Consider the following 144,179-nt stretch of genomic DNA (forward strand, 5'->3'; position numbering starts at 1 on the left):
TATTCCGGTTGCACAGATAGGGGATGTATTAAGATTAAGAATAAACTAGATATCTGTTCCTAGAAAAGGAGTCAGTCTCTGATATATGTTGCATTCTGACATGCTGACTCTCAGGCCATCTGATGAAAATCAGATGGGATTTTATTACCTGTTAACTTCCTCTATCAATATGTCACAACAGACACGCATCACAATGGAAAATTCCGCACACATGCTGGCTATTCAGTTCATCACCTATACTTGTTATTGGTGAGTTCAGTATCCTCCCATTCTTTAAACATTATGATAAATTATTAATTTAAAAGCTAGAATAAAATATGACAGACCAGGAACCTGGAGAAAGTTTATTCTCCTTATTAAAGGGTGGGGAGGTTGAGAGAATGGGGACAGATTGGGGGTGGGGATGGTGGGGGGGGGGGGGGGGGGAGTGGTGGGCGGCAGGAGGAAGTAAGGCAGCAGAGGTAGATGGCCTGGTCGCATTAGGAATTCAGAAAGGCATCAGGGCTCAGACTAGACGGAAGGTTGGCAAACAGAGCCAATGGCCAATGTGGCTCATGCCAGACTAATGGCCAGTTGGTACAATGTCCAGTTGTGAGGGGTTTGTGCTGGACAGTTGGTTGGGTTGCCAAGACACCTACAGTGGTGGGTGGGGGGGCAGCATCCATTCCAAGGGCCACATTCCAGACAACCAGCTAGGCTGGTACCTATACCACTGGAAAAAGTTTTGGAAGCCAATGGTGAGGATGCCAGTTGTATTTATTCTTTGTTTTACATTGATAACCTATCAATGTTTGTTCATTGACAAAAATTCTTTAATGAAACAATTATAAATATTCACCATATAGTGTAATTTTATTGCTCTGATGGAAGAGTTACCTCAACAGTTATGAGCATTTAGATATTTGGAGGCACCTCAGTACTCTGTCTACAAAACGTGTTCACACTTCAGGCCTGTCCATGACGCCCCAGAACCCTTTTGCTGGGACAACAGACTACACTAAGCTACCAATCACATATCTACCAGCATGGAAACTAACAGTGACAAAACTCATCGAGCAGTCCGTCACCTCCACAGACATTCTCTCACTCAGCTGTTTCAGTCTGAATCAGAGTCAGAGTCTGATGTCTCTTGCACTTCCACCATGTGCTGCATCATCTCTTCCAAAGGAGCTAGTTTCCCATCTGGGGTCACTCCCATTGGCTGAATTATCTGCTCCCTGTGTATTAAACAAAACATCAGAATTGTGGTTATGAAGAAAACAAGGTACGAGAAGGGTGAACATGTATCTGGTCAATAATGCTTTCATGTTTTTAAAAATAACTTGTTCATTGGTTGTGAGCATCAGTGGAAAGGCCAGCTCCCTCAGTCCTAGTCCAGGTGAGACCCTTATCCTGGATGGGGCTCTCTGATGTTCCATTCTAACCCTGAAAGAGTACTATTTGACATCAGGAAATCTGGGGCACAGCGACAGCTGTAATTAAATCACTGCTGTACACCGTGCAGCCCAGAAACCCAAAAAAAGAGACATGACTCTTTCAACTAATTCATTCAATGGCAGTGTGGATAGTCCAAGGGAGACCAATAAGAAACTATCAGTTTGAATCTTGCTGTGATATTAACCCGTTGGATCAAATTCCACTTTAGCTGTTTTGAACAATGAAAGAGTCTATTTGCTTGAAACATGTTGGCAATTGAAGATCATGCGATTATTTAGAATTTGTATCACATTAATATCACACACACTAATTTTGATCCCATTGCTTATTTTAGGCACTGTTAAGAATCTTATTTTACTTTTTATTTTGACTTTTAAGAGATTAATAAGATTTTATTACAGGGAGAAGGAATTGTTGTGACTCTGACACGAGAAGTGTAAGACCCCATTCCTCCACAAACTGTACCAGAAGTATAAATGTTTTATTTAGTCACAAAAATGGTCAATTTTTTTCTTCGGTTACTAGTATCCAGAACAAAAACAGAGTTACACCGGGTTTCTTCAGTAAACTCAATGAAGAACAGCTTTATTAGGGACAATATATACTCTTACAATAAATATAAAAACTAGTCATCAACAGTGCTACATTATCAGTACTCCATTGCGTCTCTTACCTGGAGAGCTTGTCAAACATGTTAAACAGTTTCATGGCCTCATATTCCTTCTGCTCGTCTGTCATTTCATCCATGGGATTCACAGCCCTCTCCTCCACTCGACCAGTTACAGGATTGATGCTACAATGCACACATATCATGAGGAAAAAGGTTTCAGAGACTGTTCCAAATGAAGGCTTCCACAATGCCCCAAAACACCAGGATTTGGGGAATTCACATGCTAGAGATGCTGTCAGCCCCAACAGCTCACTTTATGAGCTAAGATCAGAATCACTGACACGATGATTGATCATGGACACAGAATAGGTTCTTCCTTAGAACTCCACTCTTATGGCTTTTTAGGCATCTTCTATACTAAACGTTCCATCATTGAAGCCATTCCCTCCAGTTAGCCAGGCCCTTGGTTCTGTAATTTGTTCCCGATACCAATCTACCACTCTCTTCCTTTAAGATGGTCCTTAAAACTTTCTTCTTTGACTAACCTGCCCCTTACATCTTCACATGACTGAGTATCCAATTTTGTCTAAACATCACCGTTGAAGAAAATTGTTTTTTTTTAACTTCATTACAGGCACTACATAAATGCACTTTGCATGAAGATTGACTCACTGGGGTTTGGCTTCTTTATACTCTTCAGTGTCTGTGTCTTCATCCTCGGAATACAGTCCCTCTACTGTCCGACCTCCCATCAGTCCTCGAGCAGCCAGCAGACCAGCTGCATTTCCGTAGCCAGTGTATTTAACAAACCTTGCCACTAAATAAGAATATACAGAGTAGAGGGATGAATTAGGAAGCATGCTCAGGCATGAGCTGAACTGGGGGAAGGAGTTGGGATCATTTCACTCCAGGTTCAGCCACTCTCCAATTCTAGCTCTGCTTTCGTCAGAAATGGAGAAACCTGAGCACTGTCATGAAAACTCTTCAGCCTAACAACTCAGCACAAGTCAAGGATTGACTTCAGGACCATAGCAACCTGTTCAATCAGTCACAGGGTACAGCACATTCAATTATAAGCCATTAAGAAGCTTTTTAATGAACTTTGAACAAGGGCAATGTCTCAAACATCTTTTAAGTTAAGCTTGAATAAAAGGGATAAAAGGAGAGGATGTTGTGAGCAGCCCTGAGTACATAAAACAAAAGGAAGCAACATAAAACATAGAATACAATTCTATAAGGGGTGCAGGAGCAGAGGGACCTGTGGATACATGTGCATAAATCATTACGAAGTGACAGGTCAGCTTGAAAAAGTGAATAATACATAGAGGCAGAGTACAAAGGCACAGACGTCATGGTGAACCTTTATAAAACACTGTTTAAATTGTGTCTAATTGCGAGCATTGCACTTCAGGAAGGCATGAAGGCAATACAGAAGGTACAGGAAAATTTACAAGCAAGGTTCCAAGGATGGGGGACTGCAGTCCTGTGAATGGATCAGTAAAGCTGGCTGTTCCCCTGAGAGAAGGCTGAGGGATTCAATACAGGTGTTCAAAATCATGAAGTAGTCTAAAAATCAGAGGACATTTATTCAAGATGAATGGCTACACAACCTGGAAGTGATGTGAGAAAAAAAACGCAATAAGGGATTAGTATCTGGACTGTATTGCCTGAGAGTGCGATGCAGGCAAATTCAAACTGTAGTTTTCAAAGGGGAAAAGTATTGTAAGGCTATAGGAAAGGTCAGGAGAGTGTGCCAAGCTTAGGGGTGTGACTGGGTAGGTGCGGAAGTGTTAGGCCCAGAAGCTCATGAAGAGAAACTTCCCCATGTTGGCAGTGTCTTCTTGGTAAATGCCACTCCCGCCCTTGCAGAGGCTCTTCCAAGAGTTGGAAGGCCATGCCCAGCTACTGCTGCATGCCTGGAACCTGCATGAGGAGGCAGCGAAAGGGAGTACAGGTTTGAGAGGAAAACAAGTAGCAGCAGCAGCCCCAGATGACAAACATGGTCCCCAGATTCTGTGAGGAGTCCATCCCCGAGCAGCTTGTCAGTTGGAAAGGGCTGGGTGGCAGGCCAAACGCAGTGAAGGAGGAGACAACTGAGTAGGCACTGCCAGTGAGGGGAAGCTCCTCTTTGCCAGCTCCGTGCTGCTCGAGTCCTGATCACACTTCTGGCTGAACTGTTTAGCAGAGAATAGCTCTGCTGCCTTGTTAATTCAATTACGCTGACTGCCTCTGCACACAAGCATGTTCTTCATGCCACCTGTGGATGGTATTTTAGAGCATTTGCAGCCAATTCTATAGTTATCTAAAATCAACAAATATCTATCAATCAATCTCAGTTCTGAAAGCTCTAATTAATCCTCAACATTTAGAGATATTTGGGGCTGGGAGTTCCAGATTTCCAATACAGTTTGTGTGAAAAAGTGCTTTGTGACATCTCTGAATGGCCTGGCACTAACTAAGGTTATTCTGCCCTCCCAGCCAGAGAGATTAGTTAATTCCCATATGCCTGATCTAACACTTCATCTCCTTCAACACCTCAAATGTTTAATTTTCTAGACTCGTATCAACAACCCTAAGCGAGAACACAAGGAAAATCAGAGGGTCTTACCACTTTCCTTACACAGAACAAAGAGAAACTCAGCAGCACAGTGCTTCAGATCTGTGTCGATGTGAGTCATCAGACGAACAAGTTTGTTTCGGAGTAAGTTTCCCACTTCAGGTCGTGTTTGTACATCACGAAGTGGAGGGAGGACCTGGAGGAATCAAAGCCAGTCACAGCTGTTAATGCTCAGAGCAAACAAACAGTCACCGCACAATTAACAACTGAGCCCGAGGCAACAGCATCAGTCAGCAGCAAGCACATATATTTAGAAAACACATGCCATGCAAGGATCACACATGACATGGGTACACATGCACAGACACACATTAGTTTAACTGCAGCAGATATCTTTCCAATGGAATAAATTGAGTCTTCCTGTGTGGCACCTACTTATGGAACATGACTGAGTGATACTGAGGGTCACTGTCAGGGTCAGCACAGGGTCAAGGCAGGGACAGTGCAGGATCAGAATGTGGAAGGGGCATGGCAGAGTTAGGATACAATGAGGTCAGAAGTCTCCCTACAATCGTGAAATTTCTGTCCGTGGATAATCTTACCCGCATGCGGAGGAATTTCCGGGTCTCTCGGTGGGCCCGGGCACTCTCGGTTAGTAAGTTGAGTGCAGGGATCAGTGTTTCCCTCAGTTTGTGACCCTGTAGGGAAGAAAAATCATCAGTGTTTCAGGAAGGATTAAACTCTAGCCACGTTGTTCATACTCACTGTGAGACCCACAACAGTCAGGGATAACCACTGCAAGTTCTGATAGCAATTATTCAGGGGAAATCTTTGCCGACGTTTCTTCCATACTTACTATAAAACATTTCACAGCTAAAACGGTTCAACTCCTATTGAAACAGCTGTCATGCCATGTCCCTGCTCTCCCTTCCTCAAACATGTTTCTCTTTCTAAAGTTCACAAGGCAATGTTCAAAGACTGGAGCTGGAGCTAGGGCTAGGGAAGGAAGTTCATCATCTGAGAAATTACTTTTTGCTACTAGTCTATCCCGTTTCAGTCCAATTGTTGCAGCTTCAGAAAACTTTCAGAATTTCCTACTCAGTCCAACAATTTACACAGCCTACAGCATAGAAACAGGCCATGCAGCCCAACTGGTCCAAGCTGATGCTTGTGTACTACGAGCCTTTCCCACCTGATTCTATCCAACCCTGTTAGCACATCTTTGTATTCCTTTCTGCCTCATGCTTATTTTGATTCCCCTTAGATGTATCCATTCCACAGCCTAGGAGATGGGGCTGCACACTGTTCTACTCACCTGGGCCTTTGCCTTTGGGGTGCAGCCTTCGACAGCACTGGCCTTCTTTCTCTCTCAAATAGCTACCCAAGAGCTCAAAGTGCTTACAGCAAGCATAACGAGGGTGTTCTGCTCCAACTCAAATTCCAGAGGTTAAGATTTGATTTTCCTGGAACAAGAGCTTGAGTCAGTTTAGCCATTTGTTTTGACAGCCAGGGCGGGTGCTGGAAGATGTTGGCGTTTGGCTATTCTCTCACTATCCCATGCAGGCACAGGACCATTAAAGGATTCCATAGAACAAAAACAGAAATTTCTGGGGACTCTCAGCAGGTCCTGCAGCATTTTTGGATAGAAGGCAGAGTTAACATTTCAGATTCAGAACTGCATTCCGAAGAAGGGTCACGACCTGAAATGTTGACTCTGCTTCCTCTCTGCAGATGCTGCCAGACCTGCTGAGTTTCTCTAGCAATTTCTGTTTTTATTGCAGGTTTCCAGCACCTGCAATGTTTGGATTAATTTTAAAGGACTGCATATGCTGTTTTTAAAGTGTCTTCTCCCTAAGTGATGATTGAAAGGACTCCATTCAAGCTTTGATAAGTGAAGTTCCAGGTAAACTTCAGAGCTTTAATGTTTCTTATTTCCTTCCTGTACAATGTCTTCTGATTTATTACAATGACTTTAGCATTGTTCTGGTTATCTTATTCATGCAAGACAAGTTATATATAACTAGAGGACCTTTGCCTTTGGACCATGACACTCCCTCATTTCTGTTCTTGAGACTGTGCCTCTGCATTCTATATTTTCTAGCCAGAGAAAACAAAGTCTCAGTTTTTAGCCTGTCAAGCTCCTTCAGAATCTTTAGATGTTTCAAGGAGATCTTATTCTTCCAAACACAAAAGATACAGACAGAAAATGATGCAGAAACTCAGATCTGGCAGTATCTGTGGAGAGAGAGTTAACATTTCAAGGATGATATGACTCTTCTTTGAAAATCTCCAGCATCCACAGTATTGTACATTTACCAGAGAATATAGATCCAATTTACTCAGGCTCTTGTCACAGGATGATCCTCTCACTCCAGAGACCAATCTGGTGAATCTTTGCTTTACTAGTTCCAATGCATGTATAAACTTAAATACGGAGACCAAAATTACACCTAGTACTCTAGGTGTGGTCTCACTAAAGTTGTGTGCAACTGTCAGAAACTTCCATATTCTTATATTCCAATCCCTTCATAAAAAGGACCACATCACATCTGCCTTTCTAATTTTTGTTGTATCTGTATGTGTTCCTTGTTCCTCTGAGCATCAACATTTACAAGTTTTGAACATTTTAAAAAGTAGTAGAATGTTCTACTTTTCAATTTTTATTACCGACACTAATAATGTTTTGATGAACATTGACAATCTGATGCTCACCCGATCCAATCTCTTCTCCAAGAATTCTAAAAGCAAATTGACAGCGTCCATGTTCATTCCTAGATATTCAACCGAGCCCAGCTGAACTCTGGGTGTGAGCAGGACATCCAAGCACATCAGTGGCAGATTCCCCAACAGGTTCACCGTGTGACTGAAAACAGGAAACAAATAGGAAGACAGCACACTTAGTAGAAACTCATCGCTGTTGTGCATACAGAGACCTAGATCACACTCTTAGGCCCAAGTGATTGCCAACACACAAAGGCACACTCATGCGAATGCAATGTTGCACATAGTCCCCAGATCAAACTCAGCTCTCACACATAATTTGGCATTTGCTCAATGAGAACATGTCCAATATCTCACAGGCACACAGTCATAGTCACACACACACAGACACAGTAAATACTCTCTTAATCATAGACACATGCAATCACACCCCTCTCGCATGATAGCAGCAGCTACTGACGAGAAAAACTCTGCTGCTCCAAACAACAGCCAGTCAAATGGCAGCAGATTCAACAACCAGGAGGCCGATGATAGCTCCCATCGAGTAGTTTGGGAACAGAGAGAGAAAACAAAAATCAAAGGGCAGAATTTTCTTTTACAAAATTAAGAATTCTGCAAAATCATGGAAAGTCCTCATCTGTGCATAGAACCTTACAGCACACAGAAGCCACATGGTTAGTCAGGCCTGTGACAGCACTTAGAAATAAAAAAACACTAATTAATCCTCTTCCCCTACAGTCCAGAAAATTCTTTTCCCTTCACACACATGTGCCTTTGCTTCTTAAGAAATCCACAGAAATCTATTTCAGCATGTTAAGGAAGCTCATTCCAAACGCCAAAATACCGCAGAAATAATTTTGTCAGCTTTTGTGCTCCTGAGATGCTGCTGGGCCTGCTGTGTTCATCCAGCCTCACATTTCATTATCTTAATTTTGTCTTATAGTTCTTTTGGCAATTATCTGAAATGTGTGTCCTCTCAATACTGACTCTCCCACCACCAGAAACATTTTTCCTTATTTACTTTATGAAAATTTGAATATTTCTACTAAATGTTTAACCACCACCGCTTCAAGGAGATAAACTGTAGCTTCTCCGGTCTGTCCACATAACTGATGTCATTTGTGTGACCAGGCTGTAAATTTAATTTGCTATTTCGTTCAGGTTTCTTTTAAGAGAGAGATTGAACAAGCAGTGTTGAGGTAGCTACTGAATACCACTTGAGTAAACAGCTTGGGAGGTCTTGGGTTTTTATTTTAAATGCAACCTGGATGGGTGTGACCAGTTCTCACAAATTAGAATTTCTGGGTTTTGGTTTATAGAACATAGAACATAGAACAGTACAGCACAGAACAGGCCCTTCAGTCCACGATGTTGTGCCGACCATTGATCCTCATGCATGCACCCTCAAATTTCTGTGACCATATGCATGTCCAGCAGTCTCTTAAATGACCCCAATGACCTTGCTTCCACAACTGCTGCTGGCAACGCATTCCATGCTCTCACAACTCTCTGTGTAAAGAACCCGCCTCTGACATCCCCTCTATACTTTCCTCCAACCAGCTGTTTGTCAGTAACATCAAAGCAATTAGGGTCTCAACAGAGTTAAAAGCTTCTGTAAGTGTCTCTTGGCTGCTACCTCTCTGAATTTTCTCTTGATGTTTTTTCCTCCTTGATAGGAGAACTGCATGAAAGGATCTGTGCCTGAATTTTCCTTTTTTGCCAAGGGGTAATGGTTACTGTATCTAATATTCTGTTAAGTTTCCAATAGTTAACTTATTCCAAATTCCTCTTTCTTTTGTTGTATTTTAACTACAGTGTTTAAATTAATTGTTTTGTTTAATTTCGAGAAGTTTGACCAAGTGCATTGCATTAGGAACAGACACTTCATATCTGCCTTTAAAAAAAAGAAAAAGCCAGGGTTCAGGCAACCTTCTTGAAATATTTTAAGGGGGGTCTAATAATGATTCATAACTCTTGGGACAAACCCATCACAGCACTGATCAGCTCAGCTACTGCCTTGAGCTTTCCCACTCCATAACAAATTCACTAAGTGTAGTTAAACCTGACCTATCATTTCCAAACAAAATTTTTCAACTGGATTTATCATATTTTGTTATTGTTCAATACAGACACTAATCTAACTGACTCATAGTTCTTAGGATTAGTTTACATAAGGACAAATGAGGTTTCAGACTGGGGAGAAGGTAACAAGCAGGAGGGAAGTGTGGGAATATACTGACCCTACCTGTGTAGTTCCTCCGTTCTGTCCTCTCCATCAGCTTTGACAAGGAGGCAGTGTCGCAGAATGGCCACAAGGTGGCGATAGAGAGCAGCATCTTCCTATCGGTACAAAGAATTATACCATAGCTAAGTATTAGCAGTTCAGACACTTCTCTAAGTTTTAGATGCCTTCTACGTATATTGATGTTTGACAAAAATTAAGTTGAGGGAGAAGGTTTTCTAGAATGTGTATCAAAGGTTAAAATCTTAGAATCACTAAGTAAACAAAATGGATTCAGCAGTAAGGAAATTTTAGGTCATTCTGATCGGATTTATTAAAGTGTGCAGAATAGCTACCATAATCCATTACTGTCATATGACATTGTGAAGTTGTTCAAAGTGATGAAGAACTATGAATGAAGTGAAAAGATACTGTGCTGTCAGAGGGTCAGTACTGAGGGAGCCCTGCACTACTGGCGGATCTGTACTGAAAGAGAACCACAATGTCAGGGGTGCGGAAGTGGGGGAGAACTGATAAAAAATGCAGCTCTGTTGTGGGGGGGGGGGGGGGGTGTGGAGTAGTGATGGAGTACAGCACCTATGTGGGAGTATTCCGAGGGAGTGCTCACCGTTGGAGGGGCAGTATTGAGGGAGTGCTGCACTGTCAGAGGACCAAGAATGAATTAGAGCTGCACCGTTGCAGCAGCAGTACTGACAGCACATTAAACTGGCAATTTTATTTTCCAGAAGATGTTAAACTGATATCCTGTCTTCCCATTCAGTTGGACGTAAAAGATCCTATGCAAAGAATGGAAGCAGCGGTCTTCCCAGTGACGTGGCCAACATCATATTTGGTAGACATGATTAACATAGAATGTTACAGCAGAGAAACAGACCATTCACCCTAAATGGTTTACACTGGCTTTTAGGTCTACATGTATCTCCTTTCACCTTACATTACCTCATCTGATTAACACATCATTTTATTACTTTCTCTCTCATGTTACCTAGCCTCGCCTGAAACATATCCACATATATTCCACTCAGCTCTCATCACTCAGGCATTTCTACTGGAATTCCTTATTGGATTAACTTATGACTATCGTATATTGATTACTCCTAATTCTGGTCTCGCCCACAAGTTGAATCATCTTTTGTGTCAACTCCTAGCAAATTCATTCAAAGTTTGACAGCCCTCTGTTAGGTCACCCAACAGCCTTCCTTTGTCTAGAATAAAAAGTACACTACTGTTCAATTTTTCCTCAAAGTGATAGGTATAACCACTTAGTTGTAGGCTTGTCCTGATAGTATTTTTCTTTGCATCTTTCCCATAAAAAGATAGAAAGACCAGAAATATATATGAAGTACTTCAGATGTGGTCTTGTCAAAGTTCAATAGAAGTTTTAGTTAATTAATCAGCTTTTTAACTCTATCCCTCTCAAAATGAACCCAATGCAGATTTGCTTTTTTAAAAATTACCTTAGAACCATACAGCAGTTTTCACAATTGATGTATCTGGACATTGGATCCATCAGTCCTCCATTCTTTTCAGACTTTTATTTTCTGAGGAAACTATAGCCTCCTTATCCTTTATATCCAAACATACCAGCTCATTGTTACCCATAATGAAATCACTGAATAAATACATGGCATTCTCCAAGCCTATCATTCTATTCCTGTATTTTGTCACTGTTGGTACCCCTCTCCTTATAAAGCCACGCTGGCTGTCATTTATTGACTCAAGTATTATTTTTTTCCCCTTATTTCAACCTCTCGAATCTTACAGAAGGGACCGATCAGAGTGAGAATCAGAGAGTCACCTCATCCACGTCTCTTTTGTTCAAGTCAAAAGTGACGTTGAAGAGGATCTTCAGGATTTCCATTGCACAGTCAGTTTGCTGACGGGCCAGTGGGGGTCCATCTGTGGCCACCTCATATGTGTCTGACCACCTGACACTCAGCGTGCTCTCCAGAGCATCAGTCAGCAGACTCACACCACGCAGCTCATGACCCAGCTGCCTGCGGATGTCCAGCCTCAGAGCCGTGAGGAGGAAGAGCAGGCGGCAATCAAAAAATTTGATATCATGTGTCAGGTTCTTCCCATTGTAAAGTTTAAGTCGCTCAGTAAGACCAAGCACCATGCAGCTTTCTGCGCTGATCGCTTGTGCGGTAGGACTGTTGAACACCACATTGCAGAGGCATTTCAGCGCCTCAACTATCACATCAACATCAGGCATCCCATCCATGCGTTCTTCACTATAATCAATTCCAGCGTGTCTGGCCAGGGTTTGCATGGCTCCCCTGGTGGTGAATGGCCTCAGGTTGTTCTTGTCCCGGGATAGAATGCGCACAGTTCCCAAACAGGCCACCTGGCACGCTGGCTGCAAATCTCGCTCCAAAAACTTGATCACCAACTTGCCGAGTTTCTGGGAACAAAATAAAATGGAAAAATTAATCATGGGAGGAAATGACTGACAACTGAATATATTTACATATTTCTGTCCATGTGCACTATTATTCTCACTGTGACCATCACAAGGAAATTTGTAAGGAAAGGAACGTCTGCAATAGGGGACAATCAACTGTGCCTTTATTACTTGCGTACATATTACCTGTTTTAAAAATTCGAGAGGGTCTATCACACTTCAAAAATTCACAGAATTAGCTCAGTGAGCAAACTCACATCCAGAATTCACAAAATTAGCTCAGTTATCGTGCCCGGTGCTAAATCTTAATTCTTTTTTCATGTATCCATTTATATAGTTCTCTTTCAAATCCTTAACCAATTTCTATTTTAAATATTTCAGTCCCTGCCTTGATATCCCATTGTGAGCACTCATTCCGTGTTCTTACTATGGAATTACTTAGCTCACTTGGCTGGAATAGTTTGCAGCTCAGATTGACACCAACACTGCAATTCCCACACTGGCTGCAGTCAGCAAAACGACTCTCCTTCTCTAAGTTTCCCTGTGTCTAAGGCATGGTGCCCCTTTGGTTAAACCACCACCAGTCATCTCTCTAATGAGGGAGCAGCCTTGTGGTTTGTTAGTTCTATGGTGACTTTAAACCTCTTCACACTTACAATCATAATATCACACGTGACTGGAGAATGACATTCAGTCATAGAATTCCTACAGTGTGGTAGCAGGCTATTCGGTCCATCGAGTCCACTCCGACCCTTCAAACGGCATCCCACTCAGACCCAACCCCCTGCCTTATCCCTGTAACCCTAGATTCCCCACGACTAATCCACGTAGCCTGCACATCCCTGTAGCCCAATGTGACAGTGCCAGCTCTTTGAAAGAGCTATCCAATTAGAGCTATCCCCTCACCCTGCTCTTCCCACATAATCCAGCAGATTTCTCCTCTAAATATTTACCCAATTACTTTTGTTTTTTTATTCATGGGATGTGATCGTCAATGGTAAGTGGGGTGTCCCATTCTTGAGGTGCTTCAGTTCATGTGATGTAGGGGCACCTAGGGTGCTTTAACAAACAGAATGCCACAATCTTTGACCCAGTGACAGTGAAGAGACAGTGACTGTAATTCCATATCAGGTTGGTGAATGAAGGGGTGACGCTCCCAGGCATCTGTTGCCCTTGTCCTTCTAAATGGTAAAGGTTGTGGGTTTGGCAGGTGCTGTCAGAGGGAAATTGCTATAGAATATGAAAATCAATGCTTTGTATGGAGTTGCTTTGTTTAATCTGACCGTTCTGGTTCCAGAACCTGACAAATACTAGAAGTCAATTTATCAAGAATCCAGTGTCAAGCTGTATTTCTGTTGTAGCCTATTGAGATGAGTAGCTCAAGGTGGTTGTACAAATGCATATACATTGTTGCATTAATGTCCTAATTATTTACAGCTATACTTAGCAATCCATCTCCCAAACAGGCTACAGCCCAGGTGCCACTGTACCAATCACCACATAAACAGGTTATAAATAGATGGGAACCCCTGAGAGATGGCAGCGATAAATATGCAGCAAACAACTCTATCTCTCCATGGATTTGTCAGCAAATGTTTACAAAATCTCTTGCTGTTTTGAAAGCACACAAATAGTGAAGCAAATTTCTGGATTCTTGCTCACAAAGCTTCATATTTCTCCCCGCCCACTGTATTCAGCAGCTCAAGATTGAGACTGTATAGAACCTACCTCAGAAAAGATCGAGAATCCTTATTCATTCCCATTATAATGTGAGTGATTAAAATGATGATGGAACTTGGGGAAACTAAAACATGAAATTTTAAAATGTGAGTCATGCTGTTTGGGGGTGAAGAAAGGAAACATTAATGGGATCCAGAGTAGCTTGGAAAATGAATTCAAAATAGGCCTTATGGTAAGAGACAGTGTGCTGGCGGATAGATGTTTGTGTGCCTGGAGGTCAGTATGCAGTAGTGTACCATAGGGATCAGTGCAGAGTCCCTTATTGTTCCAGATATATGTTATCAGTGTAGATGAGGATGTTTGAGAGGGGAAAGGATTAAGAATTAAGTTTGCGGACGGCACAAAGATTGGCTAGGTAGTTAATAGTGAAGAAGAAGATCTTAGGTTACAGGAACATATAAACTGATTAGTCAGATAGTCAGATCAGTGACAAATGGAATTTAACTCTGAAGAGCGTAAGATGTACTTTGGAAGACGTTACAACACAAGGGAGTACTCAATGAATGGCAGGACATGAGGAAGCTCAGAAAAATCTTAAGGTGCTTGTCCATAAATCCCTGAAGATGGTATGACAGATAAACAGGATGGTTAAAAAAGCAAAAGAGAGACTTGCCTTCATCAGTCACAGCAAGGATTATAAAAACAGGGAGTTATGTGGGAGCTGTATAAATGCTTGGTTAGGTAACAGTTGGAGTGCTGTGTGCAATTTTGGTTGCCACACAATAGGGAGGATGTGATTGTACTGCCTGGGTGCAGAGGAGATTCAGCAGGATGTTGCCTGATTTGAAGCACTGTAACTATGAAGAGAGGCTGACAGTCTCCAGTTGTTTTCTTTACAGCAGAGAAGGCTGAGGGGCAACCTGAGTGAGATGTATAAGTTTATGAGGGGCATGGACAAGGTGGATATGAAGCAGCTATTCCCCATAGTTGAAGGGTCACTAATGAGAAGGCGTAATTTTAAGATGAAGGGGAGGACGTTTAGAGGGGATTTGAGGAAATAAAAATTCACACAGAGGGTGGTGGGAGTCTGGAATGAACTGCCTGATAGGGTAGTAGAGGTGGGAAACATCACAACCTTTAATTTGGATGAGCACTTGAAATGTCATAACATTCAAGGCTAAGTGCTGGTAAATGGGATTAGTAGAGATAGGCTTGGTGGGCCAAAGGGCTTCTTCCGTGCTCTGACAAAGGAGAATGAGAATCTGGAACTTTCTGCCCAGGTCAAGAGAATATTTTTCCCCCCAAAATTGAGCAAGGATATCAAAGAATACACAGGAAAGGATACAGATCATGAATTAGCGAAACGAATGCACAGGTTTGAGGGGATGAATGGCTTGGTCCTCGGGTAACAGGCACAACAGATTGAGTAAATTTCTGTTCTTATTTAGCAGCGTCAAGGACCTGAATAGCCTTCCTCTGCTTCAATATAACAAGCTCGAACACTGAATAGTCTCCTCTTGTTCCTAATAAGTTCTCATAAGTTATTTTGTCCTTGATTCCCAGCTTAATCTTCAGCTTTGCTCACAGATTCAGAGCTGAAATATAATTGAGGGATAGTGGAACTGAGGAGGAGCAGTTAGTTGGTGGATGGATGAATGGCTGGTAGAGGGTCAATGGTGGGAGGGCAGTGTGCAAACACAGAAGGAGGACATGTGGGGACTTAGGTGTATATAAGTTTGATCAGAGCAAGTCTGGAGGAGTTTCAGCATTTGTTGTGGCACTGTCCAAGCTGTACACCAATGCAAGGAATACGACAAGACCCTGTTGAAGTCAATGGAGCCTGGATCCATTACACGCCTGTATAACCATTTTCAGCTCCTTCAGACCTCCAAACACTCATATTCCAAAACATTCGTAACCATTTATATTTACAGCCTTGTACTTTCACAGGGCCAGAACCGAGGGGCCCCTGCACCATCGAGGGGACAGTACTGAGGAAATCTTGTATGTTGGTTGGGCAGTCCTGACAGCCCTGTGCTGTTGGACAAGCAGTACCAAAGGAGCCCTACATTGTTGAGGAGACAATCCTGAAGAATACTGCACTATCAGGGGAAAAATCCAGACACAGACCTGGACTGTCAAGGGGACAGTACCGAGGGAACCCTGCACTGTTGGAAGGGCAGTGCTGAGGGAGCCCTGCACTTTTGAGTAGATAGTACATTTAGAGTCCTCAACCATTGGAAGGATAGTTCTGCAGTCACATCACACTGTTAAAAGGACGGTACTTAGAAGGCACTGCATGACCAATAGGACAGTTCTGATGGATCCCTGCACCATCTGAACAACTATTCCAAGGGAGCCCTGCATTGTCTGACAGACAGTTCCGAGGCAGCAGTGCAGGATCTGAAGAGCAGTTCAGGAAGAGCGCTGCATGGTGAAAGGAGCAGTTTCGAGGGAGCCCTGCGCTATCCGAAGGACAGTGCTGGGGGAGCAGAGCAGCATCCAAAGGCTGTTTCTGAGCGAGCTCTGCAACGACCACCTAACCCTACAGAGGGAGCCGTGCATTGTTGAGGAGACAGTACTGTCGGACCCCTGTACAGTTAGAAGGACAGTTCTGTGGTCATGTCACACTGTTAAAAGGACAGTACTTAGTAGGTACTACATTGTCTGAAGGACAGTTCTGAGGGAACCCTGCATTGTCAAGGGAACGTTACAGACAGACTGCAATGCTTTTAAGGGTGATAGTGCTAAGGGAGTAATGCATTGTCAGAGAAAGTGACTTCCAGATGAGAATGAAACCATGTCTGCCCTGTGTACATCTTTCTTTAGGCTTTTGTGCATTTGTTGAAAAGTTAATCAGTTATTACCTGTGTGTTGTAAACTTTACCAACAGCACAAACTGTATATATTACATTTTCGATACCTGACTAACTATAAATAATAAGGTCTATATTAATGTGAAAGAGCAGTTTTTTTTTCTATTTGTGACATACCAGGAGAAGGCAATTACCTATTTGCTCCCCGTGTATTTTCCAATCCTAATTCACATCATTTGAGCTTTTTGAATGTTTTCTCACTGGTCTGTTGCTATTGAAAGGTGATCATAAAGAGATAAACCTGCCTGGATAGCCACCACTTAACACCAGTTTCTCAGCTTCATTACTGTGTGGATTGAGAGTTAAAGCAACACACAAAAGATGTTAGGTGGGCAAGGCCAGGGCCAAGAGAAGGCTCCCAGTGTCAAAGGAAAGTTTTAGAAATTCCAGAAAACTGGCTGACACGTTTCTAGATTCACTGGAAGCAGAATGGGGCCAGGGCACTCTCCCCTCACACTGGGATCAATGACAGACCTTATCCTGCCTCTGCTGCTCTTTAATGTGGGTTCACTTTCAAATGAGATCGCTTCCATTGTCTGTGATTTGTTGGCAGATAGGCCAGTGTGGAATTTATTGCAAATCTATGTTTGATTGAAACTTTGAAGCAGAGTGTGGCAGGATCCTGGAAGGACTGTGTCTACTGTCTGTGTATCTGACCTGAGAACAATTTAACAGTTCTGAAGCACTTGTTTGAGGACCAGCCAGCTGCCTTATTCTCTCAAGCGTACTCAGTGAGACAGTGTTATTGGGTGGTTATACAGCAGGGGTCACTGGGATTTAAATGCCAGGCAGAGAAAGATCAGGGAGTTGAGCAGATAAATTAGAGAACAATAATCAGTTGTTACCGAGTTTGGGTTTTAAATCTCTGTTACAGAAGGAAGCCACGAACCATGGGCGTGGTGCGGGCATCCACAATTTTGCAGACTGAATTAGAGTAGGAAACTGAGGAAACTTTACCGAATGGGGCAGAGGAGAGGAACAGAATGTAGAATGAAGCTGGAACAAAAGTCCTGCCTGTAAAAATGAGAATATTGGCAATGGAGACAACGCACCAATATTGAATGAATAAAAGCCAAAGTTAGTTTAGGTCACCTTCTGCTATTCTGGCAGTCGCAAAGCCATTCCAGGGCAAAAGGACGCCATTCAGACAATCAGGTCTATTCCAACTCTGTAAACACAGCCCAATTATCCCTATTCCCCATTCTATCCCTGTACATTTATCTCCTTAAAATGCCCATCCAATTTCCTTTTGAAATCATTTACCATTTCTACTTCCATCACCTCTGCAGGCAGGGACTTTCTAAACTTTATCACTTGCTTCATATCAAGTTATTACACAACAACCCCTCCATCTCACCAACTTAATTTTGTGTCCTTGTACAGTCAGTTCATGAGAACAGCTGTTCTTTGTCTGCCTTATCTCAGCATATCATAATATTGCACGAGTCTATCAAACCTCCTCACAATCTCCTTTGGTCCAACGTAGCTAAAATCCCTCATTACTGGGGCCATTCTGATAAATCTGTCTGGACCCACTTAAGGAACCTCACATCCTTCCTAAAATGTTTTAACTAGAACTGAACTTAATACTGTAATTGCAGTCTGACCTTTACAGAAGTTCAGCAAAACCTCTGCTTTTGTACTTAATATCGTGATTTATGAATCAGAAGATTCCATATGCTTTGCAAACTCATCAATTTACAACAAAGGATTGTTGTAAATTGATGAATTTTAACATATCCTGCTAGTTTCAAAGATCTGTGCTAATGAACCCATGTGACCCTCTGCACAAACTTTGGTACTATAAACTGTATCAAATCACAATCACTGCTTTAAATTTCATTTGCCACTTGTCTGCCAATTCTATTAACATTGTTATTCAAGCAACAGGGCGTAGCAGTCACATTTTTCACTCACCAATCCTTGACACAGCCCTCTTAACTGAGGAATATTATGGGCATCCGTTTTCTCCACCCTATTTCCCTTTATAACCTGGGATACAAGCTAGCCAGACCAGGCAACTTATTCACTGTGAGCATAGCTATCCTCACAAGGACATCCTGCCAATCAATTTTCACTTGCCCATTACCTCTTCCAGCTCCACATCTATCTATATTCTGATAGCATCCTCTTCCTTAGTAAACTATGGCATGAAGAATTCATTAAGAATTCTACCCTTGTCTTGTGCCTAGTAAACTCCATCACATCTCTCACATCCTACTTTTTACATGCCAATAGAAAATGTTTGACAATTGGCATTTTGAACATGATTCATTGATATTGATACTCTTGACAAATACTATCAATGAATCAAAACAGACTCAGAAACCAGTTGATGGCAAGATCCAGTGATGGAGAATTCTGGGAATCATAGGCACAAAGTCACCTGTTGAGCAGAGGGTGGATTGGTGAGATTGGAATGTTTGGGTCAGAAGTGAAGGGATTTGAAGCAGTGTTCAGTTTACGAGATTGAAAAGAGGATCAGTTGGTCGAAAGAGGCCGGACTGGTGGGGAAGGTTGGATTGCTGGGGAGGGCTGGGTCAGTAGCATTTGGGGATTGTAAGGAGAATGGGTGGGCCAGTGGTATGGAGGTGGGTATAGAGCAGGGGTCATTGGGATTGAGAAATTATGGAAGGTGTGTGTTAATGGGGTTGAGGGATTGGGAAGACCATGGCTTGGTGAGGGCAAAGGACTGGGAAGAGGATGAGTTTGTGAATGAGGTCTTATGGGTGATGTGGGTTGGTTGATTCAGAGTGATGATGTGCCAACAATATTGAGGGACAGGGAAGAGCATGGATTGGTGGTGTTGAAGGATTGAGAACAGAGTGTTTTGGTGGTGTTGAAGGAAAGGAAAAGTTAGGTTAGCAGGGTTGTGGAATGGGAGAGGAAATGCAGTGGTCGAGTTGAGACACTGAGGTAAATGCGAGTCAGTCAGGTTGAGGGTATAGGGTGAGTGAGGATTATTGTAAATTGATGAATTAGAGGAGAGGGTGTGTCAATGCAATTCAGAGATTAAGGGAGGTATGTGTTGTTGGAATTGTAGATATGGTGTGGAACTGAAAAGAGAGTGTGAATTGGGGTGGAGGTTGGTTGGTCAGTTAATAGAAGTCATGTTGGATTGGGTTGGCTGGTTTGAGAGATTGGTAAAAGGGCAAGTCAGTGGGATTGAGGTATGGGAAGAGGTAGAATGTGTTCTAAAGAGTTGTCACTGGGCCCAAACTCTTTTCTCCACAGATGCTGCTAGGCCTGTTGAATATTAGCGGCAATTTCTGTTTTTGTTTCTGACTTCCAGTCTCCGCAGTTCTTTGGCTTTTTTTGTAGGGTATGAGTATTTGAGGAGAAGGTGACTAAGGTTAAGGGTATGGATGACAGTGGAAAGGGTTGGAAATCATATGGAGATCTGGAATTGTTTGCAGTCACTATTGCGACAATTGTTTGACTGCTTTATAATTGTTCTCCTTTTTTAAGTTTTAAATATAAATGCATCAAGAAGCCTCTTCCTTCGCTAAATCTCTTTACAATTATTTCACAGGATGAGGGCACCACTAATCAGGCTGGTATTTATCATTCATCCCTAATTAGCCAGAGAGCAGTTAAGAGTCAATCACATTCTTATAGGTCTACAGTCACATATAAACCAGACCAGTAAGGGCAGAATTTCCTTCGCTAAAGGATATTAGTTGACAAAATGGATTTTACCAACAATCAGCAAAGGTTTTATGGCTGCCATTGGACTCTTCCAGATTTTTACTGAATTCAAATTCCACCATCTTTTGGCGTTTGTTTAATTAACGTTATTTGATGATCTTTGAGCTAAATAAAGCGGCTGACCATTCTAGTCTCATTTACTCATGTCTGGTCTGTAGCCTTTAAGGTTACAGGGCTTCAGGTGCAGGTCCAGATTTCTTTTAAATAAGTTAGGGTTTGTACCTCAAACACCAAACTGGGCAGTGAATTCCAGGCACCCAAAGGTTTTCCTCACATCTGATATTTCTACTGATCATCTTAACTTCATGGCCCTGGTAAACACCCTCTCTGCTAGAGGTAAACAGATCTTCCCTGTCCAATGCATCCAAATCCCTAATTATTTTGCAAACCTCGGTAAGTCACCACTCTGACCTGAGGAAAACAACACTAGCATACACAATATTCCCCCATGGCTGTATTTTTGGAAAATGGGGACATTCTTGTAAATCTCCTCTGTACTGTCTCCAGAGCAATGATGTCCTTTATGTAATGTGGTCACCAGAATGGTACACAAAACTCTAGCTCTTGTCCAATGAGAGTCTTATTTAGCTCCAGCATTATATTCCTGCTCTTGTATTCAGTACCTTACCCAATAAAAGAAAGCTCTATGCCTTTACCACCTGATCGACCTGTCCTTCCACCTTCAGGAACAAGTGGACAGGCAGTCCAAAGCTTCTTACTTCCTTCACCCTTCTCAGTACCCTTCTGTTTATTGTATTTCCTAGCTATGTTTGTCCTATCCAAATGTTTGACCTTACACTGCTCCAAATTGAGTTCCATTTGCTACTTTTGCACCAACTCAATCAAACTGTTGATATCTTCAAGACAATCAACTATCTGGCCATTTTTCTGTTTATAAATTTCTCAGTTATACCTCCCTCTTGGCTCAGTGAACACGTTTTGGAAAGTGAGTCATTATGATGCATCAATGAGACTTCCATCACTGCATCACTAATTGAAACCAAATGAAAGCAAAACACTGATGTCCAGGATGTTCTACTTAAAAACAAGCCATGGTGGTGAGTCAGCAAGCCTGCTCTGAATATAGGAGGCTTTCTGTTTTTATTTCAGATCTCCGGCATCCGCAGTATTTCACAGGAGGAACGGAGTGTTATCTGCGGCCAGGATGGGGCCTCTGACCTGGATCGGAAGTTGTTTAGAAATAGGTGGGCAGTAGGAATTCTGCCAATCCACTTTGCTGTTCTTGTAAAAAGGGAACATTTACAGCTGTGTACAGGTAGATCTTGGCTGGGGCGTTCGAGATGGCCATGACAAGCAGGGCTGAGTAGAAGTATGGAGGACCTGACTAGCTTGAGCAGCTTCCCTTGGCTAGTCAGGGACAGCAAGCCAGGTCCACACTGCCAGCATTGAAAGGCAAGCTGGAGGTGGGCAACAACAGCTTCTGGCTGCCATAGGAAGGCTGTGGGAAGAGGCCTGGGCTCCGAGTGTGAAGGCAGGGATTGGTAAATGTTGGAAGCACAAAGCACCATGAATTGTTTTCTTGAAAATAACAGCACAAAGTAAGTCAGACAGATCTAAAGGAGAAAGACAGTGGGGGCAGAAATGTTACAGAGAAGGTAAAAGTAGTGAGAAAGAGAAAAATAGTGAGATAGAAAGAGGGAGAGGGATAAGTATACAGGATAGGGAAAGAAGAGAAAGAGAGGGAAAGCAGGCTCCGAGAAGCAAAAAACCCAAGCTGGAAGTTAACTCCGTTTCAAATCCATTTTCACTTGCAATTCTGGCGTGGCTAGCTCAGGGTGTGCCCCACCAAAGGAGACCCAAGGTAGGTGTTGATTAAAAAACTAAACTCATTTGTTCAGTTATCACCCCCTTTCCCAGTGATCATAAATTGGGACTGATTATTTTTCTCTCTTTAGCCCTGCTTCTTAACCAGAAGGACAAAAATTGGTTTAATGATTGAGTTTTCCTGATTGACACTTTTTAAATGCTCATTACTATTAATTACTCTTTAAAATTATAAAATTACTGCTTTTAGACCTTTCCATGAATTTCATATTTACTGTTGTGTCCTGTCCTCTTCCATCCAAGGACTAGAAACATTGAAATGTGTCCCACACCGTGCGAAAATATTTACTGCCACTGGTTCAGAGAGATATACGCAGAGATTTGTTTTCTTTGCTGATGGGGAAAATAAAACATTAAGTGCAAATTGCTAGATTAAGGGTCTAGGCCCGAAACGTCAGCTTTTGTGCTCCTGAGATGCTGCTTGGCCTGCTGTGTTCATCCAGCCTCACCTTTTATTATCTTGGAATCTCCAGCATCTGCAGTTCCCATTATCTCTTTAAACCTTGTCCTGTTGCCTTTAGTTCCAAAGAGAGCAAATTCACCTAACCAGAGTTCCGCAGTGAAAGGTAACTCAAATAATAATGAATCACCCATGGTGAAGCCTGAGGGTAAAAGCTGTTTGTGTTTATCTTTAATTTGCTTTTGGATCCTGTAGATTATGAACTTCAATAAAAGCTGTTCATCATTTTCTAAACAACTCTGCATGAGCCTTGCAATTACTCAAGTTTTTTTTCTCTAAACTGTTTCTCCAATCCTGTCACCTTATTGCACAAATCTCTTTACCCAATGCACCCACTTATCCCTTTGCCTTTCCCTATTTCTCAGGGTCTCTAAACTTCAGCTTCCTCCATCCTATTGCTCCCAACAATCGCTTCTCTCTATACCTTACCTGTCTTAGTTCTCTATCCTCCACATCAAATAGGAAACGTTGAGAATTCTGAAAGAGAAGGATGAGAAATAGAAATTGTAAGACAGCAGAAACGATTGCTTTTAGTTATTTCTACAAAATTATTGACAAATGTTAGAAAAAGAATTGTACGTACAAGTGAGAAGATTGTAGTTCCATTAGCTACATTATCTGATTGCTGCTGACCTCGTTCACAAACACTCAAGTATCATATTCATCTTCAGTCAGCATATTATTGTCAGCATGTTATAATATTAAACACCATAATTCAACAGTGAAATGTGGACTGTGCCACATATAATGTGGACCTATAAGGATAAACTGCGTCAATCACAACACTTGCCATCACCCAACACACTGATCACAATAAAGGTGACCATGAAGCTGGTTTATTATGAAAACGCATATGGTTCATTCATGTCCTTTAAGGAAGGAAACCTGCCAAGTTTATCCAGTCTGGGCTTGTATCAGAGTTCAGACCTACATCTGGTAGGTGACTCATAACTGATCTTTGAAGTGACTTCGCAAGTCAGTTCAAAATATCAGTTCTCCATCAACTTATCAAGACTAGGATTGGGTGGTCAATGTAGTGTTTCAAGTGATAAGTCAACCTAAAATGAAAATTATAAAAATTAATGGCTGTAAAGATTCTGAGCCAGGTCACAGAACTGGACACTGTTCACTAAATTCTCTTAGCATATTTGATGACAAACATGTTGTCATGCCTACTCCTTTATTACCATCTTGCCCATTTTAAGAGTGTGTAAATCTAGGGTTTGATGCAGATCTTGGATTATAAATACATTCATGTCCTGACTCTCTTTACAGCAGGACTCAATCACCGAACACTGATTTCATTAGATTCACCAGAACTGGTGTGACATAAATTTATTTGAACCTTATCATAACTGAAAAGGATAGAAAATTTCTTCACAACCGCACAGATTGGAGCACTTCATGTACTGGAGGGAATTATATCCAAAGTCTCTGGAGAACAAGTACGGTTCCAGCTCTGAACGTCAAAACTCTAGAAAGCATTCGAAACCCAAGGGCCTGAACAGAATTCCCACAATCATGCATCAACTACTTGCAATATGACATCTTTACATGGTAAAATGTCCAAGAGAGCATTATCAAATAAGATTGATACCATGCTGCCGGAGCTATTAGGGCAGGTGACATTTGTGTCAGTTCCATTTTTATATAAGCTAAAAACATTTTAATGGTCATTATTTTTCCTAGAATTACTAAATATGTTGGATGCAATTTTACAAACTGCTAGGATGTTATCTAAACTACTGTGTTCTTGGACGGAGCCTCTAGTGTGACCCCTCTACATTGATAACTCTCAACAATCCAATCTCCATCCCAAACCCACCCCAACCCTCAACATCCTGATTCCAATCTTCATCAAAATCTCTCTACACTCTCTCTTCTATCACTATACTTCTCTCACTCCTCCCTTCTGCCAGCAATATTCAAGCTAAAGAAAGAAAAATGCATTTGCATATTGGCTTTGCAGCTGTTATCCTGCTTTTGGTTGGAAGTTTAACAGAAAGTGAATTGTCACCATTGATTGAAGTTCATACATTGAATAACTACGCAAGCTGCTCCAAGTTTGAAATACAAATCAGAAAGCCAGAATGCAGGTTTCGCATAGGCACTCTGTCTGTACCTGGATTGCAGAGATCAGCAATTCCACCCACAAGCCACTCACACAGTCCAACTCAAAGATTTGTCACAACCCCAGCTTTAACCTTCATGGCACATAGATCAGACCCTAAGCTTCTTCACCACGTGATGGGGCCTTCAGGGTCCCAGACAATCAGTCTACCAAACAACCTCTCTCAAAACCCTGACCACATACTCCCAGAACTCCCGCTCTCAGTCCTTGGCAGCCCCATCACAAAGCCACTAAAACACTCTCAGAGCCTAGGATACCAACTTCCTTCCTGAGATAAAAACCAAAAGAACTGCAATGCTGTAAATCAGGATCAAAACCAAAGTTGCTGGTAAAGCTCAGCAGGTCTGGCAGCATCTGTGAAGGAGAAAACAGAGTTAACATTTCGGGTTGGAACTGAGGAAGGGTCACCGGGCCCGAAATGTTAACTCTGTTTTCTCCTTCACAGATGCTGCCAGACCTGCTGAGCTTTTCCAGCATCTTTTTCTGTTCCTTCCTAAGTTAATGGTTTTCCAGAGTCCCAGCCACCCAACCAACTCACACCTAGAATCACAGAATCCTGGCAGTGTGGAAGCAGATCATTTAGCCAATCCAGTCCACACCAACCCTCTGAAGAGCATCCCACCCAAACTCATCCTCCTAACCAATACTCCTGCATTTCCCATGGCTAACTCATCTAGCCTGCACATCTTTGGACTGTGGGAGGAAACCCACACAGACACAGGGAGAATGTACAAACTGGAGGCAGACAGTCACCCGAGAGTGGAATCGAATTCCAGTCCCTGGTGCTGTGAGGCAGTAGTGCTAACCGCTGAGCCACCATACCATCCTCACCAGATTTGCACAGACACTTGTATTTACAAGCCCCCATGAACCTCAAAAGATTGCCAGATACAGGACTCAAACACATCAAACTGGAACCAAAGCACTGGATCATAGCTTCAGGCCCACTGGGACTTCTGAAGCTCCTCAATTCCGGAACAGCTGGAGGTGAGTGGTGATGAGGCAAATTTCCTGCAGCAATGGCAGGGGTACTTAAGGTGCTCACTCTACACTGGGAAGACGAGGGAGGAAGAGGTGCTCAAGGGGTAGTGAAACGATTGGGAGGGGGAGGAGAACACTGAGGGGGCGGGGCCTGTGCATGGGGGCGGGGCACAGTCGGGAACACGGCTTTGGTATTGGCTGGTTTAGGTTTAACGGTAAATCCCGGGCCTGGGCAGGCTGCAATTGCTTTCCGGAGGGAGGAAGGCTGCAATTGTTGCTGTTTACTGGGTAAAGCGGGTTTGGCCTTTGCCCTTGGCCCAGGTGCCGCTCAGGTCCAGAGAGTTACCCGATGTAATCCAGCTCCATTACCACATTCGATCAGAGTGTCCCAGGGCCCCGGTGTTCTGTTGACACTCACCTCCGTGTTATGAAGTTGGAGCGCTGCAAGCACTATATCTTGATCCTCGCTCTCGATCTGTTCGATCAGCCGACTCAGCTCCATCCCCAGTCCGGAGCGGCGCAGCGCACATCAGAGCCACCTCCAGCTCTACAGAACCGCCCACGGTGTCCGAAGACCCAAAAGCCCGCCCAGAGCAGAATGCTTCTTCCCATGGACACGGGCCCCGCCCACTGAGGGAGAGAGGATCGGCCTGGAAGGTTATGCCCCGCCCACAAAGGGCGTCCGCCTGTGGGCCCTAACCACACCCATATTTGTAGTCTGGCCCCGCCCACTTAGTTTGACACCGCCCTACGGATACCGGCCAGGCCCTTCGGTTCATGCCCGCCCACAGAGGTAGAGCCCTCCTATCGGGACCCAATCGAAGCCACAGAGACAGAAAGCGTACACGGAGGGAGACCCCGCCCAAAGACCATGTCCCCGCCCATTAAGCCAGGGCCCGCCCATAAAGGATGCTGGACACAAACCCATCCACAGAAACGGGACTCGTCCGAAGTGAAAGGTCCCGCCCATGAGCCTAATATCCCCGCCCATAGAGGCCGCCCCCTGTCACGAGGCTGGCACCGCCCACAAATGAAGACCCACTCACCAATACAGTCCCCGCCCGCTGAGGCAGGGGACGCCCACACACCTCAGACCTACGACTATTATAACTAATCAGCTTTTAGAACTTTCCTGCTCCTCTGATGCTGCTTGGCCTGCTGTGTTCATCCAGTTTCACACCGTGTTATTTTTAGATATATAATGTTTGATTAAAATTGCTCCCCTCCCTTCCCATATAGTTTGTTCAAGGGTAAGTTTACAATATATTATCAATAATTTAGAGGAAGGAAGCAAATGTACTGTAGCCAAATTTGCTGACTACACAAAAATGTGGAAGGCAAACTGCAAAGCGGATGCAAACAGTGTACATATTGTCATTTTTAAAATTCATTTATGGTGTATGGGCATTACTGGTTGGCCAGCATTTATTGCCCATCTCTAGTTGCCCTTGGGAAGCCGGTGGAAGCCGAAGGTCTTCTTGAACTAACTGCAGCCCGTATTCTGTACACATCAATCCACAATGCTCTTAGGGAAGGAAATACAGGATTTTGATCCAGCAACAGTGAAGAAGCGACACCATATTTCCAAGTCAGGATCCTTCCTCAGAAGGATCACCGGACCCGAAATTTTAACTCTGTTTTTCCGTCATAGATGCTGCCAAACCTGCTGAGCTTTTCCAGCAACTTTGATCTTTGATGCATGTCTGCAGTGCACCTTATAGATGGCACATATTGCTATTACTGAGCATCAGTGATGAAGGGAGTGGATGCTTGTGGATATGGTGTCAATCAAGCAGGCTGCTTTGTCCTTGATGGTGTCAAGCTTCTTGATTGTAATTGGAGCTGCATCCATCCAAGCAACTGGGAGAATTCCATCATGCCCCTGCCTTATGCTTTGTAGATGGTGGTCAATGCAGTGAGATATGCTGTGTTAATCTCAGATTAAGAGGTCTCCTCAACACTTGCTGGAACGGGAGAACTCATGGTTTTTGACAGCCTTTTCAACTGTTTCAAGAAGAAGGGCATGTTTTGCTCCCACATCTTTTGTGACATTGCAGCTCTCATATGGTCCACGTGTTTGTCAGGACCATCATTCCTACATGAACTTTATACGTCACCACTCCTGGCCTTGCATCGAGGCTGGCACATCTTACCCATTCAGGGCCATTTTCAAGGTTCCTACATCAACATTTGTCCCGTGAAGTAAACTGTCTCTCTCACTTGGTGGAGCGTGGCATCCAACACTGGCGTTTCTGTTGCTGTTTCACATGCATCCCACCCCAAGTCCGGGAGGATCAGATTTAACCTGGTGCAGAGTCTTCACCCCATTAGCAACTGTTTGGAACCATCTTTATAAATGCATGAGGAGTGGTGCTTTAATCAAAGAGGAACCAAGACAGTTTGGTCTCTGGTGAAGCTGTATACTCTTTCTTCAAACCAGCCTTGACAATTTGGACTGCTCTTTCTGCCAGGCAATTAGATGATGGATGGTATGGAGCTCTCCTTATATGTTGAATCCCATTCAACTTTAAGAAATATTCAAATTCTCTGCTAGTAAACATTGGCCCATTATCTGTGGCCAAAACTGCTGGAGTCCATGTATTGCAAAAGATGCACAGTTTTTTCTCTCACTGCTCCTGTGTTTGACAAATGAACACTATGGATGTCTAACCACTTTGAGTGGGTATCTGCAATGACTAAGTACATTGAGCCATAAAAAGACCTGGATAGTTGACATGTAACCAACTCCAGGGTTTAACTGGCCATTCCCATGAGTCGCATTCAGCATGTGACTCATATTTATTATGTTATTCCAGTCTTTTGATTTGTCTCCAGTACCACCTTATTTTTAGTTTCTTGTATTTGTATCTCTGCCTCATTTAATCAGATTATAGGTCATTTGCTTTGCTTGATATTCAGATGTTGACACTTTACTCAGACCAGAAGGACACTTTTGATCTGCTGCAGATTTATTATTCGACAACTCCACTCGCACCATTTGTATGATCTTTTGATCTCTCGGCTCTTGATCTGTCTGCCTATAAATTTTGTGTGCTTCTCTCTCACTTCACCTTATGAAGGAGCTTCGAAAGTTTGTGATTTCAAATAAATCAGTTGGACGAGAACCGGGTGTCGTTACTTCGGATTTTGTCCAGCCCATCCCACCAGCACTTCAGCATTACGTTGCGTAGGTAATCCCACCTCTCTCGTTGATGGACAGGTGGCCCCACCTCTCCGGGTTGATGGACAGGAGGCCTCACTTCTCACGGATTGAAATGCATGTAGCCCCGCCTTTGCCGGTTTGATGGACAGGAGGTCCCACCCTCTGCGTGAATCCCGGATGCTGTGGCCGCAGAAATGGCGGAGCGGAACCGAGGTGAGAGAGAGAGGGAGGCAGAGGGCTGGAGAGTAATTCAGCTTGTGGGCCGGTGTGAGGGTGACTGAGATCGGGCACTTACTGAATGTTGTGAATATTAAGAACGCGGGTTTGAGCTGATGTTCTAGGCCTTCAGCTCGGTACGTGGAGAAAGAAGGAATCGCGGATGCTGAATAACCAACTGAACAGATCCAGGAAGCCGTGAAACTTGGACATTATCCCTACATTTATCAATGCAGACATTGAGCACAACAGTTAATCATATTAAACGTTTATAAATTACTGGTTAGTTGACAGTTGTGTCATTAATTACCTAGGATATACTGTCAGTGCTCATGCTCCATTTGAGCCTCCTCAATCCAACCAGTGGAGCCCTCTAAAACACTTCTTCGTCCACCTGTCCATCTTCGCATTAAATGAATCCACGTAATTTGCTTCAGCTATATATTCTGTATTCTGTGTTGAGAACCTTATTCTGAGTTTCCCTTTGTGATTCTTGGTGATCGTCTTAAGAGGAAACAATTTCTCTGTGTCTGTTCTGACAAAAGCTGTCATAATTTTAAAGGTGTGTAATTAGGTCTTTTCAGGAAACAGAGGAGTTTCAGCCTATCAATACTTTGCTCATGCTAGCATCTATGTAAATCTTGTTTACACATTTGCCTGTGTCTTTAGAACATTTCTGTTTTACTGAGGTGACCAGACTGCGTGCAGAACTATCTAACCAAGATGGAGAGCAAGATTGATGAGCCTAAGATGGCCTGCTCTCAAGATCTAAGTTTGATACAGGTTTAGGGTAGTTTAAACAGTCCTACTTTTTAAATTCAATTTTTCTGCAAGTAAAATGAGGTGTTTGGTTTATATTTTTGTCATCTTGCTTGGCTGTGGCATGTTATTTAGTTCTGAAGTAGGGTCACTGGACTTGATGTTAAGTCTGTTTTCTGTCCACAGATGCTGCCAGACCCTCTGATTTTCTCCAGCAATATCTGTTTATGTCTGTTCCACAATATGTAGTGTTTAATGTAGTTGTGTGTTGATTGTTTTGTTCATCTACCATGTAAATTAAGCTCTTCTAATTAAAAATTGATCACCCCATTCTTCCTAGCAAAACATGGCATCTAACTTTTATTTGTTGAACTTCATTTACCCAATATTTGTCTATACTGTAATTTGTTGCAGTACACTTCACAATTGACTACCCTCCCTCCACATGAATTGGGTTATCACATGTGAAGTTAGAAATTGATACTTTGATTCCACAGTCATTAATGTACGTTATGATGAGTAGTGACCCCAGGAATGTTCCTTGTGAAACACAACTTCCCATCTTCTGTCACTCCTTTACTCCCATTCTTTGCTTTTATGTCTTGCAGACAGCTTAGAATTCATTCTACCACTTGTCTCTGGATTCTGTTCTCTGACTTTATTAATCTATTGTAAAAGACCTTTTGAAAATCAAGATAATTACATCTGTATTACTATTGCCTCCTCTCCATTGCCTTGCAGACTTCATAAGGTTAAGTTAACAAGACTTTCTCTTTTAAAATTCATGCTGACTGTTCATTAGCATATTTCTTGTAAATATCCTACTATTCTGTCCTTCTGTAAGAATTACATTATTTTCCAACCACTGGTGTTCATCTGATTGGTCAGTAATGTCCTGAAAATGTCTTGGCTTCTTTTTAAATGTAGGAGTCGCATGAGCTATTTGCCAGTACTCTGGCACTGTACCTTTTCCTAACAAATGATTATATGTGACAAGTAATTCTAGACACATTAACACCAGGGACTTTATTCTCTTTTGAATAAAGTTAATTTGTCATCACCCTTCTCACAATTAAGTATTATGTCTACCTGTTTGCATCTGACTGATCAAATACTGAATCAAAATAGTTATTTAAAATTTCTGCCATCCCTCTATCGTTAACTGTTACCATTGTCTTTATATTATCTCCTACCTATCCCTTATGGTCCTTTTCTCATAAAACTATTTTTTAAATGATATAGCTGTAATTTGCTTGGTTTGCTGCTCCTCTAATTGCACAGTTTCTCATTGTTTTCCTAATAATTTTTTTTGACATATTTTCTACTTTGTTTTTGTACTGCCTCTTCTAATGTACCTCAATGCTGCTTTTCTGTGTTCACAATATATATTAATGATTTAGGTGAGGGAACTAAATATATTTCCAAATTTGCAAGTGACACAACAAGTTGGATGGGAGAGTGAACTAAGAGGATGATGCAGAGATGCTTCAGTGTGATTTGGACAAGTTGAGTAAATGGGCAAATGTTTTGTAGATGAAATATACTATGGAGAAATGTGAAGTTATCCATTTTGGTAGCAAAAACAGGAAGGCAGATTAATATCTTAATGATGGTAGATTAGGAATGGGGGAGGTGCAACTAGACCTGGGTGTTTTTTGTATTCTAATTGCTGAAAGGAAGCACACAGGTGCAGCAGACAGTGAAGAAGGCAAATGGTATGTTGGTCATCATTGTGAGGCGATTCAATTCAGAAGTTGGTATGTCTTGCTGCAATCACCCAGAGAGTGGCTAGTCTGTGAAATTCTCTGCCACAGAAAACAGTTGAACCAAAAGATTGAATGATTTCAAGGAGGAGCTAAATGTAGTTCTTAGGGCAAAAGAGATCAAAGGGCATGGGGAGAAAGTAGGATCAGGAAATGAGTTCTATGAGCAGCCATGATCATAATGAATGGTAGAACAGACTCAAAGGGCCAAATAGCATACTGTTCCTATTTTTATGTTTTTTTTAATTACTTGAAGCCTCCTTCCTAACCCTTTATTGCCCATCTTGAATTGTCCAAAAGAGGTAGTCGTGAGCAGCTTTCTTGAACTGTTATTGTCCTTGGGGTGAAGTACACCAAAAGTGCTGTTACAGAAGAAGTTTCAAGATTTTGACTCTAGCAACAATGAATGAGCAATGATATGGTTCCAAGTCAGGATGGTGATTATAGGTTAGAGGGAACTCGGTAGTGTTGGCAGTGTTCCCATGTAGCTGCTGCCTTTACCCTTCTAGGTGATGGAGCTTCAAGATTTAGAAGGTGCAGTTGAAACAATCACTGTCGTGTGTCTTGTGTACACAATGGTGCGACTGCATTAGTGATGAAAGGAACAAATATTGAAAGTAGTGGATGAAGTGCTAATCAATTGGGATTTTTTTTGTGGATGGTGCCAAGCTCCTTGAGTGTTGTTGGAGCTATAACCATGCAGGCAACTGGATAGTATTCTGCCACATTCCTATCTTGTGCCTTGAAGGTATTGGACAGACATTGGCAAGTCAGGAGGTGAGTTATTCACTGCAAGATTCCCAGCCTCTGACTGCTTTTGTTGCCACAGTATTTGAGTGGCTAGTCCAGTTCAGTTTCTGGTCAATCCCAGGGTGATGGTGGCCGATTCAACAACGTTAATGTCATTGAACGTCAAGGGGTGATAATTAGATTGTCCCTTGTTGGAGATGGTTGTTGCCTGGCACTTGAAGCTGAAAGTTACTTGCAACTTATCACTCCAAACAGAGATGCTGTCCAGGCTTCACTGAATATGAAGACAATCTGCATCATTATTTGAGGAATTGAGTGGTGCTGAACATCAGAAATATTCACACTGCTGACCTTGTGATTGAAGCAGCTAAAGGCCTTTGGGAAACAAAAACAGAAATTGCAGGACAAGCTTGGCAGGTCTGCCAGCATTTTTTTGAGAGAAATCAGTTAGCGTTTTTTGCAGAGTAGCCCTTCCTTAGAGGTTCTGAGGAAGGGTCATTCAACCCGAAGGCTTAACTCTGATTTCTTTCAACAGATGCTGTCAGACCTGCCAAACTTTTCCAGCAATTGCTGTTTTATGTTTCTGATTTACAGCAACTACAGTTCTTTTGCTTTTTATTGAAGATGTTTGGGCCTAGACCCCTACTATAAAGAGCTCCTGCAGAGATATCCTTGGATTGAGATACTTGAGTACCAATAGCTACAACCATTTTACTTTGTGCAGGGTATGTCTCCAATCACTGGAGAGATTTTCCCAATTCCTAATGATTCCAGTTTTGCTAGGACTACTTCGTGTCATAAGGGGTCAAATACTGCCTTGATGTCAAGGGCAGTCAATTCCGGGCCGTCGTGTCCCGGAGTTTATCTTTTCAGCCATATTTGACTGTGGTGTGGCCTGACTGAGTGTTAGTATGGTGCGTTATTGCTAATCAACTGCTGCTTGATAGCATTCCAGAAACCCTCCCATCAATTTCCTGATGATCAAGAGTAGAGTGACAAAGGCAGTGATTGGTCTGGTTGGATGATTTTCTGCTTTTTGCAGACAGAAGCACCTGGGCAATTCTTCACTTTGCTGGTTGGTGCATTTGTTTGGTTTTGCTGCATTGGAACAGCTTGGCTAAGGGCTAGTTCTAGAGCACATGTCCTCAGCATGGTTACTGGAATCTTTTTCAATGCTCATTGATCTCTCTGGACCTGGTCACCTGTCTGTTTGTCTTCTGTGATCCAACATTGCCGAACAACCCCCACCCACTCCCAACAGCCTGAACCCTTGTCCCTAGATTGAACCCCTAATCTACCTTAAGCTGTACATCATTTACCTGGCACCTTGCCTTGCTACCCATGTGGCATCCTAACCCCTTAACCAATTCCCACCCTAACTCCACTCTTAACTTGCATACTTATCATTTCACAGCAGCTGTCAAAATGGCTGCCTGTATTGCTGAACGTTTAAGTAACAGAACCGACTGCTGCAAAAGGACGGATGCTTCCCATTGCAGATTCTTTTCACTCCTGGATTTGTTGATTCTTGGACAGGTTCATAACAAGAAACACCTGTCAAGGAATCTTCAGCATACGAGACACCCAAACACAAGTTGGAGGGTTTTAGTCTGATTCTAGGTGGAAATAGTGATTATGACCTGATCAGAATATCAGGGTCATGACGTCATTTGTTACTTTATAACTTTGAATCAATCTGAAACTAAAAAGATAATGGTGTTGAAGAATGGAATACCTCTGTAAGTGATGAAGAATGCTCTGACCTCTCAAGGATTGGCACCTTAATTTTGATTTGAATTGTGAATACACCAAGTTTACCTGCACATTGATCTATTTGCGACACCGATGAGGGGTCATTGTTTAAAAATAAAGGGTTGCCCAGTTAAGACATTAAGGCAAAACATTTTCTCTGAGGATTGCAAGCCTTTGAAAATCTTCCTAAAAAGGTAGTAGAAGCAGAATCTTTTTAATGTTTTTAAGGAGGAAGTGAATAGGTCTTGGTAAGCAATGGGCTGAAAGGTTATTGGGGGTCAGGTGGGAATGTGAAATTGAGGATACAATAAGAGCAGCCTGGAGCTTGTAAAATGGCGGAGCAGGCTCAAGTGGCCAAATGGCCTTCTCCTGGTCCTGTGTTGTATGTCTGTATGTTTAATGTTCAGTGTGTTTGCAGTAGAATTGTAGTTGCTGCTTCAGAGACGTGTAGAAATATCAGAAGTCAGCTTGGAATGTCCACAGTTATTGAACAGAGTATGTATTTCGTGTTGCTCAGTGACATGGAATAAATGTAATTACACACTAGGTAATTCTATCTGTTGCCGTACTTACATAATTTAATGAGGAGACAATGATAATTAAAATCAGTTTCCTGCTTGAGTGATGGGAGCACTGCAGATGGTGACCCAAAGGCAATGCTAATCTCTGATTTCGTAATGATATGAAGGAAGATTACTTTTGATTATTAGCCTTCTCTTTCCTTGATGCACAACATCAACCATTCTCCATATGCCAACCATTCTCCATATTTTCATGCTGTTCCCCTGAGGTGCCTAATAACTCTGTTAGCCTTAGGCTGTCAGTTTTGCTTATTTGCTTATTTTCCAGGATGGTAGTCAACAGGCTTGACTCGCAGCATAAAAACGAAAAGTACTGCAGATGCTGTAAATCAGGAACAGGAACAAAAACAAAGCGGTTGGAAAAGCTCAGCAGGTCTGGCAGCATCTGTGAACAAAAAAACAGTTAACGTTTCTGGTGATTCTTCCTCAGAACTGACGTAACAATGTAATGTCCCAGCCACCATCAGTTCGGAGGAAGGGTCACTGGACCAGAAATGTTAACTGTTTTTTCCCTTCACAGATGCTGCCAGACCTGCTGAGCTTTTCCAGCTCTTTGTTTTTGAACTTGCAGCATGATTAGCTGCTCTTCTATTGTCTATAAATCCAGGTAAAAGAGTTAAATAACAGGCATGAAACTGCCAGTTGAGCCTATTTAGAAAGAACAGGCAGGACAAATGAGAAAAAAGGGTAAGTAGTCATTCAGGATACATTAATGCAGGTAAAGACTAGGAACAGAGGAAAACTGAGGTAATATTTGAAATGTTTAACTTTCCTGATAGCACTTAAAGGGGAATAATAAGTAAAGAATTTGATAGATTGGGAAACAACTTGCATTTTTAATCTTTCATGACCTTTGTATGACAGGACCATATGTGAACCTTTAGTGGACAGTCTGGGGATTAAAGTGGGCCCGAAAGTTGCCAGAGTAATGTGCGTAGTGTAAAAGTCATTGCACTTTGTCTCTCCACATTGACTTACCTGGACAACATGAAAGCAGGCGTCCTGTTTCTGGAGGAGTGCAGGGTCCTACACCTCAGCAGCTACAGGAAATGGTTGAGCTAGTGGGCCCATGGGCCATCAGTTTGGTTGGTGGGGTAACAATTGCCATTCCTCTGGGCCTGGGTATTCTGCTGAGAGGAAGGAACTTCACTACCTCTGAAGTTAAAGAGGTGGTAGGTACTGCCTCTTCATAGCAGACCTCATCTACAGAAGTGCTTCTCTGAGACCAAATAACATTTATCCCCCATTGGTTAAGAGTCAGGGTCTGGCCATTCTTCAGTTCCTGCTGCTGCTACCATGGTCCAAGCCAGTCATTCTGGCTGGTGACTTAGCCACGTCATCGCTCTGGCTGGTGACTTAGCCATGTCATCGCTGTGGCTGGTCAATATGGAGGGGCTGACTATAGGCTGGACACCATGTCCACATTCTTGATGAGAACGGTTAAAGATACCACACTTCATGTCTTCTGCACCCCTGTGGACATAACAGCATAGATACACCTGGTTGTGGCTAGACAGATAGATTTCCTGTTTGTGTCCAAAGCATTTTCGGTCAAATCCACCGATGTCAATTAGGTGTTCTTTGACCACTGCCTCCTGTTGGCTAGCTGTCACCTGCAGAATGACCAGTGGGCCAGCAAGGGAACATGGAAGCTGAATGTCAGTCTTTTGACTTCAGAATAGTGATGAATTACAAAGGTTGGAGAACTGTGACACCCCTCTTTGAGTCTCCAGCAGACTGGTGGCAATAATCAAAGGGAACATCAAGGTTCTTCATCCCTAAAGGTGCTCAGAAGGCGTGTGAGAGATGGTGAATTTGTCAAAGCTCCAGAAATGCATGCAGAATCTGCTCCTGCTGCACTCAATGGAGGTTGATATCAAAGAGGATCTGGAGATACAAAGAGCCAACAAGCCATGCTGTTGGTGTGGGAGGCCTCTAAGATAAGCTTCAAGTTGAGGGGTTGGTTCTGTGGAACAAGACGAGATATGTTCAGGTTCCTTCTTCCTGAAAGTGCACAGGGAGAGCTCTGAGTGGCCTAAAGAAAAGGTGGCTTGGTAACATCATGCAAGTCTGACATCTTGAGGATCAGCAAATACTTTTTATTTGAGACATTGTGACATAAAGCCTCCAGACAGCAGGGTCTCTGGTCTATTCCTGCTACCTATCACTCTTGGACAACAACACAGGCTGGATCAGGTGTTATCTCTTAATGAGCTGACTAGAGCCCTCGTGTCTTTTGAGAAGAGTAAAACTCCAGGGTGTGACGCCTTACCGGCCAAGTTGTATTTGGCTGTGCGGGACTTGATGGGCCAGGACCTGCTGGACGTATACAACACTATGCTCCTGACAGTTAGCATATGTGAATCTATGACGAAGGGTATCATTACCTTCGTACACAAGCAGAAGGGGGAAGAAGGAGGAAATCAGAAATTGGTAACCAATTTCAACGCTGAATGTAGGTTGCAAAATCCTGTCCGAAGTCATCGCCAACTGTGTCAAGTCTATTCTGGCATTAGTGATTCCATCCCTCTACCGGGCAGGAAGATCTTTGAGAGTGTTATTCTTGTCAGGGATACACTCACCTACGTGCAGGTCAGGGGGGTGGATACCCGTCTCATCAGCCTGAGCTAGGTGAAGGCCTTTGACAGGATATTGCACACCTACATGTATAATATGCTGTCCAAAATGGGCTTTGGTGAAGGAATCCATAGTTGGATCTGACTGGTGTACACCAATATCATTCGTACAGTCTCAATCAACAGGTTGGAATTAGAAAGCTTCCCAATCAGATCTAGAATTAGGCACGGTGTGTTTGTATAGAGCTTTTTGTTGAGTTCATCAGGAAGGATGGGAGCTTGACGGGGTGACTCTTCTAGGCAGCAGGAGCCTGCAGGTCAAAGCTTCCATGTACATGGACAAAGTTGCCATTTTCTGCTTGGATCTGTTGTCAGTGTGTAGAATAATGAGCATCTGTGACCTATTTGCATTGGCATTGGGAGGCAAGAGTGAGCCCAAATTGGGTTGATCGATCCTTTATACCCTTCATTGTCAGGGAAGATTACCTGAAGGTGCTGGGAACATGATTCAGAGGGGCTAGAGGATGCACAAACTTTTGGGAGGAGCATATCATCAAGGTGAGGCAAAACTGGGCTTATGGGAGTACTGCTCCCTTTCCATTGTGACTAAAAACCTGATCATCAGGTGTGAGGTGCACTCGGTGTTGTTGTATGTGGCGCAGGTCTGGCCCATTTTCCAGCTCTGCACCACTGCACTCCTCCAAGCCATCTTTCACCTTATCTGGAGGTCAAAGATGGACTGTGCCCATAGGCACACCAGGTACGAAGTATTGGACAGGGAGAGGAAAGACTTACTAATTTTGCCCTTATCCTGATGGTCATCTTTATGTGAGACTGCATCAAGCCATGCATATGCCCTTGGTACACAAACACCAAATGTCACTTTGTGCTGAGGTTCTGCTTGTCCTGGTGTTGTGAAGGATGGGTCTGGCCTTTGTGCAACGGAGCACTCTGTGTAGCTGGGCTGTTCTCTATCACCTGTTCTTCATGGAAAGAATTGTAGTAAAAACACCTTTTAACTGTAAATCCACCAGGATGGTTCTCGAGACACTGTGGGTAAAGGAGAGGGTGGATCCTGTGAGTTGTTCCTTAAGCAGAATGCCTCATCACCAGAACTTTTTAACAAGCACCAAAATGTAGCTTGGCCAGTGGTGAGGAGGGCACTGCCTGTCAGATCCTTCCTGCGCACCTGGTCTCTGTGTGCCTCTGCATGCTGCCCTGAAAGCAACTGCAAGCGGCATGAGTGGAAAAGACTCTCCTTCAGGAATGTGCCTTTGAAAACAAGGTCCAGAGAGAGATGCAGTAGTTTTTGTTGATGTTTGTCCTGAACAGCTCTGTGAAGCAGGACTCTGTGTCCTCCAGGCTGTTCCTGGAATGCATGTAGACTGTGTCTGAAGGACCTTCAATTCGCAGGTGAAAGACACACTTTGGTCAAACCAAAACTTCTGATTTTCCAATGTAAGGAGTTGACATCGACCATGTGTTGCAGACTGGCACGTTTCAAAGCCCAGGACGACATGCTGAGGGACATATTAAAGCTTGGGGCAGCTGTAGCCAAGGTGAAGTGAGGAAAGACCACAGTCTCAGGGCTTCCTGCCAGAGCACATCAAAAATCTGTTTGGTTGTCAGACCCTCTCAGTGCCTCAAAATGAATATAAATAGTTACCTAGATAAGTAGAAAATGCTTACCTTTTGCAACTGTGGAGAAGCTCTGAGAAATTTCAAAACGTAAATGTTTCATTTGTTATTTTTTCTGCAAAGATTGTACAGATGTAATTTAGAACCCTTGTATGACCTTATGACTTTAATGAATAAAGTATATCCTTGAAATTTAAAGAAGTTCCAAATTTACAGCACATTAATTGCTTTAGAAGTGTGGTCATTGTTGTAATGCAGGAAATTTAGCTGGAAATTTATCTGCAGCAAAATCTACACACAGTAATAATGCTTTATTTTTGTGATATTGTGTCATCAACGCTTGTCAGGATTCCCCAGGCTTTCTTTGCAATAGACAGGGCTTCTTTTATGTCACCTGAAGAGATTGGTTTAATTACTTATTTGAAAGACAGCATCTCTGACTGTTCGATCAGTCTGAATGTACAATGCTTTCTCAGTACTGAATGTCTGCTTGGATTATGTGCTCAAGTCCCTGAAGTTGAATCCATGACTTTATGAATTATATGTGAGTGATTCACTGAGCCCCATTTGAAACTGTTATACGGATTCAGTATTTTGGGCAGTCCAAGCAACTGTACTCACTTGTTAAAGTGTAACCTATCTCCAACCCCTTTTAGACAGTAGCATCACCTTCAGTAACCTCCCATCAGCTACCCCTTGCAAAAATTGACTAGAAAACTGTCTTAATCGGAGAGAGCAAGAACTACAGGAGATAGACTTTGAGACAACACAGTATGGAGCTGGAAGAACACAGCAGGCCAGGCAGCATCAAAGGAGCAGGAAAGTTGGTGCTTTGGATTGTGTCCCTTCTTCAGAAATTCTTCTGAAGGGTCCTGACCCAAAATGTCAACATTCCTGCTCCTCTAATACTGCCTGGCTTGCTGTGTTCCTCCAGCTCCATACAATGTTGTCAATTGTCTTAATCTGCCTTGTCCAAATTAGATTCAGCAGTCCATTTACTAGTTTATTACTTGTTCATTGTGATCATAATGCCTCCAGTATTCTTTTGTTAGACATTTGGTAGCAAATTCAAAGTGTTTAATATCTCCCCGAAAGAATGGATAGACTGAACAGCTTGTTCATTCCACTTTGAATGTGGAATTTGCTTGAATCACTTTGGCCCATTTTACAACTCAACTCTAGTTTAGGGAAAAGTTTAAGGGAGATATGTGTGGAAAGTTCTTTACGCAAAGGGTGATGGGTGCCTGGAACGATTTACCGGTAGAGGTGGGCACGGTGGCATAATTTAAGATGTATCTAGACAGATACATGAATGGACAGGGAGCAGAGGGATACAGATCCTTTGAAGATAGGCGACAGGTTTAGATAGAGGATCTGGCGTGGAGGGCCGTAGGGCCTGTTCCTGTGCTGTAATTTTCTTTGTTCTATGTAGTGATTGTGACTGGTTGACACAACCCCGTTTTGAACGGATGCAAGAATGGTAAGAGAGGTAAATAGATTTCATCCAATATATTTATCAATATCATTACATTTCCATCAGGAGGACCTTACTGCAGATGCTGGAAACCTGGAATTAAAACATAGGAGCGGGTATAGGTCATGTGGCCCCTTTAGCCTGCTCCATCGTTCGGTCAGATTACATGCTGATCTGACTGTGACTTCAACTTTGCATTTCTGCCTACGCTGGATAATCTTTAACTCCCTCGTTAGTGAATAATCTTTCTACCTCAGCCTTAAGAGTATTCGATGACTCTGCCTCCACTGCTGTTTGGGGAAGAGCATTTCAAACTCTCAACCCTCTGAGCTAAATTAAAAAATTCTCCTATTATCAGTTAAATGGGAGACATTTTGTTTTTAAACTGTGCCCCCCCCCCCCCATTCTACTTACCACAGTGGCTAGTCTTTTAGAGTTTTCTGATGTCAATCTCTGTTCTCTTTTCCCATAATCTGCTGTAAATTTTCTCAGTCAGTTTTATCTTTTGTCCAGTTTTAACTTGCTGCCTCATCTGTACCACTATAGTTAGACATATACGCATATTTTCATTTATCCGAACCATTGACATACAGTGGAAAGCTAAGAAACGTAGAAAAAAGAGCTAGTAGTATGCTATTCAATCATTGAGACTGCTTTGCTGTTCAGTGTGATGATGGCTGATCCTCTATCTCACACCATATTCCTACCCTCTTCCTATGCCCTTTGACATCTTTCATATTTAGTAATCTACTCTTCTTTCTTAAATACATACCATGATTTCACCTTCACAGCCTTGGGTGTTAGAGAATTCCACAGATTCACCACTCGTGAAGAAATTTCTTTTTCATCCTGGTCGTGAATTGCCTACACAGTTTTCTGAGATCATGACTCCTTATTCTAGTTGCATAGCTGCCACCTTCCCCCAAAGCCAGGAAAGCATTGTGCCTGCATCCAGTCTGACCAGCTCTGTTCGAGTTCCACAAGTTTCAATGAGATCCCCTATCATTCTTCTAAACTCCTGTGAATATGGGCCTAGTTGACCTAATCTTTTATCATATAGTGATCCCACCATTATAAGAATCAATCTTGTAAACATTTGCTGCATTTCTTGTCAGGCAAACCTATTCTTTCTGAAGTAAGAAGATCAAAATTACGTACATTACTTCAGGTGTGTTCTCACAAAGATGCTGTACAGCTGCAATAAGGCATCCTTACTCAAATCCTCTTGCAGTGTAGGCCAAATACATTTGACTTTCTAAATGTTTGTTGCACACCTGAATGCTTAATTTCATTAACTAGTATGCAAGTACATCTAGGTTCCTTTGTAGAATAACGCTTCCAATCTATAACTGTTTAAACAAAACTTTGTCATTCTGCTTTTCCTACTGTTGTATTAAATTTGCCATGTGCTGCCTACTCACTCAAGCTGTCTAAATCACTTTAAAAGCTTACATCCTCCTCACAAGTCACAATCCCACCTAATTCTGTGTTGTCAGCAAACTTGAAAATAGTACTTTTCATACCCTCATCCACATCAATGTCTACTGTAAATAGTTGGCCCACCCAAGCACTGATCGCTCTGATGCCCCACTAATCACCTTCCACTCCAAAAAAGACCCATTTATTCCTATTCTTAATTTCATGTCTGCTAACCAATTCTCAATCTATGCCAATGTATGTCCTCCAAGTCCATGTACTTTAATTTTGAGCAATAGCCTCTTATGTGGGACTTTATTAAAACCTTTTGAAAATACACCACATCCACTGGTTCTCCTAACTTCTTGTCGTGTATCACATGACTTATTAAAGTCTTTATAGACAGCCCTCTGTCTAGCATATTCGTGTCCTTTTCAAAAAGTTCTTCAGATGTAACCAGACTGATATAAATCAATGGTAACAGTCAAATCTCAGTAACTCTAGATTCCAGTAGGTGGATGTTATATTTTCCTATTTCTCCCTTCCTCCTTCTTGTTTGACAACTTCTATGTTGTCAGACAATGGCTTGTACTTTGGTTGTCATTTTCTTAGTTAAACATCATGTGTGCTTGAGAAACCCCATTCTGGATTGGTGGCTCCCTATCAATTAAAAGATGGAATAACTGTTTTCCCACCTATTTCTTTTAATAGAGAAAATATGAAACTTCCAGGAACTTTGTCCAAAGTACCATTATTATTTTAATTTTCCATTTTACATGCTTCAAAGCTATTAAGTGTCACCCCCTGACTTATTTTTAGGTTTTCTCTATCTCCAGTAAAGCGGATACTATGGATTTATTTAAGAAAACCTTACTGTCTGTTGGCCATCTCTGCATCCAGAATACAATGCCTTATACTTAGCCTAGACCCCAATTTTTTCTTATTTAAGAAGTTATCTTTAAAAATGTATTTTTAGGGGATTTTGTCTGGTCCATGACACCTCTGTGAAATACTTGGGATGTTTTTAGTAATGTTAAAGATGCAATATAAATCTAACGTGCTATAATTATAAGAAAACCTTGACTATTAGCTTAGAGATCACTTGCAAGATTGTCTTTGTCTCTCATCACTTTTGTTTCACTCCCTCCACTATCTTTTTAGTGCTCTTACTTTATTGCATTTCCACTTAAGTAGATCTTTTATACTTAATAGCATCTGTTAGCTTGTTTGTTGGCCCTGGTTCCTTCACCAAGTGACTCAGCTTCTTCATTAGAGAGGCATGTACTGGTCTTGAATTGGACCAAATGCTTAAATGCCTTCCATTAATTGTATATTCACTCACGAACAGGTCCAGCCAATTTGTTGTGGTCAGTTTATTTCTCACCTTCAGATTCTGCTGTTTAACTCTTGTTAATTTTCTATGAGGGAAATTCCTCATAGGTCATGTAATCTTAAAATAAGAGCAATGCCATTTAGGAATGAAATTCTTTGCACAAAGTATAGTGCAAATCTGAAATCCCCCTCCCACCTGCTTTGAAAACCCTGAGTAAATTGCAATTTTGTTTAGGGCTGATACTTTTGTTGGTAAGATATTAAGGGTTTTGAAGAAAAATTGGGTGAACGGAGTTGAAGGACAGATAAGCAATGATGTAATTGAATGTGGAATAGGTTTGAGGGACTAAATGGCTTCCTCGTATTTCTTGACATGTGAAACATGACTGATGCTCAGTGATTCTTCCTTCACGCTCAAGTATGTTGCAAATTATTTGAGGTAAAATGAAAATGCACTGAGGGTGTTGTCACAATCTCTACTGGTGTTTGCACAGGTGATGTGGAGATCACTCTGCATTAGTATTAGAATACTCCAGTCACCAGTATAGCGCCGCATTCTGCCAGTTTCCGTAGGAAAATTTGAACTGTTTTTATAACCAGAGTAACATCATGCTGCAGCATGGAGAGTGTGGAATGTAGATAAAGTCAACTGTGGATGCAGTTTGGGAGATTTAGCTTCAATCACAGTCTCCAGTGAGTGACAGACAGTAAATATAACAAATTGACAATCATTCATAAGTAAAATGACAAAGCGACTGATAGCCAAGTTTATTCAGGTTCATATTGAATAGTTGGGTCTCTGAGGATTAGGGCCTGCATGGAAGGGGAGCCTAGGAATTGGGGCTTGTGTGGAAGGGGAGCCTAGGAATTGGGGCTCGTGTGGAAGGGGAGCCTAGGAATTGGGGCTCGTGTGGAAGGGGAGCCTAGGAATTGGGGCTCGTGTGGAAGGGGAGCCTAGGAATTGGGGCTCGTGTGGAAGGGGAGCCTAGGAATTGGGGCTCGTGTGGAAGGGGAGCCTAGGAATTGGGGCTCGTGTGGAAGGGGAGCCTAGGAATTGGGGCTCGTGTGGAAGGGGAGCCTATGGATTGGGGCCCGTGTGGAAGTGGAGCCTATGGATTGGGGCCCGTGTGGAAGGGGAGCCTATGGATTGGGGCCCGTGTGGAAGGGGAGCCTATGGATTGGGGCCCGTGTGGAAGGGGTGCCCGGGGATTGGGGCCTGCATGGAAGGGGAGCCTGGGGATTGGGAGCCTCCTCTTGAAGCCTGTTTGAAAGGGGAGGTCAAATATTGAAGCCCTATGTTGGCTTCTATCTGATGTCCCTTGCAATATTTGTTATATCAGGTGAATCTCTGGACAGATCTGAAATGTTTCTCTGGCCGTTGGAAAAACAATCCTGACAAGGTGACTGCATTTGCTCTGAGCTGTTCCTCTCGGTTGTTGAAGTAGGACATACAGTCCATGATGTAACAGTGTATTTTTTCAGGGAAGTCTTTGATGAGTTGCTGTGATATCACCCTCAGAAACTCCACATATTTTAATGTTGGCTCCTCTAAATAGTTCACAATCACTGAGACTGCCTTGGCTGAGAAAATAAGGGGTATGACCGAATGTAGTGTCAAGTTGCAAGACCTAGAAACCTCTTTGCTGTTTCCGTCTAGCTGCAGTAACAAGCGAACTAGGTTCAAATGGATTTGTCGGCACAAGTAGGATTTGGGATCTCTGGTTCCGCACTTGGCCAAACTCCCCAGCACACAAAATGCTTCAGCCCTTACTTTATCGCAGGTAAATTCGAAGAATGTCTGTATCCCCGTGAGGATTTTGATTAGAAAGGGTTTGATAGTACTGGTTTTTAATAGATTCAAGTGTTTTTCAAGGCAGGAGAGGACCTCAAACATCAGCACCTCATTATTACGTTCCCTTGATCCCATCATAGCAATGATTGAATACAGTACTTGGCGAGAGTATTTTTCTATGCAGTGAGGAGCTCCAGTTGTGACATTATCCAGTCCCCTGATGCACAATAACTGGAGAACTGGAGAAGAATTAGGCAGCCACTGAAGCAATCTGTTCATCAGGGTATCAGTGAGCAGCAGCTGCGAAACCAGTGGTGATCTTAAAAGCTCTCCAAAGAATGCAGCCACAGTGATTTTTTGACACTCTTGTAGGTTGGGCATGACTTCTATTAGTTCATCTACAATCCTGGTTAGACTGGCATCTGCATAACTGGCCATTGTTTTGGCAAGCAGGACTACCCCTATGCATGGTTTGTGGATATCCATCATGAGGTTCCAGCCTCCATTTTCTGTCAAGGAGTTAAGCACTTGTTGTTTTCCTGTCAGATCCAGCAAGTCCTTTAGAGTCTCTGCACATTTCATACACATGTCCCCACTTCTTGGTGTTGAAGCTTCAACTACAAATCCAAACTGCCTTGCTTCAAAATCAGGAGCAGCAACTATAGGTAGATGAAGATTGATAGAGGAGTTGAGGTGGATTAGTAAAGTGTTGAATAACTTTGGAAACCATTGGGTTACAGCATGTGCAGATTCAGGTGTGTTTATTATCTGGTGTAAAGCGCAAGTAACAGCCAGTGATTCAGCATTCGGATATGGTGCAGAATTCTCATAAATGGGATAGGTTTTCTTCTCCCCAGTTATTAACTGTTTGTTCAATGTGTCTAAAAGTACTTTAATTGTAATCGGTGCACAGTCCGTGTCTTCAGCTAGTGATCTCCATATTTCAGCGGCATTCATATCTAAAGGGACAGGATAAGTGAGGAGACATGATACAACTGTCGTTGTATTATGTTTGGCCAGAATGGCAATGCTCCGCAGAACTGAAAGTTTCGCCTCTTTGGAAGGAATTAACTGAAGTTGACCCCTTAATACTTCAAGTAATTCGGGTACCTGATTCTGAAGTTCATTGCCATGCTTTTTAATGATGATTTTAATGAGGATAGCAGCTGCACTGGAACAGCTAGGGTGTTGATCAGACAATCCCTTGAAGGCCGTGAGCAGTAGGGTGCCCAGCTGTTCATGAGACATACACTTTGAAATAACCTCTGCGATCTGGCAGCAAGTTTGTAGGAGGACTGAAGCATCAGGGTTAGCTAATTCTTGTCTGACTGATTTCAGAACATATAACTGCTCCTTGAGCTGATCTAGATTTATGCTTTCATAGGATAACTGAATGCTCAAGATGATGTACAAACTATCAATAGCAATCTGCCCAATAGGAAGCAATGGGTCTGCACAGCGTGGCATTATCTGTCCAATCAAAGAAGCCATGTTAATTAATGGCAATGCGCTGATGACATCAAGCTTTTCCATATATTTCAGCAGCACTAAGGTCATGTCCATAGCTCGCTCTCGTTCATAGTCCTTTGTTGAAATGATCCATTCTTCAAATTGTTGAAACGTGGCCTGAAGACCTTCAGAAGACAGGTCTTGAAGTAGTATTTCCTTCAGAAGCTCTTGCAAGGCAGAAATGGTTTGGGCATAAAGTGTTATACTATCTTTGCTGCTACCCATGTCTTTGTCCTTATCTAGTTCTGAAGGTAGAATGCTGAAAGTACTTGTAAGGCAGGTATGGATTAGTTGGGAAGTTAGGATATCAGTTTGGTTTGACTCAGTGTGCAGTTGTATAAGATGCAGACAGGCGATCATGGCTAACTGTCGAACAGGACTATGTAGTAGCTCTTGTGGTTCATCCTGTATAAGATCCTGCATGTATGTTAGCAGCTCTCTCTTTCTGATGAAGTTGAAAGGTACGCTATGATAATTTGAGTGTAGGGATCTGGCTATCATTGTTACTGCCTTTATTATGCTGAGCTTTAGTGTTAGATCCTCGGGCTTGGCATTTATTCTTTGCTCACTTGTAATAAGTTGACTGATAGGTGACAGAATGTGAGACTCAATTCTGGTCAGCAATAATTCTTCTGGTGCATAGAGTGCCGTGTTCCCATAGCACAGGACCAGTGTGCTCTTCGCTTGATCCAGGTCCACATCAGACTTGCCCTTGTTAATATTGAAAAAACTGTTAGTACACATAATTCTGTTAGAATTGGCAAACTCCTCCAGGCTGCTGAGGGTGTCATTGAAATGGGTCATGGCACAGAAACCAATGGCAGTGGCTGCCCCCTCTCTCTCTGCAGTCTCACTGTGCTGCACACTCAGTAACATTTGGAGAAGTTCCTCTTTTATGTTGTGTTTGTGAACCTGACTGAGCGCTATTCCAAGAGCTTTATAGAGAAAGCCCTTCTCCTGTGGGGAGCGATCATTAGCATCAATCTGTTTATGCATTTCATCACAGAGCTGACTTGTCCATTCCTCATCATCAATGATATTCACAGTTTTTGACAGGAATAATAATAGTTTCTCTTCCCATTCCTGTTCAGCTAGAGACTCTTTTAAATTATTTTGTAATTGGTCAATTAATGCTGGGAGTTCCTCATCCCAACAGCTTGCTGTTGCTGGGTGAATGTTAAAAGTTAGGACTTGCAGTAGTCTCAGTGCAGCAGCTGCTCTGCTTCCTCCTTGACATGAGCAACAAGACACAAGGAGGAGCCGGGCCAGGAGCGCCTGGGCTCTTGGGACATTGGTACTACCACTGTAAATAAGGGAAAACCTTTCACTGTTACCTTGTAGTTTCTTCTTCCCCAGATGTGCTAAACAATTACAAATTGTTGTTAGAGCTTTAGTATACTGGGTCATAGTGACACATTCCAGTAAGAATGGCCAGAGAGCATCCTCCATTTTCACAGTATTTGTGATCATAAACATCACTGTTTCACACACTGTGGCCAAGTCTTCATTTGTTACCTGCTCTTCTTGATGGTTGGTTTGTTCTGAGGTGGCTGAATCACTGGATGCAGCACACTGTCGGATGAGGAATTCCACCATTGTCTTTCCTTCTTCTGGCTCAAGGTAACCATGTTGAGCCATGGCACATATTACCTGGGCAATTAACTTCTTCTCGTGATTGGTGCAATTCATCTGGAGCATTGGTTTAATGGCAGCAACAATCTGAACTGTCTTCCTCTCTAAGTGTGAGGAGACTGAGCTGATGAGGTGCCTCAGTAGTGTGAGAGTTCCCACTCTCATTTGTTGCTCCGTATTCTCTATCTTGAGTAAGAGGAAGTCAAACAGTGAATCTGCATAAGTTGGGGCTAGGACTGTGAAACAGCGAAGGATCTCTGTTTGGTTCTTTATGGTATGATGGTTATTTGCCCCTACTGAGAGGCATATTTGGTAGTGGAGATTATTAAATAGATTATCCAGCTGTGATTTCAACCCAGGATGTCTCATCTCCATTGCAACAACTAGCAACCGGCACAGACACTCTGTAATGGAAGAATGTCCAGGATATTTCTTGTAGAGAGAAAGGATGGCTGGAATCACCTTGGGAAGTTCTTTCTCAAATTTGTCCTTTGGCAGCAGAGAACTGACATATCCCAAAGATTCCACAACTTGGATGTTCAGTTTAGAAGGTTCCTTCTGAAGCCACACCTTGAAGAACATACTGTAGACTGTGCTGAACTCAGAGGAGAAAGAGTCTTTAATCACTGTCAGGCCTGAGTCTTTTTCAGTATTTTCCAGGTAGAGTAGAATGTTCTTACTAAAACTTCCTAGTGCTACAGCAAAAGCAACTTTCAACTCATCCTGTTTAACTCCTAAAAGAACTGGAATCATTGCCTCTATAATGGATTTCAGAAAAGGCACCATGAGCAAAATGTTTTCTGTTGACATCTTGGTCAAAGTTTTCACCATGTACGTATTTAGAACATTCCCTTCCTTTAAATTCTCCATCGTTAATTGGAGAACTTGATCCATAAACTTGAAACTCATGGTAACCAGGAGATTGCTTACAGCTTCCTGGCTGTCAGTTTGATTTCCTGTTAATTTAGTGATCCATAGTGCAGCCAAAGAGAGAATTTTTTGTGCTAGAGCTTCACTAATTTGATCAAGTGTTTTTTTGATAATCATCGTCATAGTGTCAAAGATTATAGCTCCCTGAAGACCCGTCAATGTAGCGTGACGATGCAAGTAGTCATAACAGACTGTTAACACTGTCTCTGGTTGGTGACACCCCAGAATGTATAGACTATTCAGTATTTTCCTCTGAGAATCTTCATCTTCATCTTCCTCAGCAATCATCTTTATGAGGCTAGCTGAGAATAATTCCACATTCCGATGCATTTTGAAATCTTTGCACAGACTGAAAGTCAAAATGATGGAATTGGTCAGTTCAGAATTTTAAAACTTACTAATGTGTTTTAGTACAAAAAGAGATTTGAAATACTGAACCTTCTGAAATACCCAAAGTTGCTTAGTCCAGCATGTTGTTCTGTGATCTATCTACTGTTCCTTGATTTGAAGAAGCATTTAATCAAGTGTTTTGTAGCTAATTGTTCACTAACTTAATCTGATTTGAGTTGTGTTTAAAAACTCTCAGTTTTTTTGGCTACCAGTCTTTTTCTCAATTGATTAATGATACGACTTTGCAGTATTTCCAATTTTCCTCACATTGGTCTTCAAGGTTTGGTTCAATTTGAAGAGTACTTGTATTTTCGCTCTCTGTAAATGATTGTCATGTGTACAGATACACATTTTATGCCACTTTGTTGTGTTTTGTCACTTATCTATTATCTGTGTTGTCATGGTTTCATTGTGAAACCATATGATGTAATCTTGGTTATGATGTTGATCTGGGTTGTAGCCCATAGGAGGCTAAGGCTCAGACATGAGATGCATATTATTTTGGCAAGACTACATTCAGAAATCATGTTGGATTGCAATCCCTACATATATCATGTTGTACCAAACCCTTGAAGTGTTCATAACAAAAAATGGAAGAGACAAATCTATTAAAATTCCCCAAAGTTCAGATGTCATGGAATTAGAAATCAAAGATTTAACCTACTTGCCCTTTCATTAGTGAGAACATAGGAGTGTAATTTTACCCTTAGCAATGGGGACCTTTACTTGAGTAGTATAGCGTCGAAGACAATGGAGTTTGGAGCCTGTAAAGCACTTTGGTTGTGCTGGAGCATTGTAAGTGGCTACACAGATGTAAGTCTTTCTTTATATTAGTGGGGTCTGAAACAAGAGATTCCACTTTTCAGAATAAACTGGACATTCCGATGTAGCAGCAACTTCTTCTGATATGTTGATGCTATTAAATCCCTGGAAGCACACAAAACAGTAGGAATGGTCTACTCCAATTCTTATTTCTTCTCTTCTAGCCTTATAATCACAATTTTGTCTAAGTCTCCTCATTTATAAGAACAGAAGTAGAGCAGGAAATTCCACCTCGTGAACCTGCTGCACTATTTAATACAAGCATCCACTTGCCTGCCTGCTCTCCATTCAACCCATTTCTAATTAAAAATCTGTGTATGTCTTTAAATGCACTCGGGTGTCTTGGCATCCAGTGCACTCTGATGTGGTGAATTCCACAGATTCACAATTCGTTGAGAGAAGTAATCTCTCCTCATCTCAGTTTTAAATCAGCTACCCTAATCCTAAAACTATGACCTGTCATTCAAGATTGCTGCACCAGTGGAAACATCCTTTCTATGCCAACATTGTCAGTCCCTTTAGCGTCTTCTATGCCTCAATTAGATCTCTTCTCACTCTTCTAAACTGTAGAGAATATATGTCTAAACTGCTTAATCTCTTGTAAACCTCATCTGAACTGCCTTTAATGTGACTACACCCCTCCTCATGTAAGCAGACCAAAACTGTATGCATTACTCCAGGTGCTGTCTCACTAATACCTTGTACAGTTGCAGCAACTCTTGCCCACTTCTATATGCTCTTCCTTTAGCAATAAGCGGAAAATTCCACTTGCCTTCCTTATTACCTGCTGTACCTATGTACTAGGTTTCTGTGATTCGAGCATGAGGTCACCCAGATCTCTCTGCACTGAAGCTTCTCTCCATTTAATTAAAAAGTTGCCTTTCTATTCCCTGTATTCTTGACACACAAATCTTGCAGACTTGTTTTTTCACGTGCATATAATGCAATTTTCTTGACTAAAATATTTCCTCATTTGAACTCATTGCTATCTGTTGAGGTGAGCTGTATTTGTGCAATAAATTCATCTGTTCCATGTGTCTCTGAAAGTAGCATCATGTTACCCTATCCCTCTGAGATTCAGGGATAGCTGAATAATCACATTTTTATCTTTGTTTCCTTTGCTGAATTCACTTTTCTTTGAAGCTCCCATACCATACCATACCAAATTCAGTCTTGGGATATGGATGTCATTGTCTAGGCCAGCTTTTATTGCCCATACCATTAAGGCTCTGCTTTGTTCGTTTTAACTTCTAAGCTCCACCTTTGTTCTCCTCTCTATTCTACCCTTGAATTGCATGTTGTGCTTGCTGTCTGGATGTAAATGTGACCATTCTCATATCAGCAAGGTGAAGGTGATTGTATCTTTGGCTCAATGTTCTCAACTTGAATGGAACGATAGTGTTGCTTTCTGATTTTGGTGTTGCAAGGTTAACAGTTTTCATCAAATTAGGGCTATTCCATTTAATTTGGTTAGTGAAACATTGACCATGTGAAATTGTTAAATATCAGTCTCGATTGCATAACACTAGTAGTACAGCATTTTCATTAAATGCTACAGCTGTCTTTTGTTGCATGGATTAATGTAGTGCAGTTACACGCTAATCTGCCAGTATCTTGCTTAAGCATCTACTGATACACAAAGGGGCCCAGCGGTTTTAGAGAACATGACTAATCTACAGAACTATGAACCATAAACTCATGAGACTGGGTGGTTCATTTTTTTGGTATCGCAGACATGATAGACAGAGTAACTTCTTTCTGTATGATCTTGTATGATTCTATGACTTAGAAGCAGGAGTAGACCGCTTTCACTTAACAAGACCATAGCTGATCTGATTGTTGTCTCAGTTGCACTTTCCTATCTTACCCTTCATAACTCTAAACTCCTTTATCTATCCAAGGTCTATCTAATGCACGATTGTTTAAATTCAGTGATCGTGGAGAAAAGAATTCCTTAAGCTAATGACTGTCTGAGGGTAAAAGTTGTTCTTCGTGTTCATTTTAACAGCAAGGCACTTATATTTAAACTGTGTTCCCTGGTTCAAGTGTTTGCTGGTATCCATCCCATCAACTCCTCGTACGTTCAGTAATTATTTTTTAAAATTCAGTCTTGGGCTATGGATGCCATTGTCTAGGCCAGTTTTTATTGCCCATACCTAATTGCCTAGAAGTTAACTGTAATTAAGAGCCAACCACATTGTTGAGGTTCTGAAGAAGTAAGAATGACAGTTTCCTTCCCGAATGGACGTCTGTGAACGAGAGAGATTTTTTTGAACAATCGACAATGGTTTCACAATCATCATTAGATTCTTAATGCCAGATTTTTTTAAAAAATGAATTCCACAATCTGCCATGGCAGGATTTGAACTCAGCCCCCCAGACTATTAACTGGGCCTCTGGATTAATAGTCTAGCGATAATACAATTTTGCCATTGCCTATAATCTAGCAAGAATAGTCGATCTGAGTAATTTGGGACATGATGTGGTGAATGTAGAGAACCTAGGAGAAAACAATGCCTTTGAACTTAGTGGTTTTCCTCTGCTCATGTTTAGTCTGCTGTAGCCTCATTAATAAAGGTTGATCACTGTGATTAGTCAGTAACTCTTTTGTGGTTGGATCATGATACTGTATCAGTGTAGATAGTGAACGGAGTGGACCCTGGGGCTTTATTGTTTGATCTGGCAATTCGCAAGAATTTAGAAACTAAAGTTAACTATTTAGTTAAAAGGGCACAATATAACTGAAGTTTACAGTTTGAATAGTAAATTGTAACTTGGTCATTTAGGTTGATTTCCCTGTTCTCCTTAGTGGACTGTGGAGAAAACTAAGGCCGAATGTGGTACACAAGGCTACAGTGGTGCCATTATCACTGCTACAGTGGTGTGAATGGCTACCTCTTCTTCTGGTCCTGGATGAATATAAATTCTCTTCTATCACTTGAAATTTCACTAGCTTCGTTAAAATACTTTCTTAAGAAGATACTCCTTTCCATGTAGGTTATTTTTTTTGTGAGGTATGTAATTTGTGATTTGCAGCAGCTTCCTCCTAATAGAGTCAGTGCTATACAGCACAGAAACAGACCCTTAGGTGCAACTCGACTGCACTGACCAGCTATCCTAAATGGATCTAGTCCCATTTGCTAACGTTTGGCCAATATCCCTTTAAACCCTTCCTATTGTGCCTGCCTCTACCACCACCTCTAGCAGCCTGTTCTGTATACACACCACCCTCTATTTTAAAAATTAGCCCCTCAGGCTCCTTTTATTATCTTTCCCTTGTTACCTTAAACCTATACTCTCTACTTTTGGATTCCCCTACCCTGGGAAAAAGACCTTGGCTTTTCATCCTATCCATGGTCCTCATGATTTTATGACCTTCTATAAGCTCATTCCTGTCAGAGTAATATAATCTGTTGTTCCATCCTGGAGGAAGATAAACAGATGGTGGAGTTATAACAACTTTTTGCACAATGTGTTGGTCATTGCACTGCATCCCACTCAGTGCACACCAAGAGGGCAGATTTTGGTTCATGCAGACTTGACTTGCATATGGCAATTATCTCCTTGCTGTAAACACTTACATGGAAAGATTAATTGCAACTTATATGCAAGAGCTGGTATTTAATCGTATCATACAAAACAGAAGGGCCTAAGGTCATACTTGCCTGAAAACACCCAATCTCATGTGATCTTGGACACTAAGCAGACTCAGGCCTGGCTTATACTTGGATAGGAACCACCTGGGAACACCAGGAGCAATAAGATTTGGACTCTTGTGACGCATTGGTAATGTTCCTACTTCAAGCCAGAAGGTCAAAGTTCAAGCACCCACCCCCCTGCTCCAGAGCTTTGTCACAGCATGTCTTAATAAGTTGTTTAAAAATGTGTGCAAAAGGTTATGTACATTGCAGCAGACACTTGTCAAAATTAAGATGAGCAAGACTACAATCATGCTCTTTATATCTCTAATTGAGAAAATGATAAATCCCTTTGGCCACCATTACTAGAATCCCTAACGCTTTCCATAGTTACTGATCTTTAAAAATGTAATTCACCTGAGATTAACGTTTTGGCATGGGCTTGTTCTCATTATTTCAGTTAGCTTCTGCATCATTTACCAGATCCTCTTGTTTAACACTACTTTTGCTAATAGTTCACTTGGGTATTTTTTAAGTAATGCTTGGGAACTGTATGTATTCAGGTATCCTTTAATAGTGACATAATAGATGGATAATGAGGTAGTTTATCATACCTCCAACGAATTTAAGAGGACACGCTGATAGCGTAAGATGATGTAAAATGAGAATAGGTTCATATGGAGCATGAATACTGGTACAGACCACTGGCATTAGACATGTTTGTTGACTGTATAAGTGATGCAAGATTTCAGACAGAGGTTGACATGCTGGGAGCTATTTGTGTAGACTTCCAGCATGTCACAATGATAAGCTGGTAAAACATAGCTACTACATAGAGGAAAAGCAGACTGAGTTACTGACACCAAAGCAGGGAATGAACAGATTCAATCTAACTAGCATTGCTGGAGAGATGTGCAAGAACTACTGAGCAATGATTTTGGATAACTTTAGCAATTCTAAAATAGTGTTAAACAAATTTGTTGTCAACTTGGACAGCACTGTTTCGACTGATTCCAAGGTCAATAGGTCAAAAATTCTTACTCAAGAATGGTTGAGGTCTTTTTAGTTCATCATCTGCAATCCTGGCAGCTGCATGAGCCAACAAAAATGGAATTGTTGACGAATCAGTGAACAATTTCTGTCAATTACTACAGCAGATTCAGACATTAAGCAAGTGGCTGGATGATCTGTTTCTCTTCCAGTGTGACTTATTGAGTGAATACATCACAAAATGACATATAGCCAACCTGTTAAGAGAAGAAGAGACTAATTTGACCATTGGCCGGACTGTCCTATATGATTCTATTAAATGCCAGCATAGACGTAGCTTCAATATCATCTGGACATCCCAAATTGCTTTACAGCCAGTGAATTACTTTGCAAGATGGTGACTGTTTGCAGGCAAGCCTGGTAATCAGTTAACACACAACAAGACACTAGAAACAGACAAATGACTGACTACATTGTGGTTGAAGTATCACTGTTAACTTGGGCTCAACATTGTGGGATCAGGGTAAGCTGACACTCCAAAATCCATCTTCCATCTACAGGCTGTATTTATATATTTGCCATTTACATCTTTACTTCTTTCTTTCTCCAAGGCCTCGGTTCAGGTGCAGTGGACCAAATGCTCGATGCAGAAAACCAACGAATGACTGATAGTTTGTCCAGCAAGGTGTCCCGGCTCAAATCGGTTTGTCATATTTTAATTTCTAATGTTTTTAAAGCTAGAAATCATCAGTGATATTAAACTGCTGGTCTTCCCCTGCAGCCAAGGCCCCACTAACCAACATCAATTAAATGGCCTTGATATGAAATTGTGATAAAGAGCAAATTTTTGTTTGATGGAGTTCCTTGCAGGATAACCCAGACCTGTTTTTAAAAGGCTGCAACATAATATTTCAGAAAACTCAAAAATTGAAAACCAATGGGTGTCTGGACATGATTAGGTAACTCTTCCAACACCTGGAGTAAGAATTATTCACTAGTTGTTTTTTTGTTTGTGTATAGAATGTAACTGATGAAGTCTCCTGTTGCTTTGGATGGATGAATGTTGAGCCAAAATGACAGTTTGCAGTCTATTTGATGTCATTCCATGTGTGGTATTATGTAAGGTCTCGATGCAAAACACTGCATGTGAAGTCAATGCTGGGGGAAATGGACGAAAACCTTGGCTTTGTGTTTTGTTCATTTCTCATGAAGACACTTTGTCATCCTCAAACTGCTTAATGAAAACCTTCTGTATTTGAGTCTGTCCAAAGTTATTTTCCCATAACTTGTATCCAACTTGCAAGCTTGGTGATTTACTTTCATGTTATTTCCATATCAATTTTGGGATACCCTGTGCTGTGGGTTCCTGTACTTAGCTTTCTGTAGAGTACGGTCTTTGGTCTGTAGGAATCTTCCATACGAACTAGGTGTCCCAGTGAAGCTGAATTCTGATACGCATGCTTTTGATGCCAGGTGCACAGCAATTTGTAAAAACTTCTGTGTTGGAATTTTGTCTGGCTTCCTGATATTGTGAATATATTTTGGGCAGTGAAGATGGAGAGCTTCTAGTTGCTAATATATTAGTAATGAATGCAACAGCTTAAGCTCCTTGACCATACAATTTAGACTTTTGCCCATAGATCCTCTGGAATGTTCATTTCAACAATACTAACATCATTGGGAATCACTTAAAGATACGATTCTAAACCTTGGTTCTGAGGTGCAGCCCACCTGTTCCATTCACATGCAAGAAAGATTAGTTCTCAGGGAGAATTTAATATGTTTAAAAAAGTAACAATAACATATTCTATTTATTTGGTAGCTTGTAACAATTTCCTATGTTCAAGGCAGTTTACAGAGATTGGAGAAAACTGCTTGCAAACGTAAAGGCAAAGAGACTAGAACAGGGACATCAAAAGACAAACCATTGTTGAGGGTTGTCCTTAACATTGGAGAAGGAGATGGAAGAGTTTAAGGAGCAGGGCCTTGTTTAAAATTCTAGGCTATTGCCAATGGTGGCATGTAGCGAGTAGGGAACCCACAAGTGACCAGAATTGGCAGAGCAGAGGATTTGGAAGTGCATGGGGATAGGTGTTGGCAGGCAATGAGACCTAGCAAAGATAGATTTAAAAAAGGAAAGATGGCTGGAAGAGCATTGCAGTGGTGAGGTGTGGAAATGACAAAGACATGGAAGGGTTTGAATAGCTAATGGGCTGGGTTAGAGACATGGTTGTGGTGAAGGGATGAAAAGATGAATTTTTTTCAAAGGTTTTTATTTCAAGGATGTTATTGAAGGGAGGTCACTCTAGTCTGAGGGCCTTAGATATTTTCTTATCAATCTGTTCACAGATGCTATTACACACATCGGGAGCAGGTGGGACTTGAACTCAGGTCTTCTCGTTCAGAGGTAGACAAACTATCACTACACCACAAGAGCCCTATACAAATTAAATTTAATGTAAGTGATCAGCCATGATGTTATTAAATAGCAGAGCAGACTGAAGGGACATTATGGCCCACTCTGCTCACATTTCTTGTGTTCGGTGACTGTTTTGTGGGGAAGCAGTGGCCTTGTATTGTCACTGGACTGCTAATCCAGAGATCCAGATAATGGTCTGGGGACCTGGGTTCAAATCCTGCCACGGCAAATGGTGGAATTGAAGTCAATAAATATCTGGAAATAAGTGTCTAATGATGGTTCTAGTGTCGATTGTCAGGAAAAGCACATCTGGTTCACTAATGTCCTTGGGAAGAAAACTGCCCATCCTTACCTGGTCTGGCCTACATGTGACTCCAGATTCGCAGCAATGCGCTTGACTCTCAACTGCCCTCTGGGGAACTAGGGTAGTAAATGTTGCATAGCCAGCGACACCCTCATCCCATGAATGAATAAAGAAAAAAATCAGTTATTTTGTGCTGAAAAGGATATGGATGTTAACACACGGCTCATTAGTGATTATTTGATGTTGCATCCACTTCAGCCTGAAACAATAGCTGGAATCAGATAGCAGGGTATAGATTTATGTGGGCTGAAGAGAATTTTCCTTTTTTCAGGATTCAGTCAGAAACTGGTATTTATGCAAGACTGGATGGTAGGCAAATAATCTGACAATCTTGAGGCAGAGGACAGATCAAGTTAACATCCCTGTTGAAGTTGAGCTATGTCTAAGAATGATGTACACAATGGACAACATTAAGTTAAAGAGTGATAGATATATGGGGGTGGGTCACCTGAAATAACTAGCAAAATAAAGCAATTATTTGACATATGTGACTATGATGGAATGCGTAAGGGGGCAGTCCCTTGTATGTGGATATCAGGATCAGTGTTCAAGGAGATTTGTGTGATAAAACTTATTGAAAACTGCAGGGACGCTAAGGAATGATGATGCACCACAATCAGAGACGGTTGTTTGTGACTTTGAGGGTAAAAATTACAGCAGGTTTGAGCAAAACCTTCCAGATGGCAGATAAAAGAAAGACTGGATTTTTTTAAATGCCTTGCTCAACTTCAGGTAGTCGCAAACAATTTGACAGCCAAAGAAATACTTTTTGAGGCTTTTGACATTGTCACCTTCAGCCACTGCTCTTCTAATAGTGTGAGACTTCCTCAATACTGCCCCTCTAATCCTCCTGTAAACCCTTGGTACTGTCACCTACAATGCAATGTTCTGTTCAACTTCCAACCAATAGTACAGCAGTCCTGCCAACTTACATGTCTGACAGTGCAATAATTCCTCAGTATTGCCTCTCTAGCAGTGTGACATTCCCTCAGTATTGATCTTCCAAAGGTGTGCCCCTCCCTTAGTACTCCCCATCCAACAGTGCAGCGCGTCCAAGTATTGACTGTCCAGCAGTGCAACAGACCCTCTGTCAATGCAGTGCACCGTCTTGGAAGGCACACCACCACAAAAATAGATTTTGTGTTAATGGCTTCCTCAGCTTGAAATCAAACTTCTGACTATGAAGAAAGTATACAACCTCTGAACACAGCTGACTTCTGCTATGCATTGTGGTTTTCAGTGATTTTGTGTCTAATGGTGGATTTTAATGATTCCCCTTTAGCAGTGGCCCATGTTTGTACCTTGTTAATTTTAATCAATTCTCTGTTCAAGCAGATTGCTCTGGACATTGACCAGGAAGCTAGTGACCAGAATAGGTATCTGGATGGTATGGTGAGTCCAAACAAGCTTCATTGATTATTTCTAAAATGCAGAAAACAATGTTTTATTGAGATTACCAAACTAAGCACTAAGCTGAGAAACTAGAGGCAATTCTGTAGAACTGCACCAACAGCTGTACAGCAGGGAGAGTCAAAGTGTAGGTAAGCAGCAATGATCTGGAACTGTATTGTCAGGGATGCAAATAGGCATTTCTGCGGCTAAGAGCGAGACTCCAGGATGGCGTGTTGCCTTCCTGGAACCAGGGCCTAGGATGGCTTTGAGTGTGCATGGGGTATTCTGAAAGGGGAGGGTGAGCAGCCAGATGTTGTGGCCCGTATTGGTACTAATGACTTGGCAGGAAGAAAAATGAGATCCTACAAAGAGAATTTAAGGAGATAGGTGGGGAGTTGAAAAGCAGAACACTAAGGTGTAATCTTTGAAGTACTCCCTGTGCTTCACATGCTAGTGAGGCCAGAAATAGGAAGATAATACAGTTGAATGAATGACTAAAGATCTGTTGTATGATGGAAGGCTTCAGATATCTGGATCTCTTCCAGGGCAGGTGGGACCTGTATAAAAAGAATGGGTAGCACCTAAACTGAAGGTGCGCCAATATCCTTGCAGGGAAGTTTGCGAGGGCCAGTCAGGATGTTTAAACTGATGTAGCAGGGGTTTAGGGGTGTGTGGGGTGGGAACCGGAGCAGTTGGTCAGCATATGTGATTGAAGAGAAGAGAGAAGCTAACTCAAGTAAGTCTAGTAGAAAGAACAGGCAGGGCCAGGTTAATGAAAATGGTGGGACTAGTTGGCTGAAGTGTATTTATTTTGATGCACAAGTATAACAGATAAAACAGATGAGCTGAGAGTCTTGGTAATTACATAGGACAGAATTAAGTGATTAATGTTCCCAAAACGCTCTCCCATTGAAAATTCGATTACCTGGCCAGACTCATTCCCCAATTCAAGGTTAATACAACCCCTTCCCAGTTGGACTTATTGTTTCATGAATCCCTTCTGGATGCATCTAACAAATTCTGCCCCATCTAAACCCATCTAAGCTACGATGTGGTAGCCAGTATAGAAACTTGGTTGAGAGAAGGGCAGAATTGGCAGCTCAGCATTCCATGGTTTAGATGTTTCAGGCAAGATAGAGAAGAATGTAAAAGCGGTTGGGGTGGAGTTGCATCACTGATTTAAGGAGAGTGTTACAGCAGTACCAGGAGAGGACATGTTGGAGGGTTCGTCCAATGATGCCCGATGAGTAAAATTTAGCAATAAGAAAGGTGCAATCACTATGATGGAATTATACTATAGGCTTCCCAATAGCCAGTGGGGAATAGAGGAACAGATTTGTAAGCAGATCATGGCAAGATGCAAAAACAACTGGTTTGTTGTCTTGGGTGATTTTAACTACCCCGCCCCCCCCCCCCCCCCCGCCCACCGCAGTACTTATTGGGACTCCCTCAGTGCTAGGGGTTTAGATGGGGCAGAATTTGTTAGATGCATCCAGGAGGGATTCATGAAACAATAAGTCCAACTGGGAAGGGGTTGTATTAACCTTGAATTGGGGAATGAGTCTGGCCAGGTAATCGAATTTTCAATGGGAGAGCGTTTTTGGAACATTAATCATTTAATTCGGTAAGATAGCCTTGGAAAAGGATAAAACTGGTCCTCAGGTGAAAGTGGAAAATTGGGGAAGGCTAATTACAACAGTATTAGGCAGGAATGGGGAAAAAATTAAATTGGGCAGTTATTTGAAGGTAAATCTACATCTGACATGGAGTTTTTTTTTTAAAAGCCAGTTGACAAGAGTTCAGGACGAATATGTTCCTGTGAGGATGAAAGATAAGGATGGAAAGGTTCAGAAACCTTGGATGAAGAGAGATGTTGTAAGTTTGGTTTAGGGGAAAAAAAGGAAGCATTGTAAGTTTTAGGATACAGAAATCAAACAGGACCCTTGTGATATATAAGATAGAAAAGAACTTAGAATAGAAATTAGGAGGGCTAGTAGGGCCATGAAGTGTCCTTGGCCAGTATGTTTCAGGAGAATCCAAGGCATTTTTTTGCATACAGGTAGTTCTGCTACAATACGTGTTTCATGAATGCAAATTGGCTGTAACCTGACTGATGAATGGTGGATCCTGTTTGGATCACGCAAACGTCCTGCGGTACAAGTATAGGAAATTTCTATAGTGATTTCCCTGTAACACCATTTTTGACGATGGTTTTCTGTAGTGAGATTTTCTATAGCACAATGGCACACAAGAACACAACTCTCGTGTTATAGGAAAACTAGCTCAATATTAAGAGCAAGAGAATTGGTTAGCAAGTTGGATACAAAATTGGCTTGGCCATAGATGACAAAGGGTAGTTGTAGAGAAGTGTTTTTTGACTGGAGGTCTGTGACCAGTGGTGTTGCACCTCTATTGTTCCTTTGTGTGGGACATCAAAGGATGCAGCAGGGGTTTAATCTGGCCAAGTATGAGGTGATACAAGAGGAAAGTCGGATCTTTAGGAACATTGATAGACAGAGGAATCTTGGGGACCAAGTCCATTGTTGCCTGAAAGTGGCAACACAAGTGGATAAGGTGGTAAAGAAGGCATATGGCATGCTTACCTTCATTGGTCATGGCATTGAGCATAAAAGTTGGCAAGTCGTGTTACAACTGTATAAGAATTTAGTCAGGCCACTTTTGGGAGTACCATGTGCAATTCTGGTTGTCACTTTATAGGAAGGGTGTGGAAGCTTTGGAGAGGGTGCAGAAGACTTTTACAAAGATATTATCTGCATTAGTGTATAATTAACTATTAGGAGAGGTTGGACAAACTTAGATTGTTTTCATGACAGCATTGGAGGCTGAGGAGCGACCTGATAGAAGTATATAAAATTGATGAGAGGCAAGAATAGGGTGGATAGTCAGAGTCTTTCCTATGGTGAAAATGTCAGACACTCAGACATATTTTTAAGGTGGGCAGGGCAAGTTTAAAGGAGATGTGCGAGGAATATTTTTTACACCGAGGTTTCTGGAATGCACTGTAACAGTGAGGTGATAGAAGCAACAATGTTAGCAATGTTTAAGAGGCATTTGGACAGACAAATGAACAGGCAAAGAATAGAGGGATGCAGACCATATGTAAGGAAGTGGAATTAGTTTAGATTGGCATCAGGGTTGTCACAGGTATGGTGGCCCAAAGGGCCTGGATTGTATGAACAGGAACAGTATAAGAAACTGAATCCAGCATAGCTTACAAATGTGATGTGAAAAATATTTGGAAAAGAATACCTTCAAAAGCTATTGGAATTGTTACATGAAGATGACGTAAGGGATAAATTGTATTCCTGTGTTGCAATAACTTGAGAAGGTGCTTAGTAGCATGGAGCACCACTGCCCTTGATATTGTTCGTGAAGGACAGAGTGGGGAAGACCAAGATGAGGGGCCAGAGAGAGTTAAGACAGCAAAGCGGATTGAGATGTGTTCGCCGAAGCTTCAGATATCAGAGCATTGTTCAAATCTAGATTTAGTTTGTGTTAGTTAGGTGTGAGAAGTTTCTTTTTTAATCTTAAAGGTTTTTTATTTGATTGTGTGGTAGGATTCTGATTTTTTGAGCACTACTGGACTTCTGACGGGAAGTGTGAAGAGATTTTCCTCGATGGTGAAATCTGGTCGGGACAACAAGAAACTGTTGTGCTATATGTCTATTGGGATGGTCCTCCTTTTCTTCATCCTGTATTTCCTTGTCACGAGGCTTCAGACTTGATCTTTTTACAGTCAAACAGTATGATGAGGAACAGTTCCAGTGACCAGAGAATACTTGCCAAACTTCCTTTTGGATATAGCCAAAAAGACTGGCTGCCCTTGCCTTTGCACCATAGTTTCTTCACAAAGCAAGATTTCAAGATGTTCCCTCGATCAGCCTGGTAATCAGTGATGAAGATGAGGTTTCAGGGAGTGATGAGAGAACATGATATTATATGACACTACAATGCTTGTCATGTGAAATTCATACATGCACTGATGCAGAAACTGGACCAATTATCAGTGAGAGTGCAAACATTAAGCTGGGTAGAACCTCACCTCTCATTTGAAATGAGGATAAATCAGTACTTCCATTCAAATCAAATAAAGCTAATTTTTAAAAATTATTAACAAAAGGATGCTGTAGATTTATTGATTTATGACATAATTTGGATTTTGCAAAGGATGTTTTGTACGATTAATTCCCAAGATGATGATCATTTATTGATTTAATCTTTAAGTTTGAAGGCTTATTTTCAAAATACTTTTTTTTTGCTTAACTTGTAGTTGTGAAGTATGTGAAGATCGTGAATTGTTAGTGTTGTTTTCATTTTCTTCAGAATAAACCTTGATCATCTAAACTGTTTTAAACTTGTGATTGTGTATGTTGTTTATTTTATATCAAGTTTACCTGCCTTATTCTGCTCAGTTACATACGCCGGCAGCTGTGACCTTCTTGAGCCCATTCTCCCTCAGCCATATATGAGCTGGCAATTGCCTTTGTTGCACTACTATTGAATTAATGTCTTTCCTTGCAAATGGAGGCATAAATATATGCACATTATGCCAGGTATTCTCTGACTAAGGCACAATACAATTGCTGTAAGATTTCTATATGCTGAAGTGGAAGGCAGAAAAACCCCTGAGTTTCCAGTTGTCTGCCACTTTAACACATGTCCTTGTTCACTGGCCAACATCTCTGTCTCAGGCTTGCTGCAGTGTTCCAGCGAAGGTCAGCGCAAGCAGGAAAAACAGCATCTCAATTTCCATTTGGGGATCCTGTAGCCTTCTGGATTCAATATTGAGTTTAAAAGTTTTAGTGCTTGAGGGACCTTGTCTCATGTCCTTACCTCAACCTCCACACTACAAGGCTAGTTATCACATGGTCACATACAACTCATTGTTAGCCATTGATAGTCTCCATTAATAGCTATTCTTTCTCCTAGACTAATTGTTATCCACTCCTTTGGCTGTCCAATTGTTCTTCTGTCTCCTATGCTCTAACTCGACCTATCATTTATTCTTTATTCCCTACCCCACCCTACCAACTGCGAAAAAAGACAACCTTTCCTAGCCACCATCAGTTTTGGGGAAGGGACACTGAATCCGAAACGTTAACTCTGATTTCTCTCAGCAGATGCCGCCAGACCTGCTGAGTATTTCAAGGAAATTCTGTTTTTGTTGTTTTAAATATTTGCTAAACTAACAACAACTGGGCAACGAGATTATGTGCTAGGTTGTATCATATTAAAAACAAGACTGGAACAATGTAAATTGCACTTGCAGAAAACTGTATGGACGTTTGTTGAATGGCTTCCGTCTGTGGGGTAACTATTCTGATTCCACAAAGAATTACATTTCTCATGACCATGTGACAATTTCTCAGGGGATTGTTATTTGAAAGAGTTAGTTTTGAAGTTTATCAAATGTGAGAGCCTGGAACTTAATTAAACGTTTTCCAATAGTAACAGAAAAATATCTTGGCATTGACAGGCTATCTGAGGTTTATCACTTGTATAACAGAAGCAGTTCTCTCTCCTGACTCCTATCCTTTTGTTAGTTGAAAACTGGTGTAATCAACAACAACACAACAGTTCTGCACCTTGAGCATTTTCCAGCATTGATTCTTTGCAAGGTATAGTAAAGGAAACTGTAAGTACGAGGTTGTTGATTTCTTGGCCAAGCTGATGGATTGGTTTGCAGATATTTCATCACCATACTAGGTAACATCATCAGTGCGCCTCCAATGAAGCGTTGTTAGTCTGTGCCATTTGTTATTTAGTGGTCTGGTCTGATCTGGTGGTTGCCCACATTGTCTGATTCTGCTTCATAGCAGTTGGTACATGGGATCTACTTCTGAAACCAGCCCACTAGCTCAGCCAACAAAGCAACAACCTCATCCACAACCCATGCTACAAGTCTTCTCAAAAACTTTGGGTGAACCTTGTGCAGGATACTGGTTCAGGCTACACAAACTCACCAGATACTTAGGAAATTGACTCTTGTGACAGTTTCCTTCCTATGTTACGCTGAAGGAAATGGACGTGATTCAGACGCACGTTGATTGCTGAGAGAGTGCCAGTGGGGGAATGTGAGGTGCATGTTGTGAAAAGGTGGTTATGGAATGATAGAGGAGTGGGCGGAGAGTGAGGGGAGTTATGGGTGTAATCAGGAGTTTGCTGCTATTTTCCTTTAATTACTTCCAATGACAGTCCATAAAGGAAGTGTGTGAGCGGGGTATATAGGTTGGATGTTGATTAATTTGACTGCTTGCTGACGAATTGTGCTTCAAAACTAGAATCCTGTAATAAACAATCAAGCTTAACACTAAAGAGAACAACTGAATAGCTTCAGAATGTTTAGGGTTTATACCATGGTTTTTCTACAGCATCTTTAATATCAAAAACATGTTACTATGACAAAGTATCTGCTTACATTTCTATATCAACTTGTCACATTCTCCTGATGGCAATCACCTTGAAGATTCCAGAGCCGCCTTTGCTTATAACCCACTCTCCTCCTTCCGACGAATTGTACCTGGCTCCAACACACTGAAACATGTTCAGCCTCTTCCTGTCACTTGGAATAATAGAAACACTGCAACCTGTTAGATTTAAAACAACCATCTGTAACTCATTCAATCCTCCCTAACTTACGGCTCCTCCAGTCTGAGAAGCATGACTGAGTGCTGCATTCCTTTGATTTTAAATTCCTTGTGTCCCCACCCCACCTCAATATTAGTGACAGAACTTTCAACTTTCTTTGCCTTTGATTTTCTTTTTCTACTGTGCCTCCACATCTCTACCATTCCGGTAATTTTCACAAAAGCTATGCATGTGTCCAACCTATCAGTGAATCTGTCTCCTCCTGCTTCCTGCTAAACACGTTCAGTTTCATTCATAATTTATTCATGACAGCAAGATGTGGTCAACTTCTGGGCAAAGGTTACCATTGACTTGTTGCTTAACTGGACCAGCCTTATTCATAACCTCTGATATGATGCCGGTAGTTAGAGCTGAATGCCTTGTTTAGTAAGTGGGTTGGTCTTGATCTTTGTAGTCAAACAATCTTGTGATGTCTATCAGTGCATTGTGAATTAAGTCTGGTTTCTCCACGTTGCCTTAATGACTACAGCCCAGTAGTTCTGATATCCATAATCATGAAGTGCTTCAAGAGGCTGATCATGGCCCACATCAACTCATGTATCCCAGCCGATTGCGATTCCCTATAATTTGCCTATCAATGTAACAGGTCCACAGTGGACATCATTTCCCTAGCTCTGCACTCATCCCTGGGGAACATCTGGGCGACAAATACACCTACAACCAACTCCTGCTCATTGACTTCAGCTCCACATTCAACACCATTATCCTCTCCAGATTGATCTCAAAAGCCGGAGACATTGGTCTTGGCTCTGCCCTCTGCAACTGGATCCTCAGCTTTCTGACCTACAGACAGCAATCCATGAAGAAAGACAACTGCAACTCCTCCACAATAACACTAAACATTGGAGCGCCCCCCCAGAGATGAATGCTCAGACCCCTACTGCACTCCTTGTATACTCACGACTATGTTGCCGAATTCCAAATGAATGCCATCAACAAGTTTGTTGGTGATATCACCATGGTAGGATGGACCTCTAACAATGAGTCAAAATACAGAAAGGAGTTAGAGGGCTTGGTGACGTGGTTCAGTGAAAGCAACCTCTCTCTGTCAGCAAAACCGAAGAACTGATCATTGACTTCAGAAAGAAAGGAGGTGAACATGCTCCCATCTACCTCAATGGAGCTGAGGCTGAGGTTGAGGAGTTGAGCATCAAGTTCCTAAGAGTGACGATAACTGACAACCTGTTCTGGACTTCCCATGTAGCTGCTATGGTCAAGAAGACACAACAATGCTGCTTCTTCCTCAGGCAATGTCACATGTCAATAAGGTCCCTCACCAACTTCTACAGATGCACTACTGAAAGCAGACAAAGCGGGTTGCCATGGGTACCCGCATGGGCCCAAGCTATGCCTGCCTCTTTGTAGGTTACGTGGAACAGTCCCTCTTCTGCACCTACACAGGCTCCAAACCCCACCTCTTCCTCCGTTACATTGATGATTGTATCGGCACCGCCTCTTGCTCCCCAGAGGAGCTCAAACAGTTCATCCACTTCACCAACACCTTCCACCCCAACCTCAAGTTCACCTGGGCCATCTCCAACACATCCCTCACCTTCCTGGACCTCTCAGTCTCCATTTCAGGTAACCAGCTAGAAACTGATGTCCATTTCAAGCCCACTGACTCCCACAGCTACGGAGAATACACCTCCTCGCACCCACCCTCCTGCAAAAATTCCATCCCCATTCCCAATTCCTCCGCCTCCGCCGCATCTGCTCCCAAGATGAGTCATTCCACTGCCGCACATCCCAGATGTCCACGTTCTTCCAGGACCGCAACTTCCCCCCACAGTGGTCGAGAACGCCCTTGACTGCATCTCCCGTATTTTCCGCAACACATCCCTCACACCCCGCCCCCGCCACAACCACCCAAAGAGGATCCCCCTCGTTCTCACATACCACCCCACCAACCTCCTGATACAATGCATCATCCTCCGACACTTCTGCCATCTACAATCTGACCCCACCACCCAAGCCATGTTTCCATCCCCACCCTTCTCTGCCTTCCGGAGAGACCACTCTCTCCGCGACTCCCTTGTCCGCTCCACACTCCCCTCCAACCCCACCACACCTGGCACCTTCCCCTGCAACTGCAGGAAGTGCTACACTTGCCCCCACACCACCTCCCTCACCCCTATCCCAGGCCCCAAGATAACCTTCCATATCAAGCAGATGTTCACCTGCACATCTGCCAATGTGGTACATTGTATCCATTGTACCCGGTGTGACTTCCTCTACATTGGGGAAACCAAGCGGAGGCTTGGGGACCGCTTTGCAGAACACCTCCACTCGGTTCGCAACAAACAACTGCACCTCCCAGTCGCAAACCATTTTAACTCGCCCTCCCATTCCTCAGGCGACATGTCCATCATGGGCCTGCTGCAATGCCACAATGATGCCACCCAAAGGTTGCAGGAACAGCAAGTCATATTCCGCTTGGGAACCCTGCAGCCCAATGGTGTCAATGGGAACTTCACAAGCTTCAAAATCTTCCCTTCCCCCACCGCATCCCAAAACCAGCTCAGTTCTTCCCCTCCCCCCACTGCATCACAAAACCATCCCAGCCTGTCTCTGCTTCCCTAACCTGTTCTCCCTCTCACCCATCCCTTCCTCCCACCTCAAGCCGCACCTCCATTTCCTACCTACCACCTCATCCCACCTCTTTGACCTGTCCGTCTTCCTTGGACTGACCTATCCCCTCCCTACCTCCCCACCTATACTCTCCGGTCTACCTATCTTCTTTTCTCTCCATCTTTGGTCCGCCTCCCCCTCTCTCCCTATTTATTCCAGTCCCCTCTCCCCATTCCCCTCTCTGATGAAGGGTGTAGGCCCGAAACGTCAGTTTTTGTGCTCCTGAGATGCTGCTTGGTCAGCTGTGTTCATCCAGCTCCACACTTTGTTATCTTTTAGTGAAGGAGGTGTTTGGTATGCTTGCTTTTATTGGTGAGTGCATTGAGTATAGTTGTTTTGAGGTCATGTTGTAGCTCTACAGGACATTAATTAGACCACTTTTGGATTACGGTGTGAAATTTTGTTCTCCCTGCTATAGGAAGTATATTGTGAAATTTGAAATGGTTCACAAAAGATTTACAAGAATGTTGCCAGGGTTGGAGGCTTCGAGGTAAAGAGAGAGGCTGAATAAGCTGGGGCTATTTTCCCTAGAGCGTCAGAGCCTGAGGGATGACCTTATAGAAGTTTATAAAATCTGTGGGACATTCATAGGGTGAATAGACAAGGTCTTTCCCCAGGGTCAGGGAGTCCAAAACGAGAGAGCATAAGTTTAAGGTGAGAGGGGAAAGATTTAAAAGGGACCTAAGAGGTAACATTTTCATGCAGGGGTGGTGTGTGTAAGGAATGAGCCGCCACAGGAAGTGGTGGAAGCTGGTACAATTACATAATTTCAAAGGCACCTGGATGTGCATATGAATAGGAAGGGTTTAGTGGGATATGGGCCAAATGCTGGCAAATGGGACAAGATTAATTTAGGATATCTGATCAGCACAGATGAGATAGACCAAAGGGTCTGTTTCCATGCTGTACATCTCTATGACTCTAATTCAAACTCTGATCACTCAGTGACAGACTGACTGACTCCTCCACAAGGCCCCAGCTTCCGTTCAACATCTACCATCAGCTTGGCCATAAGGTCTTCTCCAGCCTTGCTGGAACCAATTCCCAGGTACTGACCTTGTTAATATCCAACTTATGCTATGTGTTTAAACATAATGCACTTGTCAGATGACAAAATGGCTGCAAATCTTTTTGACGAGGAACCGACCTGTAATTAACTTCCAGGCCTGGCCTCCTGAATAAACAAAAGCTCTTTTGGTCTGATTTCCTTTTAACATAAGCTGTTACCAACAGTCCAAAAATCACTTTTACCTCACAGTTTCCTGTTTACAGCTCTGAACCAAAATTGATAGAATAAAATATAAATAACAAAAAATCAGCAAGGGTTCTGACATTTTGAAATTCTTATCCAAGGACAAGGATCTGAGACAAGGAAGTGTAAATTGTCTCAGAGATGAAAATCGAAAAGTCAACATGTGATTTGATTTATTTATTGCTGTGTGTCCCTAAATACAGTGAAAAGCTTTGTTTATAAGTAGTACAGGCAGGTCACAGTAAGAAAAAAAAACTTAGGCAGATGCATACAGGTTATGTCGCACAGGGTGTTTGGGGGCAAGATCAACATTATTTGAAGTTAGAGAGTTCATTCATCAGTCTAATAACAGCAGGGAAGAAGCTATTCATGAACCTGTTGCTGCATGTGTTTAAGCTTCTATCTTCTGTCAGATGGAAGTGGTTGTGGGAGAGCATTATCAGGGTGCGTTGGTTCTTTGATGATTTTGGCAGCTGTTCCATGGCAACAAGCAATATAGAGTGCATGGATAAAAGACTGGCTTCCATGAGGGTCTGGGCTGTGCACACAACCTTCTTATGGTGCTGGGCAGAGCAGTCGCCATACCAGGCTGTCGTGCACGTGGACAGTATGCTTTCAGTAGTGCATCTGTAGAGGTTGGTGAGGGACCTTATTGACATGTGACATTGCCTGAGGAAGAAGAAGCATTGTTGTGTCTTCTTGACCATAGCAGCTACATGGGAAGTCCAGAACAGGTTGTCAGTTATCGTCACTCTTAGGAACTTGATGCTCAACTCCTCAACCTCAGCCTCAGCTCCGTTGAGGTAGATGGGAGCATGTTCACCTCCTTTCTTTCTGAAGTCAATGATCAGTTCTTCGGTTTTGCTGACATTGAGAGAGGTTGCTTTCACTGAACCACGTCACCAAGCCCTCTAACTCCTTTCTGTATTTTGACTCATTGTTAGAGGTCCGTCCTACCATGGTGATATCACCAGCAAACTTGTTGATGGCATTCATTTGGAATTCGGCAACATAGTCGTGAGTATACAAGGAATGCAGTAGGGGTCTGAGCATGCATCTCTGGGGGGCTCCAGTGTTTAGTGTTATTGTGGAGGAGTTGCAGTTGTCTTTCTTCATGGATTGCTGTCTGTAGGTCAGGAAGCTGAGGATCCAGTTGCAGAGGGCAGAGCCAAGACCAATGTCTCCGGCTTTTGAGATCAATCTGGAGAGGATAATGGTGTTGAATGTGGAGCTGAAGTCAATGAGCAGGAGTTGGTTGTTAGGTGTATTTGTCGCCCAGATGTTCCCCAGGGATGAGTGCAGAGCTAGGGAAATGATGTCCACTGTGGACTTGTTACATTGATAGGCAAATTATAGGGAATCGCAATAGGCTGGGATACATGAGTTGATGTGGGCCATGATCAGCCTCTTGAAGCACTTCATGATTATGGATATCAGAGCTACTGGGCTGTAGTCATTAAGGCAACATGGAGAAACCAGACTTAATTCACAATGCACTGCTAGATATCACAAGATTGTTTGACTACAAAGATCAAGACCAACCCACTTACTAAACAAGGCATTCAGCTCTAACTACCGGCATCATATCAGAGGTTATGAATAAGGCTGGTCCAGTTAAGCAACAAGTCAATGGTAACCTTTGCCCAGAAGTTGACCACATCTTGCTGTCATGAATAAATTATGAATGAAACTGAACGCGTTTAGCAGGAAGCAGGAGGAGACAGATTCACTGATAGGTTGGACACATGCATAGCTTTTGTGAAAATTACCGGAATGGTAGAGATGTGGAGGCACAGTAGAAAAAGAAAATCAAAGGCAAAGAAAGTTGAAAGTTCTGTCACTAATATTGAGGTGGGGTGGGGACACAAGGAATTTAAAATCAAAGGAATGCAGCACTCAGTCATGCTTCTCAGACTGGAGGAGCCGTAAGTTAGGGAGGATTGAATGAGTTACAGATGGTTGTTTTAAATCTAACAGGTTGCAGTGTTTCTATTATTCCAAGTGACAGGAAGAGGCTGAACATGTTTCAGTGTGTTGGAGCCAGGTACAATTCGTCGGAAGGAGGAGAGTGGGTTATAAGCAAAGGCGGCTCTGGAATCTTCAAGGTGATTGCCATCAGGAGAATGTGACAAGTTGATATAGAAATGTAAGCAGATACTTTGTCATAGTAACATGTTTTTGATATTAAAGATGCTGTAGAAAAACCATGGTATAAACCCTAAACATTCTGAAGCTATTCAGTTGTTCTCTTTAGTGTTAAGCTTGATTGTTTATTACAGGATTCTAGTTTTGAAGCACAATTCGTCAGCAAGCAGTCAAATTAATCAACATCCAACCTATATACCCCGCTCACACACTTCCTTTACGGACTGTCGTTGGAAGTAATTAAAGACAAAGATCTGTTTGTTCAGCAATGCTGCCCAGAACCCTAGCTGAGTTTTGGAATTTTTTTTTGGGAAGATAAAGGATCTGGCTGTTGATGGTACAGCATGGAGATTTGAAAGTGCTGTGCCTAACCTCCCATGATCTGCTCTTGGAAGCTCAGAGAATAGCATACTAAAAGTATTACTGCCTTTTTCTGACTGAATTGAAAAGGCAATCCTCATTGATACCTTTAGAAAATCAACCAAGAAACCATCATCTATGCCTGTGGAACAAGACATTGTGAAAACCATTTAAGTAATCTGTCTAGTTTTATTATTTTGTTTTATTTATCTCTTAATTGTGTTTGTCTATCTTATGAGTGAATGGGGCTAAGAGCAAAAGTTATTGGGTTTAAAGCATGGATCAGCTAGATTACTTTGTCATTTAATTTTTGCCCTGTCAAAGTTATTATATTGTTAATACATTGCTAAGTCTTTTATTTACGAAACAATCCCATGTCTGGAATTAATTATTTGCAGAGTCTGGTTATTTAATAGTCGATTAGAAACCACTGGAGTCAATTTTGTGCATCTTTCAAGCTTTTAATTTTACTATGTTGTGAATACAGAGGTAGAGAGGCTGATTTAGTTCAACTGTCAGTCTCAGTGTCATAACGAAACCACAAAAAAAAGTAATTGAGACAAAAAGATCATATTAAATGGTTTATTCAACAGTTCACGGTATTGCAATTAAACTATTCCTTTAATTCAGAGGTTTGACTTTCATTTGCAATCCAACACATTGCAGAATACAACTCAGTTTCAAATATCCTGATCAGTTTTGCCTCAGTGAGTAAACCTTGGTAAGAATTATTGGACCAGTGTAACTTGTTGATGTAGATAGTAGGAACTGCCGATGCTGGAGAATCTGAGATAACACAATACAGATCTGGATGAACACAGCAGGCCAAACAGCATCACAGGAGCATCTTTCCTGCTCCTCTGTGTTCATCCCGCTCTATAACTTATTGATGTGCCAGTTAGAATCTTATGTCACTTGAGGAATTGCAGTTTACCAATGCACAAATTTTATCATATTTAGGGGCAGTGCTGGATAATAATATTTCTGGGCTAATTCACAGATGTTGAAGATTGTAGCACAGATCTACTTTGATGGAAAGATCTCTATATGTGGTCTGTGACTGACTGCTCTGTCCTTTGCCTGGCCTCCAGTCTGTGAATTTGATTGAATGAGTGTTTATGGGAAGTCCTCCCCAGCACATGCTATAAAATGAATCAGACGGAGTTATTCTGACTTCTGCATTGCTTGTATCAAGGAACTTTTAAAATCTAGCAAATTAAAAGTAAAATATGGGACAGATACTGGAAGTCTGAAATTTTAAAATAAGTAAATGACGGAAATACTTAGGTCAGGCAGTAACAGCGTTTTTCTCTCCCGAGTTAATATTTCAGATTGGTCTTTTGTCAGAAGTCCACACACATAACATGTTTATCTAATTTAGTTCAACGATTTGCTCTATCATTTATTTTCATCCTCTGCGAAAGTGTCTGGTTGTACTTTGCAACTCAGAGCAGCATGAGTAATGCGCGAATGAGCATGAATATATGTGAATCGTAGACCAGACGTGCTTCCCATCATTGTTTGGGGAAAACATAGATATAACTCATGGAAGGATCACAGACAAACCCACTTCCCAACATAGTACGAAAGAGTCACAGAACAGGCCCACGTCCCACCATAGTGTGGTGGAATCACAAACACAGACTCCATCACCTGGTAACTTTTTGTTTCTTTTAAACGAATACATGACCTAAATGGTATACACAGAATGTTTCAAATGTAATACAAAAGATGCGGTAACTTCTTCAACCAGAGGAGAAACTTTTCAAACGGATGGAACTTAGATCAGAATACAGCAAATTGTATACAATTGTTTTAAAACATTTTATAAGTAGTGAGGAACTTGCATTGTTACACAGTATTGACGATAACTGGTGTCAGGTACTCTGAATGCCTGATGCCAAAGGAGAATGCTGGGGCTACATTGCGATTTACTACAACCTGTGTGAGAGTCAGAGAGGCATTGCTATCAATTTCAGGCATGGAAAAGTAGCATTTCACATTCATTGTGCTATTCTGGATCTTTGAAAAAACTAAAACTAATTAACACAAAACAATTTATTTTATGCAAATGTTCACAGTTTATAAATTGAATTAGAATAACTGTCCCACAAGCATCTGAAATCACGTTAGTAAATTAGATAGAATTTACAACACAGCAACAGGCTGACTGTCAAATTGGTCCCTGCTAGCGTACCTGTTTTGTACATGTCTGCCCTTAATTATTTAGAAATGCAGAGTTTATTTGGTAAGTAGCCTGTTTAGGGCAGTAGTTCGTGCACATTTCCAAATATTACTCTCCCTTCAGGCTCTTAACATTGTCCAGATTTCAGTCCTCATGGTGAAAAATATATTTTTCCTCGGGTCTGCGTGGATTTCCTCCGGGTGCTCTGGTTTCTTCCCACAGTCCAAAAATGTGCAGGTTAGGTGCATTGACTATGCTAAATCACCTGTAGTGTCCAGGGTATGTAAATTAGGTGGATTAGACATGGAAAATGCTGGGTTACAGGAAGAGGGTGGGGGAACGGGTCTGGGTGGGATGCTCTTTGGAGGGGCAGTGTGCACTTGTTGGGCTGAATGGCCCGTTTCCACACTGTAGGAATTCTATGATTCTATGAAATGAGAAATATAAATAGCAGATTGGTATATTGAAAAGATCACGGTGAACCAATCACTTCTGATCAGATTTGAGTGTTCGAGTGCAAAGAAGACGCTTAAGACCATCATTTCTGACCAAATTTAACCTCATTTCTGAAGAGAATTTTAAGAACTAATTTCTGTTGCAGACTCCTCAACTGTCCACTTCAGAGCAATAAAACTATACCTAAAGCCTTGGGAGAAGGAACAGGATCACAGATGTATACAATTAATACTGTAGTTAAACAGTTTTAATCAAATCTTGGGGAAAGTGAGTCCAAAAGCAGAGATGTTTTCTGTATCTTGTATTCTATTGTCTGATTCTGAAGTTTATAAATTTGATTTAATTTGTAAATTATTTGTTATAATTTTGTTCTGTTTTGGTCTTTTTTCCTTACACTAATTGAATAGTTTGAAAATAAACTGAGAATTCACATAATTTCAGTATGCCATTTACCGCCATTGAGGGTTACGCAGGATTCCCTCAGCTGTATGATTGTACACTTGGTTATTTATAAAGTATGTTCTAAGTGAAACTAAGCACACCATTACAGTCGGGGGCAGTTACAACAAGAGAGCATTACATTGAATACTTGAAGCGTCCTTCACAAATAACAGCATATTTCAGTGCTTCCGTTGAGGATTTACACTTTCAATCATTTGCTTTAAAGACATAAGTGGCATGAATGTTGGAGAATCTGCTTCTAGCTGAACCTGAAGACTCTTTTCCTTAACATTGTATAAGGAGATTAAGGAATGCCCAACAGTATCTACTCTAATGCTGTTTGTCTATCTACATTTGCACCTTATTTTAAGAAATTACTCTTTATTTTATTTTCCTCAAATTGGTGCAGAATGAATGAGGCAGATTCTCTAAGGTCTATGTGAACTGAACATTGTACGGTTAAAAAGAGAATAATTTGCATCAGAAAATTGATTGTTTCTATTAATTATAGAACTTATTTAAAATATCCAAGGCCGTTAGCACTTCTCACTAGTTCTACATTTTAATTATTACAGCTAATTGTTGTTTTCTTCTCACAACTGAATTGAAGCCCAAGTGAGACAGTGTAATAAATGGACGTGGCCTTGAACTCATTGCCATCGATAATTAATAATAACTTGCATTGATATAGCTTCTTTAACATAGTGAAATTTCTCAAGATGTTTCATTGGTCTGATCTTAATGAGAGCTTGGCACTGAGAAACTCAAGGAGATATTAGGATAGGTGTCATCCAAGAGATAGATTTTGAAGAGTGATTTGAAAGAAAGGGAGAGAATTCCAGAGCTAATGGTCCTAGATGAAGGTACAGCCACCAACAGTAGACAGATTGAAATTGGGGATGTGGCAGAGGCCAGAATTGGAGGAGTACAGATTCAGAGAAGTGAAAACAGGCCCTTTGGCCCAACAAGTCCACACTGACACTCAGAGCATTCCACCCAGACCCATCCCCCTATAACCCACCTAAGTTACACATCCCTGAACACCACAGGCAATTTAGCATGGCCAACCTACTTAACCTGCACATCTTTGGATTGCAGGAGAAAACAAGAACATCGCCGGAGGAAACCCACACAGACACAGGGAGAATGTACAAATTTCACACAGACAGTCGCCTGAGGGTGGAATCGAACCTGGATCCAGGGCACTGTGAGGCAGCAGTGCTAACTACTGAGCTTAGTTAGTTGGGAGTATTGAGATTACAGGGATAGGAAAGGAAACAGACATGGAGGGCTTTGACATCAAGAACGATAATTTTAAAGTTGAGGCATTGCTTGATTAATGTTGGTCAAAAAATGCAGGGGTAATAGGCGAAAAGGATGTGGTGTAAGATAGGTAGCAGTTTTGGATAAACATGGCAATCTCACTGGACGCATAAGACAATTCTGAGAGATTCATATTTATTACCTTCTCTGGACTGTGACTCCCAGGCCCTGGTTTCCTTGTTGCATCACTGGGCAGCTGGTTCCTGCCAATTATGCTGTACTGAGGTGGTTTGTGTTTGTACATACTGGGATCAGTGACTTTATATGCACCAGGTCCTGGAGTCTGAGGAAGAAAAAAATCAAAATAAAAAGTCCTGTGATCTCATTCTCTATGTTAAACATGTACTCCTGACACACAATGGGGAACGGTGTGTACCAAATACAAAATGCACCTCATCAACATTCCTTCAGCAGCCTAACCTTAATAGTGTTATCTATTACCTAGAAGAGCAAAGACAGGGGACACCTAGGAACACCACAACCTGCAAGTTTCCTTCCAAACTACATGCTTTCTGACTTCGGAATATATTGCCATTCGTTCACTGTTGCTAGGTCAAAATTCTGGAACTCTTTCCCTAATAACATTGTGTACCTACGCTGCATGGACTATAGCTGTTCAAAAGATGAATTCCTATTAACATCTCCGGGGTAATTAGAGATGGATAATAAAGAATGACCTTATCAGTGACACTCAATTCAATGAATAAGTAACAAAAAAATTCTCAATCAAGAAATAAAGTTCAATCTTTGTTGAATTGTTAACCATAAAATTCAACAATCAATTCCAAAAATTGCACCTTCTGTCTTTTAACTTGCTAGCTGTGAGGAGTACTCATAATTCTCATACAGAAGGCTGTCTTCAATAAGAACTGATAGACAGCCTACCCACATAGCACATGGCACAATTTTCCCCAATTATCAATCTAGAACTTTGAAAAGTGAATTACTGTCAGTGGTCGCTAAGTGATACCACTCTTATGAGCATAAAAAGGGGCTGGAGTAGACCATTTGGACCCATGACTTTGCTCCACCATTCAATACAATCATAGCTAATCTTTGGCTTCAGTTTCACCTTCCTGCCTGCTCAAAAGTAGTTTGATTCTCAGAGATCAGAAATCTGTTTATTTCCGCTTTAACCATATCGGACAATGTAGCATCCACAACCCACTGAGGTGCAGAATTCTGAAGATTAGTAACACTTCGAAGAAATTTCTTCTCATCTCATTCTTAAATAATCAATCCGTTATCCCAAAATTTTCCCTCTGAGCTAGATTCCCCGGAGCAGGGGAAACAACTGCTCAGTGTGTGCCCTGGTAAGTCTTGATAAACTCCTGAATATTTCAGTGAGATCATCTCTTTTCTTCCCTAAATACTATTTCCCTTTCACCGATGCTGCTTGAATGTGTAATGATTTTCTAAATGCCCTATTATCAACTCCTTAATAATGACTTCTAGCATTTTCCAAATGGCAGATATAAGATTTAACTAGCCTATGGTTTCCCAATTTCTATCTCTGTCCTTTTGTAACAATGGCATTATTTTGCTGTTTTCTAAATTCTGGGACCTTTACAGAATCCAGGCAGTATTCAAAGATAACAATCAATGCATCCACTGTCTCTTCAGGCCCTAACTTTAAGATTCTAGGATGCAGGTCATTGTATCCAGGGTACCTGTCAGCTTTCAGTCCCACTAGTACTCCTAGTACATTTTCTCCCCTGATGATAATTGTTTAAGATCCTCCCTTCTGTCGCTTAATATATCACTTTCTTAGGATACTTTCCTTTTGTTTTACTCTGAAGATGAATACAAAAGACCTGTTCAAAATTTCTGCTATTTCCTTGCTGTCAGTATTAATTCCCCAAGTTAGCCATTAAGGGACCCATGCTTACTTAAGCTACTCCTTTTGTTTTCTAATACTTCAATCAGGTTTTACTATCTTTTCAAATCTCTTCATAGATTTTCCTCAACTGCCAATTTCTCTGTATTTTTTACTTTATTACTGGTTTCTGAGATTTTCCAATTTTCTGGACCTACGACTAACATTTGTAGCATTTTACATCGTATCTTTCAGTACGATATCATAATTAATGTCTTAGTTAGCCAAGGATGATGTGCCCTTCCCATAGGTCCTCTCTTTCCAAAGGGAATTTATCTTTGTTGAGAGTTATGAAATATCTCCTAGCTTTTAAGCTTTTACTTTCCATTCCATATTATCTAACACTATTGTCCTTATTTCAGTTAAAGGCACTAGCTTCAGACTCAAATTTTTCAGCTTCAAACTTAATACAAAATGTGAGGATTACTCTTACCCAGAAAATCATTTATAATTTGGTCATAAAACCTGTCTCAGTATTAGCATGAATACAATTGTCCTATGACTCCACATCTTCTGACCTCAAGCACATCATTTCCGATGTGGAACTTCATTGCACTGTCAGTTTCCATACTTCAGATGAGGTTTTAAGGTCTGCCCTCTTGGGTAGACAAAACAGAACAAGGATGCTCCTGCCAGTGTCTCAGTATTTATCCCTTAACCAAACTTCACTAAACCAGATTATTTTATCTCATTGCTATTTGTGAGATCTAACTATGTGAAAAATGGTTACAATTGTATCAGAGATAATGGGAACTGCAGATGCCGGAGAATCCGAGATAACAAAGTGTGGAGCTGGATGAACACAGCAGGCCAAGCAGCATCTTAGGAGCACAAAAGTGTTGTGTTTCCTTTATTACAAGAGTGAATTTTTGTTCTCTCAGCTGGAACTTGAACCTTTGGATTCAGGCATAAGGCTTGTCAACATAAAGCTTCCACTCCATTTCGTATTCTTATGGTTGGGTTAGTAAGGGGGTGTTCAGTCTAACCTTATAGAAATGTTCTAATCTCTGCAAGTGACCAGCAGTCACTACTTTGGCATTTGATGTCATTTCCGTGAAAGATGCTTTTTGACCTGAGGAATTGTTTTACATTGTCACATTTCCTGGTTAGGTTAGTGCACCAAAATCAAGTCCCAATATCTTATTAGTCATGACAAATATGAAATATAATAAACTTAATATCAAGATTGGCCAATGTCTGACTGCCGCCACTAAGATAAAGTAAACTCCCACCAAGTTCCATCAGTGAACAAGAAAGCCAGCAACTTATCTATTACACAAACAGCCCTTAATATATTTAGGAATATTGTGGGTAGAAAATATAGGCAAAAAAATGCACAAAGTCGTTAGATCAAAAGTCCAATCAGAATGAGGAAATGAGGTTACTTTTATTTTGTCATTGTTGTTTTGATTTTTGGTAATGATATCATGTTATTGACTGCAACAGTGGTGATCCTCAATTTGGTAGCTCGTCAGTTGGAACTAGGTATTGGCTTGGATTAGAAGTTTCATTTCTTTCTTCAGTCTTTGAGTGTTATTACTTTTCCAATTAAAAAAGGGGAAAGGATCTGGCTAGCTTACAGGCTTCTTGCAGGTCTGTCCCAACTGATCTCTCTCCTTTCAGTTCAGTGATGAACTTTGCCTAAAATAATCCAAACTTTGTTGCTGGGTAGTTACTCTCATTTTAATTTCCCAAAAGACACCTCGTGTGAATACGAAATATAAAATTCAGTTCCAAAAAATGAAAACACATAATTCCATATTACCTACAAGCTGTATCAAAAACAACTGGTTTATTCTTTGTAACAAATCTATCCAAACTTCAATTTTCTCCAAATTATAATTCAAAATAAAATATCTGTATGCTCTGGTTTTTTGTTCAGATTGTATAAATCTTTTGCTTTTTACCTGAAGATTTCCATGGAGAAGAACAATATGGGGTGTAGCAGTTCCAGAAAAAAGATCTTCAGCACTTTCTAAATGTTAATTATGGATGGGCAATACAGGATAGCTTTCCACAGAACCCCCATAGTATGAAAACAGGCCATTTGACCCAATGGGTCCACACTGACCTTTTGAACAGCATCCCACCAGACCCAACCAATAGGCCCTTTCCCTATAACCCTGCATTTCCCATGGCCAACCCATTTATACCCCTGAACACTATGGGTAATTTAGCTCAGCTAATCCACCGACCCTGCTCATCTTTGGACTTTGGGCAGAAATGGGAGCAACCGGTAGAAACCCATGCAGACACGGGGGAAATGTGCAAATTCCAAACAGGCAGTCGCCCAAGGGTGGAATCAAAACCAGGTCCTTGGCGCTGTGAGACAGCAGCAGTGCTAACCACTGAGCCATCATGCCACTATTGTTTTTGTTATTGACACTCACATCCCAGGAATATAGGAGACCACTGTGACTATCCACGAACTCTCAGATGAGTCTGAATGGATCTGTGTGTTGCTATATGCTTTGGGCTTTGTGGAGCTGAGATTACTGCTCAAATGCAAGTTGCTCACACCAAATGCTAAGTGATATTACTGAAGTGAAAGACATGTTTGGAACCAGCTGTGGATAGATGTTACCTTCTGGAAGTCCTCATGGAAACTGCCAACTTTACTCCGTCCACTAAGGGAGAAATTGGCGGAAGACGATTTGCTTACAATGTTCGGGCCTAGTACAGAAGGTAGTAAGTAGGCTGCAGGACCTGGAACAAGAATCAAGACCCTTTTCATTAATGGATTTGTTCCACAGAATGAATTGAAACAAGAAATTCTGTAACAATATGATGAAATTCAATGAAATTGATCAGCAAATTAGTTAATTTTCCTGGTGAATTTATCCAAACAACCAATCACTCGATTGCTGCAAAATGCTGAGCCATTGAATGACCAGGCTTAGTTCGCTAACGGTGAACAAGACAAGAAAAGTGACAAACACCTGGTGACTGGTCAGTCCTGAAACCTTTTGTCCTCCCAGCGATGGAAAATGAAGGAGCTGCACTGAAGGTTGACTTCCCAGCCTTCTCTGGGGAGTAGGTACCTGCATGGAAATCAGACATGTCAACACCTGACAAATCATTGTGTTCATTTAGCAAATGCAACCCCCTAAGCCAAGCAATAGCCTTCTTATTTGCTAATGCAGCAACATATTCATATTCATATCCATATTCATGGGGAGGCAAATGGCCTAGTGGTATTATTGCTGGACTGTTAATCCAGAGACCCAGCTAATGTTCTGGGAACCTGGGTTCAATTCCCATCATGGCAGGTGGTGGAATTTGAATTCAATAAATATCTGGAATTAAGAGTCTAATGATGACCATGAATCCATTGTTGGTTGTTGGAAAAACCCATCCGGTTCACTAATGGCCTTTAGGGAAGGAACCTGCCATCCTTACCTGGTCTGGCCTACATGAGAGTCCAGACAGCAATGTGGTTGGTTCTTAACTGCCCTGTGAGCAATTAGGGATGCGCAATAAATGCTGCCAAGCCAGCGACGCCCTCATCCCATGAATGAGTAAAGGAAAAAAAACTCTCTAACCAAGTGTCAGGGTTACCTGGACCTGGGGTCTGGAATGGATTGTTGTCCTTTGGTCGACCGTAGAGGGAATAGGCTGGAGCCCCATCCTTTCCTGTCCTAGTGAGCAGCGATGGGATGAGGTAGGCTGGACCTGGTGAGCTGTCCACGGTGAATCTGGCGTGAGGTACTCCAAAGCTGTATGCTGGAGACTTGTATTTTGTAGTGTCATGCTGGGAATAACCTGGACAGGTAAGTGTTATTACTATCAGACTGATTGGTAGGAGTAGAGAGACAGGATGAAGATTGAGAGTTTGAGTGAAGAGGCAGTGGGTCAGAGTGAAGAACAATGAGATGTGGGGAAAGGGTGCACAATACAATGAACAAATTGGCTGAAGGGGACTGGAGACCCTTTGTTCTATCCGCGGTGCGTCATTGATTGGATTTTTTACAGTGCTACGGACCGATGCCAATGCCTACACATCCCTCACACCCCGCCCCCGCCACAACCGCCAAAAGAGGATCCCCCTCGTTCTCACACACCACCCCACCAACCTCCGGATACAACGCATCATCCTCCGACACTTCCGCCATCTACAATCTGACCCCACCACCCAAGACATTTTTCCATCCCCATCCCTGTCTGCTTTCCGGAGAGACCACTCTCTCCGTGACTCCCTTGTTCTCTCCACACTGCCCTCCAATCCCACCACACCCGGCACCTTCCCCTGCAACCGCAGGAAATGCTACACTTGCCCCCACACCTCCTCCCTCACTCCCATCCCAGGCCCCAAGATGACATTCCACATGAAGCAGAGGTTCACCTGCACATCTGCCAATATGGTATACTGCATCCACTGTACCCGGTGTGGCTTCCTCTACATTGGGGAAACCAAGCGGAGGCTTGGGGACCGCTTTGCAGAACACCTCCGCTCAGTTCGCAACAAACAACTGCACCTCCCAGTCGCAAACCATTTCCACTCCCCCTCCCATTCTCCTGATGACATGTCCATCATGGGCCTCCTGCAGTGCCACAATGATGCCACCCGAAGGTTGCAGGAACAGCAACTCATATTCCGCCTGGGAACCCTGCAGCCTAATGGTATCAATGTGGACTTCACCAGTTTCAAAATCTCCCCTTCCCCCACGGCATCCCTAAACCAGCCCAGTTCGTCCCCTCCCCCCACTGCACCACACAACCAGCTCAGCTCTTCCCCTCCACCCACTGCATCCCAAAACCAGTCCAACCTGTCTCTGCCTCCCTAACCTGTTCTTCCTCTCACCCATCCCTTCCTCCCACCCCAAGCCGCACCCCCATCTACCTACTAACCTCATCCCACCTCCTTGACCTGTCTATCTTCCCTGGACTGACCTATCCCCTCCCTACCTCACCACCTATACTCTCTCCACCTATCTTCTTTTCTCTCCATCTTCGGTCCACCTCCCCCTCTCTCTCTATTTATTCCAGAACCCTCATCCCATCCCCCTCTCTGATGAAGGGTCTAGACCCGAAACGTCAGCTTTTGTGCTCCTGAGATGCTGCTTGGCCTGCTGTGTTCATCCAGCCTCACATTTTATTACCAATGCCTAGTGATTGTGTTCCCTTGCCAAACCTCAACTTTGATGAAATTCACCAAGCTATTGCACAAACTGAGAACAGTAAGGCTCCTAATGCAGGTGATATCTCAGCAGGGGTATTGAGGCTTGGCAGAGATTCAGTTGTGCACTGTCTATTTTTACTCTTCTTGCCACGTTGGCATGAAGTGAGGCTCTCAGAAGGCCTAAAGAATGCCAAGATTCTCTCAATATTCAAAAAGAAAAAAGGAATAAATGTGATACCTACAGAGGCATAGCTCTACTCTCCACCACAAGCGAAATCCTTGCCAGAGTATCATTGGGCTGCCTACTTCCACTGGCAGAAGCCTTTCTGGCAGAATACCAGTGTGGTTTCAGAGCATCACAAAGCATTTCAGGTCTGACCTTTACCATTCAGCAGATCAAAGAGAAATGTTGTGAGTAAAACCTTGCTCTCTAAATGACCTTCATCGATCTAGTGAAAGCTGTTGACTCAGCCAAACAGGAAACTCTCTGGAAGATCCTGGGCAATGTTGCATGTCTGCAGAAAGACATTGAGGTTAGATAGCTTCTCATGACAAAATGACTGTCGCTATTCTCTGTAATGGACTAGAGCCAGATTCCTTTCCTGTCAGAACTGATGTCAAACAATAATGTGTACTTGGTGCTGCCCCTTTTTAAATGACCACCCTCAACAGCAAAGGGTTCAGAAAATATTTCGAAGGATGTTACCAGGTTTGAAGGCTTTGAGCTATAGGGAGAGGCTGAATAGGCTGGGGCTATTTTCCCTGAAGCATCAGAGGCTGAGGGGTGACCATGTAGAAGTTTACGAAACCATAAGGGGAATGGATAGGATAAATCTTCAAGGTCTTTTCCCAAGGGTGGGGGAGTCAAAAGCTGGAGGGCATTGGTTTAAGGTGAGAGGGGAAAGATTTAAAAGGGACCTTAGGGCAACTGTTTCACAAAGGAGGGTCATGTGTGTATGGAATGAGCTGCCAGAGAAGTGGTGGAGGCTGGTACAATTACAGCATTTAAAAGGCATCTGGATGTGTATATGAATAGGAATGGTTTCGAGGGATATGGGCCAAATGCTGGTAAACGGGACAAGATTTATCTAGAATATCTGGTTGGCATCAATGAGTTGGACCAAAGCGTCTGTTTCCATGCTGTACATCTCTATGACTCACAGCCAAGTAACTGCCATACAAGTTAGGAGCAGTGGTAAGTATTTTTGAGCCCGATCTGTTATTCTTTAAGATTATGATGATCTGATTGTGGCCTAAATTCTACATTCCTGCTTACCCTGATGACCCTGATGACTCCATTCCTGTTGCAATGAACAACATTTCAGTTGCCTTCCTAATCACAACTTATCTTCCCGCTAACTGCATGTGATTCATACCAGAACACCAAAATCCTTCTGTACCTCAGAGTTCTGTAAACTCTCTCTCCATTTAAATCATTTTCAGCTTTTCTGTTTCTCTTGCCAAAGTGGGTAAGTTCATATTTTTCTATATTATACTCCATCTGCCAAATTTTGAACTCTCTCCCTAGCCTATCTCTACGCCTTTGCAAAAACTGAAAGAACTGCCTGACTAATGTTAATTGTGGCAGATGGGAAAATCCTCAATGATGTCCTTCCATTAGCCCATGCGGTTGCATAGTCTGGATTTGAGCACAGCATTGAGACATTGTCTCCATTTCAGCAACTCTGCTTATGGAATAATGCAGCATTAACAGAGGCTATTCTGCCCATTGCACCTGTTCTGTGTCTTTGAAAGAGCTCTCCAATCAGTGTCATAAACCCCAACCTCCCCTTCCCACCACCACTCACTCTTTCCCCATAGTAATGTACATCTTTTTTCCTTTTCAATTATTTAAGCGTGTAGGCTGTGAGCCCCGGAAGACTGTGTGAGGAATCCCAAGTGCAGGAGCGGTGTGAGGGGGACCAATCCTGAAGAAGGGTCTAGGCCCGAAACGTCAGCTTTCCTGCTCCAATGATGCTGCTTGGCCTGCTGTGTTCATCCAGCTCCACACCTTGTTATCTCTGGTAAAGCATGACATCTTATTGCTGCTGAGTGCCGGTGAGGGGCGGGTTGGAGGCTAGTGTGATGTGGGGCAGTTGTTGGTTTTGGGTCTGGTGCCACGTGCTGAACTGTTCGGTACTCTTACCAGACTGTCATGTAAATCCTTACCTTTTAATCCTCTTGTATAACAACATTTTTTTCACTTGGTAAGATTTGTACCAAGGCACTTATACCTAAAATGGTGCTATTAAAAGGCAACCCTTGTAAAAACTTTTCACTGTACTTCTGTACTGGGGTACGAGTGACAATAAAGGATATTCTGTTCTATTTTATTCAAACCAATTTCCCTTTCTTAATTACAACTGAGTCCACTGGCCTTTCAGGCAGTACATTTCAGATCATAACAATCGACTGTGTAAAAATATTTCTCCTCATTTCCCCGATGGTCTCTGTACCAATTATGTTAAACCTGTGTCCTCTGATTACCGACCCTCCTGCCACTGGAAACAGTTTCTCTCAATCAATTCTGTAGACAATTAGGAAGTGTTTCAAATCTATTCAAGAAGTGGTTTTAGCTGATGGAGGTCAATTGGCTTAAATAACGTTCGGAGGTAAACACTGTAACTGCATCACGTTCAGATCCATAAATCTATCCCATGAGGATGTGTGAGCACCATATTAAATGTGTGCTTTTGTCCGCATTCTGAGCTCTCTGAGGGCTGATTAGTAACTGTTTACAGAAAGACACGGCCGTCGCTCGGTAACAGACAAAAACCCTCACAAGTGTCTGCAGTAATTCTCTCCTTGACTCCTCACATCTCTTCCCTGCACCCTGCTCCCTCACTTGCGGTCTTTGCCTTTTTCACTGTCAGAAGTACCTTGTTGATAGTTTTCGTTCAGTCTGTTAATTTCTAAACGTTTGAAGTAAGACTTGTTGATGTTAGTCCAGTCCTGATTTATAGCGGTGCTTACTGATTTGTATCAATTCCCAATTTCTTGGAGTTTCTAACCTGATCTTGCAACCACAGTATGTCCATAGCTGGTTCAGTGTCTGGTCAATTTATACACCCAAGATATTGATCCTTTTGGAAATGTTATGAGGTGACCAGGAGCTTGATCAAAGCATCTTAAATGAATGAAGACGGAATTATTTGGAGAGAAGGACAAATCATATATTTTGGTTTCTGCTTTTCTTGCGTTTTCCCATCTAATAGTAACTACACTTTGGGACTTGCTGGAGAATGGAATAAAGGGCATGTGCTTTCACCCGTTTATAAAGGATGAGCGATACTGATCCACCTTGACCTTTAGCTGTGGTCTGTCCCCAGATCAACCCATACAGCCAGAGACATGCGCCAGTAAAATGCTTATTTCCATTAAAAAAACTTATAATTACCAGTTCAGCTCTTCTTTCCTTCCTGAGAACTTCAACTCAGGTCTGAGCTTTCGGATTTGATTGCTTTCAGTCTACCTGTTCCAGAAACGTCATGACACCTCTTGGGACAAGTATGAATTGAACCTCCCGAACCGTCTAGGCCAGGGGTAGGGATATTACCATTGTACCGTATTATTATGCCTATATTATTGTAGCTTCTGGAATGGGTGTTTTAAATGCCAGCGCACAGAGAAATCTGGCTGTTTTCACTCTTCCTCCTGTAGCGCCTGGTCTCTGCTGAGATGTCAATTTTCTGAAAGCGGGGCGGGGGAGCACTGCAGCCTGCACATATATACTGAGCGCTTGGGCGGGGGGAGGGCGTTGTGTATGTTAGCACCTACCTATTGAACTGGGGAGTCCATACTTAGGACCGGGACTGCTGTACAAAGCTGCAATCGGTCCTCTAGGCCGGTGCGGTCTCCAGTTTCCCACCCACTGGGAACTCATGTCGGCGTTTAAGCTGACAGCACCTTCCGGAGAGAAAGTCTTTCATCACTACTTCAACAAAGACACCATTTCTTTCACCTAGTTTGTAGCGCAGTGCAAAGAAAGGCGCACGACAGAGAATTAACACGTCTTTCAATGTTCTATCGTTTCAATAACCGGTATTTCAGGGGCAGTGGGTCGAAGAGAGGTGCAGTGGGTTTGGAGGGAGGGGCAGTGGGTTTGAGGAGAGTGTGCAGTGGGTTTGAGGAGAGGCAGTGGGTTTGGGGAGGGGGGAATGGGTTTGAGTGAATGGGTCAGTGGGTTTGAGGAGAGAAGGCAGTGGGTTGAAGGGAGAGGCAGTGGGTTGAGGGGAGAGGCAGTGGGTTTGGGGAGAGGCAGTGGGGTGAGGGGAGAGGCAGTGGGTTTGGGGAGGAGGCAGTGGGTTTGGGTTGAGGCAGTGGGTTTGGGGAGAGGCAGTGGCTGTGGGGAGAGACAGTAGGTTTGGGGAGGAGGCAGTGGGTTTGGGGAGAGGCAGTGGGTTGAGGGGAGAGGCAGTGGGTTTGGGGAGGAGGCAGTGGGTTTGGGGTGAGGCAGTGGGTTTGGGGAGAGGCAGTGGCTGTGGGGAGAGGCAGTGGGTTTGGGGAGGAGGCAGTGGGTTTGGAGACAGTCAGTGGGTTTGGGGAGAGGCAGTGGGTTGAGGGGAGAGGCAGTGGGTTTGGAGACAGTCAGTGGGTTTGGGGAGAGGCAGTGAGTTTGGGGAGGAGGCAGTGGGTTTGGAGAGAGGCAGTGGGTTTGGGGAGGAGGCAGTGGGTTTGGGGAGAGGCAGTGGGTTGAGGGGAGGAGGCAGTGGGTTTGGGGAGAGGCAGTGGGTTTGGGGAGAGGCAGTGGGTTGATGGGAGAGGCAGTGGCTGTGGGGAGAGGCAGTGGGTTTGGGGAGGAGGCAGTGGGTTTGGAGAGAGGCAGTGGGTTGAGGGGAGAGGCAGTGGGTTTGGGGAGGAGGCAGTGGGTTGAGGGGAGAGGCAGTGGGTTTGGAGACAGTCAGTGGGTTTGGGGAGAGGCAGTGGGTTTGGGGAGGAGGCAGTGGGTTTGGAGAGAGGCAGTGGGTTTGGGGAGGAGGCAGTGGGTTTGGGGAGAGGCAGTGGGTTGAGGGGAGGAGACAGTGGGTTTGGGGAGAGGCAGTGGGTTGAGGGGAGAGGCAGTGGGTTTGGGGAGAGGCAGTGGTTTGAGGGGAGAGGCAGTTGGTTTGAGGGGAGAGGCAGTGGGTTTGGAGACAGTCAGTGGGTTTGGGGAGAGGCAGTGGGTTTGAGCTATTTACTGACCCTCTGTGGTCGCAGCGTCCCAGACGCGGAGCCGTGTGCCGAGGAGGTTCACTCGTTGTCTTTGAGTTTAGATTGAATCCAACAAACAAACTCTGCCCTGATCCTCCCATCTCCATGGATACTGTACACAATCCCCATAGCAATCCGCTCCAGTGCGGGATATAGACAGTCCCAGCAGTTCGGTCCAGTCTCCGCCATTTACTGGGAGTTTATGTGGTTCCCTAAAATAATTCCACATTGAGCTGGATCGGCAGCGGCCCCCTGGAATTAGTGGGATCCCTGCCAGGGAATGGATTCACTGCGGAATTAGTTACTCTGGCTCCGTACCATGTCCTAGAGATACTCCAGGCCAGTGCTATTTCTGAGAATTAATGCAGATCAGATTTGCCCCCCTTCTCCCAGAGAGACTCCAGATCAGAATTTGCCCCTCATTCTCCCAGAGAGACTCCAGATCAGATTTGTCCCCCCCTTCCCCCAGAGAGACTCCGGATCAGATTTGTTCGCCCCTTCCCCCAGAGAGACTCCGGATCAGATTTGCTCACTGGAGAGACTCCATTCTCGCTGCTGGTTTGTAAAAACTGGAGGGCATCACATCTAAATTATTCATCTCTGCTTGCGTCCTCATGTTATTAAAAGGCTTCGGACATTCCAAAAAAGAGAGTTTTAATTTTCTTTTCACTTGCTACTCTTTACCCACTATTGCACTATTAATGTTAAACTCGATCTTAGCCTCTTGCGTGGGAACGTGGCACTTGGAAGTAGGAGGAGGAGGACATTTGACGTCTTGCTATTCAATAAGATCATGACTAATTTGATGATATTCCTGCCGAGCCCTGAGAATCTGTCACTACCCTTGCTTATCAAAAATCTATCTGCCTTAACCTTAAAGACATTTAAATACTCAGCTTCTTTTTCTTAAAAGGTGGAGGAAACAAAGACGCATAGTCGTTCTTGTTCACTCTGCTTCCCTCTCACTCAAACAGCCACAACTGGTTGACTTTTCTCTTCAGATTTTGAAATCTCCCTTTCACCTGGCCCATCCCTAACTCTCTTAGTTTAAAGCCATACCCACAGCCCTAGCTATGTAATTAACCAAGACACTGATCCGAAAGAGTGTTGGCTTTTACTTGAGCCTGGCATCAAAGAGCCTTAATTAAATCGAAGTGTAAGTGAAGTATACATATTCTGGAGAAAATTCCAGTCATATCTGGCACAAAGGAAGGCAACACTGGGTGTTGGAACTCAATTAGCTCGGCCCGAGAACATCACTGATATAGGCCCAACCATCTAGATGTCTGTCCAGTGGCATACCACAGAGTTCAGTGAAGGGCCATAGAGCCCATAGAGCTGTGCAGCATGGAAAAACCCTTCAGTCTCACACATCCATGCTGACCAGATATCCTAAATTAATGTAGCCCCATTGCCAGCATTTGATCCATATCCCTCTAAACCCTTCCTATTCATATACCCATCCAGAAGCTTTTTAAGTATTGTAATTATACCAGCCTCCACCACTTCCCCTGGCAGCTCATTCCATACATGCACCACCCTCTGTGTGAAAACATTGCACCTTAGATTCCTTTTAAATCTTTCCCCTCTCACCTTAAACCTATGCCCTCTAATTTTGGGCTCCTCTACCCAGGGGAAGAGATGTGCCCCTCATGATTTTATGAACCTGTAAAGGTCATTCCTTAGCCTCTGACACTCCAGGGAAAATAGCGTCAGCCTATTCAGTCTCTCCCTATAACTCAACCCCTCCTAGCCTGACAACGTCCTTGTAATAGATGTTAGTGTGTTTGCTGAGCTGGGAGGTTTGATAGCAGACGTTTTGTCACCTTACTAGGTGACATCCTCAGTCCTGTGGAGCCTCCTGTGAAGCGCTGTTGTCTTGAGCCGGTTCAAATTTATACGCTACGGTTTTTGCTGCTTCTGGTAGGTGCTGGTTCTGGCTGTGTGTTGTAATTGTTAGTATATCAGGTCTAATTCAATGTGTTTGTTGATGGAGTGCACGGATAAATGCCAAGCCTCCAAAAATTCCCTGGCTGTCCCCTGTTTGGATCGTGGTGTTATCCCAGCTGAAAGGATGGTTTTTCTCATCTATGAGTATTGAAACCAAGGACATGTGGTTGTGCCATTTAGTTGCGAGCTGGTGTTTGTGGATGCAGGTTGCTGGTTGCCTGCCATGTAGTGTTTTGTGCAGTTTCTGCATGGTATCTTCTAAACCATATTTGTCCTGTCCATGGTATCTTGTGGATCTTTAACCCTGGTCAGTGGTTGTCTTACTGTGGCTGCCAGTTTGTGTGCACTCATGATTCCTAGTGATCTGAGCAGTCTGGTTGTCAGTTCTGAGGTGTTGTTTATATATGGTATAGTGGCTATTGTTTGGGGTTTTGGTGTGTCCTGGTTGTGTTGTCTGTTGGCTCGGGATCTGTGGATGAAGTTGCGAGGGTATCCTTTCCTGGTGAAGACCTTGTAGAGATGTTCTTCTTCTTCCTTCTGCAGATCGGATATGCTGCAATGGGCAGCGGCCCTTTTGAACAAGGACCCAACACAGCTCTTCTTCTGTGAGTTGGACTGGTTGTGTTGTGATATTTTAAGACCTGGTCAGCATGTGTGAATTTCCTGTATACTTTAGTAGTGAAGTCACCATTCTGTTTTCTTTCCACCATCACGTTCAGGAATGTGAGTTTGTTGTTGTTTTCCTCTTTTCTGTGAGTATGGTGTTGAAGAGTGGATGGGAGTTCTCAATTTCTGTACTTTTCATAATTACAAAAGTGTCATCCATGTACCTGCTCCAGAGCTTGGGTTGGATCTGTGGGAGGCTGTTTGTTCTTTGCATGACTGCTTCAACTATCAATCCGGAGATGGGTGAGCCCATGGGAGTCTCATTGATCTGCTCATATAGCTTGCTGTTGAATGTAAACTGTGTTGTTAGGCAGAAGTCCAGAAGTCTCAGTATACGGAGACTGCACAAAACACTACATGGGACAAACAGGCAGGCAACAAGTAACCTGCATCTACAAACACCAGCTAGCAGCTAAATGACACAGCCAGATGTCCTTGGTTTCAATACTCATAGACGAGAAAAACCACAATTTCAGCTGGGACAACACCGTGATCCAAACGGAGGACAGCCAGGGAATTTTTGGAGGCTTGGCATTTATCCGTGCACTCCATCAACAAACACATTGAATTAGACCCAATACAGCAACCATTACAACACACAGCTGGAACCAGCACCTACCAGAAGCAGCAAAAACCGTAGCGTATAAATTTGAACCGGCATAAGACAACAGCGCTTCACAGGAGGCTCCACAGGACTGAGGGTGTCACCTAGTAAGGTAACAAAACGTCTGCTATCAAACCTCCCAGCTCAGCAAACACACCAACATCTACAACCAGCACCCGAGCTACAAATCTTCACCCAAACGCTGAACGTCCTTTTAAATCTTTTCTGAACCCTTTCAAGTTTCACAACATCCTTCCTGTAGCAGGGAGGCCAGAATTGCATGCAGTATTCTAAAAGTAGCCTAACTACTGTCCATAAAGCCTCAACGTGACCTTCCAACTCCTATACTCAATGCACTGACCAATTAAAGCAATCATACCAGATGCCTTCTTCACTATCCTATCTACCTGCGACTCCATTTTCAAGGAACTATGAACCTACACTCCAAAGAATCTTTGTTCAGCAATATTTTCCAGGACCTTACCATTAAGTGTATAAGTCTTGCCCTGATTTGCCTTACCAAAATGCAACACCTCACATTTATCTAAATTAAACTCCATCTGCCACCCCTCGGCCCATTAGCCGACCTGATCAAGGTCGCGTTGTACTCTGAGGCAACCTTCTTGGCTGACCCCTACACTGCCAATTTTGGTGTCATTTGCAAACTTACTAACCGTACCTCCTATGTTCACATCCAAATCATTTATATGGATGATGAAAAGCAGTGGACTCAGCAGTGATCCTTGTGGCACATGATTGGTCACAGACCTCCAGTCTAAAAAGCAACCCTCCACCACTGCTCTCTGTCTTCTACCTTCGAACCTGTTCTATATCCAAATGGCTAGTTCTTCTTGAATTCCATGTGATCTAATCTTGTTAACTAGTCTACCATGTGGAACATTGTTGAACGCCTTACTGAAAGTCCATATAGATCATGTCTACCACTCTGCCCTCATCAATCCTGTTCATTACTTCTTCAAAAAACTCAATTAGGTTAGTTAGACAGGACTCCCCACACACAGAGCCATATTCTTAATCAGTCTTTCCTTTCCAAATACATGTAAATCTTATCCCTCAGGATCCCCTCCAACAATTTGCCCACCATTGATGTCAGGCTGTCTGCTCTATAGTTCGCTGACTTTTCCTCACCTTTGTTGTTTGTTGTATACATTAATGATCTAGACATGAACGTAGGAGATACGATCAGTAAAGTTTGCAAGTAACTCAAAAATTAGTGATGTGTTAAATGGTGAGGAATTAAGCCTTAGAGTATGGGATGACATAGACAGACTGGTTAGATGGGCTGAGCAGTTCCAAATGGAATTTAATCTTGAAAAGTGTGGAGTGATGCATTAAGGAGGTCTAACAAAGCAAGGGAGTACAAGTTGAATGGTAGGATCCAAGGAAGTACAAAGAACTAAAGGGACCTTGGTATGCATGGTCAAATGGGATGCTTGCCTTTGTTAGTCAAGGCAGTGAATACAAAAGTGGAAAGTTACGATGGAGCTGCATGTAGCATTAGCTGGATCTCAGCCAGAGAATGAGCGTGGTTCTGGTTGCCACACTGCTGGAGGGGTGTGATTACATTGGAAAAAGTGCAGAGGAGATTCACCAGGATGTTATCTGGGCTGGGGTGATTCTGCTATGAAGACTGGTTAGATAGGCTAGGGTTGGTTTCCTTCGAAGAGTGAAGGCTGTGTGGGGAGCTGCCTGATTTGTACAAAATTTTACAAAGGGAGAAATATTTCCCCTTAGTAGAGGGATCAATAACTGGGGTGGGGTCAGTTATAAGGTGAGGAGCAGGAAGCTTACAGGAGCATTAAGGAACACTCTTTTCAGCCAGAGACTAGTTAGTATCTGGAAGCTACTGTTCAAATGAGTGAGAGACTTGGGAACCATCATGATATTTGAGAAGTATTTAGATGAATAATTGTAATGCATACAATTACAAAGCTATGGGCCAAGTGCTGGAAAATGGGATTAGAATAGATAAATGCTTGATGACTGTGTGGACATGATTGGCCAAAGGGCAGCTTTCCATGCTGTAAAACCTCTGTGACTCTATGGCACTATCTTCACCTTCCTTCTATTACATGGTCAGAATTAGGTAAGGGGTCCAATTCAGTTTTTCTTCTTTGGTCGTTACACAATGGATCTCTCTGTCAACTGTTCCAGTTCATTGGTTGTCTCATTGTATTTATCGATTGCTAGTTTCCACAGTGAAAATCTGAAACGATCTCCTCCAAAGACAGACACAAGATATGACAAATTGAGTATACCTTGGCCGTCCAGCACTTGCCCCAGAGTGGAGAAGCTACACCATGTTCTTCACAGCCTTCAACATGTCATTGATGATGATGAGCATCTCGTCAAGATCATACCTATGCCTCCCCTTTTCGCCTTCAAACAACCTCTAAACCTTAAACAAGCCATTATATGCAGCAAACTACCCAGCCTTCAGGACATCATCGACCGCAACACCACACAGTCCTGCCATGGCAACCTCAGCATTACATGACTGATCGTCAACATGGACACTACCATCACACATGGGACACCACCCACCACGGACATGGAACCAGGCAGATGCTATAACAGCGGATGAATAGACACCGCACAACAATCGCCAGACAGCAATGGTCCCTTCCAGTCGGGGAACACTTCAGCAAACAAGGACATTCAGCCTCCAATCTTCAGGTAAGCCTCCTCCAACATGGCTTTCAAGATACACAACAACACAGAATTGCTGAGCAGAAACTGATAGCCAAATTCCATACCCATGAACTTGGCCTTAACCGTAATCTTGGGTTCATGTTGCGCTACATGTGACCCCACCTACACTGTTCTGTATCCGTAAAACCTTCCTTACCGTCCTGTTTTGACACCATCACCTTGATAAATTGTTATGATCTCTCTACCTTAATTAGTTTGTAAAGTTTTGAATTACTTATTACTTTGGTTAGACCTTCAGCATGTGACTCTTATACCTATCATGTTATTCCGGACATTTAGTTTGTCTCCAGCACCACCTTATTTTTAACTTTTTGTAATTATGTCTCTGCCTCATTTAATCACATTATAAGCCATCCCTTTGTTTGTTATTCCAGCTGTTAAAGCTTTACTCACACTGTCTGACACTTTTGATCACCTGCAGAGATTTATTATTCGACACTCCACTCACACCATTTGTATGATCTTTTGATCATTCTGCTCTTGATCTACCTGATGATGGGGCTATGCTCTGAAAACTTTGATTTCAAATAAACCTGTTGGACTATAACATGATTTCTGACCTTGTCCATCCCAGTCTAACGCCAGCACCTCCACATCATAATCAAAATTAGGAATGTTCACTGATTGTTTGACAGTATTCAATTCCATATGCAACTCCTTAGATATCTGAGCAGCCTGTGCTCAAAAGCAGCAAGCCCTGGACAACAATAATCAGGCCAGTTCTGCAGAACAGCCTTATCGGACTAAACACATTCATTCTGTTACTCTCTCCACATAAGCTGCCAGAATTGCCGAGTTTCTTCAGCGTTTTGTGTTTTTGTTTCAGACAATGAGGCTTAGTTTGACTTGTGGCACATAACATTTGTACCACGGAAGGGACAGGCAATTACCTTGTCTAAGAAGGGAGAATCTAACCACCTCCCTTGACATTCAATGGCAATCACCATCAATATCCTCAGGTTAACATTGATCAGAAATTAACTGTACCAGCTATATAAACATTGTGGCTACAATCAGAGGCTGGAAATTCTGCTGCAATTCCTGACTTCCCAAAGCCTGCCCACCATATACAAGTGATGTGATCCTGTTAGTGATTATTAATGTTTGAAGAGAAATTTGGGCACCAATGATTAAATGAAAGAACTATTCCACTGGATTTTATTCTTAAACCAAAACAAAAACTTTATTGCAAAATAAAACTACAACTGCTAATTTAACAATATACTTCATAATTACTTATTGCTACAAATCGAATAGCATTGTTTACTTCTGCCCATGAGACATGTTTGAAGAATCTAAATGGTTCATTCCTTCTCCTGGGACAAAGTCAAAGATAATAACACAGCTTATGGGAATTCTGACCTCTTACACATTCTCAATTTTCATATTTCCTTCATAAGGCAGTGCCTTCATAATTCCCTTGGCCTTTCCTCCTTTAAGATGCTCCTTAATGTCTACATTTTCTTTTCATCATGTTATATCCCGTGAAGAATCGCAGTATATTTGACTAAGATAAAGATGATGAAGAAGTAGAAATAGTTCTTGCTTCATCTCCTTGATAAGTGGGGATCAGAACTGCAAGTGATGTCTACCATAAGGCAGTCATTTTGCAAGCAAATCTTGTCTTCCATAGTGCTAAGAAAATAATATCATATTGTTTTGGCGCAATATCATGATGCTAATTTGATGCCAATTGAATTTTCTAGTTAAACTTATTTAATGCATCTGAGTAAAAGGAAGAAGTTGGATATAATGTAAAGATCTTCTCAGCAACTCTAGATAACTACTTATCCCTATGAGTTTCTGCTAACAAAGTTTTATTAGAGAGTGTACCCAAGTAATTTTCCACCAGATTCTATGAATTAAAGGATTTGCTGAGGATATACCAAATGTTTCAGTTTTCACTTTTTAAGTTAACCTATTAACTTTGATTATTTGTGTACTGCAATGTATTTAGGAGGGGTTTTTTGTATTCTTTCTATAAAAATAAATTTGACCAAATAATTTACACTTTATATATTTGCCTAGTGACCTGATACTTTCAGTTTGTGGAGGTGATAGAGGACTGTGGAGGACATCCCCGTTAATAGCTTATCATGTCAGCAAGTTAATTGTTGAAGAGGCCAATGCCTGTAGAAGACAGGTAAGTGGAGTAGGGTCAAGTTAAGAAAAGGTTTGTCTGGCTATAAATCTCCAAACAAAAGGAAATGGCATAGTCATGATATTTCTTGACAACAGCTCTTCATCTCAATTCACACAGATTGCCTTGTTCCCCCACAAAGTCTTTACAGAACTAAAATGTTTTCTGTTTGTCAGATCAATTTCCATGCTTTTTAGCACCAATTATTACAGCTGTTTCCTACCCATTCACTATGGAGAATGAAGCTCCAAACCCGATAATTATGAGCAAGCTTTTGATTTAATTACACAGCCGGTGTAACATGGTGTTAATGAGACTCAATGAATAACACTCCTATCCTGGTTCAGGAATTAAACAATCTAAGTTGGCATTCCAAGTGCAGTGTGGTACAAGTCAGAGTTAGAAAGTTATTGAGTCATTGCAATACAGGAAGTGACCATTCATCCCATTGACTCCGTGGCTACGCTCAGGAGCAATACAGTCAGTCCCATCTCCTTGCTTTTTTTTCACGTTGACTTGTTAAAGACACATTTTTCTGTTTGGGGACTATAAACTGAATAGAAGTTGACTGCAATGTAACTGAAATACCAGGAGAATATTGCAATGTGAAAATCAAGTGCTGCATATTTTTGAGCTGTGCAATACAATGTTACAGTTGGCGAATCTACTACCGTTGGATCGGAAATTGGCTTGCTGAAAGAAGACAGAGGGTGGTGGTTGATGGGAAATATTCATCCTGGAGTCCAGTTACTAGTGGTGTATCACAGACGACAAATGTTTTAGCTTTTATTAATAGAGGGATTGAGTTCCGGAACCAAGAGGTTATGCTGCAGCTGTACAAAACTCTGGTGCGGCCGCACTTGGAGTATTGCGTACAGTTCTGGTCACCGCATTATAAGAAGGATGTGGAAGCTTTGGAAAGGGCACAGAGGAGGTTTACTAGGATGTTGCCTGGTATGGAGGGACGGTCTTACGAGGAAAGGCTGAGGGACTTGAGGCTGTTTTCATTAGAGAGAAGAAGGTTGAGAAGTGACTTAATTGAAACATATAAAATAATCAGATGGTTAGATAGGGTGGATAGGGAGAGCCTTTTTCCTAGGATGGTGACAGCGAGTACGAGGGGGCATAGCTTTAAATTGAGGGGTGAAAGATATAGGACAGATGTCAGAGGTAGTTTCTTTACTCAGAGAGTAGTAAGGGTATGGAACGCTTTGCCTGCAACGGTAGTAGATTCGCCAACTTTAAGTACATTTAAGTTGTCATTGGACAAGCATATGGACGTACATGGAATAGTGTAGGTTAGATGGGCTTGAGATCGGTATGACAGGTTGGCACAACATCGAGGGCCAAAGGGCCTGTACTGTGCTGTAATGTTCTATGTTCTATGTTAATTTTTGAAACAGTGAGTGGGAGAATTCGTGCCTGAGTGATGTTGGGAGTCTTCTGAGCTACTGAAATTTTGTCTAACAACTGCCCTCTGATTAGCTGAGTCGCAGAATGTTAAAAAGTGTAAGCACAGGTCAGCAGAAAGAGAAACATCCAGAACCTGCAAACCGAAACCATCCATCTTTCTCTCTCTCCCTCTTTCTTTCTGTCTATTTGTGAAAAGGAAAAAGTAAGAAAGTTTAAAAGAAAGAATTCTAACAGAAAAACACCACTCAAATAGTTATCAGATTGAAGACTGACCGTCACTCCAGAGCCAACAGTGTGTAATCAGTGCTAAAAATCAGAAGGACTGCGAGAGACAATTTAACCCGCTCTTTTGAAACCTGGACTTGTGAGCTTCATGATTTTGTTTACCATGTCTATATTCTTTTTCCATCCATAATATCTGTATCAAACAGTCTGTCTTTGGTCAATATTAATTGTAATTGAGTGTATGTTTGGGGTTTTCGAAGGGATTTCGAAGTTTAAATTGAATAAAAATAGTTTGAAAATCCTTTGGATAGAAACATACCAGATAGAGCAGGAGTAGACCATTCATTTCACGACCCTGTGCATCCATTCAACATGACCATTACTGAACATTGAGCTCAATTGCCTAATTCTGCCTTCCCACTGTATCCCTTGATTCCTATAGCCACAACAGGTATATCTACCTCCTTCTTGAAAATACATAATGTTTTGGCCTCGACCACTTCCTGTGGTCGTAAATTTCACAGGTTCACCACTGTCTGGGCGAAGAAATTTCTCCTCATCTCAGTCCTAGAAGGTTTACCACTTGTTATCAAACTATCACCCCGTTTCTGGACTCCCCCAGTATCAGGAACATTCTTTCTGCATCTAACCTGTCCAGTTCCATTAGAATTTTATAGATTTCTATGAGATCCCTCTCACTGTTCTAAATTCTAGTGAATGCAGTCCTAACTGACTCAATCCTCCCACTATGAAGGAACATATAGTTTTCTTTCTTTACTGCCTGCGGCATTAGCACACTTACTTTCAGCAACTGGTGCACAAGGACACTTAGATGTTGTTGAAGCTATCCACTTTGGTGGCTAAAATGGGGAGGCAGATTATTATTTGGTTGTAAATTGAGAGAGGGGAATGCTCAAGAAAACCTGAGACTCCTATGCTGACCGTTACCCACTCCTTTTCCTGTCCAATTGTTCTTCTCTCTCTTTGGGCTCTATCTTCACCTATCATTTACTCCTTACCCTCTTCCGCCCCCATTCCCCACTCAGTCATCTGCATTTTAAAAAAAGACTTTTTAAGAGCTACATCAGATCTGAAGAAGGGACACTAGACTTGAAATTTTAATTCAGATTTCTCTCCAGAGATGCTGCCAGACCTGCTGAGAGTTTCCAGCAATTTCTTGTTTCGGTACCCCGTAAATCATAGTTTGGTCACTGTTCTCTGTGCACTCGTGTGCCAAACAGGAATAAACATCTTTTGTATTTCACCCATTTTCTCACTGATATTTCCCAATCCATCATAGCCAGCACATACCTCATACCATTGTAGTTCCCCTTATCAAGATTCAGGACTCTCGATTCAGCATCATATACCTCACTCTCTATCTTGATGGAGAATTCTATCATACAGTTGTTGCTCATCCTCAAGCGTCTCTAACAACTACATTATTATTCTTTTTGTCTTTTGTTAAAGTTGTGCGTTATATTAAACAGTTACTGGTATGAATTGATTTTGTCCAGAACAATCAGACAGGCAAATTGGTCACCTTGGTGATCTCATTGGGATTTTACACATTTGGAAGGCTTACGCAAACCTGAGGCATGATTATCGGCAAACTCATCGCAGTTCAGCCATAATAACATAGCCCCTCATTTTCCCATTCAATTTTATTTTGAAATTACAACTTTGCTTTCACCATCCTTGAATTCAGTGAAGTCTAGGTTGTTAAAATCACTTGCATAAAAAATTCATCCCTTCTTTTCCTTTGCATTTCTGGCCCAAAACCTTAAATCTGTGATCTATAGTTATTCTACCATAACCTAATATGGCAGCCTTTTTTCTCTATCTTATTTAGGACTATCATAATTCTGTACACCTCCATGAAGTCCCACCTCAATCTCTTTTACATCAAATAGATCAATTCCAGATTTCTCCAGCCTAACAAATTAACTAAAATACCTCATCTCTCTGAATCATTTTGATAAAACTCCTCCCCATGGTCTCAAAGACCAACTTATCCTTTCTAAAGTGTGGTAATTAGAACTGGATGCAGTACTATAGTTGAGACCCAGCCAGAGTTTTATTAAGGTTCATCATAACTTCTGTGCCCAAAACTTGTGTTTGTGTATCACAAGATTTTGTGTGCTTTGCTGCCTCTCAAGATTTCCTGCCACATTCAAAGATCCATGTGATCCTGTGCATTCTTCAGAACTGTTTCATTTAACCTATAATGCCTTTCCAATCCCTTCCACCAAAATGCATCATCTCACAGTTGTCTGTGCATTCTGTTAGACTATTTATACCCTTTTTGTAGGTTCATGTCCCAACCAAAAGACTGGATTCCTGACAATGTATTGGTCCTTCTTACTAATCGTCTGATAGTGCAGCACTCCATCAATGCTGGCCCTTCAACAGTGCAACACTCTCCTAATACAGATCATGCAACCTGAAGACTGAATCTGTGACAGTGCAGTATTCCCTTAGTACTTCCCTTCCGACAGACGAAACTCTCTCAGCACTACCCCTCCACCAGTGTGATATTCCTCAATACTGAATTCAAGTGACTACCCAAGTTATGTGCTCACGTCAGGAGAGTTGGACTTGATCCTACCACCTTCAGAACCAGAATCAATTGACCCCTGAATAATTGTAGGATTGGAAGCGTTGCCCATTGCTGTTTCTTGTTTTTCTCTCTAAACTGTTCCCTGACAAAACTTTAATTAAGGAAAACAGTCCAGGGTCTCTATTACATTTCAATTACTTTGTACACCAAACTGTTTTCAATGGTAGGAGGTTTGGTAACAAGAGAATACGGATTTAAGATAATTTGAGAAATAACCCAAGTATTATTTCTATGATTCTAAAGATGAGGGAAAACTTCACCAAAATGTCTGCTGTGAGTGACTTAACTTACAAGAGATCCTCTTCTCTTATTCAGTCCTGAACTTGGTGAGCTAAATTGGCTCCTGGTCAAGCAACGTTGTGGTTTAAAATGGCTTATTGTTCTTTTCAAACACCTCCATGGCCTCTCTCCGCCTGAACTCTATAATCCCCACAACCTTCTTACATCTCTGTGCACCTCTTATTCTGATCTCTTATGCATCCCTCCATTTAAACACCCCATCACTGGGGATCATGCCATAAGGTGACTCAGCCTCAAATTCTCAAAGTCACTAACCTACATATCTCTGCCTGTCTACCTTGGTTTCCTACTTCAAGATACTCTTTAAAATCTACTAAGAAGTGATACCCTGGTGTTCCCGTTGCTAGACTGGTAATCCAGTAACGCAGGTAATGTTCTGGGGTTCAAATCTCATCACTGTGGAGTCTGAATTCAATTTAAAAATTTGAAAGTAAAAGATCAATGATAACCAGGAAAGCACTGACATAAAATCCATTGTGTTCACTTTAGAAAAAGGAAATTGCTTACTTGGTCTTACCTACATGTGACCCTCGATGTACTCTTAACTGCCATGTGAAATGGCCCAGCAAGCCATTCAGTTGTATCAATAACTAGAAAGTCTCAAAAAAGTTATGTAACTTGACTGATCACCTGGCATTTCTGAAAGCTCTAGGATCAACAACATCAAACATAGCCCTGTTACAAATGCACCTTACTAAAGATCATGGAGCTGGTGTCAAAAATGGGAGAACTGCCTCACAGATTAGTCAAGCAATAGTCTGACAGGGTCATACTCACGGAATAATACTAAAAGACAATACCCCAGACACCATCACCATTCCTTTTAAAATCCTGAACTACTGGCTGCTGACCCAGTGGCATACAGTTGGGATGGAGTTGGTTGGGAGTCATATCATTGACTCCAGACCCCATGAAGTCTCATGATACCAAGTCAAGCAGGAACAAGAAAACCACCTGATGATTACCACATACTGACTCCCCTCTGCTTATGAATTAGTACTCTTGTATGTTGAATAGTACATTGGAGGAAAGCACTGGTAATGGTGCAGAACATACTCTATTTGGGGAACTTCAATGTCTTTCACCAAGAGTGACTCAACAACAGCACTACTGATTGAGCTGGTCAAAAAACTGAAAGAACTGCGGATTCTGTGAATCAGAAACAAAAACAGAAAAGCTCAGCAGGTCTGGCAGCATCTGTGGAGAGAAATCAGAGTTAACATTTTAAGTCACATGAGGAAGTATCACTTGACCCGAAACATTAACTCTCCACAAGTGCTGTGAGACCTGCTAAGCGTTTTTAGCAATTTCTGTTTTTGTTTCTGAATTTCAAAGGACATAGTTGCTGGACTGGGTCTGCTGCAGCTGGTGAATGAACCAGAGGAAAAATCATACTTGACCTCATCCTTACCAATCTGCTTGTCACAGATTTACCTTTCCAGCAGTATTGAAGAGATGCTTCAGAACTTGCTGTACTGCTAATCAAGCTGTTCCAGTGCAGCAACAACACTGACATCTACTGGACAATATGAAAATTGTTCAGTTATGTCCCATACACAAAATAAAGGACAAATCCTATACGGCCAATTATTGCACCATCAGTCGAATCTCAATCATTAGTAAAGTGATAGAAGGTGTCATCAACAGTGCTATTAAGCAGCACCTGCACAGCAATTACCTGTTCAGTGATGTTCAGTTTAGGCTCTGCCAGGAACAAAAACAAAAGTTGCTGGAAAAGCTCACCAAGTCTGGCAGCATCTGTGAAGAAAAATCAGAGTTAACGTTTCAGGTCCAGTGACCCTTCCTCAGAACTGTTTTTCTTCTTGCAGTTTTTTTTTTACTTTTATTTAGGTTCTGCCAGGACCATTCAGCTCCTTACCTCATTACAGCCTTGGCTTAAACGTGGACAAAAGAGCTGAATTCCAAAAGTGAAGTGAGAATAATTGTCCACGTTTGACCAAACGTGGCATTGTGGAGCCCTAGCAAAACTGAAATCAATGGGATTTGGGGGCAAAATCTCTCTGGTGATTGGAGTCAGACCTGGCACAAAAGGAGCTGGTTGTGATTGTTGAAGGTCAATCATCTCATGGCCAAAACTTCTGCCAAGTTTCTTCAGGGCAGACATATTCCTAATCAACCTGTTCAGAGATGTTATTTTGAACACATCTGGAACATGTGGGACTTGAACTCATGACTCCTGGCTCAGAGGTAGAGACACTATCACTGTAGAAGAACCCCCGGTTCCTCTGAATATTCTTTTCTAATTGACATGCTCAATCATGATATAATATTCTTCAGGAGAAATTGGGATTTGAACCTTGGGCTTCCAGCTGAAGGCGTAGGGACAATACCATTGCACACAAAGGCACTTCTGTTCCTTAGGACAGTGTCCTAAGTGCAACTATCTTCGGCTGCTTCATCAATGACCTTCACTCCATCATAAGGTCAGAAGTGGGGATGTTTGCTGGGGATTTGCTGAAGGAAGTAAAATATAGGTTTACAAGAATGATTCCTAGACTTCTGGAGTTAAGTTATGAAGAGAGATTAAACAAATTAACCTTGCTTTCCCTAGAACTTCAGTATAAAGGGTGATTTGATCGAAGTCTTCAAGATATTAACAGAAAAAGACAGGGTAGACAAAGGTAAAGTATTTCTAATGGTTAGGGATACTACAACTAAAGGGCACAGTCTGAGAATTACAGAATGTACAGGAAAGACATTAGGAAGCACATTAACACACAAAGTATGGTAGATCCTTGGAACTCTTTGCCACAAACATTACTGGCTGCAGGATCAGTTGTTAATTTTAAATCTGAGATAGATTGCTTTCTGTTAAGCAAACGTATGAAGGGACAGGAAGTCAGGCTACAGATCCAGTGGACCTAGTCTCAGAATCAGGGCGCACCCATTTAAAACTGAGATGAGAAGGAATTTCTTCTCTGAGCATTGTGAGTCCTTGGAATGCCTTGCCCCTGAGAGCTATGGGGGTCAGCTTATGTGTATATTTAAGGCTGAGATAGAAGATTCTTGATCAGTAGGGGAATCAAGCATTACAGGTAAAATGTAGGAAGGTAGATGTGAGGACTGTTTGATCATCCACGATCCTATTGAATTGCAGAGCAGGCTTCAGCAGGTGAATGGCTTTCTACTGTTCCCATTTCTTATGGCCTCACAGACTTGACTAGGTAGGCTGGGGGAGGGGCCACACATCTAAGTCAGAGGTAAGAAAGAATTACTTCTTTCAGACTGTAATGTATCTATGGAATTCATTACCACTGAGAGCTGTTGAGGCTGAATTTTAATCAATATGAGAATCGAAGGTTATCGGAAGAAGACAGAAGAGTGGAGTTGAGGAATTTCAGATCAGACAGGATCCTATTGAATGGCGGAGCAGACTCAATGGACTGAATGGTCTGTTTCTGTTTCTGTTCCTATAAGCCTTAAACTGTATGTTAATTGCACAAGTTCAGGGTAAGTGAAGTTCAAATCATCCATAAAATGAGGGTCTCCTGGAATAAAAATATCATATTAGAAAAGAAATACAAAATTCTTTCCATGACCACTAGATGCCTCAAAGTACTTCATAGCCAATGAGATAATTTTTTAAAGAATAGACAGTGTGGTAATGCAGAAAATACAGCAGATAGTTTGCACTTGGCAAATTTCCATAAGTAGCAATGCGACAGTCGCAAGTTAATTCGTTTCTTTGTTCAAAGGCAAGATACTTTATTTCTTCATTTTGTTTGTTGTTGTATTATGTCATACAGTCATGTTCATGATATCATCACTGTCTCATAGCATGTGACCTAAGAGTATAGCATCCTCAGACCAACGTTAAGTTCCCCTCCAAGCCACTCACCTCCCTGACTTGTAAATATACCACCATTCCCTTCAGCATCATTGGGTCATATCCTGAAATTCCCTCCCTAATGGCATTATGGTTCCACCTGCAGCACATGGTCTGCAGTGATTCAGGGCAGGAGCTCACCAACCTCTCAAGGGCAATTAGGGACAGGCAATAAATGCTGGCTAGCTAGCAATGCCCACGTCCTATGCGTGAATAAATAAAATAAAACCACAACACACAACCAGAAACATGCCCGTCAGTTACAACATAAAAGCTTATTGTTGATTCAGGTACAAATGGGCTCTTCCACGATACCCATGTCAAATTTATTATGTTACAGGGATAACTTGAGCATTGCCACATCGGGTAACATGCTTGTTTAAGGCAAAACTCACATCTTGGTTAACAATAATGGCGATGTCTTAAAAAAAAACCTCTAATATCTTAGTGCATATGTATGTATAACAACAGATATCGTGGATGCAGCTTTGGAAAAAGACAATCGGCTGGATCGGTTTTCTGAGGACAGGCAGTCATACAGACCTGTAGATAAGGCATTGATCACCAAGAAGACAGAGCTAACTTCTATTTTTTTGTTAGAATACACATTCTTTCAAGACATGTTACTCGAAAATAAAAGAGCTTAAGTTGCAAATACAAGCAAGCCTAAAGACTGCAGACCTTGTACTGAAACACACAGTATAATACACCTCTGTTTCAGTGTAAAAAGAAACACATGGGGCTGCTGATCTGACTTTTTTTTTTAAAAATGAAAGATAACAGGTCTTGATATAACAGATCAAAGTACTCTTAGAAGAAAATGTAGCTTAGAAACATTAAAACAAAGGTTTTCTACATAATAACAAAGTGTGGAGCTGGATGAACACAGCAGGCCAAGCAGCATCTCAGGAGCACAAAAGCTGACGTTTCGGGCCTAGACCCTTCATCAGAGAGGATGTCCAGATGTCAGTTGACTCTTGCATTTTCTTTCTCAAAATTGATACAAAAATAAACAAGGTCAGTGTGATGTCATCACTTTTTTTGATGCCAGTGCTAGCTATAATATGTACAGAAACACCATGAACCATCCTGACTTGGAACTATATTGCTGTTCCTGGATTACATATGGAACTGTATTGCTATTCCAGCTATTGCTGGTGTCAAATTTCTTGAAATCCCTTCCTAACAGTGTTGCAGGTATTCCTACACTCCAAGCACAGCATCAGGAATACAATCATAGAGCCACACAGCACAGAAACAGACAATTTGGTACAACTCGTCCCTGCTGACCAGACACTCTAATCTGACCCAGTCCTATTTGCCAGCGTTTGGCCCAGATCTCTCTAAACCCTTCTTATTCGTATACCCATCCGGATACCTTTTAAATATTGAAATTGTACAGGCTAGACCACTTCCTCTGGCAGTTCCTTCCATACATGCAACACCCTCTGCTTGAAAAAGTTACCACTCGGGTTCTTTTTAAATCCTTTCCCCTCTCACCTTCAATCTGTTCCCTCTAGTTTTGGACTCCCTCACTCTAGGAAAAAGACTCTGGCTATTCTCCCTATCCATGCCCATCATGATTTTATAAACCTCTATGAGACCACTACCTCAGACTCCAACTCTTGAATGAATAAAATCTCCAGCCTATTCAGCCTCTCCCAATAACTCAAACCCCTCATTAAAAACAGTTGACTAAGTACGCAAATAGGAAAGGTAGGTAGGGATATGGGCCAGGAGCAGGCAGGTGGGACTAGTTCAGTTTGGGATAATTGTCAGCATGGACTGGTTGGACTGAAAGCCTATTTCCGTGCTCTCTGACTCTATAACTGTATAACGCTGGCAACATCCTTGTAAATCTTTTCTGTACTGCCTCAAGTTTAACAACTTCCTTCCTATAGGTGACCAGAATTATACACAGAATTCTAAAAGTGGCCTCACCAAAGTCTTGTCCAGCCACAACATGACATTCTAATTCCTATTCTCAATGTTCTGACCAATGAAGGCAAGCTTCTTCACCACCCTGTCTACCCGCAATTCCATTTTCAAGGAACTATGCACTTGCACCCGGGTCTCTTTGTTCAACAACACTCCCCAGGGCCCTACCGTTAAGTGTATAAGTCCTGCCTTTGTTTGCCTTAACAAAATGCAACACCTCACATTTATCTAAATGAAACTCCATCCTGCCACTCCTCAGTCCAATGGCTCATTTGGTTAAAGGCCTGTTGTACTCTGAGATAACCTTCTTCACTGACTGCTATACCACCTATTTTGATGTCATCTGCAAACTTACTAACCGTTCCTCCTATATTCACATCCAAATCATTCAGATCAATGAAGAAAAGTAGCGGACCCAGCACCGATCCTTGTGGTACACGGCTGGTCAAGGCCTCCAGTCTGAAAGGCAACCATTTACGAAATCCTCTGTCTTCTACGTTCAAGCCAATTTTGCGTGCAATTGGTTAGCTCCCCCCAGGTCCTATCTGATCTAGCCTTACTTACCATGTAGAATGTTGTCGAATGTTTTGGTGAAGTCTGTACAGACAACATCTACTGCTCTGCCTTCATCAATCTTCTCTGTCACCTTCTCAAAAAACTCAAAACAAATTAGTGAGGCATGACTTCCTGTGCACAAAGCCACTTTGGCTAGCCCTAACCCTTATCTTTCTAAATGCATGTAAATCCTGTCCCTCAGAATCCCCTCCAACAACTCACCCATCATTCATGTAAGGCTCACCAGTCTATTAGTTCCCTGGCATTTCCTTACAGCCTTTATAAATAATGGCACCACATTAGCCAACCTCCTGTGTTCTGGCACCTCGCCCATGGCAGTCGAGGTGCCAGAACAAATATCTCAGCAAGAGGCCCAGCAATCTCTTCCCTAGCTTCCTAAAAAGTCCTGTGAAACAACTGATCAGGTCCCAGGGACTAAACCTACATTTACGCATTTTAAGACCTCCGACACTTCCTCATCTGTAATATAAACTCTTTTCAAGACATCACTATTTATTTCCCCAAGTTCCCAAGCTTCCAAGTACTTCTCCACAGTAAATACTGATACAAAATATTTGTTGAGTCTCTCACCCATTTCCTGTGGTTCCACACATATACAGCCTTGTTGATCTTTAAAGGATTCTCTCTCTCTCTCTCTAGTTACTCTTTTACCTTAATGTACTTATAGAATCTCTTTGGATTCTCCTTAACTCTATTTTCCGAATCTATCTCTTGTCCCCTTTTTGGCCTCCTGATTTCCCTCTGAAGTATACTTCTATTGCCCTTATACTCCTCTTTAGATTCACTGACCCCACCCCACTGTCTATACCTGACATATGCCTCCTTCTTTTTCTCAACCAGAACCTCAACTTCTCTGATCATCCAGTATTCTCGACTCTTACCAGCCTTGCCCTTGACACTAGCACAAACATACTGTCTCTGAACTCTCGCTATCTCACTGTTAAAGGTCTCCCACTTCCCAACCGTCCCTTTACCTGCAAATAGCCTTCCCCAATCAACTTTTTAATGTTCCTGTCTAATACCATCAAAATTGGCCTCACTCCAATTTAGATATTTAACTTTTTGATCAGTTCTATTCTGTTCCATAACTATTTTAAAACTAATACAATTATGATTACTTACCCCAAGTATAGCCCCACTGACACACCAGTCACTTGCCCTGCCTTATTTCCCAATAGAAGATCAAGTATTGCTCTTTCTCTAGTACATGTCTCCACATATTGAACAAGAAGGATTTCTTGCACGCACTTAACAAATTCTTCCCCATCCAAGCCCTTAACACTATGACAGTCCCTGTTTATGTTTGGAATGTTAAAATCCCCTATCATTACAACCCTATTATTCTTAGTTGTCCGAGATCTCCCTACGTATTTGCTTCTCAATTTCACACTAACTACTGGGGTCTACAGTACATCCCAACAAGGTGATCATCCCTTTCTTATTTCTCAGTTCCACCTGTATAACTTCACTGGATGACCTTCAAGGACTATTCTCCCTAAGTACAGTCATTATGTTATTCCTAAGCAAAAATGTTACTTCCCCTCTCTCCCACCTCCCTTTGTATACCACCAGTAGCAGCTATACCCCTTGAACATTTAGCTGCCAGTCCTGTGCATCACTGAGTCACATTTCTGTATTAGCTATGATGTCCCATTGCCATGTTCCCAACCATGCCCTCAGTTCATGTGCCTTACCTGTCAATCTTCTTGCATTGAAGTAAATGCAGTTTATCAGTCTTACCTCATTCTGTGCCAAACTGTTGTATGCTTTGATTATTAGACTTGCTCTCAGCCTTTTCTCTTCTCACTATTGTTTTGATTCCTTCCCACATCGTCCTTACTAGCTTAAAGCCTTCTGAGTAGCACTCATGAATCTTCCCACAAGGATATTGGTCACCTTCCAATTCAGGTGGAATCTGTCCCTCTTATAATGGTCATTTCTGCCCCTGAAGAGTTTCCAATGGTCCAAAAGTGTGAATTTTCGCCCCCTACACCAGGTCCTCAGCCATGCATTCATCTGCTCTCTCCTCTTAGTCCTACTCTCACTAGCATGTGGCACCAGTAGTAGCCCAGATATTACTACCCTTGAGGACATAATTTTTAACCTCCTCGCATATTTTCTTTGCAGAATCACATCCCCTTCCCTACCCACGTCATTGGTACCAAACTGCACAATGACCTCCAGCTGGTCACTCTCCCCTTTCAGAATATTCTGCACCCTCTCTAAGACATCCATGACGCTGGCATCAGGGAGGCTACACACTATCCTGATGTCTCACTATCAGCTGCAGTAATGTCTATCTATGACCCAGACTATAGAGTCCCCCATCAGTATCGATTGTTTGGGGTCTGATTTACCTCTCATTACAGTAGACAATCATGGTACCAGAATCCTGGCTGTCAGGGCTATACATCCCTGAGAGACCACCCGACTCGTACAGTTTGCAAAACAGCATATTTGTTTGAGATGGGAATAACTACAGAAGAGTCTTGCATCCCCTTTGTCTTGTGAACTCCTCATTGTCTCCAACAGCTGCTCCAACTGATCCATTTGTTCCAATGCAACCAAACATAGTCTCCAGGAACATTCAGATTCTCCATAAGCTCCCACATCTGATAGGAAGAGCACATCACCCTCCTAAAAGCCATTTGTGCCCCTTTAACAATCTACAGACCCAGAAGTTACCTAAAAACAAACACAAGACACTTTGCTTAAAAATACTGTGTTGGCAGAATCTTACTGCTCAGAAACACTGCTCTGGCATGACTTAACACCAATCCTTAACATTAAAAGGCAATCAGGAGACAGATATCAGTATATTTTTTTCAAAAAGCGCTCACTTTGCTCACTATTATAGATTTACAAAAAAATTTAGAAGTTTTAGTTATTTAGAAGTCCTAAAATCAAACACTTAGGTAATCAGTCTCAAAAACCAAATGTCGTCCTTTTCTGTAATTTCAGGCAATGATTTGCTTCTGAAATCACTGATAACACTGCAGTTGCACTTGAAGCTGGATATATGACCTCCCAGCCAGCTGTGAAACTACCTGGGCCATCTCCAACACATGCCTCACCTTCCTGGACCTCTCAGTCTCCATCTCAGGTAACCAGATAGAAACTGATGTCCATTTCAAGCCCACTGACTCCCACAGCTACCTAGAATACACCTCCTCCCACCCACCCTCCTGCAAACATTCCATCCCCTTTTCCCAATTCCTCCGCCTCTGCCGCATCTGCTCCAAGGATGAGGAATTCCACTCCCGCACATCCCAGATGTCCACGTTCTTCCAGGACCGCAACTTTCCCCCCGCAGTGGTCAAGAACGCTCTTGACCGCGTCTCCCGCAACACATCCCACACATCCCTCACATCCCGCACCCGCCACAACCGCCCAAAGAGGATACCCCTCGTTCTCACATACCACCCCACCAACCTCCGGATGCAACGTATCATCCTCCGACACTTCCACCATCTACAATCCGACCCCACCACCCAAGCCATTTTTGCATCCCCACCCTTGTCTGCCTTCCGGAGAGACCACTCTCTCCGTGACTCCCTTGTCCGCTCCACACTCCCCTCCAACCCCACCACACCCAGCACCTTCCCCTGCAACTGCAGGAAGTGCTACACTTGCCCCCACACCTCCTCCCTCACCCCCATCCCAGGCCACAAGATGACCTTCCATATCAAGCAGATATTCACCTGCACATCTGCCAATGTGGTATATTGTATCCATTGCATCCGGTGTAGCTTCCTCAACTTTGGGGAAACCAAGCGGTGGCTTGGGGACCGCTTTGTAGAACACCTCAGCTCGGTTCGCAATAAACAACTGCATCTCCCAGTCGCGAACCATTTCAACTCCTTCTCCCATTCCTCAGACGACATGTCCATCATGGGCCTCCTGCGGTGCAACAATGATGCCACCCGAAGATTGCAAGAACAGCAACTCATATTCCGCTTGGGAACCCTGCAGCCCAATGGTGTCAATGTGGACTTCACAAGTTTGAAACTTGCCCTACTGCATCCCAAAACCAGCTCAGTTCTTCCCCTCCCCCCACTGCATCACAAAACCAGCCCAGCTTGTCCCCTCCCCACTCTGCTTCCCAAAACCAGTCCAGCCTGTCTCTGCTTCCCTAACCTGTTCTTCCTCTCACCCATCCCTTGCTCCCACCTCAAGCCGCACCTCCATTTCCTACCTACCACCTCATCCCGCCTCCCTGGCCTATCCATCTTCCCTGGACTGACCTATCCCCTCCCTACCTCCCCACCTATACTCTCCTCTCTACCTATCTTCTTTTCTCTCCATCTTTGGTCCGCCTCCCCCTCTCTCCCTATTTATTCCAGTTCCCTCTCCCCATCCCCCTCTTTGTTGAAGGGTCTAGGCCCGAAACGTCAGCTTTTGTGCTCCTGAGATGCTGCTTGGCCTCCTCTGTTCATCCAGCTCCACACTTTGCTATCATGAAACTGCACTGCTTGTTTGTTATTTCAGTGAAACCTGATCTCTAGGGCCTTTGTGCAATTTCTCAGTCTGACTGCTGTGAAACAACACTTTCAAGTCTCTGACCGTGCCACGTGTTTGTTCTCTTCAGGAAGGCAGTTCATAATATCTTTTTCAGTGCATTTTGGATGCGCAATAAATGCTGTACTGGCTAACAATTGCATGAATGAATAAAACAAAACTGCTACAATGAACCTACAATTCTTGAAGGAACAGTTTTAAAGGACTAAGACCAGTAGAAGAGCAGTTTTAAAATGAATGAGGCCAGTGCAACACTTTTACGTATGGCTTGAAGAGGTGCAGTGCAAAGCTTCTCAAGTGGAATGATGGATAGCAAAACATTCAGTGACATTCTTCCTGAGTTGCGATTGTTATAACGACGTATGCAGTGCCATTTTAGAGATCAAGCAATAGATTGATTTAATCCAAAAACCGTCCTCTGAAAATCTTGATCAGAGATAATGGGAGCTGCAGATGCTGGAGACTCCGAGAAAACAAAGTGTGGAGCTGGATGAACACAGCAGCCCAAGCAGCATCTCAGGAGCACAAAAGCTGACGTTTCGGGCCTGGACCCTTCATCAGAAAAGGGGGGGTGGGGAGAGGGTTCTGAAATAAATAGGGAGAGAGGGGGAGGCGGACCGAAGATGGATGGAGGAGAAGATAGGTGGAGAGGAGAGTATACGTGGGGAGGTAGGGAGGGGATAGTATCAATGTGGATTTCACAAGCTTCAAAATCTACCCCCCCCACCACTGTATCCCAAAATCAGCCCAGCTCATCCCCGCCTGCCTAACCTGTTCTTCCTCTCACCTATCCCCTCCTCCCACCTCAAGTCACACCTCCATTCCCTCCCTACTAACCTCATCCCACCCCTTGACCTGTCCGTCTTCCCCGGACTGACCTATCCCCTCCCTACCTCCCCACCTATACTCACCTCTCCACCTATCTTCTCCTCTACCCATCTTTGGCCCGCCTCCCCCTCTTTCCCTATTAATTTCAAAATCTTCTCCCCATCCTCCTTTCCTGATGAAGGGTCTAGGCCTGAAGTGTCAGCTTTTGTACCCCTAAGATGCTGCTTGGCCTGCTGTGTTCATCTAGCTCCACACTTTGTTATCTCTGAAAATCTTGCTTGTTGCTGACAAGGAGGTTCTTCACAGACTTAGAAAATCCAATCTCTCCTTTGATGATTCAAAAAGATCCAGAAAAGATGTAGAAAAATTCTTGAACACCAGCTCAAGGAAATAATTCACTCCAGGAACAAGAGATTTCAAATCAATGCCATTACTGACAGCAATGTCAAAAATCTGTCGGCCAGTTTATCAGAAGTTGTCTCAGCATAGTGCATCAAACCTGCAGGGGTAGTAAGAACTGCCGATGCTGGAGTCAGAGATAACACAGTGTGGACTTGGAAGAACACAGCAGGCCAGGCGGTATCAGAGGAGCAGGAAAGTTGACGTTTTGGGTTGGGACCCTTCTTCTTGGCTTTGCCAAAATCATTTTCTTATTAGTTACCAATAGTCCAGCAGCAGCAAGACTACCAGTAAGCAGAGATCTTGATGTTGTCATAATACACAAGATTCAAACCACACCCACTGTGATGCAAAAGATCACATGTGGCTGTTACAATAGGGAGCATGGTTGAATCCCTACAATAAATAAATCAAAACACAAGCCCCAATCTGTTATGACAGGAGTAGCGGTTCCCTTAGAACATAGAACATAGAACATAGAACAGTACAGCACAGAACAGGCCCTTCAGCCCACAATGTTGTGCCGACCATTGATCCTCATGGATGCACCCTCAAATTTCTGTGACCATATGCATGTCCAGCAGTCTCTTAAATGACCCCAATGACCTTGCTTCCACAACTGCTGCTGGCAACGCATTCCATGCTCTCACAACTCTCTGCGTAAAGAACCTGCCTCTGACATCCCCTCTATACTTTCCACCAACCAGCTTAAAACTATGACCCCTCGTGCTAGCCATTTCTGCCCTGGGAAATAGTCTCTGGCTATCGACTCTATCTATGCCTCTCATTATCTTGTATACCTCAATTAGGTCCCCTCTCCTCCTCCTTTTCTCCAATGAAAAGAGACCGAGCTCAGTCAACCTCTCTTCATAAGATAAGCCCTCCAGTCCAGGCAGCATCCTGGTAAACCTCCTCTGAACCCTCTCCAAAGCATCCACATCTTTCCTATAATAGGGCGCCCAGAACTGGACGCAGTATTCCAAGTGCGGTCTAACCAAAGTTTTATAGAGCTGCAACAAGATCTCACGACTCTTAAACTCAATCCCCCTGTTAATGAAAGCCAAAACACCATATGCTTTCTTAACAACCCTGTCCACTTGGGTGGCCATTTTAAGGGATCTATGTATCTGCACACCAAGATCCCTCTGTTCCTCCACGCTGCCAAGAATCCTATCCTTAATCCTGTACTCAGCTTTCAAATTCGACCTTCCAAAATGCATCACCTCGCATTTATCCAGGTTGAACTCCATCTGCCACCTCTCAGCCCATCTCTGCATCCTGTCAATGTCCCGCTGCAGCCTACAACAGCCCTCTACACTGTCAACGACACCTCCGACCTTTGTGTCGTCTGCAAACTTGCTGACCCATCCTTCAATTCCCTCGTCCAAGTCATTAATAAAAATTACAAACAGTAGAGGCCCAAGGACAGAGCCCTGTGGAACCCCACTCACCACTGACTTCCAGGCAGAATATTTTCCTTCTACTACCACTCGCTGTCTTCTGTTGGCCAGCCAATTCTGTATCCAAGCAGCTAAGTTCCCCTGTATCCCATTCCTCCTGACCTTCTGAATGAGCCTTCCATGGGGAACCTTATCAAATGCCTTCTACTAATTAAATCCAAAGCACCCAAAGAAGATTGCCTTGCCCTGTGTAATCTGTTGAAAGATTGGTTAAAAGAAAGAAAATTCCTGATCTCCACTTTATAAGTCACAGGTAACAACTTATTTATTTAACCCTAACAACGAACAAATTAACAGAATTACTAAGAAACCAAACAAACCCCCCAACTCCTAACTGTTCCCTAACTGAACTAAATTCTACTGTTATGCTGTTCAAATAAACACAAATCCCACTAATGTAAAACCAATTAATAAGACAGAAATAAATTAAAACTTAAATCTCTCCAACTTTGCACAGAATATGTCTTCTGGAACCTTCTGCCTTCTGTTGATCTCATGCCACAAACATTCTTCTTCTGCTGATCCTGCTGTCAGGGATGTTTTCTCTGTAACTTTTTTCTGTGAGGACTCTGAGCTAAAATTGCCTCGGCAGTATCTTTTATAGATAGGATGGTGCTTTTTTAGAGAGTTGAGTGATTTCTTGTGAGAGCAAGGTGCTTACCTCTCAGATGGTGATTCGTTCTCACACCGATTTTCAAAAATCCTATCCTTATATACCTTAGATGACATTTCACTTTTCTTGCAATTGTATTGGTCAGAAGTTGTCAAAAATATCAGTTTTAAATTCACTTGGCTTTCAATCGCTAAGTTGTTGGTTTAAATTAATTGGCTGATTCCAGCTCATTGCCAAAACATCAAAACATACCTAAGGTTTCCAATCACACAGCTAATCAATACACATTTTCATTTTAGAACTGGCTGTACATCTTTAGCTACGTACAGAATTTTTTTTATTTATAAATCTCTAAGCTTAATAAAGCACTTCCTCTCTTAAAGGGACCACACACTCCACACAACTTTGTAACAAGGCTCAGTCAAATCAATCTTAAACCTCTGTACCCTCACAAGTCTGACATCATTAGCGATTTTAGCCATGATGCAGTATTGCAGATGCAGTCTATTTATTGATCCTCCAAGGAAGTGCAGTGTGCAAACTCATAAGATGCTCAAACAAAACTGAACAGAATGGAGCAAAATAGTGCAATTATGAAGGTTGACCACTACACAGATTGACCTAGCTCCATCACGTGTTTTGAAGAAAGTTTACACCATGAGAGTTTGCCTAGATCCAAGGTGCTGCAACTTCTTACTTAAAAGGTGTCTGCACAAAATACCAAAGATGGAAGAATTAAATCCTAAATTTTCAGGACCAAGATTCTTTTCCAAACTAGATGTGTAGCACAGATACTGGTCTATCCATCTATCAGAAGAAACTAGATATTAGGATACTATAAGCCTGATAGTTAACCATTGATGCTACCAGTTAGCCAAGACATATTCCAGCATTACATGGATGGAATTATTGAGAACGTGCCTGGCTGTGTTTGTACAGCTCACAAGATTGTGGTAATGCGTAAGATAAAGGCAGAGGACAATCCCGATATTCACCTACTGATGACAGTGCAATGACAAGGACTGCTATTTAATAACACAAAGCTCCAGGTCAATGTCAACCAGAGAAACTTCTCTGAGCCCATTTCCTCCACCAATGAAGTTCATCCTGATCCAGGGGAGCTGAAGAGAGTTATACAAATGCCAGCTCAATAGGATAAAAAGGACCTGCCTCACGTTGGTAATTTTCTATCGTAATATGTTCCCAACTTGGCCAATAAAGTATCCTGCTGAGAGATTTGGTCAAGAAGAATCATCCCAATGAGTGGTAAGATGACAACTAATAAATATTTGAATTTCTCAAGGAGGTTTGGTCAGCAAAATCTTGCCTCCTGAAATATTACAACCCCAGGAAAAACATAATTGTCAATTTGGATGCATAACAAGAAGGCACGTGTCTTCGGTAAGATGAAAAGTCTGTTCCTTTTAGTGTGAATGCCTGTCAATTGCATAAGTCAATTGTTACAATATAGAGCACAAGACATTCTATGTTATACATTCCATAAAAGTGTATTTTGTAAGAAATTCACCATTGAAATTGATCATAAACCACTTGAAGCTATTTGCCACAAAATGGAAACAAATGCATCACCATATTCATAGCATCAAGGTCTCTTGTAAAGATGTAAGGACGCAACTTTTGTGCCCATACTATGGCTTTAAGAGGTGTACTTTGTCCTTTTTTTAAATGAAGAAATATTGAGACCGAGGTACTGAGCAGTCTGCTTCAAAGCCAAAATAAAATGAACAGCTTGTGAGACCTCGGGTTCTTTTTCTAAAGTTGGAACAATAAAAGCAGCCTGAATGAGTGAGGTTAAGCTCCCTTAGAACCAGGATTTTTACTTTAAATTTTAGTTTTTCAGTATCAGCTGCTGCTGGGATCTCTATCACAGCTAAAAGCTGATGTTCTCCTCTGGCTACTAGAATGGCATATGAGACAATCTATTTTACTAAATTAGTCTTTGCCAAGGGTTTATTTATGGGATGTTACTATCTTGGAATGGCTGCTGTTTAGTAGTTAAATATTATTATTCTATTAAGTTTTCCAGTAGAGTTAATGAAATTCTTTTTCTCCTGTTGTATTTTAACTATAGTGTATAAATAATCAGTGCTTTGCTTTCAGCCTGATAGTTTGACCAATTCAATTATATCCAGAATGAAACACCTTGTATTTGCCTTTAAAATAAGAAAATGTTAGCATTTAGGCTATCTCCTTAACACGCCTTTAGGGGATTGCTCTGACCCATATCTGCTTCTTCAAAATAGCGCCATTTAATCTTTGACAACCATACAACTGGATTGTCAGTTTAGTGTCAGCCTTAGCAAAGTAGGGGTAGCACGATGTCAGATAAATAAGCCTTTGTTTTATTTTAAAAGGGTCTACATTCAAGTCCTACTTTTAATTTTGTGATTCTGATGTGTGTTGCAAAACGCGTAATAGCTGACACATTTTGAATAAATTTTTAAAGACGTGAATGCACAATTTTACTTTGCAATTTATTTACACTATCGTATGGTCTGTACGGAAGATCAGCTTTGTAGTTCTCTTTTCACAAGCGCTGCCGACCAGCCTTTTCTGTTTCATTTCAGGCTCCTAGTATTTGCAGTAATTTATTTTGTTTAAAGCGGACTCAGGTTCTGTTTGTTTGCTTTCAATGCAATTTGTAAAATTCTTCTTGCTGAATTATTTTGAATAAAATCTGAATGTGTTTAAAGATGCGTTTAAAATTTAGGCTGAATACAAATTAGGTTAAAGTTTTGCTCGTAGAGAGCTACGTCTCCTTGCAACCTGGTTCGGTAAAGACCGGAATCACTCGGGTCAGATTCGACCTCTCGCGGAAGTCTGGGGTCGACGGAAGGGTTCGGCCATAGTCGGGCGACTCGGGTCGGCCGGGCAGTTCCGTCACATTCGGGCGACTCGGGCCGGCGGGACGGTTCGGCCTCACTCGGGCGACTCGGGCCGGCGGGACGGTTCGGCCACATTCGGGCGACTCGGGCCGGCGGGACGGTTCGGCCTCACTCGGCGAAGCGAACTGGCGGGACGGTTCGGCCTCACTCGGGCTGACGGGAGGGTTCGGCAGTCGCCGGTCGCCGCTCGGCGAAAGGGCGATGGAGGCGAAGAGAATCGGCATGGAGTCGCCTGAAGTGACGGCCGTTTCGGTGATGGGAGAAGAACAGATCGACATCGCCGAGCAGCTGCCGAGTACGGACGAGGGCGGTTTCGCAGGCAAGTGCGGCTAGGGAGGGGGAGGGGAGAAGCGATTGAATATGAAAAGAAGTAAAGGAACCGGGCGGGCCTTGCAGTTGATGAAACAATAAATAAAATTAAATGATGCTGCAGCGGCAAGCACCCGGCCGTTTAGGATCGGGAGGCGACATTAAAATCCGAGAGGAGCCGAGAAGGCCCGAAGGTGTTCGGCTTACAGCTGTCGGCTCGATCCAAACGGAATTATTTGAGCCGCCGACCTATAGCTTGCTTAAAGGTGGTGGAATCACATGGTTCAACGAAAATAGATCATTGGCAGGAGGATGGGAGATATGGAGAAAGTGGTGGGGGAGGCAAGATGTGGGGTGGATTTTGGAAGTGGGGAGGAAAGGTGTGTGTGTGTGTGTGTGTGTGTGTGTAAGTAAATTGGACGAGAGAGAGTAGGGGATCGATGGGGAGATTTGAACGGTGGGTTCTGGCAGTGATTTTGAGTGTAGGAGAGAGTTAGGATGGGGGATGATGTGAGGCACAGATTATCAAGGGTAGTTGTGAATGTGAAACTTGAAACGAACAGAACGATTGTGAAGTTATTGAATGGGGCTACCTGCTTCTAATTTGTAAGTTTGTAGGGGGTACAGGGAGGATGTGAGAGAGAGAGTATATCAGGATCTGTAGATTGAAGTGGGCAGGGAGTTTGGGGTCTGGGTTGATAGCCCCCCTGTGTCAGGGAGTTTGGGGTCTGGGTTGATAGCCCCCCTGTGTCAAAAAGACATTATGCAGGTTCTTGCCTTTAGCTACCATTATCCTCTGTCTGAAAGACCATGAAACACACGCTTGGCTGATTGTATTGGTAGCAAAATGCTTTAGAACTACCTGACATTCATAATTCACTATCTCCCACAATTCCCAAAACTCTCAACAGATAGAAGTTTCTTTTTATTTCGGTTCAAAGTGTTTTCTTCACTCCTGACCTCCAATTTTTTTTTACAAAATTGGCTGAATTCAATTTTTCCTAATTTGGTATTCCAATGTGATCATCCAAATAACATTTAACTGGTAAAATAAAATGAAAAACAGAGTTAACATTTTGAGTCTAGAACGTGCAATGTTGACTGTTTCTCACCACAGATGCACTGAGACCTCCTGATTTTCACTAGGAATTTATGTTTGTTTGTTTCAGCATTTAGCCAGATCCAACTCTGGTCAGCTTCTAAGATTGGCACTGTGCAAAATGAACTCCCTGGCTGTTGAGGACACCGAACACTGGGCCAAGAAATCACTGAAATTTGTTCAGACCAACAGCAGTTTGAGCACCTAGGCTGGCTTCACTCTGAAAAAATGGAGTCACTGACCATTCACATGGAGTTTTGACTGGTTGAATAGAATTGGCAGGAATGTTTTCACTGTCTTTTACCATTATGTAATCAGTCTATTTTTCTGAATCTGAGAAGTTATGTGTTTGGTGACTCTTCATGATAGAAAGGTATCCCAAATGTTATGGCTTTCAAATTGTTTTCATGTTGGATTAGATTGAATTTATTATTGTCATGTACGGAAAGACAGTGAAAAGCTTTGTTTACAAGCAGTACAGGCAGTCACAGCAAGCAAAGGATGCATGGATCAAAAAGACTTAAGAGACATACAAGTTACATTGCAGGTTACATTATTTGAGGCGAGAGTCCTTTTAACAGTCTGATAACGGCCAGAAAGAAGCTGTTCCTGAATCTGCTTGTGCATGTATTCAGGCTTCAGAATTTTCTGCCTGATGAAAGAGGTTGTAGGAGATCATTACCAGGGTGCGATGGGTCTTTAATGATGTTGGCTGCCTTTTTGCGGCACTGAGCCATGTATATAGAGTTTATTGATGGAAAGTTGGCTTCTGTGATGGTCTGGGCTGTGCACACATCCCTCTGTAGTATCCTATGGTCCTGGGCAGAGCAGTTGTCATACCAGACCATTATGCACCCAGACTGTATGCTTTCAATGATGCATCAGAAGTTGGTGAGGGACCTTATGGACATGCCAAATTAAATTTTAATTTCTTTGGGTCAATAATGTCCATTGTGAAAAGATAGCTATTGTTCTTGCCTGATCAGAACTTATATGTGATGCAATGAACCTATTTGACTTTTCACTGACAACTGAGGTGATTGAGCCAGCCATTTAGTTGTGTCAAACTCATTGCAATTGCAACCATACACAGTCCTGGCTAACATTTCAGGACTTGTGCCAAAGCTGGGAGGTCTATCCCATGGATTAGTCATATGGTAGTTACTATCCCAGAATTGTCAATAGCCAATGCCCCAGCATCCTTCATCACCTTTCCTCGGTATGTCTGATCATACCAGCAGGGTAAACCCTTCAGAGATGTTAGAACACAGCATGACTGGAAAAAAAATTGTCAAGTGTTTGCAACTATTACGAACTATCGCTATTTATTGCTTAGTTTCCCATCATCACAGATGCCAGCCAGTTTGATTCAGAAATGGCTGAATAGACAAGGCACAGCAAAACCTACAGACTGTGACAATATCCTGGCTGCAGCACAAGCCATGTGCCGGGCCAAGCTATTTAGCACATTCACAACATTGGCATCTACTCAAAAATAAGAAAATTGTACATGGGTAAAAAAGGCAGGACAAATGTAGCTATGTAAAAAAGCAGGGTGACAAGGGTGGTTCAACGGTTCGGACAGCTGCCTCACAGCACCTGGTTCAATTCCAGCCTTGGGTGACTATCTGTATGGAGTTTGCAAATTCTCCCCATGTCTCCATGGGTTTCCTCTTGGGTACACTGGTTTCCTCCTGCATTACAAAGATGTGCAGGTTACGTGAATTGACCATGCTAAATTGCCCTGAAGTGTCTAGGGATGTGTTGGTTAGGTGGATTAGGCATGGTATGGGGTAACGTGGGTAGGGTGGAATGTTGGGTCTCGGTGGGATGCTCTTCAGAGGGTCGGTGTGGACTCACTAGGCCGAATGGCTTCCTTCCTCATTTTAGGGATTCTATGATTACATGAAATCCGTTCTTGATTAGTTACTATCATTTGTCTACTCTCAGTCATCAGCAAACTTATGCAAGGTACATTGCACCTGTAATCAAATGGCACTTGTTCAGCAGTATAGGGTAGCAGATGCATGGGAACACCAGAATGTGCAAATTTGTCTCCAAACTACACATCATCCTATGTCAACACTCTTTCTCTGTCAGTGGGGCAAAATCCCAGAACTGCCTAACAGCTCTGGTTGTAGTTGCGTCATATAGCCTGCAGTAGTTCAAAGAATGGTTCACTCACATCTCAAGAGCAATTGGGATGACCAATAAATGTGTGTCTTATACATGATACCCAACATTACAAAAATGTAATGAAAAATGCATTATGGTTAGCGATCATCTTCATTGAATTCTAAGATAAAAATTTACATCTGTTCTCAATCCTGCACCCACCTTTGATCACAAATAATCTCCAGCATTCACATTTCACAAATGGCTGGAAATACTACAGAACATGCAGTGTTTCATGTGCATTTTGTTTTAATGCACCCACCTACTGGGGACTATTCAACAATTGTAGGCCTAGAAGTGGCTAAGCACTGGAATGTAGGCCAGGTTGTTGCTCTGTTTAATTGATGTTTGGGGAATAAAGCCTATACGTTTCTTGCATAACTTGAGCACTAATACAACTACAGATTAGGAAAGAGGGGAGATGCAACCAGGCCTGAGTGTCCTTGTACACCAGTCATTGAATGTAAGCCGGTGAAGAAGACCAATTGTATATTGGCCTTCATGGTGAGAGGATTTGAGTACAGGAGCAGGGATGTCATACTGCAATGGTACAGATCTTTGGTGAGACCACGTCTGGTGTATTGGGTGCAGTTTTGGTCTCCTTTTCTGGCTATGGAGGGAGTGGACTGAAGGTTTACCAGACGGATTCCTGAGATGACAAGACTGACACATAAAGAGAGCCTGGATCAGATAGGACTGTATTCACTGGAGTTGAGAAGAATGCAGGGAAAACTTGTAGAAACCTGTAAAATTCTAACTGGACGAGACAAGGTAAATGCAGGAAGGATGTTTCTGATGATCAAAAGTCCAGAACAAGAGTTCATAGCCTAAGGCTATGGGTAGGCCATTTAGATCTGAGATTAGACATTTCTTCACCTAGAGAGTGGTTAGGCTGTGGAACTCTTTGCTGCAGGAAACAGTTGAGGCCAAAACGTTAAATGTTTGAAAGAACAAGTTAAATATTGTTCTTAAGGCTAAAGGAATCAAAGGTTATGAACAGAAAGAAGGAATAGAGTTGCTGTGTTAAATGATCAGCTGTGATCCTATTGAATCAGTTTTGATGGACTATACAGCCTACTTCTGCTCTTACGTTCTATGTTTCTATGTTAAGATTCCCAAGGTGTCCTAGGAATGTGCTATTCTCCCAAGAGTGGGGAGAAAGCCTGTTCAATATGTGTATATTCCTGGGAAGGGAAGTGGGAAAGAACTTAGTTGTGGGGAAACTCCCAGTATACCTGGGAATGAGTTAGTTTTCTCTCTAGAGTGTGTTTGGTATTCTGAGAGAATGAGATAGTTTGGGAAGTCCCAATAATACGTGGGTTGGGGGATCCTGAATGTGGCAACGTTCTGGGGAAGTAATCAGGTTTGTGCAGCTCCTGGGAATATGTAAATATTCCCATTCAAACTGACGTGACAACACAGCAAGAAAGAAACATTTCCTAACATTTCAAACCCTTAGAGATGGGCTATTTGGTGGAGCAACAATTTGGAATGTCTAACGATTACTGACACATGGAAGGATTATGCTTATTATATTAAATGGTGGGAAACACAGTTAATAATTTATTTTCTGCTGGTTTCTGCGTTCCAGAAGTGACGACAGTGACTGTGGGCAATATGCCTGGTCCTGCGGACAATGTTTTTACAACATCTGTTGCGAATGCCTCCATATCAGAGCATGTGCTGGTAAGTGGTTTCATTTACTCAAATGTATCTAACATATTCTATAAACTATCAGGATCCCCTGAGAATCATAAGCTGTCATTTCCATTACCTCCAGAGGATGGCATGTTCAACCATCTATTTCCTTGCCAGCATTCCGCAAGGACCATTCCCCAGGGACATTCTGGTCCATGCCTGCTCCACTCCCAACATCTCTCCACAACCCCACAACATCTTAAAAAGCAATTGTAGGATTTGTAAAACCTATCTGTTTACCACTTCCTCCTTATTATCCAAAGCCTTAGCCATACCTTCCAGGTGAAGCAGCAATTTACCCAGAACTCAATCCAGTCTACTGTATTCGCTGATCACAATGTGGTCTCCCCTACACTGGGAAATGCACATTGGGTGACCTCTTTGAAGAACGCTTTTGTTCTGTCTGTAAAAATGACCCCAGGCTTCCAGTTGCCTGCCACCTCAACACACCACCGTGTTCCCATGCCAACATTTCTATCTCAGGCCTGCTGCAGTGCTCCATTGAGGCTTAGCATCTTATCTTTTGCTTGGGGATGTTGCAGCCTTTAGGAATCAACATTGAGTTCAATAATTTTTGAGCCTGATTATGGCCTTCCTTTTTTTAACCCACCCCAAATGCTGGCCCTCTCATGATATGGTTTGCTTTCAGCATAGCTGACCCATTCTCACCCTTTCTTTGTCCTAATATCACATGACATGGATTGCTTTCAGCATTCTTTCCTACTGAACTGTAATTATCATTTATTCAGATTCTCTTCTGACGTGTCATCCAATCAACAATCCCTTGTCTGCCTACCCCTTTCATTTCTCTCGCTGTCTCTCTCTCTCTTTCTGTCCATCTCAGGACTCTGTTTCCACCTATCCATTCAGCTCTTCGCTCCCCTCACCCCCTTCTTCAGCATAAATACCACTTTTTCCGAGCTGCTATCAGTTCTGAGGAAGAGTCACCCAACCTGAAACATTAACTCTTTTCTCCCCACAGATGCTGCCAGATCTGCTAAATTTCTGTGGAAATTTCTGTTTTTGTGTCTTGCATATCCCTTTTTCTAAAATCAATTTAAAATTTATTTTTGTTTTGGAATGGTATATGTCACTGTGATTCTATTTCTGACAGTTTGGATTCTGTCACTGCTGGCCATGGTTCAGGAGATAGCACTGTTACTTCTGACACAGCAGGCTGTGGGTTCAAGTCTTACCGAGAGACATAATCCAAAATCCAGATCGACACTTCCAGTTTCACTAGCCAGTGACAACTATGTGCCATGTGTAAATTTTTAAAAAAATGTTGTTTGTGGGGAGTCCTGTACCATCACGAGTAGCATGTAAGACGCTGAGGACCGATACTGAGGAAACACTGCACTATCAGAGGGGTAACAAAGTGTGGAGCTGGAGGAACACAGCAGGTCAGAAGGGTCCTGACCCAAAATGTCAACTTCCCTGTTCCTCTGATGCCGCCTGACTTGCAGTGTTCCTTCAGCACCACACTGTGCTGTCTCTGACTCCAGCATCTTCAGTTCCTGCTATCTCACTATCAGAGGGGTAGGACTTTAGGAACTTTGGACTCAGGGGTAGTACTGTGGGAATGCAAGACTTGGAGAGGCAGTACTGAGGGAACACTGGACTCATGAGCAGTATTGAAAGAGTGCTGCAATGTTAGAGGACCAGTATTGAGTGCTGCACATTTCAAAGCAAGGTCTTTTTGATTGTTTGAACTGAAGTATCATCTGCACTCTCAATGGATGTGAAAGAATCTGTGGCGCTATTTGAAGGAGACCAGAGGAGATCTACATGATATCATGGTTAATATTCATTCTTTACTACGTTCATTAAAAACAGAATATTTCATCATTATCTCATTCCTGTTTAAGAACTCATGTTTGCTATGTTATTGTAATTCTTGATTGGCTGCAGAATTGTTTTGGATGACATGAGGTTGTTAAAGGTATTAGATAAATGGAAGTTTTCTCTTTATTTAAACAATTGATTTGTTCACTTATAATTTCTTTATGTACTGGTCTGATCTCTGTGTCCTTCTCCTTGATGTTACTAAAAGGTTCCTGTTCCTGTCTCGCTGCCTGTTTTATAGCTAATTCCCAGATTTAATTTTCATCTGCTCATCTCTTCTTCCCATCCACATTATTCTCATCTGGTTCAGGTGACTACTTCTCCACTATCTTTGACAGAATGTTATATCAACCCTGATGTTTTTATACCTCTGTGAAGTGATTTGTATCCCTGTATCTTAATCTTGACAGTCTGGACCGTAGCTGGGGCATTTTCCAATTACCTTGAACAGCATCAACAAAACAGGTTAACAGGTTATTTATCTCATCAGAGTTTATGAGATAGGGCTGTACACAAATTGGCTCCTGTATTTACTAAATTACAGAGCAATTATGCTCTCGTGTAGACTTTACATTCTTCATTATTTCAGAATACAGTAATATAAATGTATTTGGAGGGACAGGAGAAGTGAGTAAGTTGAGGGGTGATTTGAAAGAAGTGTTCAAAATAGGAGGAGTTTGACATGGTTGATAAGAGGGTCACTAATCAGATGTCACAGATTTAAAATAATTCACAAAAGGACCAAAAGGGAGAATTTCTTTTGATACACACTGACTTGTTATGAATTAGAGTGTACTGGCTGAGAACACAATGGATGAAAATTCAAGAATGCTGTTTTGAAGAGAATTGAATAAGTAGCTGAAGGGAAGAATTTTGAAACATCACCTGCTCAGAGCAGCTAAGGATGGGAATAAATATCAATGATAATGGCATTGTGAGAATGAGTAGTAGTGAAGAAATAAATAAGTGACAACAATATAATTCATCACAAAAAGAATAAAAGTTGAAACATATTTTAAAATATAGAAGTTTGTTGTTATATGGAATGTCCAAATAGAAATGGTGAAAAGCAAATTGCAAGTAATATTTTGAAAAGGTATTTGGATAAATATTTGAAAAATAAAAAAAATTCCAAAGGTATACAGTTTGGATGGAGGAATGAATGACCTCTCTTTCTGCTGCAAAATTCTATGGCAGATGGCTGAAAATCTCTTTCCTCGGAAATAGCCACGAGGCAAAAAAGGGTGTTTGATATGAGACTGGGAAGAATTGTCCCAGGTGCAGTCAAGAGCCCCTTGGGAAATGTACAGGGAACTTTGTTCCAGCCTGGGAGATCCTGATACTGATGCTGAATATTTTATTGTGAGGCATCAATTATTCCACTACAGTGAAATGCAATTTTCATTAAAAGTCTTAATGTGCAAGAATTATAACCCAGACTTTGACTGAGGACATGCTGTAAAATGTAAATACTCACATTAACATCCCCTTAGGCTCAGGACTTCCACATTTCTAGCTTTCTTGACACTCAACAGAGCATTAGATGTTAATGTTAGAGATTATATCCTAGAGGCTTCATAGAAAAACATTTTAAAAATTTCCACAGAAGTTACAAATGGGCTGAAACCTAAACATCATTTTGGCTGAAGTTCATAAGACCATATGAGATAGGAGCATAAATAGGCTATTAAGACCACTGAATCTGCTCTCTCACTCAATGAGGTTATGGGTGCTTTGATAATCCTCCACTTCATTTTCTTGCCTTTTCCCTATAATCCTTGATTAACTTCCTGATTATAAATCTGTCTGTATCAGCTTTGAATATGCTTAATGATCCAGCCTGTACGACCATTTGTGCTAGAGAATTATACAGATTCATTACCCTCTGAAGAATGTATTTTTCGTCCTTTCTGTCTTACGTGGGCATCCCCTTATTCTCAGATTATGCCAACTGGACCTATACTCTCTGGCAAGGGGACACAACCTTTCTACATCTACTCTGACAAGATCTCCTAAGACCCTTTGAACAAAAAAACAAATTATGAGAAATTCAATAAGTTTGACAGCATTTGTGGAGAGAAAGCAAAGTTAATATTTTGACTCCAGTGAACCTTCTTCTGAAATGATAGTAGCTAGGAAAAGGTGGCATATGTGCTGAAGACGTGGGTGGGGGGAATATGAGTGAGTGGTGATTGAGCCCAGAAAGAAAGACTGGTAACAAACAAAGGGATGGATAATAGTATGCCGGAGAGAAAGAAAAGCTGATAATGGGGGACTGTAAATAGGTGAAAATTGGTTGGCTGTGCTGAAAGCAGCTGATGCCCTGAGAGGATCTTGGGTGTGAAGGTGGATAAAGGACATAAAAAGGAGGTCTTTGGGCATAAAATTCTTAATTGTGATACTGGTCCTAAAAGCTGCAGAGTTCCAAATGGAAGATGAATGCTATTCTTCCAGCTTCTGCAGAGCCTCAGTGGAACATTGCAGCAGGCTTGAGACAGACGTATTGCTCAAAGAATACATTGGTGTGTTGAAGTGACATCCATCTGGAAACCTGGGGCCATTTCTCTTCTATTCTTCCTGCCAAAGTTTATAACTTCAAATTTTCTCACTTTAAATTCCATGTGTCCAATGTTTGCCACAATGTGACTTTTCCAGTTTAGTACTTGATTAGTGGTAACTCCCAGGATGTTTATGGTAGAGGATTTAGCATTGGAAATACCATTGAATTCAAGGGATATGGTTAAATCCCCTCTTGTTAAAGATAATCATTGCCTGGCCATCACATGACCCTCATGTTACTTGCAACTTAGCAGCACAAGGCTAGGTGTTGCCCCGGTCTTACTGCACCTGGATCTGAGCAGCTTTTGTATCAAAACAGTCTTGAATAATGCTGAACATTGAGCAATCATTGGTGAACATTCCCACTTCTGACCTGATAATGGAAGAAAGTCATTAATGAAGCACCTAATGGCACTATCCTGAGGAACTCTTGCAACAACCACAATTATCCTCTTCTATGCTGCAAATGACTTCAAGCAGTGGAGAGTTTTCCCCTGGTTACCATTGTCTCCTATTTTGCTAGGGCACCTTGATGCCATACTCGGTCAAATACTACTTTGATGTCAATACCTGTCACTTGCACCTCAACTCTGGAATTCAGCTCTTTTCCTCTTTGGACAAGGCTGTAATGTAGTCAGGAACTGAGTGACCTTTGCAAACCAAAACTGAGCATCAGTGAGCAGGTTATTGCTGAGCATGTGCTGCTTGAGTATATCAGTGACCCCTTCATGTCCTGATTGAGATTAGACTGATAGGGCAGTATTTGACCAGGTAACATTTGTACAGCACTTTCACAGAACATACATGGGCAACCTTTCACATTGCCAGATAGATGCTAATGTTCTAGATGTGTCGGAACATCTTGGCTAGGAGAATGGCTAGTTTGGGAGCCTTGATCTCCAAAACTATGTTTGGAATATTCTTGGAACCTGTCGCATTTTGTAGTATCCACTGCCTTCAACCATTTCTTGATTCATGTGGAATGAATGAAATTGAACAATGATATCTGTGATAATGGGGGCTTCCAGCGGTGGCTGAGATCAATCATCCAGTCTGCACTTCTGGCTGAAGACTGTACAACCATAGAAAAGTTACAGCACAGGCTATTCAGCCTATCATGTCTGAACTGGCTGAATAAACTAGCTGCCCATTCTAATTTCACTTACTAGCACTGATCCAAAGCCTTGGAGGTTACCAGCGCCTCATGTACAGACCTGGATTTCTTGTAAATGAGTTGAGATTTCCATCTCAATGACCAAACAGGGCAGTGATTTTCAGACATTTACCTCCGTCTGGGTGAAAACCATTTTTCTTGTGTCCCCTCTAATCCTTCTACCAATTTCCTTTAAATCTTTGGCCGTTGGTAACTGACATTACTGTTTAGGGGAAACAGGTCTTCCCTGTTGTCTCTGTCAAAGCCGCTTGTTATTTTGTACACCTTGATTAAGTCACCCCTCAGCCTCCTTTTTAATGCAAACAGTTTTTGCTCAGCTGTAGTTTTTAAACCCTGGCTAGTTTCTTCTAAATCTCCTTTGTAGACCCTCTAGAGGAATTATGTCCTTCCTGTAATGTGCTGATCAGCCCTGTATGCATCACTCCAGCTGTAGCCTGTCCAGTTTCCTGTATAGTTTCCAGCATTAGATCTCTGCTGTTGTATTTAGTACCTCATCTAATGAAGGAAAGGATCCCATATGTAGCGTTCACGACCGTCACTACCTCGGTGCTGACACCTTCAAGGACCTGTGGACATGCAGCCCAAGGTCTATCACTTCCTAAAGTACTCTCAAAATCCTCCCTATTGCTTTGTTTGCCTTCCCTAAATGTATAACAGTTCACTTATCCTGATTGAATTCCATTGTCAGTTTTCCACACATTCAACCAAGCCATTAATATCGTTCTGCCGTCAGTAGCTATCTACTTCCTCATGAAGGACAATTTTTGTGTTGTCTGCAAATTTTACAACTGTTCCTCCCCTATGTAAGTCTCAGCATGAATATATAGCACAAACAGCAAGGGACACAATCTGAGCCCTATGGAGTACCACTGTAAAACGCCTTGCATTTGCAAGAACATCCATTGACCATTTCCGAAGAAGGGTCCATATCCCAAAATGTCAGCTTTCCTGCTCCTTTGATATTGCTCAGCCTGCTGTGTTCATCCGGTTCTGTATCTTGTTATCTCAGATTCTACAGCATCGGCAGCCCCTATTATCTTTCCTTGACCATTATTGTTTGTTTTCTGTCGCTGAGCTAATTTTGGATCTAAATTGGCACACATTCCTCTGTATCCCATGGAAATGCACGTTCAGCCTTGTCTTTTTCACTAATTGGCTCCCCATCGTTGAGAATATGTATATTTGGTTTAATAGTTCACCAGCATTCACAGCTGAATGTGGCATGACTTCAGAGCTCAGATGTGATCAGTTCCTTGTGACATCCAGGCATTCCATTGATACTTGCATTGCTTCGCATGTTTCAGCAGGTTAACCTTTCATATTTAGGAATATCTGGTGCCGGAATACCCTCCTGTATTTTTCATTAAACTAGAGTTGATTTATGTCAAAATGATAATGGTAATGGCAAGCCATGAGGTTGCAGATTGTTGAGGTTGGTTGCCTCGCTAAGCTGGTTTGTTGTTCCACAGACGTTTTATTACCATGCTTGGCAACATCCTCAGTGCAGCCTCCGATGAAGAGTCGGTGTGTTTTTCCCCACCTGGTTTTTAAACTCTAGGGTCCACTGTGATGGATTGCCTCACTTCCGGGTTTCCTCCTTAGTAGAATGTATATGGGGTTGAGTTCAATGTGTTTAGTGATAGCGTGCTTCATGGAGTGCCATATTTCCAGGTGTTCTCATGCTTGTCTCTGCATAGCCTGTGCCAAGATCTTGGTGTTGTCCCAGTCAAATTGGTGGTTCTCCTTGTCCATGTGGATGGAGATGAATGAGTATTGGTCGTGTCTTTTTGTAGCCAGTTGGTGTTCACGTACTCTTTGATGCAAAGACTGGAAAGGACCGCCCTTCCGCAAATGCAACCTACACTATGGATACGCAACGTAGACGACACCTTTGTCATCATTAAACGGACCAAATTAGAAGAGACACACAAACTCATAAACAACACCCTCACTGAAATAAAATTCACCAGAGAGGAGGAGAAGAACAAACAACTCCCATTCCTGGATGTCTTGGTAGAGCTGCAAACGAAAGTACACTGAAAAGCCACAAACAGAGACCAGGTATTGAACTTCAATAGTAACCATCCCAGCACACACAAATGAAACTGCGTGCAAACACTGTTTAAAAGGGCAACAACACACTGCAGCAACACGGAACTACACCAAGAGGAGAAGGCATACCTCTTCCAAGTGTTCAAGGATAATGGATATCCAAACAACTGGGTCAGGAGATGCCTACAGGAACAGCATCAGAAAGATTCTACACGCTCCAACACAATCGTCACACTACTGACACGAACGTGTCAGAACTCACCACAAGATTTCTGTGACCACTGGGCATCAGAGTGGCAGAAAAGTCCATATCAACTCTACAGCAAGTGCTCACCCGAACTAAAGACCACTCCCCGGCATGGACGGGACCAACGTCATCTACAAGGTCCGCTGCAGAGACTGCGAGAAACACTAGATCGGACAAACGGGAAGGAAACTAACAACAAAAGTACGTGAACACCAACTGGTTACAAAAAGACATGACCAATACTCACTCATCTCAATCCACATGGACAAGGAGAACCATGACTTCAACTGGGACAACACCAAGATCCTGGGACAGGCTAGACAGAGACAAGCACGAGAATTCCTGGAAGCATGGCACTCCACGAAGCATGCTATTAATAAACACATTGAACTCGACCCGATATATGTTCCAATGTGGAGGAAACCCGGAAGTGAGGCAATCCATCGCAATGGACCCCAGAGTTTAAAAACCAGCTGGGAAAGCACACTGATGCTTCATCAGAGGCTGCACTGAGGATGTTACCAAGCACGGTAACTAAACATCTGCGGAACAACAAACCAGCTTAGTAAGCCAACCAACCTCAACACCCACAACCCGAGCTACAGATCTACTCCAAAACCTTAGTTGCAGATTGTGTTTGAATACAATTTTGGTGTTGCTAATGGCTCTCAGCTACTTGTGGATGTTCAATTTTGATACTGTGTTTGAAATTTATCCTGTTTAGCTTTGGTAGTGCCATACAACTGAATGGAGGCTATTCTCTGCGTGAAACATTGAAACAAAGGAAATAGGAGCATAAGTAGGCCATTCAACCCTTTGGGACTGCTGTGACATTGAACATGATCAAAGTTGATTATCCAACTCAATAGCCTGTTCCTGCTTTTGTCCCTTATTCTTTTATCCCCAGGTGATATATCCAGTGCTTTCCTGAAATCATACGATGTTTTGGCCTTGACTGCTTCCTATGGTCACAAATACTACAGGATCCTCACTGCGTAGGTGAAGAAACTTCTCCTTGTCTCAGTCCCAAATGGTTTACCCCACACCCTTAGAATGTGACCCCAGTTCTGGACTTCCTCGTTATCAGGAACATCCTTCCTGCATCCACGCTGAATAGTCCTGTTAGAATTTTATTGATTTCTCTCTGATTCCTCCCTCAATCTTCTACACTCTCACGAATACAATCCTAACTGATTCAACCTCTCCTCGTATGTCAATTCTGGCAGCCCTGAAATCAGTTTGGTAAACCTTTGCTGCACTTCCTCTATAGCAAGATCATTGTCCTTTGATAAAAAGACCAAAATGGCACACTTGTGTTATCTCACCAAGGCCCTGGTCCTGTGAAGAAAATACTTTTTTTCTCAACATTGACTCAGCAGTAGCCACTGCTTCTGATACTGTCATGGGCATGTCCATGTGCTGTAGGTACATTGGTGAGAATGAGTTATTGTTTTCTCCCTGTTGTAACTTCCCTCAGTACCTGCTACAGAGCTACTTAATAGGTATGTCCTTGAGAACCCAAGCCAAAGTATTAACATCTATTTCAAGCTAATCTTGGTGACGCACATTTAAGTTCCCCACCCAGAGTACATTCTGTGTGCCTGGCACTTTTTGTGGTTCTTCTACTTATTGATGAAAATTTGAAGAATTCTGATTCATCAACTGAAAAGGTGGTGTGGTAGGTACTAAACACCAGGAAGATTGCTTCTCCATACTTGCCCTGATGTATGAAACTTTGGAGTCTGGTGCCAATTATAAGGCATCCCAACAGCAACTCCCTCCAGACTGTATGTCCACTTTGCCCTCTTCTGTTGGGTCCGTACTGCTGTTAGATTAACACTCACCCAGGGATGGTGATGGTGGCGTCTGGGACAATGTAAGGTATGATTCCATGAGTATGACTACATCAAGCTGTTGTTTGATTAGTATATGCCATTGTTTTCTCAAATTTCACACAGGCTTCCAGAAGTAAGAAGGGCTTTGCAGGATTAGACAAGGGTATGTTTCTTGCTGTGATTTCTGATGCAGTGCGGGGTGGCCTGTCCAGTTTCATTCATTTTAGCCATTTTAGAGTTTGTCATAACTGAGTGAAATATTGCGCCATTTCCGGGGCAAGTTAAAAGTTAACCACATTGCTGTGGATCTGTATTGACACATAAGTCAGACTGAATAAGGATGACAGATTTCCTTACCTAAAGAAGATTTTTAAAACAGATTTCTTTCATAATAATTTACAATCTTTCTACACTTCCAACAATATTTTATAATTCCAGATTTATTCACTGATTTTATACTTCACCAGCTGGTATGGTAGTGTTTAAACCACTGCCCCATTGACTGTGACCTCTGCAGTACTAGTCCAGTGTATTAAAATATTCTGCATCCACCTTCCCAGATGGGGAAGAAGAGACAAAGTCTGTCATGGGATGGTGGGCAGGAGGATTTAAATGGCAAGAAACTTCTTGGTGCAAGACTAGAGGGTGTGGTAATGGGACAAATACAGAAACTAAAGATGTGTCTAGAGGCAATGTGAACGGCTGAATGATGCACAGATTTGCCCAAAAATAAAGAGGAAAGCAAGATAATAAACCTAAAACTGATGATGATGTGTGTTTTTGATGAGTGATGTTTTGCAGGTCTGAATTATGTGAAGTTTATGTCAAATGTTATCGAAACTTACAAAGCAGTTACCAAAAAGGCTACTGTTTCAGTAACACAACACCCGCTTTAAGCACTCAGACTGTGAGTCTGTCTGTTACTTTCAGTTGCCGACTTTGTAGATGTTTTTCAATTTTAACGTATGTAGGTTATTTTTTTAATCCAGTTACTGCAATGCTAGAGATAGGATTCTGACTTTTTCTCAGTAACCTCTCAGCTTGAGATTCCCTGCTCAAATGTTGCTTATTTTGATTTTTTCTCAGTCAGGAAGAACCACACTTCAGATTGGAGAAGGACTTCCCACCGACAAAGCAACCCTAATAGTTGTTCACACGGATGGAAGCATTGTGGAAACAACTGGATTGAAAACACCTAATGCACCTATAACTCCAGGTAGTGCCGCGTGCTGCTCACTTTTCAGTACAATCAATAGAAAGAGTGCTTGCTGTGGGATTGAGATTCCATGAGAACTGCATGGAAAGGAGCACTCTTTGGGGATTATGCTTTAAGATTAAATGTGGTTGATTTTTCAATTCATGGGCAGTACATGTCTGTTTTAAACAACTCCAATTTTATCTTGTCTTGAAGATCACCTTGAGCTACCATTCTAGACTCTGCAACCCATGCCCCCTTCATTACAAACCAACAGTAGCCACTTGCATCTCTATAGCAAAAAATCCAGAGGTGCTTTACAAGAACATTATTGAACAAAAGCACAAAATGATATTAGAATTGAGCAAAACTTGGTCAAATAGATGGGTTTTAAGAAGTGCTTTTAATGTTGGTGAGAGTTTTATGGGGGGAATTTCCAAATTAAAATCAAGTGTGTGCAAATGGCCAGGTATCTCCTGAGGATCATAGGGCTGGTAAAGGTAAGATATGGAGTGTGTACACCATAAAATACCATAAATTAAGTTTTGTATCCACCAATTTTTGTGGATGTGAGTTTGCTCGCTGAGCTGGAAGGTTCGTTTTCAGACGTTTCGTCACCATTCTAGGTAACATCATCAGTGAGCCTCCGACGAAGTGCTAGTGTTATGTCCCGCTTTCTATTTATCTGGTTAGATTTCCTTGGGTTGGTGATGTCATTTCCTGTTCTTTTTCTCAGGGGGTGGTAGATTGGCTCCAAGTCAATGTGTTTGTTGATGGAGTTCCGGTTGGAATGCCATGCTTCTAGGAATTCTCGTGCATGTCTCTGTTTGGCTTGTCCTAGGATGGATGTGTTGTCCCAATCAAAGTGGTGTCCTTCCTTATCTGTATGTAAGGATACGAGTGATAGTGGGTCATGTCGTTTTGTGGCTAGTTGATGTTCATGTATCCTGGTGGCTAGCTTCCTGCCAGTTTGTCCAATGTAGTGTTTGTCACAGTTCTTGCAAGGTATTTTGTAGATGACGTTCGTTTTATTTGTTGTCTGTATAGGGTCTTTTAAGTTCATTAGCTGCTGTTTTAGTGTGTTGGTGGGTTTGTGGGCTACCCTGATGCCAAGGGGTCCGAGTAGTCTGGCAGTCATTTTGGAAATGTCTTTGATGTAGGGGAGAGTGGTTATGGTTTCTGAACCCGTTTTGTCTGTTTGTTTGGGTTTGTTGCTGAGAAATCGGCGGACTGTGTTCATAGGGTACCCATTCTTTTTGAATATGCTGTATAGGTGATTTTCCTCTGCTCTGCGTAGTTCCTTTGTGCTGCAGTGTGTGGTGGCTCGTTGGAATAATGTTCTAATGCAGCTTCATTTGTGGGTGTTGGGATGGTTGCTCCTGTAGTTCAGTATTTGGTCCGTATGTGTTGTTTTCCTGTAGACGCTGATTTGAAGTTCCCCATTGGCTGTTCGCTACCAATTTTTGTATGTTTGTTTACAGCACTTCTATACTTTCTTCCCAATTGTAAGCTTGCCAGCCTGCTGTTTTTCCTCACTGTTTTAAAATGAAGATTTATCACACTCTTGAATATACGATTATAATAATAAAAGGTATAATACAATGTTTAGGCCACAATTAGAGTACTGTGTGCGTCATTGTGTTTCTTATTATAGAAATCAGTGTAATAGTATGATTGAAGTGGAAGCATTTATGATGAGCTTGGGAATGTACTTTAATGAAAGGGAATTTAGTTTGACAAATTTATTAGCTATTTTGGAGGATGTAACTCCAAGGTTAATAAAGGAGAGCCAGCAGATATAGTATACTTGGATTTCCAAATGGCATTCATTGAAGTGCCACACAAAAGTTAATAGGCAAAATAAGGAATCATTGAGTCAGAAATTAATATGCTAGCATGGATACAGGATTGGTTAATAGGAAGCAGAGAATATGAGTAGATGTTAGTTGGATCTAAGTTAGACAGTAGTCAGTTGGCAGACTGTAAATGGTGGAGTGCTGCGAGGAAAAGATGTCAGTGCTTCAGCAATTTACACTCTGTATTAATGAAAGATGAAGTCATGGAGCCATGTTTGTAAAGCTAGCTTGAATGTACATTGTGATGAGAACATAGAGAGGCTGTAGAGGTATAGACAACTTAAGTGAGCAGCCAAAAAGGCAGCAGAAGGAGTATCATGTGGGAAGTGTGAAGTTATTACCTTTGTTAGTAAGAATAGAAAACAATTTTTTAAAAGGTATGAGAGTTTTAAATGTTTATGATCAGAGAGACTGCTCTGATAGCTGTTAGGATCCCAGCTGATGTTATGACTGAAATCTGTTTAATGTGGAGGTGCCGGTGTTGGACTGGGATGGACAAAGTCAGAAGTCACACGACACCAGGTTATAGTCCAACATTTTGAATCACACAAGCTTTCGGAGTGTGCAGCCCCTTCGTCAGGTGTAGTGGAGAGCAGACAGAGAGTTTATAGGCAGAGAGAGATCAAGGGCATACAAAGCAAGAGATTATACAACTGTTGTGAGTGGAATGTCAGGTGATAAGTCTCTGCAGGTGACCAAGAGTGGTAGACGGTGTGTAAAGCGTTTATAAAGTCGATGTCAGTGCTGTGCAACGCTGACAATCAGGCAGAACTAAAGGAATATACAAAAGGTGGTATCTCAGGTCAGAGATAATGGGAACTGCAGATGCTGAAGATTCCAAGATAATAAAATGTGAGGCTGGATGAACACAGCAGGCCAAGCAGCATCTCAGGAGCACAAAAGCTGACGTTTCGGGCCTAGACCCTTCATCAGAGAGGGGGATGGGGGGAGGGAACTGGAATAAATAGGGAGAGAGGGGGAGGCGGACCGAAGATGGAGAGTAAAGAACATAGGTGGAGAGGGTGTAGGTGGGGAGGTAGGGAGGGGATAGGTCAGTCCAGGGAAGACGGACAGGTCAAGGAGGTGGGATGAGGTTAGTAGGTAGCTGGGGGTGCGGCTTGGGGTGGGAGGAAGGGATGGGTGAGAGGAAGAACCGGTTAGGGAGGCAGAGACAGGTTGGACTGGTTTTGGGATGCAGTGGGTGGGGGGGAAGAGCTGGGCTGGTTGTGTGGTGCAGTGGGGGGAGGGGATGAACTGGGCTGGTTTAGGGATGCAGTAGGGGAAGGGGAGATTTTGAAACTGGTGAAGTCCACATTGATACCATATGGCTGCAGGGTTCCCAGGCGGAATATGAGTTGCTGTTCCTGCAACCTTCGGGTGGCATCATTGTGGCAGTGCAGGAGGCCCATGATGGACATGTCATCAAGAGAATGGGAGGGGGAGTGGAAATGGTTTGCGACTGGGAGGTGCAGTTGTTTGTTGCGAACTGAGCGGAGGTGTTCTGCAAAGCGGTCCCCAAGCCTCCACTTGGTTTCCCCAATGTAGAGGAAGCCGCACCGGGTACAGTGGATGCAGTATACCACATTGGCAGATGTGCAGGTGAACCTCTGCTTAATGTGGAATGTCATCTTGGGGCCTGGGATGGGGGTGAGGGAGGAGGTGTGGGGACAAGTGTAGCATTTCCTGCGGTTGCAGGGGAAGGTGCCGGGTGTGGTGCGGTTGGAGGGCAGTGTGGAGCGAACAAGGGAGTCACGGAGAGAGTGGTCTCTCCGGAAAGCAGACAGGGGAGGGGATGGAAAAATGTCTTGGGTGGTGGGGTCGGATTGTAAATGGCGGAAGTGTCGGAGGATAATGCGTTGTATCCGGAGGTTGGTAGGGTGGTGTGTGAGAACGAGGGGGATCCTCTTGGAGCGGTTGTGGCGGGGGCGGGGTGTGAGGGATGTGTCGCGGGAAATGCGGGAGACGCGGTCAAGGGCGTTCTCAATCACCGTGGGGGGAAAGTTGCGGTCCTTAAAGAACTTGGACATCTGGGATGTGCGGGAGTGGAATGTCTTATCGTGGGAGCAGATGCGGCGGAGGCGGAGGAATTGGGAATAGGGGATGGAATTTTTGCAGGAGGGTGGGTGGGAGGAGGTGTATTCTAGGTAGCTGTGGGAGTCGGTGGGCTTGAAATGGACATCAGTTACAAGCTGGTTGCCTGAGATGGAGACTGGGAGGTCCAGGAAGGTGAGGGATGTGCTGGAGATGGCCCAGGTGAACTGAAGGTTGGGGTGGAAGGTGTTGGTGAAGTGGATGAACTGTTCGAGCTCCTCTGGGGAGCAAGAGGCGGCGCCGATACAGTCATCAATGTACCGGAGGAAGAGGTGGGGTTTGGGGCCTGTGTAGGTGCGGAAGAGGGACTCTTCCACGTAACCTACAAAGAGGCAGGCATAGCTGGGGCCCATGCGCTTGCCCATGGCCACCCCCTTAGTCTGTAGGAAGTGGGAGGAGTCAAAAGAGAAGTTGTTGAGTGTGAGGACGAGTTCAGCTAGGCGGATGAGAGTGTCGGTGGAGGGGGCCTGGTCGGGCCTGCGGGACAGGAAGAAGCGGATGGCCTTGAGGCCATCTCCATGCGGAATGCAGGTGTACAGGGACTGGACGTCCATGGTGAATATGAGGTGTTGGGGGCCAGGGAATTGGAAGTCCTGGAGGAGGTGGAGGGCGTGGGTGGTGTCACGGACATAGGTGGGGAGTTCCTGGACCAAAGGGGAGAAAATGGAGTCCAGATAGGTGGAGATGAGTTCGGTGGGGCAGGAGCAGGCTGAGACGATGGGTCGATCAGGGCAGGCAGGTTTGTGGATTTTGGGAAGGAGATAGAAACGGGCCGTGCGGGGTTAGGGAACAATGAGGTTGGAGGCTGCGGGTGGGAGGTCCCCTGAGGTGATGAGGTCATGAATGGTGTTGGAGATGATGGTTTGGTGCTCGGGTGTGGGGTCATGATCGAGGAGGCGGTAGGAGGTGGTGTCGGAGAGTTGGCGTCTGGTCTCGGTGATGTAGAGGTCAGTGCGCCATACTACCACTGCGCCACCCTTGTCTGCGGGTTTGATGGTGAGGTTGGGGTTGGAGCGGAGGGAGCGGAGGGCTGCCCGTTCTGCGGGGGAGAGGTTAGAGTGGGTGAGAGGGGTGGAGAGGTTGAGGCGGTTCACCTATCTGGACTCCATTTTCTCCCCTTTGGTCCAGGAACTCCCCACCTATGTCCGTGACACCACCCACGCCCTCCACCTCCCCACCTACACCCTCTCCACCTATCTTCTTTACTCTCCATCTTCGGTCCGCCTCCCCCTCTCTCCCTATTTATTCCAGTTCCTCCCCCCATCCCCCTCTCTGATGAAGGGTCTAGGCCCGAAACGTCAGCTTTTGTGCTCCTGAGATGCTGCTTGGCCTGCTGTGTTCATCCAGCCTCACATCTCAGGTCAGACACTGAATTGTAGATGTGAGGCTTTGTTTGGAAACTGTCTAAGTTCTAATCTGGAGTCAGCTGGTTTTATTCAAAAAGCTGGAATTTATTAAATGCCACACTGATTGTGACTACAAATTAGAATGTAAATGTTTTTGCAAATAAACAAACATCTTGGATGAAATGATTCATCCCATAGATGTGTGTGTGTCTGTGTGTGTGTGTGTGTGTGTGTGTGTGTGTGTGTGTGTGTGTGTGTGTGTGTGTGTGTGTGTGTGTGTGTGTGTGTGTGTGAGAGAGAGAGAGAGTGCGAGTGTAATCAGTCATTCAAAAATATACAAAGAGAGATCATAATAATTTATCAAGGTGATGCTGTCAAAAACAGGAAGGGAAGGAAGATTTTATTGAGAGAACGGTGTGGTGGGGTTACCAGCAGTGCAACATGAACCCAAGATTGAGGTTGAAGCTGTTCTCATGGGTACGAAACTTGGCTATCAGTCCCTGCTTCGCGATACTGCGTTGTTTTGTATCTCAGAGACTGCCTTGGAGGACTCTTTACCGGAAGATCAGAGGCTGAATGCCTCTGACCGCTGAAGTGCTCCCCAACTGGGAGGGAATATTCCTGTCTGGTGACTGTTGTGCGGTGTCCGTTCATGACAGCACAGCACTGACATTGATTTTATAAACACTTTACTCACCATCTAACACTCTTGGTCCTGCAGAGACTTATCATCTGACACTCCACTCACACCATTTGTATGACCTTTTGCTTTGTCTGCCCTTGATCTCTCTGCCTATAAATTCTTTGTGCGCCCTACTCTCTCATTGCATCTGACGAAAGGGCTGTGCTTTGAAAGCTTGTGTATTCCAGATAAACCTGTTGGGCTATAACTTGGTGTTGTGTAACTTCTGACTTTGAAAACTGTCTTGATAGATCAACAAAAACAGAACTTTATTACACAACAGAGAAAAAAAAACAAAATGAGCTATGTAAATATAATATTGTTTGAAAGATTTCAAAACACTCAGCAAAATAAAATTTCATCCGAACACAATCACTTTAGAGTTATTAATCAAAATCCAGAGAAATTTTCCTTCCAAACTAAATCTGTAGCTTTGACTTACCTGCATATTTTCAGCTCCTGTCCCGAGCTATGAAGCTTATTTCATGGATACATACACAACTCTGTGCTTATACTTTCTCAGTTTTGAATAACCAATTCAACTTTGCAGTCATTCCTGGTCTAGAAGTTTCACACACTAGACTTTGACTGAGGTATTCTGTTAACTACTATGAATAATCTGCTTTTCCTAGAGAAACTATACTTGTTTTTGACCCTAGTCAGGTGAGCTTTGAATTGAATCCAAATGTTTATATGACAGCTAACAGCTTAAATGTTTTCCCTCTCTTGTCAGATCAAAAATTAACATAAACAAATTTCCATAATGCCTCAGGTGTCCTTTCAGTCACCCACACTCTGACATATCATTATTTAAAATCATGGTTGCAGAAAGACTTACCTGGTTAATTTTAAACCCTTTTACAAAAGAAAACACCCGTGTGCGACTTGTTTAAAATCCAAACTTTAAAAAAATGTATATATGTCACACATTTTTCATCTGTGTACCTTCATCCCAAGGACTGAAACGCTTCAGGAAGGCAGCTCACCACCACCTTCTCAAAGCTATTCAGGATGGGGCGGTCATTAAAAACTGGCCTAGTTAACAATGTCCACATCTCATAAATGAAGGTTTAAAAAAAAACTTGGGTGCGCTTGTATAAAGAATACAGGAAGTTAGCACTGAAAACAACAAATGCTGGAGATCACAGCAGGTCAGTCAGCATCCGTGAAGAGAGAGCAAACTATAAAGTTTCAAGTCTAGATGACTATTCATCACAACTGAAGTGAATCTTTACTTCAGCTCTCAAGAGTCATCTAAACTCAAAACGTTAGCTTACTGTCTTTCTGTGGATGCTATCTGACCCGCAGGAATCTCTAGCATTTGCTGTTTTCAGTACATATTCCAGCACCTGCAGTAATTTGTTCCTACAAGAAGTTAGCATGCAGGTACAGCAAGCATTAGGATACAAATGTTCTGTTGCTCTTTATCAGAAGGGATATGGAATACAACAATAAAGAATTCTTGTTGCAGTAGTACAGACTTTGGTGAGATCACACCTTGAATACTGTGCACACTTTTGATCTCCAAATCTAAGAAAGGATGTATGTATTTTTTGAGATAGTAGTGTTTACACTCTCTGAAGTTTAAAGAGTGATAGTGATCTCAGTAAACAATAAGGTTCTGAAGGGGCTTGGTGGCTAGAAGCTGGGAGGTTGTTTCCTCTGGCTATAGCATGGGAAATGAGATTTACTCATTGAATTCAGGGGCATGGTTGAGATACTAAATTGCTTTCTTCACCCATCTTCACCATAACTGTGGCAGTTTGGTAAAAGAGATCATTGAAATACTGGGTAGAGTAAAGAGGGGGTGAGGTTGATCAATCATCAGGACTTCATTGATATGGGTTCCTGAGTTTTGTAGTAATGGCATAGAGTATAAAAACAAAGAAGGATAAAGTTAGAACAACAATTTTAAAACAGTAATCCAGTAATGTTAGATCTTACGTTTCTGTCAGGAAACAGTGAGAAAACATGAGATAATGGGAACTGCAGATGCTGGAGAATCCGAGATAATAAAATGTGAGGCTGGATGAACACAGCAGGCCAAGCAGCATCTCAGGAGCACAAAAGCTGACGTTTCGGGCCTAGACCCTTCATCAGAGAGGGTCTCTGATGAAGGGTCTAGGCCCGAAACGTCAGCTTTTGTGCTCCTGAGATGCTGCTTGGCCTGCTGTGTTCATCCAGCCTCACATTTTATTATAGTGAGAAAACATGTTTTGGTTTTTCAATACACCAAAATTCCGCTTTTTTAATTAAAGAATAATTAGTTTTAAAAGTCTTGACTTTTAACAGGTCTGTCAACGGTTCCAGTGAGTTTGTCAATTTATGAACTTTTTGTGCATGTTCATGTTACTTTTATCAATTCCAAAAGGAAGTTTGCTTTTCCAAAGGACAGTTTGCTACTATTGAAGGTGTCCTAGAATTTTATCAAAACCTATACCATATCTTTTTGAAGGGATATCCTGCAATACTCAAATCCATAGAGCAGAGGTCGAACTCATCACCTAAGATCCCGAAACGATGAGTGCAAAATTCACTCATAGGCATGACCAACTAGGAAAAAGTCACTGCTTCAAGTTGAATGGATAGAAAGCTTAAGGAACTGGTCCTCCAATCACAGATCACTTTTGCCTCTGCTTGCTACTGATAGGATTCCTAGTAAATGGGACGCGGTAGAGAGCTGCCTTATTGCCCTCCAGAGATTGGAAATAAGTTGGGGGGAAAAGATTACTGCAGTGAGTCTTGGCGGAGATTGGAGATTGGAGATTTGCAAGGAGACTGCGGAAGACATGGAAGCCACAAGGGGTCTCTGTGGAGTCAGAGGGCAGGCTGTATTCGGAGAGGGGAATCATAAGGGGCTATGGGGATATGGGGGTGAGGACATGGGGTTGAGAGGGAGGCCTCAAGGTGTGTGGAACAGAAAGACAGCTGCAAAGCAGAGGAAGAGAGAGGTTGCAAATAGAAAACTTTCAAATCTGTCAACACTAGAAGAATTAGCTAACTGGGAGATATGAAAACTAAAATCAAAGAGGTAATGAATCACTTGCCATTGAATTTCTATCTTAAAACTGCATACATTCAGAATCTTCTTTGGGAAAAAATTGCAGTGGATGCTATTGTAATGACTGCTCCATCAATTGATAATTTTAAATCTGATATTCAGTAAAAAGGATAGTAACTGTCTGTTTAGGATGGTTTTTTTTAGCTTGTGAGGGGAATGTATCAGATGTGACCTCACTAGCCTGCAGAAGGTTTTGTGATGGAAATTTACAATATACTATTATTATTTTTGCAGTTTCAGATTTTAAAGTGGAGCTAAATTGGCTTTGGTTTTCTGTGTTGTGAAATTCTAATCTATTTTGTTTCGAGAAAGGGTCAGGAATTTGTTTGGAATAGTGAGTTAAAGACAGCTTTTCTAAGAAATTTATGTCACTTTATCTGAATGACTGAATAAACTTGCAGTGAAATAATTGTTGACGAGTATTAATGACCCACAGAGAAAGAGGGATGGCCAAGGGCCACGGGCACGTTGAGTTGAGAAAAAAATATTCATTTGAGCAGAAGGGCAGTTTTTAGTCTGTGGGAGTTTTCAGACCATCAGACTTGGCAAAAGATGTCAGCTGTTGTAGTTGTCTCAAAGAAGTCAAAGATAGATAAAAGCCATTGAGTTAGTCTCTTTGCATGTC

General features: G+C 42.5%; 4 protein-coding genes across 5 annotated transcripts in view; 2 read left to right on the plus strand and 2 right to left on the minus strand.

Moving 5' to 3' along the window:
• Positions 1 to 425: 425 nt before the first annotated feature.
• ric8a (RIC8 guanine nucleotide exchange factor A) lies at positions 426 to 26,275 on the minus strand. Of its 2 annotated transcripts, none has more exons than XM_048546135.2 (10): positions 26,071 to 26,275; positions 22,970 to 23,017; positions 11,684 to 11,971; positions 9,571 to 9,665; positions 7,317 to 7,467; positions 5,207 to 5,302; positions 4,656 to 4,800; positions 2,720 to 2,864; positions 2,111 to 2,230; positions 426 to 1,217 (listed from the first exon to the last, which is right to left on the minus strand). In XM_048546135.2, the coding sequence occupies exons 1-10, from the start codon at positions 26,152 to 26,154 to the stop codon at positions 1,097 to 1,099; spliced, it is 1,293 nt and encodes a 430-aa protein (XP_048402092.1). In that variant the 5' UTR covers positions 26,155 to 26,275; the 3' UTR covers positions 426 to 1,096. The 2 variants fall into 2 exon arrangements, with proteins under 2 accessions (XP_048402092.1, XP_048402091.1); XM_048546134.2 differs by having other exon boundaries at positions 11,366 to 11,971.
• Positions 26,276 to 28,918: 2,643 nt separating this feature from the next.
• bet1l (Bet1 golgi vesicular membrane trafficking protein-like) lies at positions 28,919 to 63,242 on the plus strand. Its single transcript, XM_048545591.2, has 4 exons — positions 28,919 to 29,028; positions 55,387 to 55,478; positions 58,894 to 58,950; positions 62,529 to 63,242. The coding sequence occupies exons 1-4, from the start codon at positions 29,010 to 29,012 to the stop codon at positions 62,694 to 62,696; spliced, it is 336 nt and encodes a 111-aa protein (XP_048401548.2). The 5' UTR covers positions 28,919 to 29,009; the 3' UTR covers positions 62,697 to 63,242.
• A 9,330-nt stretch (positions 63,243 to 72,572) lies between these two features.
• On the minus strand, positions 72,573 to 88,663 carry LOC125459167 (outer dense fiber protein 3-like). Its single transcript, XM_048545195.2, has 7 exons — positions 88,586 to 88,663; positions 87,182 to 87,310; positions 81,844 to 82,047; positions 81,225 to 81,326; positions 80,870 to 80,991; positions 76,552 to 76,692; positions 72,573 to 73,945 (listed from the first exon to the last, which is right to left on the minus strand). Exons 2-7 carry the CDS (start codon positions 87,285 to 87,287, stop codon positions 73,856 to 73,858), a joined length of 765 nt encoding a protein of 254 aa, XP_048401152.1. The 5' UTR covers positions 87,288 to 87,310; positions 88,586 to 88,663; the 3' UTR covers positions 72,573 to 73,855.
• A 29,511-nt stretch (positions 88,664 to 118,174) lies between these two features.
• Positions 118,175 to 144,179, plus strand: part of deaf1 (DEAF1 transcription factor) — a 93,059-nt gene continuing 67,054 nt past the window's right edge. The window contains exons 1-3 of the mRNA XM_059652068.1: positions 118,175 to 118,649; positions 123,505 to 123,599; positions 134,410 to 134,539. Of these exons, the coding sequence (XP_059508051.1) occupies positions 118,532 to 118,649; positions 123,505 to 123,599; positions 134,410 to 134,539 (343 nt within the window). The 5' untranslated portion in view covers positions 118,175 to 118,531. The remainder of the gene's footprint in view (positions 118,650 to 123,504; positions 123,600 to 134,409; positions 134,540 to 144,179) is intronic.

The sequence above is a fragment of the Stegostoma tigrinum genome, chromosome 17 (assembly GCF_030684315.1).
Source record: "Stegostoma tigrinum isolate sSteTig4 chromosome 17, sSteTig4.hap1, whole genome shotgun sequence".
In the NCBI taxonomy this organism is placed as follows: domain Eukaryota; kingdom Metazoa; phylum Chordata; class Chondrichthyes; order Orectolobiformes; family Stegostomatidae; genus Stegostoma; species Stegostoma tigrinum.

Coding starts and splice junctions, on each gene's coding strand:
- ric8a (XM_048546134.2), bottom strand. CDS start 26,154: ATGGAGCTGAGTCGGCTGATCGAACAGATCGAGAGCGAGGATCAAGAT. Junction 7,468..9,570: donor AGAACGGAGGAACTACACAG/GTAGGGTCAGTA, acceptor TCCTGTTTTCAG/TCACACGGTGAACCTGTTGG. Junction 4,801..5,206: donor GGAAATTCCTCCGCATGCGG/GTAAGATTATCC, acceptor TGATTCCTCCAG/GTCCTCCCTCCACTTCGTGA.
- bet1l (XM_048545591.2), top strand. Junction 55,479..58,893: donor AGGTGTCCCGGCTCAAATCG/GTTTGTCATATT, acceptor CTGTTCAAGCAG/ATTGCTCTGGACATTGACCA. Junction 58,951..62,528: donor ATAGGTATCTGGATGGTATG/GTGAGTCCAAAC, acceptor ATTGTGTGGTAG/GATTCTGATTTTTTGAGCAC.
- LOC125459167 (XM_048545195.2), bottom strand. CDS start 87,287: ATGAGTTCCCAGTGGGTGGGAAACTGGAGACCGCACCGGCCTAGAGGA. Junction 76,693..80,869: donor TCCATGAGGACTTCCAGAAG/GTAACATCTATC, acceptor TTTCTTCCTCAG/ACTCCAGGACCTGGTGCATA. Junction 73,946..76,551: donor GGAGTCACAGTCCAGAGAAG/GTAATAAATATG, acceptor ACTCTCACACAG/GTTGTAGTAAATCGCAATGT.